Genomic DNA, 144,179 nt, shown 5'->3' on the forward strand with positions numbered 1-144,179 from the left:
ACATTGGCCATTAACAGTGCTTGTTATTTCCATGATGGTCCCCGAACTATACGGGGAATAGGCTTCCTTATAAATGTTTTGGATTGAAATTACAACATTATCAGGTTATAGGTTGGTTAACATAACGGTGACGTCTGCCGATCTTCATTTAAAAGAAAGTGCAGTTCTATGGTCTCCACGTCTGTGCTCACATGTAACGCAGAGTAAAGCGCTGTTATTGCGGGTTTTCTCATGTTAATGCCTCCAGTTTGTAAGGCATTAACTACTAGGGCACGATAATCTATCCACGGGATCTATTGCCCTTAGGCCTCCTATAGTGGGGCAACAAGAGTCTGAAACATCAGTCTGAAACAGAAAGAAAGGGTAATAATGACTGAGTGTGACTGGAAATCACGGATGCAAGCTGTTATTAAAAATTACAAATATATATATATGTATGGGCATTAGTTATGGCTTTTATTCTTCCAGTTATTGTAAATCTTAATGGTCCTAATGGTCTGCAGGCTTCCACACCTTGTTTATTGACATGAATGATGTGAATGGAGACTTAACGCGCAGGCGGGGTGATGTTTAATCAGATTACTGCTGTGTGTGTGTGTGTGTGTGTGTGTGTGTGTGTGTGTGTGTGTGTGTGTGTGTGTGTAAGAGAGAGAGAGAGAGAGAGAGAGAGAGAGAGAGAGAGAGAGAGAGAGAGAGGGAGTAGGGAGGGGTATGCAGGCAACCCAGGGGGTAGGTAGAGTGCAGTTGCCCGACAGAGATGCTCACACACACGTCGGGGGGAGAGAGAGAGAGAGAGAGAGAGAGAGAGAGAGAGAGAGAGAGAGAGAGACGAGAGAGAGCACACAGAAGTTTGATTTTAAGTCTGGAAAGTGCAACTCCTCGCTCATTCACACCAGATTCACCAACCCAACATCAAGGAGAATAAATCAGATTCTTTTCTTTCACTCCTTTTTGGCTTCAGGTGCGTTGTTACGCGGCGCGGACCTGTTGGTTCAGTTTGGGCTTCAAACTTTTGGATAAAGTCGCGCAATCTTTGCAGGACACCGCGCAAGAAGGCAATGCACAGAGTGTGTGTGGAGAGAGCAACCTGGCCGGCAGTGAGAGGATGATGATGTGACCCTGTGTAAACTCCAATGACCACCTCTCTCTCTCCCAAACACACGTGAAACGGCAGCAGCAGCGCGTCCATGTCCAGGCTCAAGCCAGCATGACTCTGTCCGGCGGTTTGTCGGATACTTGTCAGCTCGTTTTACGCGACCGCATGGAGCCGGAGCTGTGGAAGTAGGGCTTCATCCATGCTTTCTGGGGAATAGTTGGTGCAGACACGTTGGGAAGCAAACAAAGCCACCGTGCACACTTTGGAGAGAGAGCTACGATGCGGGGAACTTTGGGCGCATTCATTCAGTCCTGTCTGATACTCCTGGTCCGGGCAGACCAGTGGAGGTTGAAGGACTCCGCCAACTGCGAGCTTAACAGGAAAGTAAGTCATTATCAAACCCAGAATAAGTGGGAAATTACTCTGCTTAAGTGTTGCAAAAGTAGCTGTAATGGTTATATCCACTATAAATTCTTATCTGAACCTCTCAAAACTGCCACATTACCTTTTATTTTGTAGTAGGCTATAAAGTGTCAGTAAAAGAGCCTTGAAGTGCCATTTCCCATACTCTTCATTTACTGTTCACGTTTTCTTCATATTTGGGCCAACTTCTCTATTTTCTGTTGTTTCTATTAATAGGCTACATGTGTAATCTTTAAACATTTGAACCCCTTTGCCGAATGACTATTTTCATTATTGATTCATCTGTTTATTTTTTCAATGAATCCATTAACTCGTGTAAAAACAGTTTAAAATGACCATCAAAGTTTTTTTGTTTAATAAATAACATAAGTAAAAAATTGTCAAAGTTATGGATGATTCATTTTCCGTCAATCCACTAATCATTTCAGCACTAGTTTTGTGTATTGGCTTTGAGTGACATGCAGGTCTTTACTGTATTTGGAAAAATCGCCATCAATGCAAGAGTTATTCTGTCCTTTTGTACTGTAGTTCTTAACCTCTTACTATGTTTAGCTTGTCAGTCATGTTCTTCAAACTCATGCAGACCATTTCAGGTCCGTTCCGGCAGAAACAGGAAGGCCAAACATTCAGCCTGCAGTCTGACAATCACTGACATGTGTATTGTTTGTTTGGCACTTGGGTCCCAAGTGGCCTGTTAATAAGTCATTATCAGTCTGTTAGTGGTCTGTCTAATAAACAGCCTCTCACAGACAAAGTGCTGGTTTTGCTGGTTGGTGTCAGACAGGTCCAGTGTTGGTTCATGTAAAGTAAATGGCACAATGCAACTTTTAAGTGAAAAATGCCTTGGCTTGCTGTTTGTGAATTCACCAGTTCCCCTGTATGCCTATCATTTTGTTCTGACCTGCTAACTTTTACTGCTGAAATGTTTAATCAATTGACAGAAAATGAAGCACTTTTGATAATCAAAGATGGCAAGCATTCACTGGTTCAAGCCTCCTAAATGTGAAGATTTTCGGCTTTTCAGTGTGTTATATTAGTGTCTTTGGGTCTAAAACTGTGGGTTAAAAAAAACAAGCTAAAGACCTGCAGACTTGCAAAAAGCACTTTTGACTATTTTCTGCTATGAAGCCATAAGAAAATGATCAATACTGAAAATATTCTGATCTTAATCTTCTTATCTATCCCTCCAGCAAACTGATCTAAACTCCTTCCTGTGGACAATCAAACGGGACCCTCCCTCATATTTCTATGGTACAATCCACGTTCCCTACACACGCGTTTGGGACTTCATCCCTGAAAACTCAAAGCAGGCCTTCCAGGAGAGCAACATTGTCTACTTTGAGCTGGACCTGACGGACCCTTACACCATCTCAGCCCTGACAAGCTGCCAGCTGCTCCCTCAGGGCGAGAACCTGCAGGATGTCCTACCCAGGGACATCTATCGGAGACTTAAAAGACACCTTGAGTATGTAAAGCTCATGATGCCTTCATGGATGACCCCGGATCAGAGAGGGAAGGGACTCTACGCAGACTACCTCTTCAACGCCATCGCTGGGAACTGGGAGAGGAAACGGCCCGTTTGGGTGATGCTGATGGTGAATTCGTTAACTGAAGCAGATATTAAGACACGAGGGGTGCCGGTGTTGGACTTGTACCTGGCCCAGGAGGCGGAGAGGATGAGGAAGAGGACGGGGGCTGTCGAGAAGGTGGAGGAACAGTGTCATCCGCTCAACGGGCTCAACTTCTCCCAGGTGAGTTTGACACTGTCCTGATTGGCGCTCAGGCCTCAGGTTTACCTGTTTTTCCATTCACACCCTCTTTGCAGTGTTTGGAATCATCTATGTGTTTTCTGTGTGACCTTCAATCAAGAAATCAGTGTCGTAACAGAAATGCTTAATTGGGAACTCATGATTCAGTCTGTCTGTCTAATACTTGAAAACTTAAGGCTGGTTTTACTTAAAATTTGCTGTGGATGTTTACCATCAGTTTTCTAAATTAAACAATAATTTCATTGCATTCATTCTAGGGATAATCCATTCATTTGCTGTGGTTATGCGTAATCACTTTGCTGATACGAATCATATCGTTCAGTTCAGTTACAAAGATTTATGATTAGTGACGATATAGTTTGTTCTAAACTAAGCAGTTGCATCAACTTTCAAATGAGTTTCAGTATGTCCAACGGTAAGTGAACGTGTCACTGTTCATATGGATGCGTTGTTCAGTGCTGATTATGTCTTTAGTTCATTCTGTTACTAGTCCAAACTGTCACATTCAGTTCAGTACAAAACTAGCCTATACAAGCACTGTGCATAAGGTTAATAGGTCAGTAGCATTATTTATTTATTATTTATTATTAGATCTGGATTTCTTTCTATCTTCTAATAGGCTTTTAATGATTAGGTAACATACTGTGTATTATGGCTGAGCAGTCACCAGTGATTTGTTCAGAGACAATCGAGTAGTGAGTTCAGTTTCAAGATTTCTTGTCAAAGATTCATTTGTACATGCACTGAACACCTCTAGTAAAGCTGCCACTTTCACTGTGCCACTTCCTGCATGTGCTTCATAATAAATGCATTTTCAGTGCTCAGTGGTAGGCTTTTACTGTGAAACCGTAGGTATTGACAGTGACATTTGCAGTTAGCTAACATTAAAAAATATTTACATAACATAGTTTTTCTCAAACCAGATTTAGACACTCTCTGCACTTTGACAGAAGGTCATATTGAATCTTGTAAACCCCACCGTTAGCCATATGCCAACTATTTTAGCACACTAACAAACTTAGCTGGTGTGTTTACCCTCTAGACTTTTTAAGTTTGTTTCAATAAACTCAATGTCAAATCTGCTGTTGTTAAAAGAGATTAAGATATGTAATACGAATGACAAAGACCAGATGTATAGATTCATTAGTTTAATTTTACAACAAGTTTTTTTTCCTCTTTTTCCCATAGCTTAGTTGACTGGAGAAAGGTGTGGTGTTAATAATCAGCTGTACAAACATTCAGCCGTGCTCCACCACGCTCTTTGTTATTAAAGAAAAATGGAGCCTAATGACTCAAGTCTGAAAAAATTACCAGGAAAAAAGTAACCTTGTTCCTCAAACCAGCATACTTAAGTTCCCATGTCTGCCTGTCTGTCTGTCTGTCCGTGCCCCCTGGTGACCCTTTCAGCATTACAAACATCCCTCAAAGGCAGCAGTGACTATGAAATCATGTTGCGTATTATTGAGGAATTTCTGCTAACGCTGGTCAGGAGCTAAGGGGATTACACTTGACCATTTACCCTAACACCCAGAAGCTTAAAGTGTTGTTATTTTAAAGCAGGCCGTGTTGGCCCCTCAGACTACAAGTCTCTGCCAAAACCACCCAGCAGCACTTCTATTAGCATTCTCTGGAGTCACAGAGGAAAAATGGGGGATGTCAATTATCATGCAGCATATATAATGAGTCAAATGTAAAAGTACTGATGATCGTTGTCACTTCTTTGCATAGACAGTAAAATATGAATCGATTTCCAGTGTTTATGTCTTGATAAACACATGGAGTGTGAGTAAGAGTTAGCAATTGCTAGGAGGGAAGATTTATTTCTCTGACTGAGATGAGATAATTAAATTTAGTCTGTGTTATAAACACGTCTGGTGACGAAGCTTATTCCCAACATGAACAATGAAGTCATTATTTCTCAGATCCTCATTCATGTCTAATTTTTTGGCACATCCGATGTAATAATTTCTGGTGTTATTTTAAATCAGTGAGTGTTTTAGATGAGACTGTCGACACCAGAAGTACTACAGCATCAGCCACTGGGTGACCCTTATCTGCCTCTTGTGGTTGTGCAAATAATGACTGTATTTTCTCGGGAATCTTGGCGTCAATGATTGGATGTACAAGGCATCTGACATTTGACTCCAGGGTGTGCATCACATTTCCTTCATTGGTTTCTTTTAAAGGTGGATTTGTTTGATCAGATCAGCATCAGATTCTACCCACAGGTTTGGAGTGGAGATAACTTTGCTAGATCTCTGTTTGTGAAAAGGAGAAACTCCTCGGTCTCTCTTCCTCAATGTTGTCTTCACTATCAACAACCTCCACTAGCACCAGAAACTTGTAGGGTGAAACACAAGCAGGTAATCCCATGTAGTTTCTCTGTAGCCCCAACTAGTAACTGCAGTTTTGAAGAGGCTTACATCAGCCACGGCTTATTCCTACAGAGTCTATGCACATAGCTGCCAGGTACGGTGTGATTAAAGCTTAACCATGAACGTGATCTTTCTCAAACCATAACCATGTGGTTTATTAGCGTAAAGGAGGTGGCAGATCATCATAAATAATTTTCATAATAGTCTTTTGTTCTCTTTTGGGAGGCATTGACAAATTGCTTATTTTGTTGTTTAGACATGGGGACTTGTTGTTTTGGATATCAGAGAAAGAAAGTGGGTGGCTGAAATTGGATTTGTCAACAGAGAGAGGGAACCTCTCGTCATCACAGCTTTTATTGAATTAGCTCCACAAAGCCTCCAGGAGGCTCAACAATGAATTCTAGTGTCCCAGAAACAACCCCTACCCTGACATTGCACCAACACAACTCACAGCTTGGCACTCCATAATTTCCACACTCAGTTTCAATCTGATCAACAGCAGCTTTGATGGACGCCTTAACCCCACTGGCTTGAATCAGCCCGCTTAATATTTCAGTAGACCATTTTTTTTCATTTGAAAAGGGCAATTCAACTTAAAGCCTTTTAGCTCAACTCAACTGTAAGATGTCCAGATAGAGTGTGATGAGTGAGATACACGATGGTGAAACAATACTGCCGCCTCAGCCGCTATTCTTGACTCAAAATGCTGTTTAATCAGGCTGCAACTATATTTACGGTCTGTAATAGGCTCTGTAATGTTTTCACTGGCCATTTACATCTGGCATCAAACTGACCTTAAAGGAAAGGGAAAGGCCAAATGGAAAATAAAATATTTAATGTATTGAAGTAGTGAACATTTCTCTCCTCATGTCTTTGTTAAAGGGAAACACAGAATGACATATTACCTGCTTGCTCAATTTCAAAAGTTCAGACGTTATGTGGTTATAGTAGAAATTGATTTTAAGCAGATTTCTAGCCGACATTCTCTTCTTCAGTGAAAGACAAACACAACACAGCTGATTGCATGAACGCACCACTCGCTGGGCTGTCGCTGGTCTTTGTTTCTGATTTCCACACTGGAAAACCACGGTGGCTTTTCTGGAATCATACCGAAATCTAGTTCAGAGGAAGTTTGAGGTGAGAGTAGGCCTCGCAATCATACTTGGTTTGACCTCTCCAGCACAATTTAAATAGTTGTTGGTGAGCTTTGAGAGTTGTCAAGAGGTGGTGAATCACACCATCATTTGCTGCAAACACAAACTTTAACTTACAGCTCGATTCAGACGCTTGGGGAAAACGTGTTCAAGTTGTGATCATCAAACTTCAGCTTGCTGTCTGACTCACATGAGCAGCTGAGTGTCACTGATTGGACTGTTTGTCTTTATTTTTCCTCACTAAGAACTCTTTTTCCCCAACACTGTGACATGCCTCTCAGACAGATTCTGATGCATCACATCTTATCAATGTGGCATCCCACTCATTGAATACAAGGCCTTTGCTATGTGATGTAGCCCGTATTTTCTTTGTAGCCCAATAAGTTTGATAAATAGTAAGAATTTTGTCTTATGTAGTGGAGGAACTCTTTATTTCAGGCAAGGTAGGGATTTTCTACTATAAAATGTTGCGAGAAACGCTGCTGATGTCTGTTTGAGTTGAGTGTCTCCTCACAATTCTTAATGGGAAAATTACTTGTATCAATACCTTACCTTTAAGATGTTCTTTAAGTCCACCTACACAGTGATTCTTTAAATGCAGATAAATTAGGAGAACTGATTCCTGTTATACGTTATGGCTTTGTGCAGCTGTGTGCTTAACATCTATTAGACTTAGGCTATAATATAGCTTAATGCATTTTAAAAATTGGGTCTTTTTTTCTCATCTTACAAGTGATGTGTCCATTTTTGAGTTTGACTGCCACTATAAATTAAGCCCATTGAGCTAATTATTTTCGAACCACAATGAATTATACTTTCTTTACTCAGATCTCTAATCTGGCTAAGCATGACTGCTCTTATTCTTGCACGGTGCCCCTCGTCTTTTGAAGAGCGGGCTCAGCCTTGCCCATTACACTAAGTGAGCTTGTTGAGGACAACAATAGCCGTATGAAGGCCGGCTTTCTCTGTCACTGTTGTTGGAAACCCGCGGGACATTCCACACCTCAGTGGAGCAGACCTGCTAATGAAAGTGTTGTTTCTTTCCTCCCATCACTGGGAGTAATGGTGCATGGAGAGGTGATGAATGCAGGTCTCAGTGTACGTCTATGAGAACAGGGAAGGAATGTTTGAAGCCCATTTGGTTCATTCATGACGAGGAGAGACTGGAACAAGGAGAGTTGAGATGCAGACTGAGATCAGTAGAAAAGCCATTAAGGAAAGAGGGCGTGACTCCATCTCCATTAATGGTATCATGACGTTACCTATGTTTGACAACCTTGTAACTTCAGTTGTGGTGTTTTCTTTTCACTTGAACTGACAGCCTACAGGGTCTTTGGATCTGCTGGGTTTTCACGAGGCAAGGTCTGGTGAAATCCAAACAAAACCCACTTTTATAAGCTGAGAGAAATGCAAGGTTGTCAGCCTGAAAATATAGTTGTTTTCTCATTTGATGGAGCAATTCAGTTCTTGTTACATTCTAAATTCCCTCTCTTCATCTCTTTCTTAGCCTGAGGAGAAACATAGGATATGGCAACGGTATTTCACTAACCGAAAACCATAACTTCTGCCCGATGTGAACCAGGCTTAATAGCACTGATGATTTTAATTACTGATTGATTTTATTTATAATTCAATTATCATATCATCCTGCCTGTCTGAAATGTAGACATTTCCATACCCAGTTTCAGAAAATATACTTAAATATGGTTGTAACAAGCATATCAGGACTATCACATTTTTATATTTGATATTGCCTTTATCCTGCTTAAGTTTACATCTCCTAACATAAAACCTTTCAAGATTTGGGATTTATTTATTCTCTTCTTCTTTTTTTTCTCTTTTGGTCAAGAAATATTCTCTGTGAACTCTCTGTTTTCAGTTACAGCGAAAAGGCAAAGCTCTCTAGTGGATTTAAATAAATCAAAGTTTGTTCTTGAATCAGCAGATTTGTGGGAAAATGTCAAGTACCATGAACAAGATCTGGGAGGTCACATGAACTCACCAAACTTACCAAAACCCAACCTCATTGGACGGGCAAGACTCTGTCACAAAGTATGAACATCTCAAAACTCCCACACACTGTGTTGTCCCGATCATAATGACTGCTAAATGTGTTGGTTTTGTAAATTCTATGAAAAGTGAAGCTCAACATCCTGGACAGTACAATGGCTGTCCTTATTTTCCAGCCTGGCATGGGCGGCGCTTTGGGCAAGCTGCCACTGATTTCCAGAGTTTGTCCACAGCGGAAAATCCATCTGAAATCCCCTTGGTAATAAGATTAGATGTTAAAAGGAGAATGATAATGATGATGATGAGTATGGGTGGAATGTTTGGGATTCCTATTTGATTTTATGGAGTTATTTTCTTGACCTGACCAGAGTTGGCTGAGTTTGTAAAGTCCTGTGGTGTTTGTTAGTCAGCTGGTCTCATATGTTAGTGCTTGAGTCCATTCCACTAACGTTAGCTAGTCTCTGTTATGGATTTTTTTTTTTCAATAGTTTTGTGGGAATGTCTCTCATGTTTGTACGGTAAATATGAAGCTGCTACTAGCGGCCTCTTAGTGCAAAGACTGGCAACAGGTGGGAAGAGCTAGACTGGCTCGTTAAAGCTCTCTAATTAACATGTTATAACTTGTTTGTTTAATCTGGCTCGATGACTTCCCATAGCCACTGCACCTGGTCAAGAAATAGTCCCGCATTATAACCCTCCGTAAAACCTCATATTGACATTTCACACTTTGATGTTTGTATCGATTAACAGAACAAGATATAATGTGTTAATTAGCAAAGTTTGGAAATGCTACTAAGCTAAGCTAACTGCCTCCAAGCTGTAGTTACTTATTATATTACATTACACAAATTCTTGGAAAGAAAGCAAATAAGCAAAAAATGTCCCTATTCCCTATTTTTAAAAAAGCCTCCTGAAAGGCGAAATAGCTTTGGTCGCTGCACATACTGGGTGTATGTATGAGTATGTGAGTGTTTGTGTGGAAGGGAGAGAGAGAGAGAGAGAGAGAGAGAGAGAGAGAGAGAGAGAGAGAGAGAGATGGACAGATAGAGAGAGAGAAAGAGAGAGAGGGAGAGAGAGAGCATATGCTGGCATGATGACAGCCAATCTGATTAAATCTCATTTGTCCCACTGGAAAGAACCACAACTATCCGGTCAATTGATTCAGTGATCATCAGAGCAGAATGGCCTGCAGTGATGAAATGTATACGTATCCTTGCATGGCTGAAAGCAGCCAAAAAAATGACAAGAACAGCAATAAATCTTAACCTGTACTCAAATTTATTAAGCTCATTAAGGTATTTCAAGTAGGACTTTAATGCTCTGCCAGGCAATTGTCTCAGCTTAAAGAATATTCATTTGTTATTTAGACAAATGATGAATCATGTGGACATTTTTAGATAACTGATGAAAGAGTTATTCCAAATAAATGTCGTTATGTGAGATATTAACAGGAAACATGCAATGTAATTTCTTAAAACCGTAAAAAACAGATGTCAGTAAGATAGATTAAAGTGAAATATGTTAGCATACATACATATGATGAATTTGCATGCTAAGCGCCTCACTTTTTGGAGTAGAGCTGCAAATTTATTCTTACGCATTTGGTCTGAAGTTATTGAGTTTGTGCACAATAGTTACATGTTACCTAACTTAAAAAATGTTTGTTTGTTTTTGGTCCTCAAAGATTTTATAATTTGCTTCACTATACTTTGATCAAAGGAAGTAAACTTTCCATGTTAAATTGCAGTGTGGTGTGTAATTGTCCAGTGTGTATTTGTCCATAATTGCTTGTGTCTGTTTATTATTCTTTGTCTCTTTGTGTGCATGAATGTTTGTGTGCGCACGTGCATTTTTGTGCATCTTTGCAAGAGTTCATATTTGTGTATAGTGTGTATACAGTTCTATGCTTGAATTTCGAACATGTCCTCACGGCTTCCTTTGAGTCCTTGGTTTCATGTGGCACTGAGGTGCTTGATTTCCTCCCCACTGTTGACCAAACAGTTCCATATTAGATGTCTGACATTCCCTCAGACATTATCTGTCCATCTGTCTGGATACGTGACACCGGAGACAAAGATGCAGAGCTCCTCTCACTTTCAAAGCTTTATAGACAGAAATGGAAGCGTAGTCTGTCCACATGTCATCATGAAGAAAAGCAATTTAACACAGAAGCCCCAGAGATCATCAGTGTGATTTGTTTGCTGCATGATGAACTATTGATAAAGATTAATGAGAGTACGTGGTTATTGATTATAAGATGATTGGAACCAGCCTTAATTCCATAGTAGAGGATATTAATTTCCAAATTAAGCAAGCAGACAGGCTCGAGAGACTTTCCTCTACAAGCAGCAGATGAGATGTCTAAGATTCAAACCCATGACCCTAAGGGTTCGAGGCAACACTATTAACCACCCTGCTGCCTTAAAATTCACAATCATCACACTGAGTATCAAATACAGTGGGGATGATGAAATCAGGCTCTGTTGGCACTAATATTCTTAACATAAGAGCTAATAGTGATTTTGAGATTATTCAGTGCTTTTTGTTTCCACAAACGCTTTCATGTTTGTGTTCTCGCCATTTTAAAATACTGCAACGTTCCAAAGCATGTTTCTGTTACAACCATTAATCATTTTTTCATATGATCATAAGCAAATCCTCCTCTTTGCTGCTGTCATATCAAGGTAGAATAATTTCACAAATTAGATTTTCCATTCCTGTGTATGTCCACCCATTTGCAACGATTTGTTTTTCAAGCACATTTGATTGAAAGTGGATCGGATGCAGCTGGATCGTGCCAACCGTGAGCCAAGAAACAGCTTAGATCCTTGAAAGTATATACAGTAATACACTCCAGCGGAGGAGAGTCTGACTTCTGGAGACTGCTGCAGGCTTTTCCTGGTTGTGTAACGCAGGCTTCTGCAGCTCAAATAGGGATTTAATAGCTTGTCTCTCTGACTTAAGACCAGGTCACAGGCTGAAGAGCCTCGTAGCACAATCATTGCTCTGCACTCCTGCTAATGTTTGATACCTCAGTCAGATCTGCAGTGCCTGTTACTTAGTGCCTATCATCATGATTTATCTGCACTTTTGAAAGAACATGCATGCTGAGGTCTTTATAGTCACTTTCTGGCTTTGCCATCTTCACAGTTCAGTAAGGCATCCACGCAATTGTTATATGATCCTGTTTAACTCGTGTTATTTTATCATTATTTTATTTAAATCAGAGTACATGCTTTTAATCCCACAAGACACAGGACTCTTTGTACGTGTTTGCTTTCAGATTAGTGCAGATTTTCCTACAATACACCACCACCATGACAATTACACCACTCTTGAACTAATTTTTGTTGTTCTAATGCTCAGTGTGTTAAAATAGATTGATTCTGATGACATAAAATAGGCGACAACTCAAAGTAATGCTTTAGTTGGCCAAATGGGTCCAAGCTGAACACAGTTCATTACAATTAATTAACGAATGACTTGATCTACTCCAAAGATGAATGTTTAATAGGCCCCAACTCGAGTGAAACAAGTAAAAATAACTCTGAGTGTAATTACAGATGAAATAACAGATATGTCTGCCCACTGCTGTGTTTTAGTTTTCCATTCACTCTTCCAACATGCGATTGTGAAAGCTTGCAGAGGGCAAACAGCCTGTGGAGAAACACATTTGTGATTCTGCTATCTCGCAGTGTCCCTCTACCTTAATTTAAGTAAGAAAAGCTCAGCATCTACAAATGTACTTAACACTCACTAACAGCCGCCTTCCCGTATTGAAAGCTAATGTAAGTTATACGTAAGAGCCATTAGATTCATTACGATGCTAATTTCAATTTGTTTGGTGGCCATCATTCCCTCTATTGTTGTGTAAGTTAAGATTTTTGCAGGCTGAATGTGGTGGAGACGCCAGGGTCATTGTCATTACTAAGCTTTGACCAGTCAGCACTGAATTAGCATTTGACTTGATAAAAATTGAGGAAACTTTTGGGGAAAAAAGTATGAATTCCTGTGTATTGAAAATAATGGCAGAAATAATATTTTCTGATCTACAGTATCAAGTATCAGTAGTTGTGAAAAACAAGAGTGGTTTTGTTTCCAGCCACTGTTTCTGTCAGATGTCTCCTGTTACATCAAAACACTGCAGTTTTCAGTTAATCCTCATTCAAAACTCTCATAAAACACCTTGTCTTATGTTTCAATTGTTTAAAGATGTCTTAACCCAGAGGGCACAACTTACATTGAGTGTTTTGATGTGAAATTCATACATGATACATAATCTATAACTTTTTTGCAGGCTAGAAAATGAATGCATTACTTCCTTGGGGTTTTCATTGCTGTGTTAAATAACATTTGCATTTACTTGACTAACAGCTGTCAGTACTTTCACACATGCAGCTTTTACTATTGGGTCTTATTTACGTTTGCCATTAAGGAGACGTGAACTGATATTGTATTGTTGGGATACTGTATCAGTTGCAGTAATTTGACTGCTCAACACGTAGGAGCATTACCACTAAATTTCCATACTGCCATATTATGTGAATTTGACTCTTAATACTTCCTGTAACAATGGAGTTGGCTGTAATGTTTGTGCTTAGGGATTGGTTACATTGCATTAAAACAATGTTAAGGTGTTACCTTTGTGTGAAAAGAAACTCGTGGCTACATGCTACCAGAAAAGGGTGGTTGAGACATGATAGCTATCAGATAAAATGGGAATAATGATCTTCCTAACATGCGGATACACATCAGTGAAAGCTTAATGCCACTGTTGATAGTCTAATGTTAAATGAATCCACCTAAATTTACATGCAACTTTTAATCCCCAAAACTGGAAATTTCACACGTAAAAGTAAGAGCTGATTTTAGATTCACGTTCATATCCTTATTATTAACAAACTGTATTAAAAATTGAATAGGGAAACCTATATCTGCACTGTAACGCAAATAACTTAAAGATAAAGCGGCTTTTAAAGATAGAGATTTAGTTTCCAAATTAGCATTAACATGTCATAGTTTGACATGAAGTATTATTAATTGCTACTGGTACGCTTTCGTTTTCCCAGTTACCGGCCAGTTTTCTGGTTGGTCTGGATTAAATCAAGCTTCTCCACCGCGGGTAGACCTGGCTGGACTTCAGCCGAGCAACGCGATGCCAAAGCTGTCCACAAACTCCGACACTGAGGATTAATAGTTTCTGCCTCCTCGCAGAGTGTCACCTGGAATTTGTTGAAAGGTTTTGCGCAGCAGACACTTTTTTGATTTGGGATTCAACTGGTTTCTTATTTGTGGTTGCAAAAACAACAAAGGATTCATTTTTCTACTTTTTTCTTTGAGGTAAGCTTACTTTTGCGTAGGAATGTTGATTTAAGGTTGCAGTTACCAACTAATCAATCATAATAACCTAAAATTCACAAAAGTATTGTGCAAAGTAAAAATTATTATTAATGTATGAATATACAGATTCTGATAAAACAGATTTAAACCCCATAAAGGCTTAAACTGCAGTCAGAAGTACCACATTTTGAGCAAACCAGACCTGAAATCCACTTGTGTCCTCCTGGCCCCACTCCACATTTTTGGTGGCTTTAGTGGAATTTCACAGGTGAGCACCACACAGGAGGGTTTTGTGAGACTTTTCTCCACAGATGTTATGACCAGACTTAGACTCAGACAAGCAAATATCTCAACGCTGTTACATATCTTCACACGTGCTGGGAGTAAAACGAAGAGCTGCCTTAAACACCAACAGGAATTTCTTTCAGCTGGGTGAATTTTTCAACCAACCCTGCAAAGTTACTCTCTGACATTCCTGTGATTGCTCGTATATATATCTTGTCAAGTTACTGCCTTAGAGGTTGCTCGAATCATCAGTAGGCGTTTTTAAGGTGTTTCACTGAATAGCAGTTTCTACAAGTTGTCTAAAAATGTAAATGTAATATACTGCAATAGTGATTGGGCGATATGATTAGGGCGATATGTTAAAATCACCCGGCAATAGCTGATATATTGGCGCAGATGGGTGTGGGCAGTCTGTCGTGGCTCTCACTTGTTCTTCGGAGGCAGACCTTTAAATCCAACCAGCAATGGACTCATCGAGCTAATCACTAAAGCCAATATATTCGTCCAGTAACCCAACCTTATTAGTCCTGGACACACCAGGATTTAGAACGAAAATACATTTGTGTCAAAATCAGTTAATTCCAATGGAATTGCTGCAATGATAGGCTTAAGGAGGCGAAATTATTCAGTGTGAAATGTTCTGTGTAGAGTTCAATTCTGGTAAACTTTGACAGATAAATTCATGCTGTTGACCAGTTGCAAGCTGTCTTGACAGTGCTGACATTTAAGGGGACAGAGAACCGTGAGCTCTTCAGATTAAACCAGTATTTTCCACCTTAATAAACAGCAGTTGATTGAATTGGGGATTTTAGTATGGTCTACACATTGTTTCCCTCCTGCATGTAAAATACAGTGTTGTCAGCTCTAAGATCCCGTAGTTGCAGCTTCTAGATAAGATCTTTTCAGTGGAACACATTTCTTTTTGATTAATAGTTGCTGCTTCTTGGATGACTGACAGATATTGGTCTGAACACAACTGAAAATGTGATGGTCCGCTGCTCGGTCTTGTTTTGCATCCTTAAAGGAGAGAAACGGAGAGGTTGTATAAACCTGTGGTGAGTGGTTGTGCCTTTGTGTGTGTGCATTTCTGTCCATCTCCATGACACTATATGTGTGTGTTTGTATAGTTTTATCTGTGAAGTTTCCCATGAAGCAAGCAGCAAATGACTTCTTCTAACAGAGACACTATACTAATACTTATTAAAATATTACATGAAATATCCCCCAACCCCCCATTATATATATATATATATATATATATATATATATATATATATATATATATATAAGAGAATTACATTTTGTTAAATTACATAATATAAGATATAAGATAAGATATGAATAAAAATGTGGTTATAATGTGGTTATAAAACAAGGGTACTTGAAAGAAGTGAATCAGTATCTGCATACTGTACCTGTCTCTTGGATTCAAGCTGAGATAGACACACACACACACACGATCAAGAGCACACAGATGTGTATGTAAGCTATTATATCCACACATGCTTTTAAGCATTCGTGCAAGCGTCCACACATGTCCGACCAACACATACATAAACATATGTATCAGATTCCTCCCACCACCCAGAGTAAGTTCCATGCTGCGGACGAAAGGTTTTCAGGGTTGTTCCTACCCTAAGACTGTTTGTGTTTTGGGGGTTTTGTCTGCCTGCGGTAGCTGAGATCATGAAACCTGTGAGAGCTTAACAGCAACGCCACTGTTTGGCCTCCCAGCTCATTTCACCACTCTGTTTCACTCTCTCTCTGTGTCTGCCTGCTCTATGTTTCGGTCCCTTTACAGAGGTTTTTACAACCTTGGTGTTAGTTTCATAGCTTTAGACACCATTCTGGATATGTTCACTTTTCAGCCACACTAGCTAACTTCACAGCCTTAGGGATGTCAGTGTCAGTCTGTTGGTTGGTTGGTCACCACTTTGGTCCAGACTGAAATTATCACAATAACGTTTAGGTGGATTGCCATGAAATTTGGTACTGAAATTGCTGCTCATGTTTCATTTATAAAACCCAAAGATGTAGGTGATACTCTTTGACTTTTACCACTACCAGCAGTTTATTTTTTTCCCCTTACCCAGTTAAATATATTAAAATTTCAACATGTTTGAGTGACACAGAGTTTGGTACAGATATTCTTGGTCCCCAGAGGATGAATCCTAATGACTTTGTTGATCCCCCAACATTTCTTGTAATACCACCAGAAGGTTGACACTTGCGGTTCAGAAAGAAATTGAATGCTATGAAATTTGATTCAGATTAATTTGGTTTAACATACCTTAGCTCTACTGTATTAAGTGCTAATTAGCAAATGTTAGCATGCTAACAAGGAAAACTAAGATGATGAACATGGTAAACATTATACCTGCATTTGCATGTTAGCATTGTCGTTGTGATAATGTTCGCATGCTGACAATCTTGTTATTCAGCAGATTCGAGGTCACACTTAAATTCACTCAGTTTTACTGTGGACCTGTAGCTTACAGCTTTTCAAATTCCAGTGTCACTTGGGGCATACTATAACTTTAATTTTCATAAATATACAGTTACTGCCACAAAGGTCAATCATATCAGATATAATGCTAATCAAAAGGAAATTTCAGCTATTAAAGAGCTTATCTGAAGGCCTTAAAGGAGAACGTGGCAACTATTTCAACTTAATAAACCTGTTTAGAAATCATTAAGATGGTTAAATGGCCTGTTCACAAACTGCTTTACGGCAATTCCACATAAACGCACACGCCCCCCTCAATACTGGTTAGCCACGCCGGCTATAAGAACAAGCGACGATGAATGTATTACCCACCTCGGTAGACATTGCTCCACACGAAAAAGTTGCCTGGCAACAAATGCACATCAGCAGCGGTAGAAAGGTGTCGCAAGTGAGTTTTTTTACGACTGTGTTTTGAAATATACGTCCCAGAGCTGTAGGGGGAGCTCATTGAGAAAACATGCAACAGCAAAAGTGAAAACCAGCAAAGAAATGGCTAGAATTGCCAAGTTCCCCTTTAAAAAGCCCCAAAAAATAATAATACAAAAAAGTTTAGTGAAATGTAGCACTGAAACAATAAACTTGAGTTAAAGTAAGAAAATGAATTGACAGTGAGTGTCCTTGTTCCATTAGTTCTTGTTCCGTCTTCTCAAATGTGAGACCTTGCTGCTGTTGTATTACTGTAAATTAAACTGTTGGGTTGGACAAAACAAGCAATTTGAATAACTGTTTTCAACTAAACTATTTATCAGTTAGATATGAAACCTGGTTTAATTTTTAAGGTCCCAAAATCATGATCTAAACTCAGATGCAAACCACTCCCCATATACTGTGTCCCCATATCTCTGTGTCTTTTACTTGCTGCTTCCCTTCCCACAGGACTTCTTCCCCTGATCTAAAATTAGTGGAAATCTTTTTTTAGTACATCTCGTATCGTTTGCGTAGCTTTGACAGTTGTTATTTTGGTTATAACCTCACATGATCAGATCGTGTTTATGCCATCCTTAGCGAACGCAAAGGGACACTTTTCTGAAAACTGAACTCCCAACACATTGAGGATGTTTGGATGTTTTTCATATTTCGTTGGCTGTTTATAAGCCTGTGGTTGTGAGGCTGCGGGTCGTGGCAGACGTCTGCACAACAACAACCATCTCTCTCTTCCCACTGTCTGGTTCTTTCTGTCTTTCTATCTTTCCACCTATGTCTCTTTATCACTTTCTTCCCTACAGGCACAGCTCTCTCTTTCCTCCCACTGTCTGTCTCTCAATATTGTTTTTCGCCTCCTGTTTATCTCTCTCAACCCCTTTGTCTCCTTTATTGATTGTCTCTCACCACAACAAACCGATGCATTTCTCAGATGGTTTGGATCCTAAGTCCTTTTTTCCATGACATACACTCATTCTGTGTATGTATGTGTGAGGTTTATGGTTTGTACTGGGGATGGCGTTAAAGGTCGAGGTTGAGGATATTGCGCTTTGAGTCTGTGTTTTTGTTTAGAACAAGGGAATTGATGCAAGCTGACGGAAAGTGTTTACATGCATATTAATGTGAACGTGCCTGGCTGTGTGCTGGTGTGTGTGCGAGGCCTGCTCAGTTTGGTTTGACAGCGGAGCTCTGGTGGAGTCCAGGCCAGTGGTTTAAGGGAATTGTAGAACCTCATAAATAGCGCTGTGTGGGTTTTTGATTCCTGCTGTCTCTCTCTATCTGACTCCTGCAGAGTCAAAAGTTGGACATTTTATTTCTGGCGCTGCTGTCTGCTGTTTTTTGTTGTCCAGTGCTGAGAACGTGTCGTCTTAACAAAATTGTACCCATCATCCTATTCAGTAGGAGATTTGGTATCTTTAAGGCCAAAGGCAGTGTTTTCGTGAAAGGGCTGTATTAATTCAAAACAGTTCTGCAGATGAGTCGTAATCCTGATATCTATACACCTTATCGTGTTGTGACTCCTGAACTGCAGCTATACCATTCAAAAACATTAAAGGCATGAAATCTAACAAATCTTATGTAATAGTAAGCCACCAATGCAAATGTTGTCTTAATGAATACAATTCTTTAAAATTTCTAAACTGTCCATGTCCCGGTGAAATCATATATCTCCTAAACTTCAACATTTATCCATTTCAAAAAAACATTTATCTAAATTTTAAACAATCACCGTGTTGATTCTCTTTGGATGGTGGCAAAATATGTAATGCTTTTTGTATGATTTTCATAGATCATAATTTGATCATTTGCATCATTATAGGTCATTTAAACTCTGAAAATGGCAAAAAAAAACAAACAAAAAATCAGGCTGCAAATTTTAAACTCAGTACTGTCAAGGTGCTGTACCTACTAACCCAAGGCAATTAAATGACTTTCATAATAATATTCATAAATATTTTGAGAAAAGAAATACTCATAGTAAAAAGGTGAGAGTAGTTTTTGGCAGCTTTTAGGTGTCAAAAGATGTCCAATGTATAATAGATTTCCCAAAATAAGAGCTTTATTATCATAGATTGTAGGATTTTGAAATGAAAATAAAGCCTGTATGATGTATGAGTCAATTTACAGGACGTGTTTTGACCATACACATGTAATTCAATCAGCCTAACCTAAGCATAACATACAACTTTTTTTTTTTAATATTACATATTTTTATTTCAAATATTGTCACTTCTTTTCTCAATATTGTGACTTTATTCTAAAGTTTATAACAGTGGTTCTAATACTTAAAACATAATAACTTAAAAACTGAAAAATACTATGCATTTCAGTTACTCTTACCACAGTGAGTCAGTTAGTTGCTAGTTGATACACTTATAGCAGAAAGATTTATAATAGGTTTCTACTTTTCACGTCCACGTGCATGAAAGAATAAATAAATCATGAAGAATTTTCCTCCATTTTAAGCAATTCAGTGTTATTTATGTGACCTTATGGAGCGGTCATTGTAGGAAGTCCATTAGTGACCTTTGGAGTCTTGAGGAGGTTGAGAGGTCAAACTGTCTGACCTCACCAGAAGCAATGTGTACGTGTGTATGTGTGTGCGTTCATTCTTTGTCATGTTTAACCAATGAATACTTGATTATGTTTTATTGCCTCAGATTGACAGCTTAGGGATTTAAATAGAAACTCAAACTATATAATTGTGTGTATCTTTGGAAGTTTGTGTCATACAAAGAAAACAAACAGATAGAAACCTATGTATCAACAAACTGAAACAAAAGGTGAACATACAGTAGGATGCTATTGGTGCAGATTTGTACGTACTCCTCTGAAGATGCATGCAATCAATATATGTAATTCAGTGACACTGAAGACCAGTTTTCCGGTGATGGTGAGTCTGTCTGTGGTTGCAATGTGGCTACTTTTTTGCTTTCGTGCATGCAGAAAATCTTGGTCTTATTTCCCTATTTGCATGATAACACACACACAATGCGAATCGTATGGTCAGTGTGTATCCATACTAAGTGCTCGCAGCTGTATTGGTTTGAATATCGGCTTGAAACAGCCAGGCGGTGTTGTTCTTGACTCGTGCTGTCTTGAAGATTAACAGCGTTCCTTCAGTCAGCAGACAAGTCGTAGAGATTGATGGCTGTTTTCCTTGTGGCTCGCTGTGTTTTCAAGACCCTCGTGTTGTTTCTTAGTCGACTGATGGACTGAGTGGCTGCTCTGTGGGGGTTTTGTACGTGCATGCGTGTGTGTGTCTGTGTGAAAGAGAGAGTGACAGACAGAGACAGAGACAGAGGCAGGGAAGTATGTGAACAGTGGATGTATTAGGTTGCCAGTTACTTCTCCTCTCCTGTTTGGTTGTTTGTTGTTTGTTTGGTGTCTGTGTGTGTGTATTTACAGTTATTTGGACACTTGTAATAATCAATGTCAATTGATAATCAGATGATTCTTTCGACTAAAAGTAGTGTAATAACTGGGGGAAACTTAAATACAGTATTTTACTGTCTAAGTCTTAACACCATAGTAATCAAATAACCCCACCACCAATACAAACTCTTATATGAGGAGACCATGTCACCCAGGCTACAACCAACAATTTCTTTGACTTTTATTTGATCTATAAAATATCAGAAAACCATTAGAGAGCCCAAGTGGACACCTTGAAACTGTTTCTATTGTCCAAAACATTCAAAATACAATGATGTAAAACAGCAAACCCTTAGAAATAAGAAGCTGGAACCACCAAATACTTGTTGGCATGTTTGTTTGATGATTAATTGCTTATCAGAATTATTGGCAGTTAATTTTCTGTCAGTGGATAGACTAGGCTAATCACTGACTATGACTGACCCTTTATTTATTTATTAATTATTATTTATTATTATTTTTTGTCAGTTTTCATTCATCATCCAATGTTCTATCATGACAGATGTGCACACATGTAGTGTTGGCGTGTGTCTGAGGGGTGTGTTGGTTGGGACTCATGTACAGCTTGTTCAGGGTTTAGTGAAGCAGGATAGAGTGGGGGGTTTGAGAAGCTGACATTTCAATCACCACAATCCCCAGCACATACACACACACACCCACCCACACACCTACACACACACACACACACACACACACACACACACACAGACACACACACACACACACTTACGGAACTCCAGCCATTTGGTTTGAGGCTGATTTCTTGTGACAGCCTAAATATTTGGCTGCGTCCGGGCACCAAGGTAAATGCACCCCACAAGAATGTTTTTTCAGGGCGCGAGGGGGGGGGAGGTTGGATGGAGATAAAGAGAGAAACACAGAGAACACACAGACAGAAAGACAAGGAGAACTGTATCCATGACTTCATATAAAAGTGGTTTGTAATAATATCAAATCATGTCTTCATAGGACAAGTTCTAATTGTTCACAAATTATGTACATTAATAAACACTTAATACAAATACATTAAATTATACAGGCTATTACAAATATTTACTATTTATTAAATGTTACATACAGTGCTTATAAATGCTAAATAGGTGGGTTAAAGTAGGTCGTCTCCAAGTTGGTAGACTGACAAAAACAATGCATTAGATAATCAAGGAAACGTTCAACTTAAACTTTAAGTTTACTCTCTCCAAAGCAAAATTTGTTTTGCAAACATGATGAAATATATGATGCGTACAGATATTTAAATACCTAAAACATAAAAATCATTATCGAGCACATCATGAGCATGTACAATTTGATGGCATTGGGGTACACATTATTGCTTACCCTGTTAGATCTGTCTGTGTGTAAAGTCACTTTTCAAGTAGAAAGTGTTAAACATGCAGTGGCTCAGGCTTCTCAAATGACAAGAGTTGTTTTATCATTGCAAATGATATATACTGTCTTGAGATTTTGGACTGTTGATGCTGCTGAAGATGTTAACCTCAGGGATAGCTTAACACTGTTTTCTGAAAGATTGATTAAATTATGGGAAAAATAATTTACTGAGTGATCAATGAAAATAGTCATTAATAGGAGCTCCCTTTCAGTGTCGTTGTAGAGCTGAAAATACATTATCCATACAAGAATGAACCCTGCTTAAATATATCCTTTCCAGTAAAAACCTTTTTTTCACGCAGATTTGAAATTGAAAGAAACGTCATGTGTGCACACAGAACTCAGCTGTCTGCTTCTGAGAGAGAATTGTTTACGTCAGCATCCACTGATTAAACTGCTTACGATCAAAAGGAAAGGGATATATCAATTATACCGGAGGATGGATTTTCCTTTGAAAAAGAGAAGGAAAAAACAATTTTTAGTCATCATTATTGTCAAAGATGTAGGCGTGGGGATTTTTCTCTGTGTGGTTTGGCAAAGACACCCTCATCGTCCTTTCTGTATTTTTCGCTCTCTCCTCTCTTTCTCGTTTGTTGGAAATCTAGTCCCCCTATTTTCTTTCTTTTGTTTCATATTGGAAAATTAATAAAGCCATCTTCAAAGGTCTGCTTTGAGCTTTGAGCTGCAGTAATCCACAATGATGAAGCATTTAAGCACACACACACACACACACACACACACACACACACACACACTCATATACATACAAACATACAGAGAAAATGTTGTACAGGTGTATACATACTTACATGCATGGAAACACACACACACACACACACACACACACACACACACACACACACACACACACCAGCAGCAGGAGGTTATGAGTGACCTGAGGAATGCAGGGGTCAAAGCTTTAAAGACCTGGCTGATAGAGGGGATGTATAGGATCAAAGGAGGGGGGGGAGAGAGAGAGAGAGAGAGAGAGAGAGAGAGAGAGAGATGGATGGATGGATGGATGGAGGAGAGGGAGGGAGGTAGGGAGGGACGGAGGAGAGGGAAAGAGGGAACATACAGGATCAAAGGGGACAGGAACGGAGGACTGAAATGATGGGAGGATAATGGAGGAGTGAGAGTGGAGGAGTGGGGGAGAAAGAGAAAATGTACTCAGGAGGAGATGGAGGGAGAGAATGGGGGGAACAAGGAAGGAAAGAGGAGGTAGAGGTAGGATAGAACAATATAGATAACTCAAACGGACAGGTGTGTGTGTGTGTGTGTGTGTATGTGTGTGTGTGTGTGTGTGTGTGTGTGTGTGTGTGTGTGTGTGTGTGTGTGTGTGTGTTTAATGGTGGGTTTTCTGCAAGAAAGTGAAAGCTCACTTGTGCAGTGGTGAAAGATTTATTGTGTGTGTGTGTGTGTGTGTGTGTGTGTGTGTGTGTGTGAATGGGTAGTGTCAGTGAATACCTGCTGAATTAAGCTGTGGCCATTTTCTTGCAGCAATCTCTTTATAAATGTGAATTTGATATAATTTTTCAGAATTTCCCAGCACCAAAAACACTTTTGTTGCTGTTGTTTGTTTGTTTTTTCTTTTTAAAGAAAATGTATGGACATATGAAAACACTGATCTTGCATGGCATTGTTGGGAATGTTGTTACTGGATTGTTAATTAAAAGTTTTATGAAGAAATATGTTATATGTTAAGGGAACAGGACACCAGAAATGTCTTTAGAATTACAAATATTTACCAGTAATAGAGTTTAAAGGTGACTGAAACACCTCAAAGTGTCAATAGAAACTTCTCAAACCACTTTTGCAGCATAATTAACTTAACCATTGTCTATCTGTATGCTCAGTATGTTCAAGCAGCTGGTTTTACATCTTAGTTAAATACACTGCTTCCTGCTGCAAATCCAAGCTGACCACAGCCACTGTCCACTAATTTTCAGTGCAGTAATTATTTAAGAAATGGTAGAACAGTAATTGCAATCGAGGGTTTCATCATTTATTGGGTCCATGCAGTTTTTAATAACTTTATTTGCATACAATGTTCATAAAGTGCTTTACAAACACAGCAGTCAGCCATGAAATCTGCTGCTAAAATCAGTCCTATATAAAATCTGTTGTATATCTGCTACTCATATTAAAATGTGTCTGGAAGATGAAATAAAAGACAGGTTACTTCCTGCAGTTCAAAGTAAACCAAGTAGTCAAATAACCAGGTGTTAGTGTGTGTCTGTAAAAACCCTGGCAGTATTACTGTGCTCCTGATGGGTCTTGTTTTAAGGCCGACTGCTCCGACTAACGTTACACTAATAACATCACTCATAAGTAACTCAGAATCTCTATCTCCATCTATTTCTGTCCACCTTCATCTCTGCCTGTGATCTCCTCCTCTGAGATTTCATCGGTAGCATCAGCACAGAGTGTCCATTTCTCTCGTAATCTGGCTCTCTCTTTGTCTTTCCCTCCTTCTTATTGGTTCGCCTGTTTTGTTTCTTTCTCCGCTGATTTCTGGTAGAAATCATAGACAACTCTCCTCTCTTTCTCTGTAGCTCTGATAACATCAGGGAGTCAGGGGGAAACAGATGAGCTGTTGGAAGTCTTCATTTGTACTTGGGAGATGTCCAAGGCTCTTTGAAATTGGCTGCAACTGCTGTGTGCGTTTGTGTGTGTGTGTGTTTTTTTTTTTAAGCACATGGTTTGTCAACAGTGTGGACGGGCTACGTTCGAAACGCTTGTTGATTTTCTGCTTACACACACAAACACACAGTATCACTTAGAAAACAAGAACAAACACACACACCAACAGTAAGCTGGTTGCATGCAGGCTCACACATGCTCCTCTTTAGTTTCTTATCAAAATTCATTTGGAAATGAAGTTACCGAAATACTCTCCGACTCCAGTGCCAGCACTTACAATCAGAATAACATCAATTAGCCGGGGGCTTTACCATACAAGGAGTTTATCTTGGTGTTTACAAGCTGCTCACATTGCAGCAGATTCATACTGTGACAGGACCTCACATACAATTTACACACACTATACATTTATATACAGACAGAATGTGGTGCTGACATGTTGTTGCTGAGATTAAATACCTCAAGTTATCTTATCTTTTCTTGTTATGTCTATGGTGATTACAGCAGCAGTGTTAAGGTCGAAATATACTGGAGATGAAACTGAGAAGCAGTCTGATAATGAACTGTGTTTGAACATTGCAGGCTGTTGTGCCGTCATTACGTCCTGTTGTTAAAAGTGGTCTTTGTCCTCAACAGGACTGTCAGTTTCAAAGTAAACTAGTTCGTATGAATTATAGCATTACAATTAAAGGACCAGTGTGTAGAATTTAGTGGCATCTAGCTGTAAAGTTGCAAATTGCAACCAACTCAAACCCCTTGACTCAACCAAGTGGGAAGGAGAAACTATGTTGCCGTAACCCTAATCCAAAGGCCCTATCTAGAGCCAGTGGTTTTGGTTTGTCCGTTTTGGCCTATTGTAGACATATGCTGGTTCAACATGGCGGCCTCCATCGAAGAGGACCCTCTGAAGATAAAAATGGCTCATTCTAAGGTAACGAAAACCGGTTTTCAGGTGATTATACACTGATGAAAACATACCTATGCCAATAAGTGTTACACACTGGAACTTCATCCCCTTATTCTGTTGCAAAGTGGACATTGTCCTCCTCATTTATGGTGCGTTCTTGTAGAAGAAGCTAGCAGGTGACTCCTCATATTTGCTGTTGTGGCCATGAAAATTTTACACCGGGATCAGACTACAGGATATCAGCTCCCGACTGACAACATCTGCAATGTTTTCCTTGACATTGACGTAGAAAGAGAGAGCCCAGAACGCCATCCTGCACACAGCTTTCAACATGGCAACTTAAAAGAGGAATGTTGTTATTGGTGGTGGCGGCCTCTGGCACCCCCTTCCCGATCAACCGATATACCTCATGCAAGCTTTGATTGGTCGGGGTTCAACGTGTGGTTATGTCTCTCTCACTCGACAATGGCCTTATCCAACTCAAACAAGCATTTGACGGTTTCTCTTCATAATGTTTGCGAACACCCATTTTGCTCTCTTTGGTGTAGCTCCCAAAATAATGTTACAACACACTGCGATTACCCAGTTCACTAGTTTGCATCTTTTTTTGGTTTCTGAAGAGAACAATACGTCTACAAGTGTAGGTCTGGGTTAGACTTCAGTGGCCTGTTGTGTTGAATTTTGAATTTGAATTGCTCATTACAGATTGAATATTCACTTTTTCCACGTTCAATGATAGTGACAGTGCTACTTTCCACTATGCAATGCATCATTGCTGTAGTTGGATGGTCTGCTTTTGTGGAACTGTGTAAAACAGGTTGAAACGAGTCACTGCTGCCATCTTTTTGTCATCAGAGTTCTCAGCAGACTGATGATTTCTATGACTGTTGGGAAGTGATCCACCATTTCATAAATGCAATTAATGTTACCTCTCCTCAAAGACACTCTACTAAGCATGCTTGCCACTTTTCTTGCAAATCCTGAGCTAAGCCAACACACTTCAGAGCAAGAGCAGCGAGGGTTTTTTCAGCCGAGCCGCTGAAACACTCCAGATCTCCACATGTGGGAATCTGACTGTGATGATGTTTGCTCTGGATGCACACACCCACCCCACTCCATCTCAACAAGAGGAGCCATTTCCATGACAAAGGACAATTATTGACTTTCATTGGCTCTGCTTGCTTTGATATCAGCAAGGGGTGTGTCTGTGTGTGCGTGCTGGAGGGGGCGGGATAGGGGGGCAGCAGTGGAGGAGAAGAAGAAACAGGGGGACCTGATGAAAGGAGCCGAGTGGGAAAATGCACCCACTGACCCACAGTGCACTAACAGAAGAGGAGGATCACAACGGAAAGAAAGAAATCATTCATTAAGGTTTTCTTTCTTTCACTCCTCCTCTCTCCTCCTGTTTTCTGTATCCTTCCTCACTTTCTTGCCTGTGTTTTCTTCTTTTTGTCTATCTCTTTCCTTCCCCAAACCTTTTTACTCTCTTTCTTTTTATCTGGCTATGACTGATCCCCCACCCTCCAATCCCTCCTCCTCCTCCCCCCCTCCCTTCACAGCCATAATTTAAGGGGCTGAAAGGCACGGCGAGCGGAGAAAGAGGAGAAGAGGGAGCTGAGAAAAAGGGGAGACCCTGCAGATGAGGGCCTTCCTTCACGGACGTGGCACAGATGTGAGGGTGTTTTTGTGAAATGAGTCGGGGAGGGGTGGCGATAGGCTAATTTGCGTGGCATAAAGACGGGGCCCTTTTCATATGCAGAGCGCCACTTTGATGCGCGGGCGATGAAAGCTGGAGGGAGCGCAGAGGAGAGGAGAAGAGAGGGTGACGGAGGGGTTCTTTGTCCCCTGACAAGAAGGCATCTGCTCCACACTGCCCTCCTCTCTTCCTCTCCTCTGCTATACCGAGGCTCCCACAATGGGCCAGCCGAGAGAGAAAAGTGTCATCAGAGCACCTTAGAAAACAGAACATGAAAAAAAAATAAAAAAAAAAACCAGCCACTTGGGTCGGCCTGGTTGGTGTACGGGCATGCATATTAATACAGAATTCATTTGACAAAGATCTGAGCGTGCAGACACACACAGGCAAGTACGTACACACTGAATTGTAAAAACATGCAGACATACGGCAAACACATTTACACAGTTCCACAGCTAACAAAACACATCTTCACTGACTGATTGTTCCCATTAAGAAACAAATAAACCATACAAACTTTCCCCCCTTATGGGAATCAACATCAGTGGTCTGCAGGGTGAACGGTGTGTATGCGTGTGTGTGTGTGTATGCACGTATGGTGAAGAGATCAGAGAGGGGCCGTGTGCTGAGGTGAGTGGCAGTGGTTTGTGTGCCTGTCTCATTCTTGCTGTGTGTAGACCTTTAGGACATTCGGTGTGTGTGTGTGTGTGTGTGTGTGTGTGTGTGTGTGTGTGTGTGTGTGTGTGTGTGTGTGTGTGTTTATGTGCATGTATGCATATGTGTGTCCTTGCGGTACTGATCATAGGCGGCAGGCTCACCAGGGCCCTCTCACCAAACACTGGCCGATTTCACGCTCGCACAATAACTGAATCTCTGCAGGAGAGTGGAGAGTGTTTTGGCAGGAAAACTGAAAACTGTCTCCTTTGCTGTAATAGTTCAGTAAATCTAAATCTTTTACTCTACCCATTTTGGTTTTTAGATCAAAATAAGATGTAATAAAAAGTTGATGAAAATCTAAAATGACCAACAAATTTCAGAATGTTATATTTAATCCAAATGTCAAATGGGTGCTGTCCCAATAAAGTGACTGTTAACCTTGTGGTACATGTGAGATGTGTGAATTTTAGCCAGCAGCATGTGAGCCTGTGAATGTCGGTCTGTTGGTCGGGTCAGTTAGTTGGTCTACCACTTTGGTCCAGACTGAAATATCTCAATAACTTTTGGACAGATTATTAACCCTACAATGTTTCCATACATTCATGGTGTATATCCTAATGACTTTGGTTTCCTTTAGTGCCACCATATGGTTCACATCTGTTGTTTTGAATGAAATGTCTCAAACTATTGGATGGATTGTCGTTGAATTTTGTACAGGCATTCATGGCCCCCTCAGGAGGAATCCTAATAACTTTTGGTGATCCTCCATTTTGCCATCATCAGGTCAAAAATGTAACCTGTACTTTGGTTTATGACCAAAGACCTACAAAGCTAATAACATTCCAGCCTCAGCTCTTGTTTGTGGTTAGTGCTAATTAGCAGCTTCAAAGTACTACTTGAGTAATTTTAACCTTCTCATGGAAACAAATGACGAGTGTAGATCTGAAAAAGTAATCATGAGCAAATTTGTACATTAATCCAGTAACTGAATGTAATTCAAGAATGTAGTTCTAATCAGTGAACCAACATTCTCCTGCTCTTGCTGTTTATCTTCCATCAGGGTAAAACATTAATAAATCAATAACAAGTTGTCATTGTCTCATTCTAGGTGATCTTTGCCCTGAACCAGACGTTATTACAGCAGGAGTCTTTAAGGGCAGGAAGCCTACAGGTCCCATACACCACTGAGGACCTCATCAGGCACTACAACTGTGGAGATCTCAACTCCATCATCTTCAATCACGACACCTCACAGGTTAGTCTTGTCTCATCTCATCTCATCTCATCTCATCTCATCTCATCTCATCTCATCTATCTTATGAGGCAGTGGACTTTAACTACTTTCACTCTAGTTAATAAACTAAGAGTCATTCTGACCCCTTGACCTTTGGGGTGTCCCGCTGACACGACCCTTGACCTTTTACCTTCACCCCTAACCCTCCGACCGACCTTTTATCCCCCACAACTACTCCTACACCCTCCCTTCTATTAGCCTCTCTATACTATTACAAACTTAGTTCTTCCCTCCATCGTCCCTGCCATGTCTTTCCTGCTATTATTTGCTATTTTACCTCCTAGCAATCCCTGTGCATCTTGGTTAGTACATACAATTACCATACATTTATTATTTTGTTATCTTTATTGTCAATATTGAAGTTTGGCAAGAAGGTGGAGCAAATTTTGTGTAATGCATTTTTAATTTTTGCTTCCTATCCTTTTCACCTTTGTTGCCTAACTGAACCATCACGCCTGCAACCCTAGGTCCCTAACTTCAATAACGTGACACTGCCACCCAGCGAGCAGGTGACTGCCCAGGAAATAGACAGCTACTTTCGACAAGAGCTCATCTACAAGAGGAATGAGAGGATGGGGAAGAGGGTCAAGGCACTGCTAGAAGACCACCCTGACAAGAGCTTCTTCTTTGCCTTTGGAGCAGGTTGGTGTTAAATACATGCTATGGAGGGATAAAGAAGCAAAGTATAATATTTCTGTGACGTTAAAAAAAATCAACTCCACAGACGCCATGCTGTGTTTCAGGATAAAATGTCAAAAGATAACATTTAGGTCTTTATTAGTCTCGGCTCATGTGCCCGTGCACCAAAGCACTCAATAAGATTACTTAAATGACCGAAATTCCTCTTTTTGTTAGGAGAGCACTTCTGCAAAGGAGATAGAAGGCGTCTTTGTCTGAGAAGCTTGAAAAACTTGTGTAAAGGAAGAGAAAACAAAGACAAGTTAAAAATCCCAGCTGATCACAGAAGTGGAATTCGCTAATTAGCTTTCTCTTTTTAATCTGCAAGGCAACACAGCTCCTTTCAGATGTGGAAATATCATATATTTATAAATATATAAAAAATTACATTCCATGATTTTTCCCAGGTCACTTCTCTTACTTATACCTTTCATGACAAATTCACGTTTCTGTTTCCCCTCTCATTATTTGTTGATCATGTTAGGGAAACTGGTGTTCATAAGCAGCCCTGCAATTGATCAGTGACTTAGCTGACTAAACTAAACCAGACTAGACTGAACCATTGATCTACAGAGTTGTTTCGGTTCTTCCTCCAAAGCAGAGGCTCAATAAAACATCCTTTTATCAGTTCAGGACTGACTAGAAACAGTCTTGTGGAGTCATTTCACATAGTTTTAGACATGCCAGTTCAATACTTTAAATTCCTCTATAACTATGCAGCAACCTCATAAGTGGCAGCCACCTGATAAGAGACTTGACTTTAAACAGGGAGGATAAAGAGATCAGATAGCAGCAAAGAAGATTCCACAAAGTTGGCTACTTAACCATGGATGCCTCAGTGTGTGTGTGTGTGTGTGTGTGTGTGTGTGTGTGTGTGTGTGTGTATTCATGTGTCTCAGTTGGATGACGTGTATCTCAGGCAGACAGTCTTTGTCCTGTTGCAGTCTAATTGATGTCTGGTTGTTTAATCAAAGCATTGTTCACACCTAATAAAGAAGACAAGGCTATTTTGTAATAATTTACTCAGGTGGGTTTTCACTCTAGATAAAGTTAGTTTTTAAGTGCCAAAACATTGCCAAACATTTCCACAACCTCTCAACACTCGCTATATGTCTTACATCAAAAATACAACAACATTTTGAATGCATACAAAACCAAATAAAAAATATCAACCATATCTAAAATACTTTCAAGAAACAAAATTGTTTAGGAGCAAAGATTTCAATTCAATTATGCACTGAATGTGAGAATATAAAAATATACACAAGTGTAAGATATCTGCAGGTAAATTACCATTTACTCGAATCAGCAGGTTTAGTTATTGTGGCCAGATGTCTCACAATGTTATTTTATCTTGTTTCTAGCAGGGACCTCTACCAGAAAATATGTGTTTTTTGAGGACCATTGAAAGGAAACATTTTATAATTCTTCAGGCTTTAACTAATTATTTTCATTACTGTTTAATTTTATGATTATGTTCTCCCTTAATTGATTAATTATTTTGTTTAAATGTCAGAAATAAAACAGATCCAGAGCAAATGTCACCATTAGTCATATCATCAGATGTGAAGTAAAAAATGGTGTCAACATTATCCTTTAATGAAAATGTGCAACAGCCAAATACTTAAATTAAAATGTCCATTTTGGACTTCATCACACTCATAAATGGCACAATGTGGACTTTTAAGTTAACTAAGTTGATTTATCATCAATGAAACCATAAAAGGCTTAACATAGTTTATGATATTTTCACATTGAAGGGCACATACCCTTGGAAAGAATCTGCCCCCCCCCCACCCCCCCACTATAATTTGATTTAGTTCATTATGGGATATGTATGGAGGAGAGAGGATCAGCTTTTAGTGCCATCAATTTCACAGTCAGATTTTCCTTGTGATGACATCGTCAGAAATTTCCTCATCCAAAGACTCTTTGGTTGTTTAAAAGCAGAAAAGCAGTGAATTTTGAGCGGAGAGAGAGAAGCCTTCACAGTCTGTTGGTCTCTGAGCTGGCAGGAAACAGCTGAGGAAAAGCAGACACACACACACACACGCACACACACCCGAGCCCTAACAAGGAGTACATTTCACGGAGTGTCCCAAAGGAGGTGCCTTTACAAGGGCTTGGTCTAAAAAGGTGTGTGCCTCGGTGTGTATTCGTGTGTGTGTGTGTGTGTGTGTGTGTGTGTGTGTGTGTGTGTGTGTGTGTGTGTGTGTGCTATTAGCTGGTGAGTGAAAGTGATACGGGCAATCAGCCCAGAAGCACTAGTCTTAGACATACGGAGGGCAGGTTGGGTCGGCGTGTACAAGGAACGGGATGGGGCACATTAGGGTGTATGCACATGTGCAAATACACAAATGCACACACACAACGCACACACACACACACACACACACACACACACACACACACACACACACACACACACACACACACACACACAAACATCCCAGCCCTCAAGCCATACCCAAGACAGACCTGGGTAAAAATGTGTCCTTAATTATCCCTGGAGGGGTCAGAGGACACACACATACACACAGACACACACATACACACACACACCACAATGGAGCCCATTATATCGGCATACTCAACTTCCCTGTTACAATCAAGTGTGAGACCAGTCTTATCAGTGACCATCTCATGTCTCTTTGAATCTGTACAAAAGGACGTCTCGACACATTCAGGATGGGATTATTTGTGTTTGTGTATTTTGTATCTTATCATTTACTGAACTGTCAGTGTGACATGTTGCAGTGACCAGAAACTTGGAAAGATCCGGACCTTTAAACTACAATAACGCTGCAAGTTCAATTATGATTACTTGAAATTCATCCAGGCTTGACTTCAAATCGGATTCAGAGGAATTAGCTTTGTGCCTTTTTGACAGAACAACCACATATTTAGCATATTTCTCTTCCCGAGTAATGATCCCATTAGCCTGCAGGAGTTGGCCTGCAGATTCCTGACTGACCTATGTGGAAAATTGTTGAGGGTTTTCATTTTTCCCCATAATAAGCTTTATTGCCACAACAAGTTAACAAAACAGTTTATACATGACAATTTATTTCCTGTCAAATTGCCTGCTTGGATGCAAATTGTGCCACGCCAAAGGAAACTCAACATAGCACAAGAGTTAAGCAGAAAAGTGTTGTGGGGTTTTAGTGATCATGTTTGTTTGTCAAGATTGATGACAGTAAGCATCCGAACATGTAGATTGCAACAACTTTTAATCTGGTAACGCAAATGCTGTTCTTTTCTTCTTTGCGATACAAACATGATGACAATCTTCTATCATTTAGAATGTTTTTAATTAGATATATTTTGCTATTTGATGAAGCAGGAAAACAAAATGCTCCTAAGATCGTCAGTCTTGATCTGTAGTCAAACTTCTTGTCACATGACGCAGAAATGTTATAAAATCATAATTGAAAGAAGCAGAACTCCACACCCAGGCTACAACAATAAGATCATATAGTATTATAGTAAAATAAAACAATAGTGAAGAAAAATGTATAAATCTGCTGCTTTTCATTGTTATCTGTGTCCAAGGGTAAGAAATATTTAGTGATATTTTGTGGTTTTTGGAAATTGTTTATGGAGAAAGCATTAATGGTTGACAGTCACCCACTGCCAAACCAGAGCTAAGGTTTTCTAACCCTAAATGATTTCTCATGTGCTTACAGCACACACACACACACACACACACACACACACACACACACACACACACACACACACACACACACACACACACACACACACAGCCATGCACTCATTCTCTCTCTGTCTTGTCTTGTTTTGTGTTGGACCACGTCTGGAGCCATCATTAGACTGTGTTAAAGACAGAGATAAGAGATAAGAATCTTTGTTTTTACATCTATCAGTTATGTATATAAAAAGTTATAAACATATAAAAACAGACAAATCCAGTTTATTTTCAATTAGTACATCTAGATATCCCATTTGCTACCAGGAAAGGGCTGCCCCTGCTGAGACAGAACACCCTCTGTAAGGTTTTTTGTCTAACACCCGGTGCCATTTATCAAGAGTCGTAAACACACTGGAAAAGGAATAACACGTTACAAGATGCAGTTTGTTTGTGTGCAACTATTTCAGATATTTTTTATTAACATGAAGTATTGAATTAGTCGTCAGAATCTCATAAATACTAGTGATAGTCGTACACCTATAGAAAACTACTTTTACACAAGTTCTAAGAAGCTAATTCTGTTGTTGTTGTCCAGACTCACCAGAATGAGGCCTGCAACCAATTTTTTCATCGCAGCCCTTGCTGTTGTTTTTCCAGCGGTCTGGTCAGAGTGGTGGTCAGGAAGGCAACAGTCAAACAAACAGAAGTGGTCACTGGTCAGCCCAGAGGAACACACACATGTTTCTCTCTCTCTCTCCTTCTCCTGCTCTCTCTGCACACTGTACACTCAGTTTCACTTTTGGTGTGTCTGTCTAAGATCTGTCTCACCGAGCTGTCTTTTCCCGAGGCTTTTGCATTTTTAGCTTCATCACACAGAGCAAAGCGGATCCAGACATGAGCAAAGACAAGGAGAGAGACTGGGAGATGATAAGAGCTGCTTACAACAATGTGACATTTATGTAGCGCACACCCAAAATGACCACCCAGTAGTTTGTTTGATATTATGGGGGCGTTATGTGTTGATTTATGGAATAAGAAAAAAACTTGCTATGTAACACAAAGTGCCTTATCATCTCAGTTTTTTTCCTGATTTCTCTGAAGAGTCCTCAGTCTCTTTGTGTTAAATTAAACAAAAAGGGGTCCATAGGGTAACAGAACTACTGCCTCAACCTTTACTGACATCCACATCCAAAAAGTTGTGAATAAAAATCTCCACTGATTTGGAATTTGGCAAGCTTTCAGTGATCTGCTTATTTTCTACTCCAGACCCTGCTTACTGGCTGTATTTGTATTTTTGACAGATACAATTGGCCAGTTCTTACACAATGTTTGAATCTCAGCTGGCCTGCAGTGATAGTAGAAGAGTAACTCAGATAAAAATTCACACAAAAAGCTGTAGTTGTATCCATGAGGGTAGAAATATGAAGGTCTTTCCAGTTTTTTCAGTATATAACTAAACTTCTGCCCTGCCTCACCCTGCTTTGAGTTTAGGGTATTGTCATGCTTCGCTATACTTTACTGTACTGTAAGTAAATACCTCCTAGAAATTTGTCTTTTCCCCCATCTGTTTGTCTGAAATACCACGGCCATCACTCAACATAAATGATGATGTTGAAAAAGCGCCATATGTTCAGACAGGCATATGGAAGCGGTTATTGCTCCGCTCCATAGGTACAGTAACCCAATCCATGTATACAATCTGAACCCATGTTCCTTTTATAATTTCTGCCATACCCTGGCACTCTTGACTTTAATAAAATGATGTGTTTACATATCGCTGAAGGCTGAGGGCTCAGTTTCTGCCCACTCTTACCAATTCTTGTCTTGTTTTTTTCTAGGCTGAACTTATATGCATCCATGTTTCAGTCTCAACCCCAAGCTGCTTAGCACATCATGATTCCCCTCAAACTCTGCTCCAAAACCACAAATTTAAATATTTGTGGTTGTGTAATTGCCAATGTGGTTGACAGACTCTAATGGTTACTGTACTTTGAAATGTTTGACTCTTTTCACAGACAATTAAGGTTTGCCTTTGGATCTTTTGCTATTTAGGTTGGTATGGTCCACGCTAAAGTGAATACCCCTCGGTTAGTGAGCTGTTTGGTGCGGTGGGTAGGCTGCAATAAATGGATGGCTTGGTCCGTGTGCTGCGGCTCATGACAGAGGTTGACATGAACTCATAACTCACACAGAGCACCTTGACTTGTCAGTATGTGGGTAGCACTCGGCTCTGGAGCGGGGAAACAGTCATTTAATACACTGTACTTAGTAAGGCCACTGCAGTTTAAGAGTCAGCATTGTGTGCAAGTTTAAAATAGTGAAGGAGTATGACTTAATGAGTGTTAAAAGCAGTTATTTGCAAATAAGAATATATAAATGCAACCAAAGAGACTGAAACAGCAGTCTCTCATGTTTCCATTTACTGTGTCATACTGTGCATCACTGGTAACCCATGAATCCCAGGAAATAAAATATTTTTGAGTGCAATACATGTATTGTGCACTTCCCCGGATAATTTAACAATAAAATTAATAAAAACAAATAGAACAAATTAGATTTTATTAGTGACTATGCTAAAAGTAAAACAACTGCAAAATTACTATAAGCTTGTTATCACAAAATACTATATATCATCATTACAAACTCATGCTGTGCTGCAAGACTTGGTTCAAACCCACATAATTTTATTTTGAATTATAGTGGAGAGAGAGTTTCTAAAGATATGCCAGAGTGTTGAGAAATGTGCCTAAAATGATGCACAAGACATCATTAGAATATTTTCATTGGACTGAATGTATGAGCATTTCCCTCAGTGTAAACATCATATAGCTCTGGAACAAACCTATGCAGAATATACAGTATGAGACTGCCAGACAGTGTGGAATAAGATCATTTTAACCTCATTTAGCGAGCATTCTTAAGAGAATTTAGGGAATTTGAAAATATATTAAATAGATGTCTTTTTAATGCCGGTTGTATATAAACTGTGCTTTAACTACTCCTTTGTGCATAATATTTAAGACTCAGAGTTATAGCTGATTGACAGGACATTCCTATTCAAATTCTGTTATAAATCCCCAAGCCAAACCTTACACATACCTGGCCCAAATCCCCACAGTGTGTTTTCACACCGAGCACTACACTACATCACTGCGGTCGCTGCCCTCTTTCACTTTTTTTTTTCTTCCCCAGATGGTGTGAAAGTCAAAAAAACGTGGTGCTTTTTCACAGCACCTCACCCTCATAAACAGCCAGTTTACAACTGTTTGGGGCAGTCGCTGACATGAGTACACACATGTCATACAGCACCATTAAAATCCAGACCAGACCTACCACACACTTGGTAGGGAAGCGAGCAGACGGGGCGAAACGTCTGCCAAACCTGGATTAAGTCCCGGATTTAAGTTTGAATGACACCTTTATGCTACAACTTTTTTTTTTTTTAAGTTTTCAGTTTTTAGAGTTACGTATTGTAGGATTAATTTCTACTGGAATAGAGAATGTTTTGCTTTGCTTTGCTTTTCTTTTAATATTACCTTCTGTTTTTTTTTTCTTTTTACTATTACTAGAGTTTCCCCGCATGATTGAGATCAAATTGCCTCTGAGATATTTAACAGTTGCTTAATGAAAGAAAACAACAATCAGGCTTCAACATGTTTGAAAATGTTGTAATTCGTGGTTTTTGGAGGCTGTGCTCACAAGAAAACAGACACAACAAAAGAACACAAAAGCTTAATATCACACATTTATGTTTTCCTGATATGGACCTCTAGTGGCCGTGAATTATGACTCTTTTCTGTCAGAAGCAAAGTAGGGTGACATTGTTGTAGCACTGCAAAATCTTACATGGAGGAGGTCAGGGTGGATGGAAGGTTCAACAAGACGTGATTTGGTTGACGTTGATGGGAGACTGCGGTTAACATCCGGTTTCCTAGCAACAGTCACTGTCTTTTAACCATGACCACAATCTTTCTCACATTAAACAAGTCATTTCTGTGCCTAAACCTAACCAGACATTAACCATTGAAGTGGCTGATCAGAAAACAGCTGCTTTAGGCTGTCTACCCTTGCTGCTTCCTCTGCAAGCCACTTTGCAAACCACCTCTACCACAGCTCCTCCTTTTATGCTGTATCTGAATTAATCAATGTCATTTCTGTTGTCATTGATGCTTGCTCTGTTCTGTACCCTGGGGGGTCTGTATGTACATGGAAGGGCTGGGAGTTGTGCTCCCAGAACAGAGCCATACTGCCAAATCTATCAGTCTGCATTTGGAAAGAAAGTGTTATTCTAACAAAAGTGGTCCTGACTAAAATGATGTTGTCCTGCCAATAGGGTTACCTGAACAGAAAATGCTGGTTCTGGTTATTTTGTCAGATAGTTTTACTTTTACCACTCCACCAACATATTTATTTTATCGGATTGGTCTTACATCCTGGTTGATTTGACAACACCCACAGCTACTGAAATTGAATTCTTGGGTTAGAAAACACTCATAGAAGCAGCTACTTTGTCTGTAATACAACAGGAGGAACTGCTGGTATACAGTGCAGCCAAGCAAACCGGTGTTGTTTTAATATAGAAATCAATAATCAGTCAACAATTTATCAAATACATTAATAAAAGCTCATACAGTGAGTTTCCTTTGATTGCTTCATAATAAAAGTTTGTTTTTCTGATAATGCGAACTAGCAGATATAGAAAATGTTTGGTTTGCATTAGCAGTAACTTAACTTGATGCGGCTGTAGGAGATTGAGAGTAAAGAGCAATATCAGTGAGATAAAACAGTTGCTGGATTACATGCATGGATTGTTTTCTTATGAATCCCTTACACATGTGAAGGCCATTTGAATCCAATGGGGGAATGGCGGACTATGCCACTAGCAATGGAAACTGCTACTTAGAAAGGTTAATACATTAATTGTCAATTGCTGGAAAAAAGACAGACCATAATTTGTATAAAAAAACAGGCTTTGATTTCATGAAAGTTTTAAGATTTATAGCTTTTAAAACCTTTCCAGTTGTGATGATGATATCATCATTTAACGAAATGATTTTGTTTAAATTTGTCTTTTCAGTCAAATTGTAGTAAAACTGATGGTTTTACATGATGTAATGGGTGGAACAGTGGAACACAGTTGTATTGTTGTATGCATTGTATTGAACATATGATCATTAGTGATTTTGCCCAGATTTGCCACACTGTGAAATATATATATATATCATATATAGCCTTGTTTGAATATCTATATATAGATATAAAGAAATATTCTCATCAATATGTTGATATTAATTTTAGCCTCTCAGTTAATTTACAGTTTTTTGTGACTTATCAGTGACCTACAATTATTCATCATTGCTTTTACTGCTTTAAAATAAAATTATTTGAAACAGATGGAACGTTGTGATGATGGTGCTGGTCTTACTCTCTTTTATAAGATGTGGCACACTGACTTACTGACCACCTGTCTGCTTGGAGCTTCCTCTTGAATGCATAATGTTAGTTTACAGATTTACAAAGCCAGATAAACATGAAAAACATTTAACCGGAGGGATGTCAACATGTGAGGAGCGTCTGCAGTGTATCATCTAGTACATCTCTGTCTCTTCTTAAATGGGAGGATAAACCTGTCAGCCCCTCCAAATAACTAACAGGCTGTTAAGCTGCTGAGTGAAAAGCACCTAAACATATACATTTTGTTGCACTCATCGGGTCAAAGGCCTCAGTCTCTGTATTTGAAAGACATATTTCATATAGCCCACACTTCTCTCCCAGTCGTAGCAGTGAACGCCTGTCACAACAGCTTGTTGTGATTTATTGAAAGAGTTGAACTCCTCACCCCTGACCCAATTCAAACCCAGCAGTGTTTCCTTACGCACCTGGAATGGGCTTTTAACATGCCTGCCCAGGGGCGAAACTTTCATTTGGACCAGAAATACCTCACTCCTATATGAAAGAGAAAAGGGAAAGGAAAATTATATATGTAGCTAGCGAGCATCAGTGCATCTATTGATGATTTTGAGTGGGAATTGTTATGAAAGAGCTGTCCCTTTTCATTTTAGGGCTAAAACATAAGGAGGGCGACACACTGCCCAGAGGGGATGAAGATATGAACAGACAGAGGAAAACATGACTTGTGGGATTTGTGGCTTTCACTCTCTCCATCTCTTTCTGTCTCTCTCACTCGCTGTGGAGTTATTCAATACTTTTTTGTTTTACCGGAGTGGGGAGTTTTTTGGTTCGCTGTATGAATGAGCCTGTGAGAGACATCTTGGTGAGAGTGCCAGTTCATGAACCGTTTCTTGGATTTAGGGTTTATGGGTCTATGTTAGCCCAGATATGGATATTTTTGAAACTGCAATTTTCTTTCTCAGTTTGGAATTCATATGCTCATTTGGGCATTTTCTAAAAATTCTTCTTGTGTCTTTTGAATGTGAAAATGCACTAGTCTTGGCTATGAGCATTAGCAAATAAAGCAAAGAAGAACCTAGTCACTGCTGTGATTCAAACTCCTTCTCTGGTGTTAAAAGTGGCCTTCAGTCGCTGAAAATCTTGTTTTTGTGAGGATATGAGGCAAGAACAGAAAGAAAGAAGAAAATGCTCTGGAATGATGCTGTTGTTTATGGTTTTTAAATGACTATTTCATATCTTATAATAATCCTAAAATTAACTCTCGAACTCCATATATCTTTAACAGTGTGGTTTATTAAACAGTTTCATCAGTCCTAAATCCAAAAGATATGAAGTAAATTTAACTGTGTGGTGCCATTCTCTTGCAACTGATAAAGCTATAGCAAAATAATGCTCTGGATTGAACACAAACAGGCCCTATTTTAATTACCTCATGTCTAAAGGACCGTTTTCTAACTCCTGTTTTACGTCACTAAAGGTCTGGAGCAAATGATAGATTGTAATCATAAAAACACGATTTTCTGTTTTTGTTGAGGCTGTTTCAGATGCTTTAGTAGGTGCAGATGTAAAAGTTGGCCATGTGACACTGAAATATTTGAAGGGAGACAGGAGGGAGAAAATTTAGCCATGGTTCTATCCACAACACACTGTGGTTAACTGGCTAGTGACGGATAGAGGTAAGAACAATTAGGGATGAAATGGGATTAACAGATGTTTGGTAATTGACAGAGAGGGACAAACATTGTGTTATAGTAACAAATCTGGCAGAAAAGGGAGATAAGAAGAAAAAAATGGACTGTGACAGTGACGTAGGGAGAGATAGAGTGAGATAAGACAGCCAATAACAGAGCGTGTGTAAATGTACTCTATCCTGTGGATCTGCTCTTAGTTATAACCTAGACCTAAATCACAGATGATACGCAGGCCTCATTTGACATCAACAAGATCTCTTGCAGATTACTCAAACTAAATAGGCACAAAATTACACTCTAAACCACATGTTTTTGATGGAAGCTCTGTGAGAAAACATTTGACTAAAGCTACAATGTTGATTGCTTTTTAAAAAGTGAGTGGGACATCCAACTGCCCTCGGTATTCTTTTTTCTGGACTGAGACAGTTGAAGGGCTGAGCAGAGACTCACAGCAGGATGCGAGGCTTGCAGGGTTACATGTGTTTTCAGAGGAAGCAGTCTTGAGGCTGGAGTATGCAGGAGTACATTTTGGCAGATTCGGACGAGCAAAAGCACGCGTTTGCAGAAAAAACAAAAGCAAAGAGAAAGCTTCTCCTGCTGGTTGAATGAGCGTAATGATTGTGATGAAACCTCCACTGCTTGACAGTCAACAATTGATCTTAAGTATAACATGGCTGGTTGTGTTGTTTGGTTGAAATCAATTTCAATTTCCTACTTCAGTTCACTTTGGATGAATTTGTATTTGCGCAATTTAAAACTTGTAGGTGCTGGTTTAGAATAATGGCCTTACTGCTGACAGTGTAGTCCCTTTGAACCATCAGTTATCCTTCAGCTGTGCAGTATGTGCAGCCGATATGGTCTCATTCAGTCAGTCATAGGGGTTCCTGACCTTTTTTGACTTGTGAGCACTTAAAACAAAGCTTTGTCTTCTCGCAGGCCCTTATGACAGATGTAATTACAGTATGTCTGTGTGCGGCGGCCATTTCAACCAAAGAGCCTAAAGGATGTAAAATTATCCAGTAATTCAAAGACAAAATGCCAAGATTAGAAAGTATTCAGAAAGAAAGAAAGAAATTGCATAGTGAAAATGTGTTTTCCTGCTTTCTTATCCTTTGTGACCCTTTGTTGGGAACCAGTAATTAATGTTCATGTAGAATCTATCCTATACTTTATTGACACAAGCAGAAAAAGTAAAAACAATGACTAGACATGTAAAGATAGTGGCACAGTGACAAAATAAACATGACCATGGACATTTAAACACTTACATTACCTATGCATTACCTACCTATACATTACTTTTATATCAATAAAACGGCTCTATGTGAATTGGATTTGATAAGTGGTGGAATGTAACCAAGTACATTTACTCCATTACATGTATTTGACAGCTTGGTTATTATACAAATTAAGATTTTTTTTAATTTTAACTGTATGATTTTTTTTTTTAAATCAACATGAAACCCTCTTTTCAGCCTGAAGTCAGGTGAGCAGGCCCTCTTAAACTGCTTATAAGACCCCTTTTGACTTAATTGCTTTTATAGTAAGAATATTCCGGAGACAGTATTTCGAGAGTAAAATGAGACATTCAGTGGCAGGGACATTCAGAGCTGGCAGTGCTCTGGTTTACTTTGTCAAAACTGCTCACTTTTACAGAATTTTCTAACTTTGATCACTCTTTCACACAACCACAGTGAATGAACTGGTGTGTGTGTTCAAGCGCCATAATTTCTTGGCAGAAAGAGCAAAACTGAGGACTGCACTGAGAGGGAGTGTAGAGACTGTTGCAGCCTGACAGATGTAATCCCTAACACGGCTCCAAAGTGCTGTGTGCCACCACAAAGTTTGAGTGAGGGTTTATTTAAAAAACAACCTCACACCACAGGCCTCTTATGTGCTCTGTTTCTCATTTATTCTCAGCATAAATTCAAAGCTGAAGTTGCTCAGCACGGTCTTGAGAAAACTGGTGCAGACAATTTAGCCTTTCTTCTACTCTAACGATAAACGTAGGCGAAACATAATTCATATAAAAGAAAAGGCCCAGAGCAAGACAAAGCATTTAAAATGTAGCCATTGCTGTCTTTTAATTCTCACAGGTGAATTTAATGCTGATGAAAAATTGTGCATTTTTTAAATTCTTCTCATCAGGCTTTCTTTGTAAGCTAAACAAACCACCTCTCCCATCATTCCTGTCACATTCCCCCAAATACTATCCATAATAAATTTTACTTGGATGCTTTTTAACAGATCATCAGTCTCAAACATTTGTCTGGGGCAGTGACATTAGTACTAGAAACCTTTAGCTCTGTCTACTGTGACATAATAAATTAGCACAGATAAGCATATTCCTGATATGTGAAAGTTACAGATGAGGTGGAAGTGAAGAAAGCCACGACTCATATTTCCTCTGCTGCAGTAGGAACTACTGTATGTTTAAAGTTTTCAGATTTTTAGAGATGAGGAGTTCACATCACCTCTTTTTGCTTACGTGTCTTCAAAGATTAGGATTTTTTTCGCACCCACTTTCCCTGCATTAGCTTCGGATAAAGAGATTCAGAAATCAAAATGGTTGGAGAACCTGCATGCCAAACTGAGATACCACTTCAAGCAGCCCGGGCTCCACTCCTGTTATGTATAGCAGACTTTACATGGGCACCATGTCAAGATACAGTCTACGCACAGTCTCAATAGGGAAGTGTTTTAGTCCTAAACTGAAGGCCTTACAGGATGCGCTTATCCTCAGCTATCACAGTCTGGCATCTGACGACTTAACATTCCTGTGTTGTTTTGCATGCTCTTTCCCTTTGTCTCTATTCCTGTTTTTCTTTCCATGTTAAATTCTGCAATTGACATCAGTGCTCTTTCTACTCCCTCGTCTCTGCTTCTGTCTGTCCTGAATTGTCTTGTTTTTTGTCCGCGTCTACGTCCTGTCTGTTGTTTCTGCATCTGCTCCAAGCTCGTCGGCTCCCCACGTCCCCCTCAATAGCCTAAATCTGTTTGTGAAACGATGATCGGTATCAATTATACAATAAACGAGTGACCTATTGAATTCAGCCTGTTTCTGAACTGTGCGTCTCACTATGGCTGAGAGAAATAGAAAGAGAAATGTTTTGGTGGTGGTTGAGATGTTAGCATTCTTTGGCTTGACTTAAGAAAGGCTTACTTTGTGGAACAGAGGTGTATTTGAGCCTTTCAAATTCACACAGCCATATCACAGCTGTCTTTTATCACAGCTTTCTCACGTCACTGGTATCTCACATTCAAAACCATATCCTGGAGGAATTTGACAGGGGAAAGTTGTCCAATTCTTGGGATAAGTTCTCAAGAAGTTGTAATTTTTTGTTTGACAATATTTTTCGTCACAAGTGCCTTGGATTTGGATTGAAGCAATAGTCATAATCACGCAAAAACCTTTTTCGGTTTTGTTCAAGGCTTCGATGTGTAGAAGACAGCCAAAATACAATCCATTGCGTGTACTGAATCACGATTTCTCAAATTGCAACAGAAATACAATTTAATCCTTCAGGAGGAGTTTATGAATACACTGAGCATGTTTTGTTTATAGTAACATAACTTTATTTATATGTCTCCTGGAGACAAGCTGAGAAAGGCACACAAGCGAGTTAGAATAAAATCACTTAACATGTAAATAGATAATTTTTTTCCTGCTATATTTGTGTGTATGAGTAGTTAAACAATGTTTTTACAACCATGGCATGGTTCTGTAATAATAATTTGAGTGATTATTATTATCTTCTTATAGAGGTCTGTTATTTGTCTCGTATTTTGGGTTTCTGGCAGCTTTATACTATATTAAAATGACAATATAACAAGTCAGACTTATAGCTTAGTTTGTTCTGAAAAAAGGAGACCATGCATGTGGGGTATAAACCGTTTGTTTAACAAGTGAATTCTGCAGTAATGAACCAAGATTAACCTGGATGCAAGAAGGTTTAAATCTATATATATTTATTTATGTAGCCAGTTTACGAGTGTAGCTCTAGGGATTGTACTTTGGTCCATAATGAAATATCTCAACATTGGATTGCCATGAAATGTTGCAGGCATTCATGGTGCCCCCATGTGTTCCTCTTCCAGATACTGTAAATGCTCTTCATCCAGGATCTTGTGTATTGTCTAACATTGTGCTCAAAGATTTTAAGCTTTTTATTAAGTTAGTTTTGAAGGAAATCATGACATCATCTTGAAAAACAAGGGTCTTAATGACTGAGCGGCAGAAGCACTAAAACAACAGGTGAAGGTTTAGTTTGGCTCGGCCCATGGTTTCACCCTTAAACTGGACTTCTCTGGTTGTTCATCAATCAGTGTTTTTTTTATACCCTTACATACATAAGTGGGCTACATCATATGTAGTTTTATTTTTAAGTGCACCATTTATTTTTATGAGCTAGAATACAGAGGAGGGAGAATTGAGAGATGCAACCGATAGGAGCTAAAATTTAATATGCTAGGCTTTGAGCTGGCTTGAACCAATGACAGTACTTCTTTTTTTTTTTTCTTTTTTATACTTGCGACTCAAGTTGAATTTGTGGCCTTGTTATGCAGACACATTTAACCAAACATGTCTTGGTTTTGGCTACTCACTTTCTCTCCTATGCTATTATATTAAGAGTATCCTTATCCTGCAGGGAGTTTGGATCAAAATGACAACATATAGTTGCAAATAACATCATACTAAATTGATTCCAGGCAAAAACAGTCATTTTTGAAACTATTTTTCCATGGCCCATCCAGTGGTAAAGAATCTTGGTGCCTGCTAGGATGAATATTATATTAACATTAAGAGGCTCTTCTCAACACCACAAGTTGGCTATGTTACATCAATTATGAAAGTTTCACTTAAAAAAACAACATTTACTGCTGCTGTCCAGTAACTGAATTGTGGTTAAGATGTCTTTACATAAAACGCTGAATGCTTCTCTGATGCATTCCTGTCTTATCGCCTTATAGCATTTTTTGCCGCTCTAGCCACGTGCCTCTAGGGATGCTAGTGTTGTTTGGTCGGTAGGTCCAGACTGAAATATCTCAACAACTATTAGATGGATTGACATTTTGTGCATACGTGCATGATCCTGAGAGGATGAATCCTACTGACATTGGTGATCCCCTGGCTTTTCTTCTAGCACTGTCAATAAGGTTGACATTTTTGTTTTGAGATTAAACGTCCGCAACAATTGGATGGTTTGCAACTAAATTTGGAACAGTCATGGATAGTGCCCAGAGGATGAATCCTAGTGACTCTAGTGATATCCAGACTTGTCATCTCGCAGATCATCAGATCAAAACTGCTGACCTTCATACTGTCAGTATTTATGACCAAATACCTACAAAACTAATCATTGACTTTCCCATCAGCCTCAGATATACTTTACTGTGCTGTTTAACGGTACTAACAACATACTAACAATAGCATGTTCACACGTTAAACTAAGCAGCATGTTAGCATTGTCATTGTGATTATGTTAGCATGCTGATGTTAGCATTTAGCTCAAAGCACATCTGTGCAAAAATATAGCTTCACAGAGCTGCTAAGGTGGTTATGGACTCTTAATCTGGTTTATGTCCATAATAGATAAACTACTGGATACCTGCTTTTCTGAATACTGATAAAAGAAACCATGAATAAAATGTCCAAACCGAATGCTATGAATTTTTTTTTATCTTACCACAAGATTAAGAATGATGAAGTGACGACTGATAGACTACCACATGTAATTATTCTCAACTATCTTGACAGTATTTAATCATATTTGTCTCTGTTTTGAGACTATTGCCAACAGTGTCCTGTTCTTTTCAAACAAATTGCACTTGACTGATAATAGATTAGATTTAAATTTAATACAAGGAGGAACTGACTGTCTATCAAAGACATAAAACAGTGTGATTTAACCAGGGATAAAAATAAGTGCAATGTAAGCAGAGCATGTATTTCCAGACACTTGATATGTGTGTTAATATAGAACTGGCATTGTTTGCAAAACACCAGGATGACTGTGTGATCTTTATGCCAGTGGATAACCAATAATTTTCCTGTTATTTGTCTTTGACATGACTGTCACTTTTATGGATGGCTGCGTCTCTTTGCCTGTGGAAGACACTGAGGTTTTGCTTGTCTGTTAGCAGCTCCGTGAGCCAAAACAGTGATTTTCCAGTCCAATCTTTGGCTGGTTAGTACTTCCGATGTCCTAGAAATGTCAAGTCCTAAAATTCAGTCTATTATTTAGTTTTGACAATAGTTTCAATAGCGTAGCTCTCTTTTTTAATAGCTCTCTTTCTGCTTGTGTACCCCAATTAATGCACAATCAATGTCTGTAAAACCACTGTAGCGTAGTAAAGGGAAAGAAAGAAAGCCTAAAAAAACTGGCCAGTATATTCTAACCAAACGTTTGTGGCTTTATTTCATTGACAATAAGAGTTACTTCCAGGAAGTAACAAACTACATCACTACAGACTAAAGAAAGTAGACACCTCACTGTCATTCTCTTCAATAAAAGGATTCATTCAGTTCTTCGTAGAAGTGATTATAGGCTGCTGGGCCCAGCTGACTAGCAGGGAACATGTGTACATAAACAGCTAGCAAAGGCTATATGGGGCAGAATGGCCTCAGAGCTGCCTGTGGCGTTTGTTTATCCAACATGCTGTAATGTTATGAGAACTGCTTCTTGGACCCTGGTTACAAGTTGTAATGTAAATATTAATGTGTATGGAAAAGGAACGCTATTTAAGGCTTACCATATGTTCTAATAATTTGAGCCTCTGATTGTGGAGACTGGATGTCTTTTTAAGGACGGATGCCGCCATGGTTCTCATCTGGTGTTCCTCTGACTGGGCACAGGTGTGCAGAAAGGTTTCATTCAAACTAAATACAGATCTGTTTTCGGAAGGATGGATGTACTTTCTTTGAAACTCTTTCAGCTGATCTTTTAGTACTCATGTTGTCAAATGGAAACAATAATACAAAAACCATTCCTCATGCTGATTACAGGCAGGACTGTAATACATTAGGAATGAGTGGCAGTCAGGTGAGTGAAATTATCTCACTAAAATAAAAGACAGGAAGATTGAGAACAGCTGTCTTATTGGAATTATCCAACCTTGTCTCCAATAATAGCATTTATATACAACTTTGCTTTAGCATATACGCATTGTGGGACCCTTAATGCAGCCAGATTGCATTACATTTCAAGAGTATAACAAGGAAATATTTGTATTAAATGTGCACTGTCTGCAGAATGCTTGTGGTCAGCGTATTTCCTTTGTAATGGTTTTATGGTTGTGTTATGTTGAGTTAAAATACTTTGTCATAGTTAAGGAAAGGTCATTGTCTTAAATGTTGAAAAACTTACGTTGAAGCAAGAGATTTTGACTTTTTCAATTTTAACAAAAGCCACAATCTTTCCCTAGCCGTAACCAAATATTTTAGGAACCCAACAACATGTAGGATACAGGACGCCAGCCTCTGGTATAAAAGTTCTTTGCTCTGTACACCCAGCCCTAACACTTCCTCCTACAACTTCAATGCTGTATAAGAACGTCACACTTCCTGGATCTAGACAGCAATTGTGTTTCCTCCAGTTTTAGCATGAATAACCAAATATGCCACCTGGACACTGTTATAGACTTTTATAAAAGCTGTCAATTCATAGAAAAGTTCTTCATAGAAAACTGTAAGTTTCTATATCCATGACATGAGCTAATCTGTGACCCTCTAACTCTTGGATCCCGTGTATGAATGTCGCTGCATGTAGGGAGTTAGCTGTGAATGAGAGCTTTCAGGTCTGTCCCTGGTCTTTATCTCTACCATCTCCCCTCTCTCTGTGCCGCTGGAAAGACATACAGTCAACACATTGTCCATTGATGTACATATTTTTGGCCCATTTCATAGATTTAAAATGTATGAAATTGGCCTAAATAAATAATCTGTGGAAATATGTGTCAGATGTCACAGATGTCACTCCAGAAGTGTGCTCCTTAAACTGTGGGCTTGGCCCTAACAGGGGCAGCAGGCTTGTTTCTAGCAGGAGCCTAAATCAATTTGACTACTACTATTTTTTGTATCGGGAACCTAAAGCAATACTGACATGTTGGGCCTCAAGGTGTAAAACAGTCATAACCTCAATATGCAATTTGAATTAATTTATTGAAGTGACATTGGAAAGTAAAATTATACTCACTAAGAACATCAATTCATCAAAGAACTAACATGTAAGAGCTGTTTAGAGCTGGGGTACAAAGAAATGTTTTCATTTTGATTTGCCATGAGACAACCAATAACCAGAAAAACTGACTGTGATTCTGTGAGTCAACATGTTTAACAAAGCCACGCAAAGAAACCATCTGTGAAACCAGCATGGCATGACCAAGCGTAATACAGCGCAGAACAATGCTATAATGTTTACGTGTCAGCTCCACAGCATCACCATTTTTACAATTATGTGTGTTTTGTTTTAAAGCAAATATTGATGTATTAAAGGAGAAAAGTAAATATGGAAGTAGTTTTGCTGTGTGCAGTGAGTCACTGTGTGAGTCCCAAAGCTCTAAAATGTCTTCTCTGACCCAGACATCGACGCTCGCCCTGTCAGAGTAGAAATTTTAGAAGTTTTTCTTTGGCAAAGGATGCACAGGTGTTTTCTCAAGTCTTTTTTAAAAATGTTTTCTGACCCTGTTTAGAATTTGACAGCACCAATAACTTAGAAATGGAGTGGAAACCATCAATTCTTTCCAGTGTTAAGACACAACGAGACATATAGGATGTTTAAATTAAAATATCCAATGAAACCAAGATTTCTATTTAGATTGTTAGAGAATTCTTTAGAAAAAAAACATATTTAACCTCCATGGGTGGAGAGAGAATTTCTTTCTTTCGTTTTGATAGAAACCACAGAATAACTTATTGCTTGATGCCAATTATTAGCAGTATGAGAGAGAAACAAAAAGAGGCAGTTGTACTGTACAGCAGTTGTCACAAATCACCTGGCATATTTAGGCCTCAACATTCAGGTCAGTTGCCAAAGGCTACATCATACATGAGGAAAATGCAGACCTTCTAAAACATAATTTTCTGTTCCTACTTTCTGCCTCTTTCCTGGGAATCAATCATTTTTAATCAAAGGTGTCTGAATTTCATTTTTGTTTGTAATTCCATGACTTCGCACATAGGCTGGCTGCAGGTTTGACCTTTTCTTATTTATTTATTTTTTAAGTATGAAATATGTTCTTGTTAAGGTTGACTGTTGTTCATAAAAAATGGTCCTCATGAAATGCTTTCAGCATGGAATTTTCTTTAATTCATCCATCGTCTTTTTTTGTGTCAAGTTACGATAAAGGATTTTCAAGAATAGTCCCTCTCAAAAATGTGTGAAAATACAGTTGGTCCATACTGTGGGACTAGTGTTGTAGGTTCCAGCTATGATTTTCTATGATATTGCTTAAGGACACTCCAAAATAGAAAACATATTTGGGGAAAATCCACTATAAAGAATAACTTGTGTGTTTATATAATATCACCGACAAAGCTTCTTCTCAGAAGCCCAATAATGTCACTTTCTAACTTTTTTTCTGAGGTTTTTTTTGTGTTGTGCCACAGGGCTTTCAAATGTCTTCTTTAGTCTCAAGCATATAATAACACTGTTTTTTTCTTTCAACTCTTCAAACACACATTCTGTCCCCCAAAATACATTGAAGCCTTTGGGGACATGTCAGAATTGATGGTTTACCTCCTATTAGAATTTGCGTATTTGAATGCGTGTGTGTGTGTCCCTTTGAAGTTTTTGGAGTCCGCCCACCCTTCTGTGGCCCTGCATTGTGCTGAACAGCTCCATTTGTCCCACCTTAATCCCCTGACGTAAATTCACATAAATCACACTGAGTTGTTTCTAAACGTGGGCAGGCTGGAAAACTTGGTCTCTGTCTCTCTGTCTCGCTCTGGTTTCTAGCTCCCATGGAGAGTTTAGGAGCTGCTGGGTATTCATTTAACTGACCACCTGTATTGATAATGACTTCAGCTCAGAGTATAAATAAATGCATGGCTCTTTTGCATGGAAACTGTTGGTTATTCTCACACAGGAGCTTTACACTGATTTATTAAGTAAATGCACCCTCACTCCGAAACAGGGTAAACCATACGTTAATATTTTGAAAACACAGCAGAAACAGACCAAATAGAAAGTAGAAGCATGTACAAAGCTTTTCGGTTTCTTTTTTAAAGGATCATCACTTTTGATTGTTCCTCTTGGAGTGGCTGAGCAGACAAAAATCACTTGCATTTACCAAGGAGACAAAAAACAAAAAAGGTTATTGAATTCTGTGTCACTATAGACCAAACGATCAAGTGTTGACATAGCATCCCCTTAGTCCTTTTACATGGCCAATAAATACAGGGACATTGTTTTAGCCATCACTTGTTAGTTCTAGAGATGGGGCAGCATCATAGCACCCGTAGTCCATCTAGGCCAAACTCTCTCTATTGATGGCTCGGGGCCAGATTAAAGTGCCGGGGCTCATTGTTTACACAGCTCTGTGGTGCCACGGCTGAGCAGGCCCAAACAATGGGTCCCTGCTCTCCCTTGTCAGAGTGAGGGGAAGAATGGAGACCTCTTGACATGGCAACCTGAAGCCTCAATGCCCCCACTCCAGTGTAGCTGAAAGGGTCAGAGTGAGCAGGAGCGGAAGAGGGAGAAGAGGGGAAGTTAGAGATAAGGAAGAAGGAGAATGGAGAAATGAAAATAGAAGGGGAAGAAAGGTGGCAGATGTGAGGAGGGATGAAGAATGATCGAGGATAGAGGAAGAGAGATAAAGAGGTGAAGAGATATTAAACAAATATAGTTCATGAAAAAGAGAGGAGAAGAGGAAGGAAACAAAGTGAGGCAATAACGGATGAGAGGGGTAAAAAGAAGAAGTAGGTGTAAAAAAAGAAGATCGGATGCAGAGAAAAATCATTTACAAGGCAGAAGAAGTATGAAAGGATGTGAGGAGAAGAGTATCTGATAGCACGAATGGAAGCATAGCACTGTCCTTAAATACACAACCTCCAACCCATTATCTGACACTGTTGAGTGATTTTTGATTTTGATAATAAAGACATCTTTTAGGAAAGGTTTCACAAATGCATTTGGACATTTTGGGAAACAACTTTATTTATTCTACTACGTAGCATAACTAACATAATGACTGAAATGGTGGAAAGAATTAGCCTAGCTCTGTTCAAAGTCCAAATTGTATCTTTATTGTTTAATCTATGCAAACAAACAGAAATGTAAAACTATAACTATTCCTGGATAGTTAGCCTGGTTTATGCAGCAGTTAGCCTACCTTAGCCCGGCTGAGAGCTGTCCATTATCAGGTTTTCCTTCAAGAAAAGTATTTTAACTTAAATTTGAACTTACTTATATTAACTTAAACTGGACTTATCAACATCACTATTCAACATAACACAAAAACAAGATGAACACTGGGAAATGATGCCCCCTGCCTGAGTTCAGTGTGTGTGCTAGTATGTGTGTCATTGTTACAGCACAGGACTCTGTTCTGTTGTCTCCATGACCTTTATTTCTGTATTAAAGTTATAGGACTTGATTATACTTTTTCCATGATCTTCTGAAGTCAGAAGGATAATAAATGTCTGTTTTCAATAAGCCTGCAATAACTCATCATTAGCATTCAGAAGTGGAAGTCATCACTTTTCTTTTCTTCTTTTTTTTTGGTCGCAGGTCATTTTCTTGGCAACAATACAGTCATTGATGTGCTTCGTCGCCAGGGATACGAGGTGGAGCACACCCCTGCTGGGCAGCCCATAAACAGGTATACATTTACTGCAAAAGCACCCTTAAACACACACGCATACATCATCTAGTGGCACGTCTAACTAGACTGGATTTGTGATTTATCATAGCAATACACTGTGCAAATTGAACCAGTCCCCTATAATTATATGAGCTTCTAATTTTAGAATATTTTTTCTTGTTTTTTTTTAAATAATTTTACTTTTATGCAACACCAGACTTTCTTTTTGGTCATGAGTTGAATTTTCACAAAATCCTAAAAATACTTCAAAGTGCAGAGTAAAAGTTGCTTAATTTGCCACAAAAAGAAAAAAAGGGTTTAGTTGCACCAGTGACAGGAAATGGTGAATTGCCGGTATAACTGATGAGGTATGAGAGCAACTGTGATTTTTCTTAAAAAATGTTTTATAACGTAAGCATTGTTGAGTTTAGTAAGGTAATTCAAGGAGGCAAAGATAAAGGAGTACATTTATCAGGACCTTTTCTGTTCAAGTAAGTTTTGTATACTGATGTTTTCAGAGTCTGGTTTGAGACGATTTTATTTTTAGATAGCCTAATCATTTTCCATAAAAAGCATGAGAAATGTCTGAGAGACGACGAGAAGAGACTGACAAAGAAAATAGCAGAGAAAGTGAGAAATACTCATATGACAGATAGAAAAATGGGCAGAAAATATTATGTTTCGCTATATTTGTTGCACATTATGATTTGTTCCAAAAACACAAGTCTCTAAAACTCAAAGGCCCATATTTTATCACTTAAATAGGTGTAAGGTTTCATGTCCCGGCCACATTATACAGGGCAACCGCTGCCTTATGGCCCTGACAGGAATATATATTTCTCTCAACTTTTTCACAGACTGGATTTCGAATGGGAAATCATTTTCCAAGTAAGCACTACTCCATAGTTGGTCTGTGTTCATTTGCAGACCCAAAACAGATGTTCAAGTTCTGCTTCAGCCCTTGTGAAAAATGTGTTGTCTGCAAATAATCAAAAACTGCACTCGCTAGTTATTCGTTGAGTGATTCTCCCTTTGTTGAATACTCTCGAAATGTCCCTAAACATGAGTATTTGTTTTATCACCTCATTTCGAAGTTTGTCATAGTTTTGTTAATTTACTTGCACTATTGACACTTGAGAGTTAGCTTTTTGTTTATTTGCTGGTAATGAACCATCACTTTACTAATCACATAAGAGGCTCATTTTGGTAGTGATCACAGAAAAGAAAATAAATTTTCTAAGATTCAGAGCGCTGTTGTTATTACAGCAGATAAAAGGACATTCATTGGCTTTAATGTTGTAATAAATACCTATAAACAATTTTCAAATTAGATTTAGGAGTATAATTCATGGCTATGAACTTGCAGAGCTGGAACATTTATCATGAACCAAGCTTTCTGTTAAAGGAAGTCTAATAGACTTGCGCTGCAGTCCTGTATGTGTAACTGCGTATGTGGAGTCAAGGAGTGCAGTGCGGTGGTGGAATAGCTGTAGGGATCTCATATTTTAATTTTAGAAAAAAAATATGCTCAGTGATGTCTCTTATTCATTGGGGCCTTTTATTTTTTTTCCACTTTATAGATTGCTCTGTAGATAAATCTGACAAAATCCCCACCAGCCACCAATGAAATGTTGTTGAAAAGGCCAACCTAAGCAGAGTTCATACCTCCTGCTGTGAAGCATGTAGTGCAGTCTACCATGGCACACTGTGCGGGTGGCTATCTCAGTGCAGATCTGTGTTTTCTGTGTGTGTACATGAATGAATGGGTGAATCTACTTTCACACACACAAACTGTGTGTTTGATGCAAGACCATGAGCCTGTGATGAACCTGAACATGTGTGCGTGTATGTGTCCATATCCATGGTGATTGTTAAAGATAGTTGCTGTCCTCATTAAAGATGGCCAGCAGCTCATCAGAAGCAAGAATGTTTTTAATCAAAAAGATGAGTTTTGGTTTTGCGCTCATACTTATCATTCCGGTACTTTAATTTGTTTTTCCAGAAAATCTTGGATATGTTCTCTATTAGACTACACATTGGAACTTGGAATGTCCACGGCATCCTGCTCTTACATAGCAGGAATTCCTACTCTCCTCCTTTTCCTTTCCTTTCTTTTCCTTTAATTTTATTTGGTCGTGGTTTCACTGGTCATTTGGGTGGCTGGATGGGACCGCTGATGGGATTAAAGGAATATAGTAATACTACTATACTTGTAAAATCTATAATTTAATACTCACTGACTTTAGACTTTCAAGATAATGTAGCTCTGAAATCTCCTTTTTGGAGGAAGGGCAGCTGTACTCAGCTGGATTCACAACATTTATAATGGCTTCCAAAGGCGAGTCAGTCGCGGCAAAAAAAAGAAAAAAAGAAAGAAAGAAAAATGTACAAAAACGTATCACAGTGTCGATCGAAACCACTCCGGCAGCATAATCCATTTCTCCGCCTTAAATCCATTCGTTCAGGATCTAGTACTCGCAGGCAGTTGATATCTAAAAGATAGACTTTTGGTGGAGGATTCCTTTCTTACTGTCTCACTACAGTCCTGAAATCTTCATCTCTCTCTCCGTACCAAACTCAATTATGTAATAGCATAGATTTGGTGAACTTTCTCTGATCATGCACTCCACTGACAGGAACTTGTAACAAAAACAGAGAGGAAAAGAAGAATGGCTTTGTCTGTCTGGTGATTTGCATGCAGACAACAAAAAATCTTAAATCTACAGCTGAACTCAACAGGCTGCTGCAGGTCCTGGGTCTATAGAAGAAACAATAAAAACAATAAAGAATTTCTAGCTTATGCCAAGAATTATTATCATATTGTGTGGGAAAGATTGGTTCAAAGCTTCCAAAGTATCTTATGTTCCTGTGATGTGCACCCACTAGGAGATCATCATTCAGACCTGACTCGCCGGAGTCAGAAGAGCACCACGATGAGTCCCCTCTCCTGGAGCCTTTCCTCCACGAGCTCCCTCACAAAGAGGAGGATCAGGGGCGTCCCCTGGAGGATGATCTGTTACCCCACATGCTTCTTCCAGCTGATAGCCTGGAGCTGCTGGAGAAAGCGGAGAGGAAGATGCTGAAGAAAAAGAGGAGGAACAAGCAGAAGAAACAGCGGCACCGGCATTTTAACGACCTCTGGGTTCGCATCGAGGAGAGGTAAGAGGACAGGGAGGGAGAATCAGTAACTTGTCGGTCTCTTTTGCTGTGAAATGGAACAAGGAGAATTGAAGAAAAGGTGAAACGAAAGGTCACAAGTGGGGAGAGAAGAAAAGAGTATAACAGTAAAAGCTTAGAGAAGAAAGAGAGAGAGGATGTGAGAGGTATTTCCACTTGTGTATAGAATAAAACTGACACTTCCTGGTGTGGTGCTGCAGGCTCAGTCAGTCATCATATCACATCACCATACTCTTCATGCAGTCGGCACACACTTCTGCACAATACACACACACACACACACACACACACACACACACACACACACACACACACACACACACACCCTGCAGTGTGGTATGAGTCCAGACTAGTTCCTAGCTGGTATAAGTGTCTTGGATGTGAAAATAGCAGCCTGGGAATTCCTACCAAGTATCCGGTTTTGGTCTCACAGTAGCTCCAGGCAGGGACTAACCGGACAACAAAACAAGCTCACCTTTCAGACAAAAAGGAGACCTCTGCACAAGGTGTGGTCTGTCGCATTGAAAGTTCTCTCAGTCTGTTGTAAGGGCAAAATGTTTCCGTTTTTAAGGAGGTGATTGTGCATGTGGACAGGAAGCAAAACTATGCATTTTCTGCACCCACTTAACCCTGATCAGAGTTGGAGGCTATCTCAGCATGCATAGGCAAGAGGCTTCAGTCTATCACAAGGCCTTCACACATAATCAGACAACCTCATTCATTTACAACTACGGGCAGTTTAGAGTTTCCAGTTCACCTGACTTTCACATCTTTGAACTGAACACGTGCAGGAAACCCACGCAAACACGAGGAGAACATGCAAACGTCACACAAAAAGGCCCCATGATCTTCTTGCTGTGAGGAGACAGAGCAAACCACTGTGTTAAAATAACTCAAGCTCAGTTAGGTTCATAACTTACTGTCTCATTGTGGGAAATTAAATTAACTGCACAATCATCAACCTAAAGGGCATGGTGACCATAAGAATTACTTGGTCAAAAGGTAAACATTTACCCTGCAATTTAAACATTTAATATGTTTTTGTGTAGCTATTACATTCCCCTTTTTTTCTTTTATCTGTTTCCAGAATGTGCATGTGTTTGCATGCTGGAGTCAACCCTCCCAGAGTCTTAATTAGTGTGGAACATAGAGATTGTTTGCTATGGCTTGTGTTAAGATTATACAGACGGAGACTTGGACTGTTTACACAGGAACCTAAACTCTGGTCAGTCATAGACATAAGCTACTATTACACATCATTTCAGTGCAATATTTGAAATCTGTGGTTCACATTTTCAAGATGGACATGTCCTGAAATCACCAGCTTTGCATCCCCTGTGGACCTTTTTTTTTCATTCTACATTAATGTTATTTTTCCTGACACTTCTTCCTGTCTATACATGTAGCTTTATATTCTCCTTACATTGGGGTTGAATTTTCTTTTAGGTGCTACAGTTTACTCCCACAGTCCAGGGTGAGGGTGATAATCTAAACTATTCATTGGTGTGCATATGTTTCTCTGTATGTTTTAGTCTGATTGATAGAGTGACAACCCGTCAAGGATGTTCTCCCACCTTACATGCTGGGATAGGCTAAACAGTTTTGCTAGTCTGGTGTTCTAGTCTTTATATTTATATTCACCTTACCTGTCTACAATTATGGCAGTAATTTCTAAATTGTCATTATCAGGTGCTAAAAGCAGTTGCGATTAGAAATAATTGCAACCAACTTGCGCTTAAGGGTCTTGTTGAATCCGTGCTGGGTTCTGCTGTTAAACATGTGGTGCTTTCTACCTCCTTATTAACATGTATTTTTCCATGTACAGTATACACTGAAGGGATGAAAAATCCAACCATGTAGCGTCTGTTCTTCATGTGAACAGAGGGGGTTTGTGAACGTTTGTGTACATTATGTCTGCAGAAATGTTTTCTCTCTTTCTGAGAGACCCTGTATTTGAAACAGAAAGGAAACAGACTGTTTGTGTACACATGTTAGAAAGTGTATACGGTGCATGTCTTTGTATATTTTAACGTCTGAAAAGGTGGCCAAGTGAGAAACGGAGAGGGACTCAAAAAAAACTGAAGCGACTACAGCGGCACAGCTCTCTGTTGCGTTTGATGCAGGGCCACAGAGCAGTGTGTCACCTGGTTTCCTTACACCACTCCTGGCCCACAGAGCTAAATAAACCTGCTTCATAATTTAATAAAAAATGCCGAATGTTTTCTCAGAGCATTCAAATACGTGCTTCAACATTTACAGAAACTTTAAAGAAATAAATCTTGCTGAAATGGTACCAGTGAAATGATCGAAAAAAAATCATCCATATTAATGCCTTTAATAACTAAAGCCTAGATCTATAAGCTGTAAAGCCTTAAACTAAGATCAATCAGTGCAAATCAAATGTTATTAATAGGTATCTGTGAGTAATGGAAACACTGTCAGTTGAGGTTAATTTTGAGGGAAATATCAGAACACTTGAGTTTAATCTGTTAACAAGCTTCTGTTTGATTCTGGAGGACTGTTACTGTTCTAGCATTTTGAAAAAAATATGGACATCTATTTGGAAACTACTTGGTGGAGCTTGTCAGTGGATTTAATGTACTGATGCCTTTTTGTATGGTGGTTCTCATCTCATGCATCCATCACTGGCTCTAACAGAGCATATTCTGGCCCTTTTATTTAATCTTATTTTGACTGGCAATTAACTCTCCCAAGATCTTCCAAATGTGCCCCCTTTTCAGCCAAGGATATTGCAGTCTGCCATCCAAACTGAAGCTCATTTGTCCACAATAATCCCTCTAAGCACACTCTAATTTGTCTGCAGTCGGGATGAGGACTGGGACATGATTACATTTCTTTTTTTTAAGATTATGATAGACATGTTTTCAATTTTCTCTATGTTGATGCTTGTGAAAGTATCTTTCCCAATAAAATATTAATCCAGTGCAATGGTAATACTATCGTTCAATCATTTTTATTTAATATTGGATGTTGTAATGCTGTGTCAAATTGCTGTTGCAGCCCACTGGTATCTGGAGATCCTGACTTCAGGAACTTGTGTGTTTGTTTTGCCTGGCCACGTCCCAGTCTAAACCACATGAGCACTGCTGTCCCTGCATCAAACAGGACAGCAGAAATGATTTAATTGGCAGACTTGTTTAGAAAAGGGCGGATAAAGAGGGAACTAGAGACAGCCAAGGAGTGGCAGACAGAATATATAATATTGGGAGAGGAAGAAAAACAGAGTGGAAGCAGGCAGGCAGATTGGCAGCTGGTTTATAGCCATGTGCGGATCAATGAGTTGCATGCCCAGGAGTTTTGTATTTGTAAAATCTCTGCTGATTGGTCAGCGCTGTAGCAGTGGTTTTGCCATCATTAATATTTCCATTGTTTTCCTCCTGCAGTCTGCATAGTTTTTCAGTTGTGGGTGATATGGGGATGTAAAGAGAGTCCTGTTCTTTAAAGTACAGCACGATTTTCCTTTCAATCCCAAAATATCTGCAGTGTGATTCACTGACAACTTATGTATGTGAAAACTTGGTTTTAAATTCTATGTGTTTTTTCTATATGTATAGTTGTGTAAATAAGAATAAATTAAATTTAAAGCCATGTAAATAGGTTTTACAGTCAAAAACTCAGCTAATCTGCTTCATGAGGACTGTGTGGGTGTGATTTGATCACATTTGATTGGCAGTGGCCTGGCAACATGAACAAACAACCCCACAACTGTTGCTAAATGTTGCTTAAACCCTAATTGCTTGTATGGAAGTATGAAACACAATTTTTTTTGAGCCCATGTCAGCTCATGTCAGTGAGACAAAAACACAAATTCAGAAATCTCTCATCTCTCATCTCTCAACCAAAATGCAATGACAATTGTGTTCATAGTAAACAAGCTGGTTTAAAAAAAATGTGTTTGGTGGGCTTTAATAGATAAATATGGATAAAGAAAGATTTTTAAATCTACTCTCTTGTTTTTTCTCCACAGCACTATGGTCCAGTCTCCGCCTCCCCCGCTGGTTCGCATCATCAATGGTTACATCACAGTGCAGCCACCTGACAGAGTCCATAGCCACTACAACTTCCATCACATATCTTCAGCATCAACCACCTCTTCGTCCTCTCCATCTTTACTGGTCTTCCTCTGCTCGTTGCTTACGGTGCAGATGTGGACTGTGTTCCTCTCGTAGAGCATTAGTGGGGCAGTCAACCTTCTTGAGTATGAACTCTCACATATGATGGTTTCATGTATCAGCCCATGTAAATTGAGGTCTGATCACGCATCATAATACCTAGATGAGGCTGCAAAAGAGTGTGGTGACTCAGAGACTGCTCACAAAAAAATAGCGTGGAGAAAGGATGTGAAATCAGCTCTAGCTGTCAGGTAACGGTACACTCCATGGATGTAAGGCTAGATAAAGTTTGATGTTGTTGGGACTGAATGGTAAATCATGTCAATAGAGCATGTCTCTTACAAATTGAGGCCTTGATGAGCATGTAAGTTCATACAGAGTTAGGGTTCTTGGAACATTTCATAAGGTTTCCATTATTTTACACACACAGCAGGAGCGAGTACACAGAATGCAGCAGGAGAGAAAACAATCATGTGTGTTATGGATTACAGTGTTACAGTAGACACTCATCGTTCAACATTCAAACCTCTGAAAATATGAGATCTCACTGAAGTGACTGTTCAGTGAATGAACCCATGAACATTGTTGAAACTATTGCTGAATGTCAAATACTTTCAATAAGTACAACTGGAGCCATATGTCCTTTGTGTGTGTGTGTGTGTGTGTGTGTGTGTGTGTGTGTGTGTGTGTGAGAGAGAGAGAGAGAGAGAGAGAGAGAGAGAGAGAGAGAGAGAGTGAGTGAGTGAGTGGAGTGAGTGTGTGTGTGTGTGTGTGTGTGTGTGTGTGTGTGTGTGTGTGTGTGTGTGTGTGTGTGTTTGTGTGAGAGAGACAAACAAAGTCTATCAGCTCTTAACCCCCCCGGCCTTGCAAAAAGAGGTGTTCCTCTTCAGGCTTTAATTTATTCTTCCATTTTAGAAGAATTTGTTCAATGTTGCATAAAAGCCTACTGTGCGGGGAAATTGTACATATTGTTTCTAAATATTATAGATGTATTTTAGAATTATACAAAAATGAAAATTATCAAAAGTTTTGTTGTTGTTTATATAAATATATAAATAGAAATGCAGTATATTTTTGAAAAGAAAATCAGGAACTAACCACCATAGCTCGTGTCATCTGTCTCACTGAAATTACATTTTTGGAAGGGACATATGATTGTATTGTACTTTATGTATCAGTGTTATCACTTGCTTTGCTGTATGTGTCTGCTGAAACGATTCGTGTTATGTGTGTTTGTGTGTGTGTATGTCTGTTTTCACATAGAGATCATTTGTTTAATTTATTTAACTACTATAGTTTTGTTGTAGGCCATATGAAACATTCCCAATTTTTTATATATATATTTTTTGTCCAAATGTTTTATTTCAAATGTTTTCAAGTATGATTTCAAATGCATATGAATGGTAATAATAATTCAGTTTTAAATACATGAAGCTGTCTACACAGATAGACCACATACAGCATAGTGATTTAGGTCTTTCACATTTTACGTATGGTATGAGATGATTGTAATAGTATTACCATGAAAACAATAAAATATTTATCTAGATTGAAATATGATTTTACTGCTCATGCTTGACTGTGAAGCAAATCAGTGAGAAGTCACTGAAGACCTGTCCTTCAGATTTATTTTTTGTTTTTGTTGCATTCCTCTTAACATCACATAATTCATAAAATATAGAGGCTTTAAAGCTGCTATAATCAATATTTATATATTAACAAGATATCAAATGACTGTGTGCAGTGTAAAAGGGGTTGCTTATCATGACTAGCTAACACCTGACTGTAGTACATGCATACTCAGGCATCAGGTTTATCTCTAAAAGTACATGTTTAAATTATAGGGGATAAAATGTTCACTTCACATACATTTGTAATATGTCTCAAGGCAATTTAAGACATATTACTAACTGTTGATAGAATTCAGTAGTCTGGTATCACTGATCGTGTTTTCTGGCTGTGCCTTTCACAAATGTGTGGGTGGGTATACACTCACATGCTGCCCTCCTGCCCTGACCCAGGGTTCATGGCATGTTTATGTGAGGGTAATGTGCTGTGATAAGGCTGCTATTAGCAGCTGTTTGATGTGTGCATGTGGTCTGCCACAAACAAGGCAGCTGCTCAGCCAGCATATGTTGATCTTGCAGGAAACAAACAGGAAAGCTACGGGATTCTTTAGATGTACAGGAAATGAGAGTTAATTGATTTGTTATATCAACAGGAAAAGAAAGCTAATTGACTTGTTAGTTTGTGCTTTGATTTAGGAGGGACTGTGTGCTAGAGGAGGTCATAGAGGTCTGATGTGCACGAGCAATGTTAAGACAGGAAACACAAGATTTATCAGTATAAGTGAGGTGTGAGGTATGCAGAGTAAGTGGTTTGATCCACAAATAACTTATTAAGACCCTGTTTGATTTCTTACATTATAACATTGAACACTGCTGAACAACACTGGGGATGCACGTTGAAATCCTGGATACATTTAGTGTTAATTCATTCCTTTCTTTTTCTTCCACTAAGAGAGGAGAAGTTGCAATGTAAAGCACTTAGCTGCATGCAATTCCTTTGCTGAAAGGGATTCTGGGAAATTAAAATCAATTGAGTTTGATGGTGAGAGCTGACGCAACACAAAGGTATATTACTTCACAAATAACATCTGGAATGCACAGGTCATCACAGACAGACCAATCATATTTAAGACAAACATCTGGATTTTCCCTCTATGAATTATTTAGGCCTGTACCTCTGACACTTAGATTGATCAGGTAGCGTGTGTAATCTGTCTCTCTAATAAATTACACCCCTTATGGTTTTTTTCGTTTATCCAATGAGTGAATGCACAGCGGAACATGTGGCACTTCTCTAACTTTAACTGTGTGATTGAGTGCTAGGAAGAAAATGTGCAGAGAAAATGCAGACTTCATAAATAAAGTCATGACTGTAGCCAATTCAGACTGCACAAAAACATTAAATTCATGCCATGTAAAAAAAAAAAACAGTATGTGACTCTAAACGAGATGTTTCCTCTGCTCCATGTAACACAAAACTTTAAAAACAACAGACCTTGTAAGTCACTCAGTCATTCCATAAAAGAGCAAACAAACAAAGGTGCAGGTCACTCCTCTAATTGCCTCCCAATGAGAGCTTTTACTGACAGATGTTACAGCTCATTTACTATCAGAAACATTGCTTTGAATTCAAGTCAGAATGAACACAAAAGCTAACTGCAGGCAAGAGATATGCAACAAAAATCAGGACGCAGAACCAGGACACGAGGTCAAACCCTGATCAGTAGACAATTGACTCCAATCTGAGTGATGTTTAACTGTGTTCCATGTGTAATTTAAGCACGCATGTTGATAACAGGTGAGTCGATTTCCAGGCCCAAACCCAACAGTTCAGTGAAAATGATAGACCTGAATTAGCTGGAGGATAGTATTTCACCCAGAATCACTGCAACAACATCACCTATGCATTACATTATGAAAACACGCTCACGCAAACACTCTTCGGCAGATTTAACAAATCTCTCTGTCTTTTTATAGGATCTATTAATGCACTGGCTTGTGGGATTTTTTCTCTCATTATCTCCTCATTCATCGCAATATAAAATAAGGATGCTTTTGACAGGCATCTACTCCCTAAAACACAATCAAAAAAGAAAATGGGACTTATAAAAACACACCACACTGGACTGGAGGTGGGGTTGGGGACAAAACAAACCTGTAGGAATTGAAAGCAGATGTCCACGCAGACGTCTGTTTCCTGTAGAGCACAACACTAGCTCTTCAGAAATGAAGAAACGGTATTAAAAATCTTAGGTAATTGTTAGGTAATTTTTTATAGCAAGAGGTATAGCTAAAGTCCTTATCATGTCCTTTGTGCAAAATTTGAATAATTAATGAACAGAACTGCTGGAATGACTGATTTCCCATTTTAAAAACAGACACTACAATAAGTACTTCCTTCCATAGAAAGTATTGCTACTCTTAGGAATACTTCAATGTGTGCATTACACATTGAAGTATTCCTAAGAGTAGCAATACTTTCTATGTTTCTGACTGCTTGTTGCTTTGCTCAATAACCCTCACATTTTTATTGTGAGGACCTTGATACTAATTTCACCAATAGTTACCAAACCAGTAAGACATTCATCCACCCATTATACTTTCGTCCACCAGGTATACAACCAGTTTCTCTACATCTTGCTCCACAAGGTCAAATGACTTTCCCATTGTTAAAACAAGCCCAGCATGTTATTGTTTATCTGATGAAGCACTGGTCAATCCCTCACAGTCTTGCACAAATAAGCCTGTGTGTAGAGTAGGTCTCACTGTGGCTATTATTACTGCATCAGTTTAAGAGTCATAGCAGTGTGTTAACTGAGACCCATGGTAATAAGTGCTCTGTTGACTGAGTCCTCTGTATATTTATAGAGTAAATCTCCTTTGGGCTATATATATAATATGTTATCAATGCAGGTTAGAGCTTTGACCAATGAGAGCTCATAGTGTAAACAACGAGGATTTCTCTATTAGGGAGCACTCTTTTCTAGGATTGTCATCAACTTTCTAATACACTGGAGAACTAAAGGATAAATTATGTGTGTTTTGTCACTTCCCCCATTTTCTTTGGTTATTCCTTTCTTCATCTAGCCTATCTTTTATTTTGCCTGTCTTTCTCACTCTGCTTTATCTCTTCTCCTGATTTCTTCATTCTTGAGTCAATTAAGACAATTATCGTATGTCTAAATAGACGATTGACAAACGTCTTAACTACTGAAGGTAATCATTATTTTCCTGATGTATATATTAGCAATTACTTTTTCGATTAATCAACAGTACCTAAACCAAAGAATGTCCAAAAACAAACAAACAAAAAAAACAAAAAACAAAGAGACCCAGAGACATCTTCAAATTGCCTTGTTTTTGTCCAGAAAACCAAAACATTAAATATTATTGGATGTGTAATAATATAAATGAGAGAAAAACTGGAGATAATCAGTACCATAATCGCAGACCTGATACAGGCAAATTTTTGGTATTTTTGCTTGCTGAAAAGCTTGAACAATGAATTGATGTTTTGAATTTTTCTTAATCAACACAACATTTTATTGATGATTATGCTACATCTTAATGTGCTTAGGCCAATATAATACAACACATACAGTGTTTAGTCCAAGAGAAATCCAAGAAAGTATATGTAGGTGTACTTATAAACTCAAATTTAAACTGATTTAATCTCAATAAGGAGACTGATTAATGGAGATACATAATTCCATACATGGTTTCTTCAGCACCAACCTTGAAACCAGCTATCACCTGAATTAATTCATATTCTACTTTCACAGGGGAAGAAAACCTGCAGAACTGTGGTCAAAGAGGACTGGAGTTTTAGACATCATTCTTTACCTTTAAACATGAATGCCACATCACACCTTATGTGCTGCAAGCTGAGGTTCCAAGATTCCTCTGTATCTGCTGGGTTGAAACGTTTTCATAATGCTTATCTCCTCTACTGCCCACAGAAATACATAAAACTTAAGGAACCTATTAGTCTCTGTGAATTCAAAGCAGTTGCAAGGACAATGGAAGACCCATATATTGGAAATATTCAGGGCTTTGAGCTCTGTGCATCTGTTTCTCCTCCGTTGTCCTCCTCTGCACTTTTCCATTAAATCATTTACTCTGAATGATTATTAGTTATTACCATAGTTAGAAGGTACTATGAGGTACTTTAGATATGGGCTTCCTCGAGGGTCTCCCACGCACCCCAATGAGAGAATTAATGGAATACAGAACACCACTGTGATTAACTATCTAAATCTATTTCTGAATTATTCTTGTGTGCAAAAGTTTGGTTTCTCACCTAACTGCAACATCAGATATTTTGGCATGTAACAGTAGGAATAGCACAGGTGCAGATAACAAAACAAAAATGAAAATATTGGCAGCTGAATTCCATTAAGTGGCTTCAGTTTCATGGTCCACACTGATGGCTTCTTGGGACACCTGAATAGCACAGAGCTATCGTTAATATTATTAGTAACACCTGTGTTTTTCCTACTATGACAAGTCAAAATGTCTGATGTGAAAACGGTCTATTGCTGCAAGGGAGGTTCCAAGGACCGAATTTTTGCTGATGAAAGGGCTGGGTAGGTTACCTGAAAACGGACACCTATAATATTTATGAATTATTAGCATGTTTTCTAATGTCTGTTAAAATTGGTACCATGCAGAAGTCAAGCTTTCATTTTGACAAGCTAATACATATACCCTTGCTCAGTGACCGTACCTGAAGACTCACTTTATGTATTTTAGACTAACACTGCTGGTGCATCGTGCTGTGGTTAGTTTGTGTTTTGTCTCTGTTCCTAGTCTAAGAGGTTGTGTTGTTGGAATGTGGTGCAGTGAGGGCAGGATTTTGTTATTTAACCCTACCCCAACCTCAAACTGTGTGAGGCTTTTATGTTTTAAGGTTCAATTCTTCTTTCACTTTTTGATGTTACCACAGAAAATGCATTGTAATCATGACTAATCACAATATGTCTTGTAGGCAATAATTTAGTATCAGCTTTTTTTCTCCAAGAGAAACAGGTCTCTTCTCGAAGCTCAAAGGAATGATGCAAGCAGCTGTGTAATCCTTGTGAACTTAAAATACAAGTTAAATACAAGTTCATAGGCGTTTTAGAGCAAAACATTGTTTATGTCTCTTGGGGGTTGGTCTGCCTGTGATTGTCAGCTTATAAACAAATGAACCACTTGTGTGCTGGCGCTACACCACAGGGTGTCACTCAGTTACAGCCTGGGTCAATGGATCCCATTCACAGGAAGGATTTTTTTGGGGTGTGTTATTGATAGAAGGAAGCCCACACTGGGAGCTCGAACTTGGAGCACACACACACACACACACACACACACACACAGCACATACACAATAACTCACGAGACACCAGCACACACTCACACACACATCATAACGCCATTATACACACAACTGAATGTTAACACAGTCCAACTGGACCCATACAGATTCTAAGTGGGTTTGGTTGATATCCATTTTCAGTATACTCTCAAACTAAAGTTACCCCCCTCAGAGGTTCTCAGATTCAGCTTCAGGAATGCTCTCCGGGTCAACGCAGTCACTGGGAGGGAGAAAGCTGGAGCTAAAAGGTCATGATGACTTGTATAGAGAGTTGAGTTAGCTACTTTCCTCTCACCAGATACTGTATAGAACATATAAGAAAAAATATGCTAAATCAAAAATATGGTAAAGGCCGTAAAATACTTTTGCATGTGAACCATTAATATCATAATAAAATCTGTATCTAAGGAAGACGTATAGTTAATTCAAATCATACCAGTCATGATGATATGTCAAATAAATCAGAAAGGGGCCAATCACAGCTGACCTGTCAGTTCAGTGCTTTTCTGTTTAACACATGCAATAAAACCGTGTGCGCTGCTGCCCTCTGCCTGTCAGCTGAGGCACAGCACCTCTGCGTCAGCCCCCTCTTGCCGCTTCCAACCCACATCCTGAGCTTAGTAGCAGGTGAAAGCCTCATGATTCAGCCCATCAGGCAGGTCTCACTTCTGAGCTTTTGTTGTATTTTGTTGAACAGATTTTGACATCTGTGGAGCTGCTGCTGCTGCATGCTCCTGAGTAACATATTTTCACAGATTGTGGACCAAAGCCAGAGCTCAGACCATGGATTACATCATGACCGGTGGAGAGAGGAGACATGGAGGAAGGGGGAAAATTCATTTAAATTTTTTTACCACATGAAAACAGGCAAGTAATAAATAAATCAAGACTAAGACTCTTCTTAAATCAGTCAACTTTGCTGACTGCAAGCTTTCACAGCCTTGTTATTACAGTGCTATTCCTAGGGTTATCCTGCATTACTACATTTCACGCCTCATTATGTTGTTAATTTTGTGGCGTATTTTATCTTTATTGTCCCCATGAGTGGCAATTAGTTTTATAGCAAACACAAAATGGAGGAGGAGGAAGAAAAGGTGGATGATGGCATAAACAATAATAATAAAAACAGTACAACATAAAAATACACGTGTGCATTGGTAAATGATACACAGCAACAGTGGTGGAAGAAGTATTCAGGTATTTTACTTAGAATTATGGAAATATACAAGTAAAGTACAAGGTCTCAGATTTGTATTACTTGAGTAAATGACTTGACTTACATCCCACACTGCATAACAAGTACAGAAATATTAAAATATAACATCAAACGAATGGCAGCATGCAACAGTCAAATGAAATAAAGGATCTAACTAAAACAGTAATGAGATACAATAAATTTACTAACTTGGAAAGAAAGTGAGGACCTACTAGAGGTCAAAACTCTTCGGAGCAAGCAGAGACAAAAGAGAGATTTTTGTTTTTCACAGCTTGTAAAAACAACCAGAGGGTAGCATCTGAAATGTTGCGTTGAGGGGATGGACAGATAGTGTCAGCAAGGCTAGATTTGGCTTCCTTCCCAAAGTCCCTGCTGCTCCAACACACAGACGGCACAGCTGAACTCTAGTCAAATCTCAGTATTTTTTGTAGTTAACAGTTAGTTTGTTAGCTTATAAAGAGACTTGAGTCCACTGTCAGTGTAGAATCTACACATTTGCTGACCCTTTTTTGACCAGACTTAGTGTTAATGTCAAAACTTGTTAATGCTGCCAATTCTATTATGCATTTATTGTATATGGTTAGTAAATGGATAGTGCATTTTCAAATTTTTTCACTTGGACCTCTATGTATGTCAGCGTTCAAGGATGGGAACTCTTGAGGTCAATGCACAGATCTGTGGTTGGTAACTTGAATGACTGCATATTTCCTACAGACATTAAAAATACTTTCACATTCTACATATATATATTTCCACAGATAGAAATCCTAACATAGATGACATAACATATAGATATCACAGCCACAAATGAGTTAGATAACAATTATTTTCCACTATCTTCTATCTATCTATTTTTTATCTATTACTTTTTTCTTAAATTTACCTTGTCATTCATATACAACAAATGAGAAGTTATAGCAGATATTCATAAACATTTTACAAAATAATGGTGAATCCTAACTATAGTCCCACGTATTATAAATCTATTTCAGGCCATAAATATCCTAGTCCTTAAAAAAACAAACGTAGCTCAGCAGGTGTGCTCATATAATATGCATTCACTCTGGACACATCTATTTTAGTAACTATTAGGTGGATTTATGCCTTGTGGCAAGGGGGAAATGGGCACTTATTACCAAGATGTAGAACTGGATAAGCCAGTGTGAAATCCAGCAGATTACGTGGCATTTAGTGGCCTATAAAGCCCGAAACACAGGAGATAAATCCATGACCCCACTGTATCTGTGGCTGAATGTATTCACACACATTATACATTTTATATATTATGCATGGTGTTTTAGGGCCCTACAGTGCACTGATGCACAGGATGCAATACAATTATGCATCCTTTTGTTGCATCAAACCTAAAGAGCCACTTGAATCTGGTCATATTGAACATTTTCTTAACAGTACCTAAACTCAAGGAAAGAACACTGTAGAAGCTACTCCTTAGAAACGTATATAAAAGATTATACTATAACAGCTAAATACTTGTATTGAAGTGTTATCATGCACAATACCACGGCCCTGTAACTGGAGCACCTGAGTGCAGCCATCATTTATATTATTTGTTATGTCTATGCTGTGACAAGTCAAAATATATGATGGGAAAAAAGGTCTATTGTGCGTTGAGATAAGCACAATAACACACAAAAAAAGACATTTAGACAGCTTTGCTGATTTCTTTTGAGTTTATAAATTGGTATTACAGGTTTGAAAAACCATAAACTTTCTATTAGTGAGATGAGATGTATACAATTTTGCATCAGTACTCCTTGCTCATTAACCCTATAGCATCATTTTGGGAGTTATGTTGGAACCGGAAAATGTAATTACACCCTTTATATTTGTGATACTGTTATAGATATCATCGTTGAAAAGACACGAAAATGAGCAATGGCCCTGTTTCTAATGAGTCCCATGGACAAACAATGTATTTTGTCATCTAATGTGACTTGTTGGATGGTACTGCGGCTGTATTCTAATTCAGTTGGGTTACCTTGGCAGAACGGTCATCAATATAGCTTTAAACAGTACAGAACAGTAGATACCTATGTTTTATATTGATTTGGCTTATCTGAAGTACTTGTCTTTGTCTTACTTATCAATGTTCTTTTATATATATATTTAGCATATAGTCACTTTCTGCTGCTGCAGATGATTTTTTCCAAGGGAATCACTACATTTTCATCTTTTCTTTTAAGAGGGCATTGGAGACATTTTATATTAGGTAACATAAATTCTTGTATTCAGTACAGTCCTCAGTGCGGTCCTTTAGAGGGTGCAAATTAGATACAAATTTCAAGGAAATTACTGTAACCTTGGGGAGTAAAATTATTTTAATAAATACGGGCCTTCTGCAGATAGGCCTACTTTAGAGAAGTCATTAAACCTCATAAGACCAAAGGGATGCTGTTTTCATCAAGACCAAACCATACTGACTGTATGCACTGACATAAAGTAACCATGCCCCATTCTTTATATTCTGCACAGTGCCTTCTTTGGGTCCCTGAGTGGAATTGATGAGGAGGAGAAAAGTTAGCACAACTGCAGCATATTCCATATAGTCCCTGTTGTCAGATGGATTCAGATGAACCCACTACTCTCTGTAGTTAAACACAAGTAATTCATCACTAATATATACTAAAGTTCATCAGTTAGTGTGTAATCTGAAATATTTAGTTTGGCCAAATCTCCCTCAGTTAAGTGGTGAATTACTTGGAACTGCAGCTTTCTGTTGTTTCCCCTAGTGAGAATCACTATTTGTATTCATCCTACCCTGTATTATTTTGCCGGCATGCATGACTGGGAAACAAACCAAACAGGTACTGATGTAAACACAGCAACATTTCAATCACTTGAAGCTCTCAAGATGCAAAGAGCCACCACATACAAATTTGTGACTTTTTTGAGACCTGCAAAATACCTGTTAGCTTTAGGACTGAGCTTTATCAACTATCCTGATTTATGCCTCTGGGGAGTCAAACTGTATGGTTCAGGTATTGTAAACATATGAGAAAACACTCTTGGACTTATTTTGTAATTTTAAAATGTCAAAATATCTGTCTCCTGTGTCCTATCTTCTTCTGTTATTTTCCCTTTACCATTAGCTGCACTTGGCTAGCACACAGACACACACAGATACACCCATGCAAATGCACATATGCCTTTCCTATCCCCCCACACCTGCCACTGTCCCTTGCACTGATGCTGCAGCAGTGTTTTTAAATGAGTATCTATTAAAACGCCATTATAAGAAATGGGGAGTGATGTTGTCCATGGCAGGAGTTTATTGGAGAGTAAATGTAAGCTCCCACACATGGAACACCTCATTAACCCAGTGGATATTTACAGCCCTGCAGCATGGAGGCAAGGGCCCGGGATTGAGGCCTTGCTCATCTTAATAGTGTCTCAGCAGATAAGACTAACTCTTCTCCTATTCATACCTGCACTTTTAATGGGACTTACTCTACCACTAATGACCCTTATTGATCCCTGCAGGGTGGCTGCCTTTTACTCAAAACCCCACAGAAACAGAACATAAACAGCTATAGAAGAGCAGGTATGGATATACTGCCTTGCACAAGGGACTCTGGCTTCTCTGACTGACACCAAACTGCAGGTTAATCTGGGATAGGCCACTGTCACTACTTCGCTGACAAAGACTCACCAACTGGAAACAAATTATTTCACAGTCTGATTCAAAGGAGAAGGAGAAATAATCATAGAACAAACAGGGAAAGGACCAGTATCTGTGCTGGTTTTCCTGGTGGTATGGTTGATCTTTAGAGCAGTGAGTCCAACAAAACTTCCATAAAAAGATAAAAAATGTCCTATGCCTCATTACAAAAAGCATCTTCTACTTTTACAACTGTACAGTCTTTCTTGAAGATCTGGGAGCTCAGACGTGGCGCTAAAACATTAAATGACACCAGGCCAAGAATGTTGGAAATTAACCTAACAGTTAAACTAAAGTAGAGTTATCAGCATGCTGGAATCACAGCTCCTTTTGCTGTCATTTTATTAGCAATGCTTTGACCAACCACACAGGGACACAGGAGTAATATAAGAACAGGTGACATACATAATCCCCTAGCTGCTCACTTTGAAAAATATCCTTGGCATTGACAAAGTTGAACTGCCTAAAGCAGGTGATGACAAAAGAACAACAAGAAGCTCTTGCTTCGGGAGACTTATTGGATCTACTCCCTCAATACCTTGTCCCCTCATGGTTTAAATTATGATTTTAATATTAAGCCCTTCTTGTTGGCATATTATGGCCTATATACTTGTTTCTACTGCCTCTTACACATATAATCCGAGCCTAGATATATTTTTTCTGATTCCCCTAGGAACTACAGTATGTACTCACGGCATGACATTTGTATATGAAAGAATATTTGTGACATTACACTTAGTCTATTTATTTAAACAGTTTTTAATAGTAAAATAGCAGCTCAGCACTTCAGGATTGAAGAATATAAAATAAGTCATATATGACAATTATGTGATCATTTTTGCAAATAAATTAAAATTATTATTATTTTTTTGCTTTCATTAACCACTACAGAGAGGACAGTTTTGGTCAACAGCCAACACCTTACTATCATAGAATCAAAGACATTTTGACAACACCATAATTGAGCATTTGTTAGGGGGGAAGTCAGGCGCTTTCAGTTCAGCAACATAGATCACAGCAGTCATAAACATACATCACGATCCAAGCCCCGGAACCATACACAGTAGCGACAGCCACCGATTTCCCAAGCATCCAATGGCAAACACATGCAGGCGCCTTATTAACTGCTAGCCGCCGCCATCGCGCCCTCACAAGCCGTTTGCCAGGATGTGGCGTTACTTGTGGTTTGTCGGTTGTTTCTACTTGTCCTGTCTGCGGGAGTATCATGGCGGGTCGATTGCATTGGAAGTCTCAGCAGCGATCCGGTGTTGGGGAGAGTGTCGCTAACAACATCCGCAGTTGAGTCCGGCTGCTCGGTTCGGAGGGTCCGCAGAAGGGGAGGAATTGCCCGCGGCCCGCTGCGGTCCCGGCTCCGGCGCGCGCGCGCGCGCGCCTGCGCTGCTTCCAGGGGCGCGGGTCCCAGGCCAGCGGCCGGCCCACCTGTCTTGCGTCAGTTCGTCCAACATCCGGCTGTCGCTTGCCGTCAGGGTCAAGGGTCCAGGGTTCGGTTCGGCAGTCAGGCCGGCCAGCTGTCCGCAGTTGGCCGTTTCCCTCTTCGCTGTCTGCAGGTAGAGCGCGTGGTCCCACAGGGCAGCGCTGGACGATGACGTCACAGCAGCTGTTTACGGCGTCACATTCCCGCCGAGAATGCGGGAGGCAGTCCCAATCACCATAGGGAGAACGTGCGCCTCCAAAAGGGGGCGAGATAAACCCAACCCCAGTAAACGTCCCTGTGCGGGAAGGCGCTAAGAAAGCATCTAAACGCTGTTAGTGAATTATCGTTATAGGGCGGTTCATGGTTCTTAGCTGGACGACTCTTGAGAGCACAAGTCGATGCTTTACGAAAAAGGATAACAAAGGTTCATATTGGTCCACAAAGTCGCCTCAACAAGCATAAGGTATAGCACCAGGAAATATTCAGGAAAAATAAATAAACATAATTATTAATGATCGCTCTCAAACAAAACAAGGCATAAATAGTTTAAATCCTCTGGCACTTTACCTTATTTATGCTATAACACAATGCCATCAGTGATTAAAGAAGCATGTGAGGCATGGCTAGCAAAGGCAGATGTCACAGATCATTTAAGTCACGTAACACCTTCACATTGGTATCGTTGGTTAAAAAAAGACATCCAGTTAGGCCACCTTGTGTTACAGCAGCCCCACATATTACACGTCAGAGGCCCGCGGATTCTTTAAAACGCAACTGCTTTGTGCCCATCCAGACGATTTCGTTAGTGACTATCAATTCAAAAACAGACCATGCATTTGCCTAAATATACCTTAAACATTAGGTCCGCATCCAAGGAAACACAGGCCCGTAGGCAGAGTTCAGGCTTCACCAGAAGGACTATGCAAATCGCATCAGAGAAATGAAAGCAGCAGGCAGAGTAATTTCCAAAAGAGAACGCTCCCTCTAGACACTAAATGGCAGGACCCCAGGAAGTTCCCTAATCAGGCTCGGACCCCCATTTAAGAGAAGTCCAAAGGGACTGAGGGCGCAGATCGAGCCCCAGTCCTGATCTCTCGGGAAAGGTATGGCATCCCTTATTTTACAATGACAGCTAGAATCATCATTTGCCATTAATTATAAAAGACCACATATGAGTACATATAAATGAATCGAACACGGCCAGTTCACCCGGGAGCTTATGTCAACAGCAAGGTCTAATAGAGACCAGATCACAGATCACTAAGAACAGCTTTCGAGCTAGAAACAGGACAGACAGAGGGCAATTTAGGGAGAGCAAGGATCCACAAGTTTTCAGTGTGTGTACAGAATAATGGAGATATAATTAATCAAACATACAGTAGAAGTGGCATGATGACCGTAGATAACCGCCCTTCCGAGGTTTGGGGGGTATTTTAATAATCAGTGGTTCACAGACATATGGCTAAAATACTGTCATCCTTGCCAGCTAATGCCTCTTCACCTTTTAAGAATGTACCCAATTGTTGTTCAAGTTCTGTGGGAAAAGACGGTCAAGGAAACAATCATGTTTTCGACAATAGGCAACTGCCAACATCATTTACAAGGGCGTTCTTCAGTTCCATTCATTAATAGATTTATAAGGCGCCCACTGGTATCTATGTGGGTAAATCATTATAGAGCATCTCATATTCCAATCTTGGATAACATTGCGATTTTGTCCCGCTTGAATGCAGATTTCTGGGGATATCCAGTAACTAGCCAGACCAACTAGTGTCGCGTAGACGTATTGGTTTATAGTCCTGCTGGCTCCCTACGGCACTTCCATGTAGCCATGGAAGGGAGGTTGCCGGTGTGGTTCTTTGGGGGTCTCTGCTGCTGCTCTCCTTGTCTTAAACTTCCATGTATGCACATGGAAGGGCAGGAGATGTGCCCCCTGCCTTAAGGTTCACGAGGCACGTGGAAGGACAGGAGGTCCCAACAGACCACACCACTAAATATAACACTCTGTTTGGGAAAATGTTTTGCGGCTTAATTTAAAACACCAGCAAACTTCTTAGGGATCCTTTATTAATCTTCAGCCAAGTTACTTAACAGTATCGCATAAACTATTGGTTTATTACTGTTATTTATTTCTTACAAAAAATTGCGCTGCTGGCTCCCTACTGGCCCTTCCATGTAGCCAGGAAGGGAGGTTGCCGGATGGTTCTTTGGGGTCCGCGCCGCCCCTGTCTTAAACTTTCCATGAGGCACATGGAAGGGCGAGAGTGTGCTCTCCGCCTTAAGGTTTTCACGTAGGCACGGGAAGGACAAGGAGGTCCCAGACAGAGCCAACCGCCAAATTAAATCGCTGGAATAGAAGATATTTGAAAATGGTCCTGACGAAATTGAGCAACGTTAGTTCAGGCAGGGCCGGTCGGCAGCTTTCAGTTACAGCTATATCATACGATCACAGCTAGTCATAAACATACATCAGCTGATTCCTCTAAGCCCCTTGAACCATACACAGTCAGCGACAGCTCACCGATTCCTCAAGCATCCAATTGGCAAACATCAGCATGGCGCCTATTTAAGCTCTTTAGCCTGCCGCCATCTCGCTGCTTCCTCACAAGCCTTTGCACCCACCTCCACCCCAGCTCCTCCTTTTATGTTGTTTCTAATTAATTAATGTCATTTTCTGATTGCCATTGATGCTTGCTCTGTTCTGTACCCTGGGGATCTCGCTGCCGCCTCCTTGTCTTAAACTTTCCATGTAGGCACATGGAAGGGCGAAGGTGTGCCTCCCGCCTTAAGGTTTCCACGTAGGCACGGGAAGGACAAGGAGGTCCCAGAACAGAGCCATACCGCCAAATGTAAATCGCTGAATAGAAGATATTTGAAAGTGGTCCTGACGAAATAATAATTGTTTGGATATGGAGCATTAATTCAAACTCCAGTCACATTTTGGACACTTTGGACAAATAATCATTAACCATGCTACATTTCACCAAATATTATGATTTGATGGGATACATTAAACAAAACACCTTGTCTAAAGTTAATGTTTTCCGAGTTTACCCTTTTTAGTCCTTCAGTTGAACACAACACTGTTCATTAAAGTGTCTGTCACTCCAGATAACTGCATGTTTTGTGACTTAGATTGTGGAGTAGGAAGCACAACATGGCAGAGAATGCTGCCTGTCACACAAGGATCAAGCATTAAAACCTCTGTGGTTCAGCCTTTCTCGAGACATTTGCAGCTTTTTCCTTTAGGCTGAATCCATCACCTTTTTTGAAAGACGGATGGCAGTGCTACCAGCTCCTCTGAAACTCCTAACCATTCTTTCCTCCACTCAAATGTTAGTGTGAAGTCTTTCCAAGTTCCCCCGTCTCCTCACCTCGGGTTCTTTCCGAGCATCTGGAGATAACATTATTGAATATAAAGCACCTGAGTCTGGCTCCTCACCCTGCCAAGATCAATTTCAAGTCAGTGGCTGTGAAAAACTAGCGAAAAACTCTTTGAAATGAAACTGTGAAATATCACCACACCTACAAATACAGGGGTTCCTCCTGAAAAGTCTCAGAACGGGATTAATTTATGAAGCTAGGCGGTAAAGGCATTTGTTACGGAATTGAGTTGTTGAGAGTCTGCAAATTAGTTTTCTGTGTTGCGGGGTGAAGGTACTTATTTTCTGAATGTGATCTTTAAATTCAGCTTTTTTTGGATGTGAAAATTAGCAAAAATTTGTCTTCATGGTCAATTATATTGATACTGTGTAAACAAAAACACCTCAGAGAAAATGCCCTTGAGCACTCAAAAACAGTGCTCGAGGGCAAATTAATAGTGTGGATGTTTACCTGCCTGTCAGACATTAGCCTGTTGAGACAGCAATTAAAATGGAGCCTGCTATTGACTAATTTCCTTTAATTTCTGCTTCAGCTCCCTCTTTGGCCTTTTAGTGCAACATTACTGAGATAGGCAGACATTCTATGGGAAATAAAAAATTGCCACTTTTGTTCTATTTGTCTACTATCAAGTATGTGTGTATGCAGGAATTTGTCATTCTGAAGTGTGTTTCTGCTCCCATAACAATGAAGAGAGCCACCGCTTCCTGTTACTGTTTGTAATTTAAAAATGCAGTGACACTCTCGAACTCCCATCCCAGTTATTCAAACTAATTTCAGCTAAAAGTTTCTCTTTTGAAATATGTGTCTGAGCTTTCATTGAACAAGGCTGCCACAGCTTTGTTACCTCTCTTAATAGGCTGTGTGCACCACTCCATGTAAATAGCTCATGATTGCATCTCGCAGTGTTTGCGTCATGCATTCATTTGACATAAAAGAAAAGAGTTTTTTCTTTTCTGTGTTTTCAACTTTGTTTCAGAGGGACAGGAAAGGGACACATTCCAAGTGTGGTTCTTTTGTCCGCCCGGGCTCACCATGAACAGATGTCATCACATTTTCATGGAAATCCAAATATCATGTTGAGGGAAATTTTCATCTAAATGCAGAATGGCAATTTAAAGGTCCCAAATGACAGATAGCTGCCAAAACAAACCCAGAGCAGGATCGCAAATAGTGAAACGGAGAGATGTGACCTATCGTGGACTGGTTTGCATGCCAAGGTGGCAGAAAACTATTATTTACTAAAGAGGTAGCAAAAAAATGTTGCCAGAAATGAAATATATTTATACAAGAAAGGAATATTTTTCTGGCAACTATAAAGGAAATATGCTTTTTTTTGCTGTTGTTGTATAATGACTCATGCTCAGTGTGAGAAACTAATCTTATTAGCAGTAGACCAATGAGATCATTAAAAAAGTTTTAAGTGCACAAAATGAGTGACTCATATGATGGTTTTATCTATTTTCATGTGCATTTTCTGCTCACTTGACTGATCGAGGAGGATTTGAGACCTCACCTTGACTCCGTCTGGAGAGCTAAACATGTTTGGTGATAATTCTAAGAGGATATGGAATAAAACCTCTGAATAAAACCTTGTTCCGACCTGAAAATCTAAAAAAACTAAACAACAACAACAACTCTGTATTAACTATGAAATATTCAGCTCATGCTGGACAGCCTCAAAAAGAGCCAAGGATAAGCCAATCAATCAAACAGAATCAATTTTAATAGCTTAATCATTTGCTGCATGTCCACATAGGGCTTTAACACATTTTAAAGCTGCTCTCAATTCCAGGATGAGGCAAATGATTGAGCCTTATGCTGCCGCTCAAGGCTACTCTGGCATTCAAGAGTGAAGCTCAGATAACTGACACTGACAGGGCAAAGCTGGAGCAGATGAACCTCATGGACTCCTGAAGGCATCACTGATCATAGCTGTGAAAGGTGGAGAGGAAGAAGAAGACTGACACCAGAACGGGAGATACGGAGGTACACGTCAGAGCTGATACATATAGTGCCCCTGAAACGGGTATGGCTACCTCTGTCCAGGATGGATGATAACTTAAAAGCCTACAGTGATACATGACAGAGGAGAGAATGCCTTTTGCTTTTTTGCCAACAAGTTAAAAGTAATAAAAGAGGCAGCTGTTTTGCAGAGAGCTTTGGAGACTGTCTACCAGGTGAAATATCTGAACACTAGATGGCAGTTTGACACAAAAAAGTATTGTTTTCTTCAAGCTTTGTAGCAAAAGCTGAAATTCATTTAGTAACAATCGCTGTAATTGCTGTTGTTTGGCGATGCTGATTGAAGGCATTTTTACATCCCTCTAGATTCTTATCAGGTTTTGTCCTAAGCCTCATTAGATTTCCAGATCTCTGTCTGGAATATTAAACTTAATCAGTGTGTATGTTTGTGCGTGTGTGTGCATGTGTGTAAGTGAGAAATTGTCAGCAAGACAAATGTGTGTGTTCAAAGTTGTGATAAGGTTGTAGGTTTCATATCGAAAGAAAAAATACTCTTCAACAGCCTTGTTCTACTCCTTTATTGCTTTTCTTAGAAGGGGGGGGAAATATTTGAAGTTTAATTTTGCAGGTTCACTGCTCTCACAGTCACACTCCCTGACTTTGTACTACAGATATCCAATCCACACACAGAGAAGCACACTTTATGTCTGTTGCTATCACGTCGGCCACCATGATCTTAAAGAGTCTTTGAACACCAGGCTGAAAAGCAGTGTTTTGCTGCCTCTGTTTGAAAGTTTCGAGCTTGTTTCAACTCGGACCTGCTCCGTTTAACCTGTAACCACAGTGATGTAACAGGTTAAACCACTGGAGGTCAGCAAAGAAAATATTTGAATGGGTTACTCTTTAAGTTCGCCAAAAGAGATACCATTCATATCTCTGTTACAGGCCTTTGCATGCTAGGAGAGAGATCTGAAGTAATTCACTAATATTTAAAACACTTAAGAAAAATCATCAGTCTAACTGACAAGTGAGAACTCAGCTGGTACACCTGGTAGCTACTGATTCCAAAAGCTGCAATTATTTTAACTTTAAAATGTATTTACCTGATTTCTGATTTCAGTCTCATATACAAGAGGCAGGCTGGATCAACCTGTTAGGGAGCATACAGTATGAATGTACTTCTGGGCTGCTACTGACTAGTGCATGTGCATGGTGTACCCTGTTGTTTCCATTCAGTCCAATGCAAACAGCAGAATAAAAGTGGCAGCTTCATTCTATTATTCCTACATCCCCAGAAACAAACCAGTGCTCCTATGTTGGGATGATACCTGGCCTTTCTTAGACAGTTATTAAACAGAAGTGACTCAGAAAAGATCTTAGAACTATATTTGGATCCACAGGACCACCAGACTAGGTAAAATTGGCAAAAAGACAGGATTATCTCAGTTGATATCATAACTTATGAAGAAAACAAGTCAAATATCCACAACCCAAATAACACTGTGAATCTGGAGGTCCAGGCACAGTTGCCCTCTTTGTCTGATTGGTAATCCAACTTTGGCAGAGACCTTTGGCAGAGACAGTCTTAGGACACCATGTGGTTCATAAACACATTTGGTGCAAAGGGGAACAAACCTGTGATTTGTTTTTATCCTGCTGACATAATGAGAATCTGTCACAGTAATCACTTGCTGTAACCAGCTCTAAATGCAGTACATACTCAGTAGTCCCTGGTCTGCTTTAAAGCACTGGCACAATTATCCAGCAGACCCTTCAGAATAATGGTAATATAGTATGAAGTCTTTGGGCTGAGCTGGAACCTGAAAATTAAAAACACTTTGAGAACAGCACAACTTTTAATATACCCTCATTGTAAACTCGGAGAGGTTTGATAATGGAAACTGTAATGGCACATCGGGAAGGAAACCCTGGAGGGACGGTGGTGCCCGAAGAACATAACAAAGAATTGATTTGCCTTTTTTCTATCAGCGCTCATGTGGACGTATTTCATTAGAAAGGAAATTGCTAACAATTCAAAATATTATGAGTTTTGGGCCTTCACAGAGAATTTGCCCTTGTTCCAGTCAAGCAGTCCAGATATGAGTTTTCATTTGCGCCCATTCAAGATCAGCTCGGACGTAAATGAAAAGTAAAATGGTTTATTTGCAAGAATAGATTATTGTGATACTATCATTATGCAGATCGTGATGCAGATAATGCAGACTTTAACCTTCCAACATGACAGAATATCACTGTCTGTACCTCTCTTCTCATCGCTGAAGAATGCTTTATACAGACGGTTTTTACTTTCCTTTCTGTTCCCTGCTTTTTAATTGGCTCACCATCTTGTGCATATAGCTTCAGTGGCCTTTTTATTTTCGTCCAACGCTGTTTTGTAAACTGATTCTTCTCTGTCCTCTTTTTGTCCTTGGCATTTCTCCCCAGATATTTAGATGTAATTTCTTGAAAAACAGATGCTGTGTAGGTGTTATGTAATTCTGTCCATACCTCTGATCCTCAACTCCAATCCAGCAGCTTTTTTTTTTTTTTTTTAGAAAAGTCTAAGGAAACAACTTCTTTTTTACAAAGAAAAATAAACTCTGAAGCCCATAAGAGAATCTCAATAACACTTTAAGGCTGAGAGCCTAATATTTGATGCAGTAGAAGTAACTCTTTCTCTACCTGACATGCAGTCTGTTCTCATTTGTGTCTCTCTCTGATCATTGCCTACTGGTAATATTCATTTAATGCCATCAAATCTCATTTCTGGAATCAATATCATCCCTTTCCGTGATTGTCTCTTATTATTATCTCTGCTTTCTCATCTTGCATTCATTTGGATCTCAGATGTTTCCTGCTGTCATGCTCAGTGTACACATCAAGCAAACACGTCTTCATGTTGTCTTCATTTTGCCTGATTTTCTTTCTTTAACAGAGAGGGAGAGACAGAGGAAAACAAAACATAGAGCTGAAAAAGCACATGATATGTGAGCATTAAACAGATCGTTTGCAGGTATGGAGGACTGAGGTATAGTGGATAAAGAGGGCAAGACATGTTTCTGTATTAAGACCTGCTGGTGGCAGTGTTGATGCTTACAAATCTGTGTGTGAGGAGTTGTACTTCGGTGAACCCTTTACCACACACGCGTCCCCTCTGATAAATGATAAAGACAACAGTGCAGCCGAAGGCCAAATGGGGGCTTTAAGCCAAATTTGATTTGGGGGTTTGGAAACCTTTTTATTTCATGGTGGTGAATCTACAATTCACAAAATCCATTTGTTACTGTAATACAATGACATTTGAAATATACAGTAAGTTTTATTATGTTCTGTTTTAGGAGTTGAAAAATACAAGTTTTATTGATTAAATTAGAATTATTTTATGAAATTTACAGTCCACTTCATTACTATGTCTTCAGATATTCAGAACAATGTCAAAACCTGACCACCAAATTTGCTAGTAGGGGAGAGTGGGGTTAGATGAGCCTTTTTTCATAATTAGGATCACTTCATCTAGGCAATCATAGTTTTGCTGCTAACTAATATATCTGCATATATTTCAGGATGTTGTGCATCCCTTCAAACAAACAGAACGAGTGTAAACATAACTGTTTCAATAACACAGCATGTCCAAAAAAAGTGGTCTTGTGGCTCAACTTACCCGGTGTATGGGGTAAGTTGAACATAGGAGCGGGGTAAGTTGAGCCGTATCCCTACTCCCTCCCCCCACCCTCCTCCCCACCTCCACCCCACCCCTCCCTCACCTTCTCCCTCCCTAAATAACACTCACTTCTTCACATTCATGTGGAATTTATTTATTTGTAACAGGTACAATAACTTTTATTTATTATTATTGCTGCTAAACAGCTGTTTTGTGAAAAAACATTTTAACATGAGAATGCCTTAAAGTGCGCTTAGGAAGAAAACATTAACAGCTGTGTTTTTGGAATATACACAGAATATGTTTTTGGATACACTTATTGAGTGTATTTTGGCTGTAGCCACCGGCTCAACTTACCCCAGAGCTACCATTTTGACTTTATTAGTCCCCAAAGCTAAAATGGTGCACTTTTATGCTAGGTTTATGACCTCATGTTGTAGCTCATAGATACCACAATTGATGTATAAAACAAATTTAAAATTATCTATTTTGTTGAATGAAACTTATGATAGACTAAATTCACTTGAGTGAAAAATGATTTTTTGGAAATAAATATCAAACCACTTTACCCATGTGGTTCTTACATTCACAGACTCCATGAAATGATGCCTTGCTCCTAAATATTTGGTCACATGATCAATGTTTTATACCATTTCCTGGCAACAAGGGGTGGCTCAACTTACCCTTTGGCTCAACTTACCCCACTCTCCCCTACATTCCAGTCACTCCCCCATGTATACACACTACACAATCTTACAATACATACTCCTCCATTTTTCACACTGTGTGGTGAACTGACCATCTGGATTGAAGGGAGTTTTCCCGGAGGGTCCGTCACCCTGTGGGTCTGCAGCGAGTGTAGCAACACTGATAAGAACAGATTTTTAGAAAAAAGACAACTTCTGTGCTGTTCAGTCCTCCTGTGGACTGTCTGGTCGGCTCACTCCAGGTGTGTGTGGTGAAGAGCTCTAAAACCGTCACATCTCACGAGTCTCTCCCTGCCAGCCTCACTGTTTGCTTTGCATACGGCAAACTGATGATGATGGACTGACTGTTTCAGTGTGCAAACTATACCGTGGCTTTCGAAGGGGCTCTTTTTTAATAGCCAGATTTCATGTATGATCCATGATGATAAAGACACAGACAAATAGAAATGCATGGCAAAATTCACGGATAATGTTTTCAGGGGAGCTCATGTCTTATTAAGAGAAAGCTAAGCCTGGCTTCTATGAGAGGCCGTACAAGCCACAATTCGATCATTCTGGCCCTCTCCCATACAATATGTTCTCCTTTCACATACAGATGAAAATTTGGTCACCCCTTGACAAATAACATATTTTGGTCATCTTTTAATTGAAAAGGTGTAAACATAGCCTTTCTGGAATATGGAACATAAAATACAATATTTTCAGCAAACATCCCCCTCCAGTGTTCACTAATCCACCAGAGTTGAAATATTCAGTCTGGGTCAAAATGCCAGAGCACCTTTGGCATTGGTCTTCATACAGGTGTGTGGTTTCACTTACCTGTTGACTGTTTGACCGTACAAGTCATAAGCCACATGGTCAAAAGCCACAGCACACCCCAAATGAGAAGTGGGACAAAGCCTAAAAGATATTGCGGATGGGTATTGTACAAGCAGCAACATAAGTCCAGGGGTCTAAGGATTTGTAGAGCACTCATCCTTGAATGTATTTTTAACACCTGGTTATACCCAGTCAATTTGTTTTTGCATTCACAAAAATACCAAATGTTTTACAGGACTTCCAATTTGTAAGAATGTTATTTCCAAAAGAATATATGACAAATGCCTAAGGAGCTCATTGCTGGAAAACACAGGGGACGTCACAGGGTTTTTCCTTTGATGATAGACAGAACTTATAATAAAAGTCATTCGAAGAATCAACAGTTGAGGGCAACATAAAACAAGCTGCCATTACTGTCTCATTTAATGGCCTTGAGCTGTTTACCGACTGAAGAGAAAAATAAAATTAATAAAGCATATTGTACCTCTTCCAAGACTAAACCGGTAAGTAAACACAATTTGAATGCAAATTCCTTGGCTGGTGACCACCCACTAATCAGCAATAATTCCACCATCCTATTAACTTTGGAATACAGATGAAATAAGGGTTTAGTTTGCATTTGTTGGTGCTCTGATTTATTATGTAACTTTTTTTTTCTTTTTTGTTTCTTGCAGTTTTCTTGTGTTTGTATTGAACAGGTGCCGAAAGGCGAGGCTTTAACATCAGTAAAACAGGAAATCAGACTTCAAAGCTTACCTTTCAATACCATGTCTGGAGCCAAGTGCTCAACTCAGACATTTAAATGAGCTGGCAAAAAAACAAGCCCATATGCACACACACTGGTGTGTCTACTGTATTTATAGGGATCAGTGCACACACACACACACACACACACACACACACACACACACACCGTGTCACAAACAAACAGCCACACACATCATTTTTATTGTATTTTCTGTGGCGAGTGCCATTAGTGACCAAAGCAAGAGCTGATTCACATGATGATACTAATATAGTCAAGCCAATTAGCTGACTGTCTTGATTACATTCTTCTAATGAACATTCAAAAGATGTTGTCAAACTCTGTCTGGCCGAGCTGTTTATGTAACTATTATGTTGGCTTTAATGAGCTATGAATAGACACTGTGCTTTGGCCTTCACTAGAGAGTCTCTCAGGCTGAATGGCATGAAAATCATTTATTATGAAACCAAAGTCTGCAGGGGATCGTCTGGAAGAGAGGCTCAAAACAATGTCGTACACATCACAAACGTATACACAGAACATAAATAAAGGTAAATAAATCATACTACAGAGTCAGATATGGGGATTCATTTTCAACTAGTGGTTAGGAGAATGTTACTAATGTACTGTTTAACAGGTTTAATTGATTCTCATATAGACACCATTTCACCTGTTGCATCCAGGGAGTCTTTGAGACTTGAAACAATATTATAAAAGAGGTTTATGCAGACAACTGCCTCAGCGCTAATATAATGGCTTGCTCACACCGCCTACCTGAACAGCATGCTTTTTATTTCGAAACCCATATTAACACATTAGAGCAGTGCCTGCCTGAGTGAGCGTCTGCAGCTACACTTCACTAGAAAGTGGAGGTCTTACCTATTTTTTCTGTGAGCCGCATGCAGTTCCCAGCAGAAATACAGTAAGAAGGGTCTGTTCATAGTCATAACATATACCCCTTTCACTACAGTTTTAATGTCTATCTGTAGAATATGTCACAGACAAGGAAAAAAATATACATTTATTTTTTAAACTCAACACCTCCTGTATCTGTTTCAAATTAAAATCTCTCTGGTGTTTCTGTGGACAGAATCCATTCATATGTGAACAAGGCTTTTATTGTAATGGTATTTATCAAAGGTAAACGCAGTATAGAAAAGTTGGGCTGGCGGCAGCAGCCCCACAGCAGCCACGCAGCTGATACACTGTCGGTGTAAACACCGCCTAGTGTGCCAGACGCAGCTGTTCAGCACCGCAGCCGTCACACGTTGCTCAGGTGGGCAATGTGAACCAAGGGTAAGGAATCATCTTACACGCTTAGACTTGCCCGGTTTTGTAACCGTAACATCCAAGGAGAATTATAAAGCAGACAGGTGATTCAGATAGTTTTGTGGTAAGCATTAAATTTGCATTAATTTGGAGTTGTGTTTCTGGACACCATCCTTTCAGCTAATTATTTAGACTCCATTATCTACTATTAACTAAAATATCTGGTTCTATAGTTAATGCTCCACTGTGTTTTCACTGATGACGCCATGAGAGCGGTCAGAGTTAACCAAGACAGTAAAGCTGCAGACCGGCAAACAAAAACAATGAGCTGAAAGACGTTGTAAAGCTCCACAGAGCTGAGGGGTGTCTCTGTGGGTTTGCCACTATGACTGACCTCATTCATTTTTTGTTTTTAAACTGTTTATTGGTTTAAAAACAACTGGCACAGTACAATCAAGACCAGATGATCAAGATAGCTGCTTTAATCTCAGCTATTTCTTCAAAAATTCACATTTAGATTTAAAACATGTAGGTAGATATAAAAAAATAACAGTGCAAAGGAATAAATATTGAATGGATGAAGTACTAGATCACTTTATATTAAGTAGGTGGTTACATATAGCATGCATGTCTACATGTTTACAGTGTGCAGGATTTAGAGATGGATGACACATGCTTTAGTCTGTAAATATATAATTTATCGTTTGCGTGTAAGTGGTGGTACTATTGGCCTCTCTTGTGAAGGCTTGTCCATTACAGGATTGAAGTGCAGTCAATTTTTGGCATCACTATTCCTGTCACCATGGCGATGGGACTGTTTAGAAATGTAGGCCTTGTTCAGTGCGATGCTTCGACTATGGCGTTATTATCATGCTCCCCCGGGAAGTGTTTTGCCTCTGTGCTCAACTACAGAAGACAAGATCCTCCTCTTCTCTTCTTCTTTCCCCTCTGGGTGTGTATATTCAGTCATGCTTTTTGTGTACACGTGTCTTCATGTATACATACATACATAACATGAGGTTTGAGATGTTTGGCTTCAACTTGTCTGTCAGAGAAGCTCCATTTCAAAGTCAATGGAAGTCGAGACCTTTGGAAAACTATATTGATAACAGAGAAAGAGCTTCTACCCTAAATGCATATATTCGTTTTTTTGAGTAGCAAATCAACAACATAAAAACAGGGTCTGTTTCTTTGAGAGCTCTTTCTTGTTGACAGACAGGGAAATTACAAGTTTCCTTATTTTGAGACTAAAATAAAGTCAGAGGGATAGGAAACAAGAAAAAACTAAATTATTGCAGTTTTATTGGAGTTGGTTGCTGTGATTGACCAAAAATACTTCACTAGTAGTAGCTTTTTTTAGAAGCTATGCTTCCAAACTGATCAACAAGACCTTACTGAGTTATTTAGGGACAATTATTGCAGAGGAAGTGAATCAGCCCCACTTTTCTTTTTAAGAGCCCTATATCTCTTTAAAATTTTACTATACAATTTACAGCACAGTAATGCTGGTCCCATTGGGGATACCACTAAAACGATAGAACACAGATCATTTTCAGGTCTTGTCCTGAAAAGTAAAATATGGTAAACTTTCTTTGTCTGTGGGGAGGAAAATATGTGTTGAAATTAAATATAGAGAGCCTTGTGATAGAGCCTTTTCAGTGTGTTCATTACAATAAAACTTCCAAACTGTGCTGGCTAGAGAGTTTGTAAAGCAAATAGAAGGTAACAGGTTTTAAGCATCCACAGACCTGATATTTCCGAATAAGACCTCCTCTGAGGCCACCCATATTGACTGACGCTGAATAATAGCTAACAGGAATTCCTAATCACACTGCATGTACAGTGCAACCGAGGTGGTCTCACAACCATTTACATATTTGACAGACTTATAGCAAGCTAAAAAGGCTTTTCTATTTTCTCTGATTTCTTTCTGGGTTGGCTCTCTGCTTGGTGCTGAATACCCACCTTCATCAGCTCTGCAGGAAACAATAGGCTATAAGCAATGACAGCAGCGATCCAATCCACACTGCTGTTGTTCTGGGGGAGCGTAATCACAGAGTGTGAACTCTTTCATGAAAGTTGCTTCCTCTCTCACACACACAGACACACACCTTGTCTCCTTTCTCTGCATCAATACCTGTTTTGTTGGCACCATGCAGGTCAGTAGAAGGTATTGAGAAGCTCCATCCTTGTGCTGATGAATCCTCACTTAATCATTTAATTTCTATCTCCTTCTGTATATCATAATGAAGTTGGATGTATTAAGTTAGAATTCAGTATTACTTGAAAGAAAGCATTTTCTAAGGGCAAAACAAGAATACATACACTGATCAGCCATTATTATGACCACTGACAGGTGAAGTGAATAACACTGATTATCTTGTTATCATGGCACCTACCAGTGGTTGGGATATATTAGGCAGCAAGTGAACATTTTGTCCTCAAGCTGATGTGTTAGAAGCAGGAAAAATGGCTTAAGGATTTGAGCGACTTTGACAAGGGCCAAATTGTGATGGCTAGACTACTGGGTCAGAGCATCTCCAAAACTGCAGCTCTTATGGTCCAGGGAAGGAAAAGCGGTGGACCGGAGACAGAGTCATGGATGGCCAAGGCTCAGTGCACAAGGGGACTGAAGGCTGGCGTGTGTGGTCCAATCCAACAGATGAGCTATTGTAGCTCAAACTGCTGAAAAAGTTAATGCTGGTTCTGATAGAAAGGTGTCAGAACAAACAGTGCATCACAGTTTGTTGGGTATGGGGCTGCGTAGCCAGAGACGAGTCAGGGTGCCCAGGTGGTCGTAATGTTATGGCTGATCAGTGTATATATAGAATAAATAATCAAAATAATATTTAAATATTAAAAGTCTTACATGATGCATATTCACAGTATGCCATTTTTAAAAATACTTTATATTGCAGGTTTTTATCCTACACAGCCAAAAACACATTTAATTTTGAGGATACATCACTGTATCATACTCCGACCCCTCCTCCGGTTTTTGGTGTGCCACTCCAAGATTTTCAATTGGCCCTCTGCCCCCCCCATGAAATATTTCTGTGGGCGCCTCTGGGTATTGTCATGAGTGGTATTTCTGTGCTACGCTACTGTAGTTATCGTGACAACTAAAGTACATTTCATAACTATCCCATTGTCATGTTGGTTTATTGTTTGGCTTTCAAGAATGTTGCCTTTTTTCTCACGGGGGAGCGGGCGAGAGTACGCCCTACTGAAAATGTTTGTGTTTCCGTGGCTATGAAGGTTGACCACCTAGGATGTTGTTGAGCAAGCAGATGGGCTCTACAGAATACGCGGAGGATGTAGAGAAGCTCATCTGAACCTACTTCAAATCTGCCTGTATTCGCCTACGCAGACAGGTGTCACTTCAAATACAGCCCTTGCTATTATCTCACTGCAATGGGGGCCCAACTATCAGAAAATATTAAATGGATTTTCATCACATTTGGTACAAATTCACACCCATTCCCTTCAGGATGAGTTATAATAACTTTGGTAATCCCGTCACTTCATCTAGTGCCATCATCGATCTAATACCTGCACAACCAATAATATTCCCAGCCGTACTTCTTTGTGTTTAGTGCTATTTAGCCCATGTTAGGATGCTAATGGGTTAAACTGAGCTTATGAATATGGAAAATATTGTATTAAGATCAGCATGTTAACATTGTAAGCATGTTAGCACAGTCAGTGCTCTTGATGAAGGGACTGGGTCCAGATATGGAGTTGGAGCTGTACACTTGCTGCCCACTGCTCCTGGTGCTTAGGATGGGTTAAATGCAGAGGTCAGTTTCACTATATGTTCTATGATTGTATGTGGCAATAAAGTTGTTTTTTATTCTATAGCATTTAGCTTAAGTACAGCCTCGCAGTTGTTAAATTAAAATTCCTAAAAGGCTGATTTAGCATTGCCTATTAACGATTTAAAATAGCAAATTAATATAAACTTTTTTTTTTCTAAAGACTGTTTGCTCACTGAAGCGCCATTATGCCTCAAACTCGCAGCTACCACCTACTGCTGAGAACGTGAAATTTAAAATGCAAAATGTATAATGCTTGTACACATTGGAGCAAATCAAATTATTGTTTTTAACTATGATGGGTGAGGAAAATCCAAACAAGCTTATCTCTCCGCTGATATCGTTTCCAAAAGAGCAGATGCTGGATGACTATGCACTTTCCTCTTCACTTTTGAAAACATAAATAACTGAGCAGAGGAGTAACTAGCAGGGAGCAGAGTCCAGGCAGACTGCATCACTCCTCACAGATGGCTGTCTGATTCTGCTACACTGATGGAAGACAGGCTGTCATTTTGTGTTTTGTGTTTATCATCATTAGGTGAATTGACAAGGCCCGAGCATTGTTTCTGTTTCCCTGCTCTCTCCCAAACACAAACGGAATTCGCCAACTTTTGGTGGACATGCTTCATTGCCGTTACCTCAATCTGCTTGTCATGTGAGTAGATACAGAGGAGATAAATATGGCTCTATTGCTAAAATGTCGCAATGGTTCCAGAGGGCATATTGTGTCTATTGTAAATTGCCCTTTGAGTAAGTAATTTGAAAAGAAATCAAGGTCTTCTCTTTTCACCCTGAAACTAAATTTGATGGAAGAAGAAAAAGACGAAAAAAGAACTTTGACACAATTTTTAAGTTAAACTCTTCAACTGTAAAGCAGAAGCCTCCCCTATCCACACCTCTCCTGAGTATTCTTTATCTCTGCTGTGAAGGGGAACTCTCTAATGTCAGCAGCTGAGATGAAAACCATTTTATCAAAGACTCTCATTGCTTTCCCTGCCACTGTCAAGATTTGCACTTTTGATGAATTTGATGTTTTTCTTACTATCAGGTATTCTTCAGATTGCTTTTAGAAGTATTGGTTTATTTCCATCTAAATACTTAGGTGGCAAAAGGGATTCTCACACAGTACTGTAAAATGTCAGAATGTGAAGTTAGTTACAATCTTTACTGTATAATCATTTTAAATGTAAGTTACAAAAAAAACAACAACACATCAGCTGTACCATAGAAGCTTTTAACGTCAACCTTCTAACGTCCTTGTGTTCCAAGGACACTTTATGTGTATGAGAAAAACAAATAACACACAAACAGAAAATAGTTGCCGTGTTAGCCGTTATGACAGCATTAACTAAGACCTTAGGCCTTGTTGAACAGATGGGTTTTTAAAACGTTTTTTTTTTATGGATGTGGAGATAGTTCCAAAGGGTGGGGGCTTCCACACAGAAAGCTCTGTCCCCAAAAGCACAGAGGCTGGTGTGGGTGATGGTGAGCAGACCTATGACTCAGGACTGCTGATTCTGGTACAGGATATAGGGGTAAAGGAGGTACTATGGGGCAAGGGCATGAAGGTGAGGGTTTATAGGTAAGGTGGAGGATTTCATATGAGATATGAGACTTGACTCCGAGCCGGTTGGGGTGGATGAGGGAGGGGGGTGATGTGCTGTCAGGGCTAGGTGCAGGTGAGAGCCCTGGCAGCTGAGTTCTATGCATACTGGAGCCTCTCCAGAACTTTGCTGAGTACCCCAGACAGCAATCCATTGCATTAGTGCAGACAGGCATCTGGATAAGGGTCTCAGCCACTGAGTCTGAGAGTGATGGTTAGAGTCTGGAGATGTTTTTGAGGTGGTAAAAAGCTGATTTGTTGATGGTCTTGATGTGACACCGGAATGAGAGGGCGCAGACCAGAATGACACCTAGGTTGCAGACTATGAGGGATGGGCATATGGAGCAGCTGTACTTGTCAAGAAGAAGATGTCCAACCTTCTGGTGGGAGCCATTATCATGAGCTCAGTTTTATTGTAGTTTAGCCTGAATAGTTTGCATGCTATCCAGGTTTTTATGTCAGTTATGTGCTGCTGTACTGATGGCTTGTATGTTTTGTTAACTCTTGCCGGTGAAATAATAAAACTGAGTTTTTTTTCTACGCTGCTAATGCCATTGCAATTTTGATGGTGTAACACATTTAAAGTAATCAGAGCTGTTTTTCATAAATAATGTTCCGACTGAGGGACAGAAGACAATTTGCATTGTTAAGAAGTAGGGCTGCTAAAGTGGGAAGTAGCAGAGCCTGTATCTGTATCTCTCCCTCCGCTTTACTGCCTCACGTATTTCCTGTACTTGTTGTTTATCTCCCGTCTCTTTATTTTTGCTCATCTTTTCTCCAACACATTTGGCAGTATTTTGTATACAGTATTGTCTCTACTTTCTGCTTACATTTTTTTTGTTGTTGGTTGTAAGTCTTCTCTTCTTGATCTCCCTCTGTCTGACAGATGAGGAGGTAATTAGTTTGTTCTTCACACACTTTGTGCTCAGACTTTTACCAGACTGAGGATTATGTTAATTACCATGCCATATTTGTCACTAATGCAACACTAAAGCAACAAAATAGGCATGATTGTACATATGCAAAAAGAAAAAAAATGGACATATAATATAAATAAAGACATGCAACAAAACAGAGTAACTTTAGGTAGAGAATGCAGAATGTATCTTTACTGAAAATAATGAGAGTCGATATGTGACCTAGCAGTAGTCTGGGTGTTGAAAAAAAGTTGTGTTTACTAGAGGCTATATATGTGTCTGATGCCAACACTCTCATGGGATCACTAAAGCAACTGTTGGAGCTGCTCTATGCTTTCCATTTCACAGAAGGCAATTGTTTACCCAGTGTTTACAACCCTTTCTGACCTCTATCTCTTCACTCTTTTTCTCCCCCCCATCTCACTCTTTTCTCTTCACCTTTTCCTTTCTCTCTGTGGCTCTGTCAGTCGTCTCACCAATAATGGAGTGGTTGTCATCCCTGGTTCCCCTTGTGCGACAGGTGTGTGTGGTGAGTGTTTAGTGTCGCCTATCATTGTCCCTGTCACTGCTGTCTCCTCTGCTCTCACAGTGCTCTATATCCAGGCGGGCAAATTCTTATCAACACACTTAGATCTGTTTGTGATTGGCTGCTTGTACTCCCACTGCTCAGCAATACACACAGACACACAGGGAGTAAATGATCCAGGATTTAGATAAATAAAAAGCGGTTATATTCTGAATAATTCCATGACGTTCTACTTCATAAACCTATCAACTAAAAGATTGAAAAAGACTCATTTCCATCGTCATCATCCTCTCAGACACCCAGAGGGTTTAAATATATTTTACAAAATCTGCAGCAGTCATGTAGATGTTTTGGAACAGTGGCCGATGGCAACCAAGACCTTGTTATTAAACCAAGAATAATAAGAATATATAAAACCGTAGCTTAATAATGTCCAGTCCTTTGTAAGAAATGATGCTGCTTTCATCTTCCCAGGCACTCTCCTTCAACTTGTATTTCCTTTTTTTTGGTCTACTCACATGAACCTACTGAGTGCTGCTTATCCTTTTCAAGTTCTGTTTTCACTTCAGGTGAAAGTCATGCTTCTGATTTGTTTTTGTGAGAAAGCAAGTTTTGGATCTTGTACAGTTACATGCAGGTGCATCATCTTTTAATGGGCAACCCTCCATCTGTGCATCCATTATTTAAGGTGCACACCACTCTGTCAACAACAGAAACTAGGCAGGTATATATGAGCGCAACTGAGATATTATGTTTTTGCCAGTTGTGTAGTTCGCAGTCAGTATAACGGCACATACTGTATCTTTGGAAATATTTGCAGCAAGGGATACTGGATTCTGCATGTTCACCATACCTTAATCTATTTTTATTCAGACAGATGGATGGATCTATTTAAATTGTTGGTATGGTAAGATGTTCACAGTCATTAGTATCAGCATGGAATTATCTGGTGCAACTTCAGATTTTGGCTTTATTTTCCTTGAGGGGAAATTTGTCATGTACCAAACCATGAGGTATGTAAACACACATATGGCATACTTTATTTGGATTCTGCCCCCAAATTTAAGTCATAGATCACATTGTCAAAGGTCTTTCACTGCAGATTGATAGCAAAGTGTAAATATTTTGTCTCTTAGCATAAATTTGATATTTGCAAACAAGAGTTTCCCACAACCGTTCATAATGCATTCCTGTGTCACTTTAACACTAAAGCGCGCATGTGGGTCTTCGCAAAAAAAAATAAAAAATGGGCACACACTTGTAAAAACATTTCTCCATAGAGCTACCAGCAGTCAAAAACTAAACAGTTTCTTTAATATTTTAAACTGTTCTTATCCAGGAATTAAAGATGTCAACTTTTAAAACAGAAGAAAGAAGCTTTTAACATTAAGCTTAACTTAACAGTTTATTTTAGGCACAAGTTTTAGATTGTGAAAAAAAGTTGTTTTTTTAACATTTAGAAAGCTATTACTTTTCACCCCTATGACACAGTCATGTAGTGATTTTGCTATGTGAAGACAGAAATGTATTTTCAGTAATGCCATTTAATCTTTTGCCTGAACAATTCTTGTTTTATAATGGCTCTCAACCTTTTAGAAACTGATTATGTACATCTTGCCTTTTTCATGTTATTCTACTCCCAGTGTCCTGGTAATAGTGGTGCTTTGTTGCTTTTATTTGTGACTGTGTTGCATTTACCTCACCAAAGTCCTCATGCCAGAATCATCCCTGCCCAGTAGTCAAAAGTTATCTTTCTTCTAACCAAAGTGTCGGAAGGACAGACAGATCTGTGACCTGTGTCACCATCCTCAGTCGCTGCCACTTAATTGAGAAACACAATAGCAACATGACAGAAAGATAAAGTTTGAGGTTTAACACCTCAATATGGCATTTTGCAGTCCATGTCCATGACAAGCCTTTACATTATTTGACTTTCAATGCATTGGCAAACATTTCTAAAGCCATGTTATCAGTTTGTATAGCTGGAGTCTTTTGTGTAAAATAAACAAATACGTTTTAAATATAGGCTGCAAAACCACAGAATGCTGCAAAAACACACATTTCTCTGCAGGGTTTGAAAGGCAGAGGAACTGAGGTATAAAATTGTCAGGTATGTGGGAGTTTTGATCAAATGGGATCTCCTGCAAGATGGAGCACTGAGGCTTGCCACTCCACTTAATCTAAAATGACAGCACCGCCTTTCATCAATCCGTCACACATGTACACTCATCTGCACAGTACACACACACCCAAAAGATTTGCACACAAACACAGCCATACCCTTGTGTAGAAGGTTATTGCAAATGCTATTTAAAATTATGTTTAATTACTAAGACTTTATCTGTCACCTTCACCAGAAAAATACAATGTTTTTCCTCCTCTTAACTCCTTTCCTCCTCCTCCTTTATAATTTTACTTAGTATAAAATAAAAAAGCCCGATACGGAGCAGAATTAACCCGCTGCTTAGTTGGAACAGGCAGCAGATGTTTAAAAAACAAACCAAAGTATATTTAGACTTTAGACCATTTTAATCTCTCCAGCTAAACCAGAACTGGACCTGGTAATGAAAACTCACCCCAGTCCCTCTCAGAATTTAGTCCATTGCTCCTCACCATGCTGGTAAACAGCTAACTGCAAGCAGAGAGACAAAGTTCAGTAGCCTGCTCAACTGTGAAATAGACTTCAAATTGCACGTAATTACTGCATAATGAGCTCAATGTGTTCTATACAAGACCCCCCTACAATCATATTGAATTAATTAAAGTTTTAATTACCAAATCACCGTGGGGTATTTGAATGCTAAAAAGGATTCAGAAGTTTTGATGCTAAACAATTTTTAGGCCCAATTTAAAACTTTTTTCATTTCCATAGGTTATTAACATATTCAAACTATTATAAAAACATGGTATTTAAGGCTGGTGCAAAATAATACAGTCTTGAATCTTAGATATGCAAAGACCATGTGCATATCAAAGTAGAAGGTGCTATGACTTTTTTGTCAAAAATGAGTAAATCACTTATTCACATGAAACTTTTTTCATGAGTTATTGTATAGGTTTATTTTGACTTTGGTGCATTAATTCCCCTAAAATAAAAGGCTCTATGTCCAAAATCATTCAAATCAGCTTCTTTGAGGTTGTGTCTGAAATGACTCCCTATTAACTACATATTAATCCACATGTTAATTAAGCCATTTTATTTGAGTGTCCAAATTCTGAGTGTGTACATTTATCCACTAGTGCTCATAGCATGTACACTACATTCTGCTAAAAATCCCACAATGCAATTTGCCACATTTTATAGATGTGAAAATTACAGTCGCACAACTCAGCAGCTGTCAGTGATAACACAAAACGAGGATTATAAGTGTCCAAATTCTCAATTGATTGCTCACTACTTTGTACATTAAGGGTTCTTGTGATTTTGTAGATATCACACAATAGTATTATAATATAATAGTGTAGTATTCTGAGGAAGGTGAGCAATAAACCTGTGCCCTAAGCTAAAAGATAGCATACTTAAGTGGAATAAAAGCTAGCCCTCCACAAGAGACAACCCTTTTTTCAATCTGCTTAGATCCTAATAAATTTGAATCTGTTCCCATATGTAGTGTTAAAGAATCGCTTCATCACTGTCATTGAGTGACAGGTCTGTTTTACATTGAGGTTGTCTCTCGAGTTCCAAATCAGCCACCCCAGACAACAGACATTCCCACCCAACTCCCCTGCACACACAAAGAGATCTCAATTACTCAGCGTGTTCAAACAATGACGTGTCCCCCAATGTAGTGTGAGTAACGAAATCCATAACTTAACAGCATCCCATGTTGTTGCTCTGGTCCTCTTTATTTTTCTTATTGTTCCTGGATATCTTAACTATCTTTTGCAGCCTCTCCTTGTTGTAACCTTGTATTAGGACGCTAAGGTTGTGAAATTGCCTTTTCTTGTTTGAGGTTATTCGCCACCCCCTCAGTCCCTGGTAGACTTTTGATTCACTGATGTTGTTGCCATGGAGGTGTAATATGCAGCATGAAGCACAAAGCAATAAAAAGAAGGAAAGTAAAATGAGAAGTATTTTTGTTGTAAAAGGATATCGACCTGTGAATGCTCCTTTGTATGTAATTAAATTGTTTCTCGTTTTATCGTTCCTTTGATGGTATATGCTCAGAGTTTTTAAAAAGTGCTGTTAAAATAACATTTACAGTCAGAGCAGAAATTTTGTTTATCAGTTAAAGAACCAAGAATTCTGGTTTTGGCCTTTTAATATGACATTCACGAAGAAAGTAACCTATGTCTTCATACATGGAACAAGAACAGGAAGGCGTCACATAGAGTGCTGGGGGTAGGTGCTGTTTAATGGTTTGTACTGTTAAATGGTTTGTACTAAACCATTTACCACCTTGAGGTTTTTGCAGGTTCACCCTAAAGACAGGACCTCCAGGAAAAAAAGAGTGGTGTGTGCCATTGGATACAATCAAGGACACTTTAAATTAGTGTGACAAAGAACAAGATACTGAGCTTGTCTGAAACAAACAGCTGTTTATGGACACTGGGCTTCAATCGGTATTATTATCGACTGGGAATTGACTGAAGTCATTGACCAGGAATCAGTGGACAGCCTGGAGCTCCCTGCTGGCAATGGAAACACTGCCAGATCCTGGTTTATGATGTGATACAACACAGCACTGCACAATACTGGAGGACTATAACAAAAAAAAAGAAGAAAATAACCCAAAAATGACCAAAGTTACTCTAAAAGGTACCTAAAATTGACAAACATGTACAACATTTCAACTAACAGATTGACAGACTGACATTGGCAAGCAGATAGTACTGTATGTGTGACGGGGTCAGTTTTAGTGTTGCATGTTTTGTTATTTTGTTTACTTTGCTGTGATTTAATGATGTTTACTTTACTTTACTTACTAATTTATGTTGAAATGCATGTAGTGTTTCTTTTTTTTACGAACTGACCTTGAACTACACACGGACTCACCAGCAGCAGACTAATTAGCACAATGAGCCAAAGGTGGTGGCGAGCGTAGGTGTACCCTTTTTATTCAGAAAGCGGCAGTGAAGCAGGGGGACGCCAAGGACAGAGGACCCAAGTAAACAGCCAGACAGCCAGGAGGCCACCACCACCACTTGCAGCTTAGTACCCTCTTCCTCTAGTTTAACAGACCAGTTGGATTTTTAACCAGGATTTTAGACCCTGGGGATTCTCCTTTTTCACCTTGAATGACTCTAACCTGACTATTTATCCCGGCTGATTTCTCTGTCCCCTGTGTATGTGCTCTGGAGTGACTGAGGGCCTCGTCCACCATTTCCGAGAGTTGGGGTCTGCCACTTCGGCCTGGTCCGAGACTGGGGCTATCCAGAGACTGTGGGATCCTCAGGAGAGACTTTGGGCTGGGTTTATCTATTTTAGTATCATTAATCTTGTGTACACTGTCGATTCGACTTGTGGTTTTTAACTCCACTCAACCCCAATTTTAATTAAAGAATCTGTTTTTCTAGGAGTCCTAGACTCTCAAACCTGGGTGGCGTTGTCGGCTTTGTTTTCCAATTAATACTTTATTATTTTTATTTTTTTTATTTTTTTATTTATTGTTGTAACTTTAGATTCTTTCAGCCTCGCTATGTCCCTGAGGAATACTATTGCAGGCGTTTTCTTGTCCCAAGCATTCAGATAAGTGCATTTTTCTTGTGCTGTGCACTGCTTCATGATACAACTTTCCCTTATAGGTTAAATTAAGATAAGTGATGTCCTACTCTGCTTTGATAGATGACTTTAATGTTCATGAGTAATGTGGTGATTGTGCCAGACATTAATACATTAATACATGGGATCATTTAAACAGGCTCAAGAGTGGGCCAGACCTCACATTGTGGGAACAGAACTTTGCCAGGAAGAAATTCTTAAATGTGTGTATTTATTTATCATCATATCATGTCGCTGTCTGAAAAGTTGTTGTGGTAGAAGTTTTATGAAGAAACGTACTGTTTGGCCACTGGTGTCAGTGACTAATGAGGCCCCTGATGATCAAGAATTAATAGAAGAGAAACAATGGCCTTTATTCTTCGTCATGGGAACATGAGTGTAATAATTACTGCAATATCCGTCAGTGGTTCCAATTCAACTCTAGCTTCTACTCCCTGTGGGAACAGCCTTCATTAGAAAGTGGAGAAGGTGTGAATTTCTCTTCTGATGAGGTTGATTGTTTTCTGCAAAAGCAGGAAATTGTTGAAATGATGGTCAGGTGTCACCAGTGCATCTATACAAAATACATTATAAAATGTTGACCCATGTTACAACCACAGCAATAAATGGAACAATAAATAATTAATTGCTATAAATATCTTAAACAATTATTCTTAAAACATGTTAAAGTCAAATTATGCTTTCATGCAAGTTGTAAGTGAAGTTAGAATAAGGGTTGACAATCCCTTTTGCAGCGTCTAGAGTCAAAATATTTTCACCTAACTCTAGTTTTGGTCAGTTTTACTTTGCTTTTCTCAAGTTTGACCTGTTAAATTAAAGCCTTTAACCTACAGAAATATACAGAGCGGTTTTAACTTAAATTACAGTATGTAGTTAACTAAGTGTATGTTTTCTCATTGTCAGTAAACTGCCAGCTTGTTCATGTTAAGGCTCCACGTCAAACTGCTCCAGGAGCTCAACATTCTCTGTGATGCTACCTGCCATCTATTATATAAGTCAGTGGGTGACAAAGCGTTAACATGATGGAAGTGAAGTCCTCAGGTTCACATTCTTTGTTGCACTCTATAGTCTGAAGACTGGATAAATTCACATTTTGCTTTGAGTTCTATCACTGCTGTGCCGAGGCGTTAGTAATATGAAAGGTACTACTGTGATGATTTGCTTCTCTGTGTGTACTTAAAAGGCCCCTTGTGAACACTGAAGATGAAGTAAGTTTTAGACAGAACATCCATAAGAGAGAGTTATGCCTTTATTGCAAGAAATCAATTACTTATGCTTCAGGCAAAATTTAATGTATCACTGGGAAGTGTTGTAAGTCTTTCAGCGTATACTCTGAGGTGATTAATTAAAGCAGTTCAGCTGCAAAGGGCTGATTGGTGAGTGGTTTATCTGTCAACAAACCTGCACATGCACATACACATGTATAGGCAAGCACATTTATGTGTGAAATTATTTCCAGCCAACTGAATTGAAGTTCAGAATCAGGAACAGTTTTTTTCTTTTTTTTTTTTTCTTGTTTGAACAACCTGCTTCACTCTCTCTGAGGTGCTGTAATTCAGGCATCATAAGGTTGATCAATCAGTTCTCCATGGCTATGACTCCATACCTCAATGTATTGTTTGGGAGGCACAGGGGTGCCATTACTCCTGCTGTGAGCCATATGGGCCCTTTACACTCGTAATGAGTACACCTCACATTCTTGGCATTGAGTCAAATTCAGAGTGAGTGCTGGATTTTAAAAAATGGACTCCAATATCTGGAGAGTGGATCACTCAATGACATTAGGGTGGCATTTTGTCTTTCTGCAAATGATAACACACTTCTGTTCTGATTGAACCGTGATTGAACCGTGACCTTGATAGCGTTTCTGAGTGTGACACAGTTGGGATAAGATGAACCCCTTGAAATACTGAGTGGCTCTACAAATGTGTGACACCTGTTCCAAGTGGAGGAGTTTAAAGTTTCCCTCCACTCAAAAATACATTGATCTTCTTGTTCCTACATACTGACTTTAGATCATTGGTTCAACAGGAAAACTTTAAACAAAATGTTCATATCCATAAATTATTATAATTTTTTTTTAATGAGTTAAAAGGAGTAGATGCCATTTAAGCTAAAATGTTGTAATACTGTGAAGACAACATTGAATTAGACCATTTTGGTAACTGGTAAATCTGAGCCACTTCTTTCTTCAGTCCATCACCTATGTCATAACAGAGGGTGATGGAATTATTTGTTTTAAGATAGGAAATACAAATTAGACTTTGGCTACTTTTCATTTTCTGAAATCATAATAGCAATCATACAATCTTTATGCCTTCACTGCAAAAGTGATATGTAATGCGGCTGTTACCTAGAGCCCGCCATTACAGAAATGACCATCTCCAGATTAAATAGCTAACAGCTTTACTCAAGTTTCAGGGACCCTTATTAAAGCTGACTTTGTGATATTCAGAAAAGTTTAAAGAGTTTTCCCTGCAGCGGAGAAAGCTATCCTCTGCTTTCTCTTAAATTAGATTGCACCGCTGCCAACTGCCCACTTGTTTATTTGTGTTTACCATAGCCTTTGGTGCTGGGGTGGATGCCAGCAACAGTAAACAGAACAGTCATTGAGAAGGATATCTGTTAATGAGTAGGCTACTTATCTAGATCTCTTTCAGTCATCAGCATTTTTTTCTTATTCTGTTCAACAAAGAGGGGAATTCATGTTAAGTGTTGTGAATGCCCATTTTCCTGGGTTTTAGAATAAATGAAGCTCTCTTTTTGGCGGAGTTTAAAATCTCTGTGGGTAAACAAGGAGTGCAAAAAGGGTAAAACAGGTGTGTGTGTGTGTGAGTGCGTATGTGCACATTTTTGTCCATCTGTTGTCTGTCCTGGGGGTGGATCTATCACTGTTTATGTCTCAGAAGTCGGGACAGATGCAAGCTCAGATGCAATATCTCACCTCCACTCCTAGAAACAACATAATGTGTCTCAAACAAAGCTATTTGATGTGTTTGCTTTTGTGCTGCTGCCAGTGAAACCAACAATAGAGCCGCTTACTGCACAGAAAACAAATCAAAGGAAATAGTTTGATGCTTGATGCAATTATATGGGGGTTGAAGGAGGCCAAACTGGAATTATATTCTGTGATGTACAAGTGATGTGCACCTACAAATGTCAAGAAACACACAGCCTAAAGTCTCTTTTAAACACTGTTGACAATAGGAATGTGTGTCTAACAACAAAGCACTTGTTTCCAATGGCATTTAAAACTCCAGACTAATTTGTAGCTGTCCATTCTTGTTTTGTTAATGCTGCAGTGTTTTAACTGTGCTATTAAGTGTTCAGTGGTTTTAATGGCAGTTGCTTCATTAACTACTGCAAACTTGCAATCTAAGACCGAGTGCCTGTCTTCCATTTAAGCTGCTACAATGTGCCACAACAAGACACAAACACCATGAGTCAGTGAGAGTTCCGGCTGTATAATGCACAATTTGGTTGGGTTGGTAAATCCAGGAATCACAACAAAATCCAGACACAAATGGTATGAGTTGGCATGGTGCTGGATGAAGGGAAGCTCATTTTAACTGCCATTCTTGCTCCTAAGCTTGAAATACTACTATACTCCAATTTTTGAAAGGATGAGTTTGAAATATTTCAAAAGAGCAATAGTAAAAGATCATGTAACAGTGGCTGCTTATTAACACACAGGCATGTTTTTTATTCCTCATTATATATTTTCATCCTTTTGTGACATCCCACAATACAAATTTCAATGATCCCCCACTGTTAAACTAAAACAAATTTACAAACTACTAAATATAATGTTATTTTTTTCATTCTAGTTCAGTGGTAAAATTTCAGCCATCCTGGCATCAGTTACTGAGTTTCTGATAGTGTTGTTTGCTGAAGTGTACTGGCCAGAGGATATAGTAGTGGAATATTCTCTATTGTTTGGTATGGAGTTGTTTGTCTGACCTCTGCACCAGAGCTGATGGTGGTAGAGTGGCACATGAAAGAAGTGAGAGAGTGCACAAAGAAAGCAAAAAGACAGAGTAAAAACATCTGGGTTAGACTCTTAGACAGCTGACAAAGCTGAAAAGCCTTTTTGAAGATGGAAATTATTATTTTCATTGTGCTAGCGAGTCACTTCTACTTGTTCAGAGATAGCCAGGAGAATCTGTTTGGATGTATACAATGGGATTTAAAGGTTCAAAACATTCAAGGCTTTGAAATAGTTCATGATATTTGTTAGATTTGACACATTCGGGGAGAGATGCTGAATGCAAAATAAACATGGTTTTCACAGTGTACTTAAGTTCTGAAGTCTGAATACCAAGATGTATTAAAATGACCCGCACTTCAGTTAGCTCTGGACAAGATCATTATACAACTTGACTTCAAATTAGGTTTCCTGAGATCCGTGTTAAGATCACAGGCCGTTTGGATCTAATGTACAGCAAAACACCAGCAGGATATCAGTTAAGGATGGTACACACTGCAGGTGCAGCACAAGAAAAATAATGGATTTACAAATTCAGGACTTTGACAGTGTTTTAGAGTACATGGGTTAGATACATATTTACTGTTTCATATAACATCTAATATGTCTTTGAAGTCAGTTAGCATTGTGTATGTCCTGGAGATAATATTTCCCATCCGATTAGTGTCATGTCTGCTCCAGTGAACCCCTTACTGGCATTCATAAATCAAAACAACATTTCGGAACTATTTCATTCTGGATTTAGAGCAACGTAGTACAAAGATGGCCAAAATTAAAGACAAGCAATAACTTTTTCTTTTAGCAGCTCATTCTGCTTTCAACATTCTACTGATTCATTCTTTGACATGCATATCTTTTAAGCTGTGAACCCATGGAAATTCTTTATTGGGAATAACTCCACAAGATGTACCATCTTGTTTTCAAGGGGGTCCTCATACGGTTCATTTTTGAGCTCCAACCTTTTTATTTTACACTCATATCACCTGTAACCATAGTTTTTCCATTGCTTACTCATTATATCCCTGAAATCACATGACACCTGGTTCCCAATGAAAGGTACACAGCTCATAAAGCTTAACATTATTTAATTTTTTATGTCAGCCTTTCTGTTTTGCACAATACAGGTGTAAAGTGTTTTCAATTTAGGGGTTTTCACACAAATAGACCACAGATGGCTAGTCTTTGTTGACAGGGAGCATTTATGAGCCTCAATCAAACCACTGTTTTATACACTAAGTGTGGACTGAAAGCTTTTGACATAAAGGTACTTTCAAATTTATCCACAATGACTGGACATGGCTTTAGTCACCACTTGATTACCATCTCAGTGAAACAAATCTTCCGAATCTTCTGGCTGAAAGACTGAAAAGAGAGGCTTTTGCTTTATTCTCTGGGAATTGTGATAATGTATTTTTAAAAGGCTGAAATTTGAAAGGGGGAAATAATCATTTGTCTCATCAAACTAAACTTTGTCATAAAAAGAACACCCAAATTAGCAATATACAAATATACATTTTTCTGTGTGCCCATATGTTCAGGTAACTCATTAGGTTCCATCACAGATTAACTGATGTGTTCAAATGTTTTAGAGATTAACTTGATGGCTTCACTAAGCTGTTTGTAAAATGCTTGTCACAGGGATGCTCCATAACCTGTAACTTAAATAAGACACAACAAAGTGCTCGTCCACATCGATCATTTTTACATACCATCTAGCCAACAGGTGTCTGGGGTTTGGTAATTAGTACAGATGTTGGGTTGGAACATGTTAAGGGTAATTGTACAATGTTTGCATTGAGTTACATGAGATCTTGAAGAAAAGCCTGAGAAAATATTTGGGTTTTAACATTTTCATTTGATTAATTTTGTGTTTCTTACCCCTCATTTAGATTGCACTTGGCCATCTTCTGATTTGGAACCAAGAACTGGCAAACCAGTCGCTGTCCATGTGGACTCTTGGGAGTGTGCAAAATGTGGTATAGATGAGGGGTAGATTAAGGACATGTTTGGGATGTTTGTTGTTTTGAACAGTTTGGGATCTAGTTAATTCTAATTTTTTTCCACTGACTTATAAAAAATATCTATTGTGTATTAGATAAATGTGTGCTATATGTTAATTTATTCCTTCATTTTCAGTTGCTGGGGTAGGAGGAGCTACAGGATATATAAGCAAGAGTTGACGGTTTGCCTCACTTTTGCCAGATGATGCTGGCTGCCAGGGCCCGAAGCTTAAAAGAGGCCCAGAGCAGAGTTGATTTTTTCTTTTTGATACCTCTTATCATCTTTTTTCCCTAGTTGCTTTTTATTTAGTTTGTTTTCTTTGGTTTTTGGCCAAGCTGATCCTCACTGTAAATACGCTGCCCTCATCCACTGCCTTCACTGCTCGACCAACTTTACACTAAAATAAACTCTTGAAATAGTTAAAAATGAGAAAAAATCAAAATTTCAAACCTGATGAATAAAATATAAAAACACCTTTACTTTCTCACAACCACGCAGTTCCTGGAAAAATGTGTGAATAAAAAGAATAACAGCAGAAAACACAATTGTAATTTCTTTTTCTATTTTTTGTTTTTTGCACAGGTTTTGATGGCTAAGACAGCTTTCCTTAGCTCTGCCGGTGTACATTTTCTGCTTTGTGGTTATCCTGCTGTGCTGCCACTTTTTAATAGAATACGTGTTGGATATGTGTGTGTTGTCTTTGGCCAGTTGGTGAAAGACTGTAGAAGCATCAACGATAACAATATAATTTGCCTTTGATTTATATTAACAAACAAAGGGTTTCATAATGTATACAGCACATACTCTGGAAGACTTGCTTTATTGCAAATTGAGGACAATTCAGTCTTTCATCCTTATATTTTCAACAGATCCTTGTTAAAGCCTCATCAGTTCAAAATAATAGTAGCTACCATATTAATATACAGGGTGCCTCAAAGTTACAGCTTCTTCTGTGATTTTGCTGCTCATTCATTCCAGAGTAGACAGTATCTTTGAGTTTAAATACAAATGGCTTTGCTAATGTCGATGGGAAACTGTAACATGCCTATGACATTGGTTTGGTAGATAAGTCAAACAATATAGCACCTCCAGCACCTCCAGCATCTTTTAACTTGCGTACATGTGGCTCTGACGTTAGAAGGCTGAAAAACCTCCCATCACATACAAACTTTCCCTCACTTACCTCCCACCTTTCAATTTCTGTGCAGCACATAACAAAGACTTGGTGGGGCGGGGGTCACAACAACAGAAACAGCTAAACATAATCTTGCATGCAGAGACATGCACTCTTCAATCTATGCTTGCTTATGCACATTCAGTAATACACACCCACACAATTTTTTTATGAACACACAACATAACCCATGTGAATACACACACAAAGAAAACCATAAGGCAGTGCAGAGCATTTTGTAAATAAGAGAAAATGAAAAATCAGATGAATCTAAAAAGACACGATGAAACATTTGGAGTGGAGAAATGAAAGGCAGAGAAACAGTCAAGGTAAAATCAAAACGCGTGTGTTGTTTTTGTTGTGTTGATGTGCTCTGAGTTTACTTCCATCTACTCCCTGAGTCCCGTTAATCAAGGGATTAGAAAACTGCTCAGCCTCTATTAGTGGCTTAATGGGTTGACTGATCCTTCTCATGATATTATAAATCCTCTGAAAGGGCATTACCAAGACAAACACTTTGATGTTGTTGTGAATTTCAAACACATTGGTATACTAAAACATTCAAGAAATTTCCTCCATAGAGGTCTCTATGGATAAGGTGAAGTCTGATGTATTTGATTGTGGTCAACACGGTTGTGCACACTGCACACACCGCTCCACTTTTATGCAGTCAAGCCTTGGAGTACAGATGTGGCATCTCCAGCGGTTTTGTGAGTTTATCTTTCAGAGCATCCATCAGCATTTGGAAGTCCTCCTTCCTTTCCTCCGGTCATGGTCAAATCAGCTGAAAGCCAATGATTTCCAAGTGTGATGTTTGTGAGATCTTCTGGCTTTCCAAGTTTCCCATTTGGCTCGGATTTCTGTGCATTTACAAGGTCGAAGCAGTTGAGGTAAATTGGTTTTCCTCATCAGTCAGCTTCTCTTATTTGGACAGTATTGTGACTCTTGTCTCATTGTTGTCGGAGCTTGCTTCATCATTCGTGTGCTCCAGTTCTGTTTTCAAATGATCTGATTCATGAATATAACAAAAATAAAATTCTCCATCATCAAAATCCTCCAATATCAAAGCAAATGTTGCTCTGCACTAAAACTGACATCCTGGTGTTGCTCAATCATGTTACTGTGACAGTAAGCTAACATAAACAAACTTTTTCATTGTGCCTGTATTTATTCATAGCAACACACAAAACAGGAAACACAGCATTACCTGTTCTCTTTTTAGAGAAAAACATTAGCAATGCTTTCTATAATTTTTGACATTTTGACACAAAAACAAACAGTTTGATGAATTGAGTGCTTAATTGAATGAAATTAATTAATTAGTACGCATTTAAGGGTTAACAAATAACTGAGACAGCCTGTAGATTTAAAAATGTGTGTTAATTTTACTTCACCCTTGGCTGATTTTTTTATTTTTTTTGGTGAAAGCAGCTACACTTTTAGTGTCATCCAAAGACCAACAATTAATAAAAAGGATTCTATAGTGCTCTAACAGGAATAAATGATTACTTGGAAATGAATTAAAAGATTATATACATGTTCCACACACTCCAAACTACTCGGTCTATTAACAGCTTTAAAAGCTTTCATCACCCTCAGGGTCTTATCTATTCAGTTTTATTATCAAAATGGTGACAATTAAAAAAAAGGCCAATTATTTCTTGTGTGTGAGAAACAGAAAAATAATCAGTGTACCACCTGCTGTCAAAAAATAAAAAATATTTTTACAAACTTTTAATAAAACAGCTGTAAAACATAATTCCTCGATGTGTTGGCCCTCCAAGGGCTGTTATGATGTTCAATATTTTACAAGTTGCATCGACTCAACAGCCTGCCAGCCAGAATGTGAAGAAGAGCAGGAGGAGATAATAGGTCACATGAAGGTTGTGAACTGATTTATTTTAAATAATACCGAAAAGTGTTGAATTCCATATTTTTAGACCATATTTCTAGCTATCTAAGACCAGGTTTGGGAGGGTTACTTTAAAAATGTAATCTGATACAATTACTAATTACCTGTTTAAAGATGTAGTAAGTAACCTAATCCAAGAATCACAATGTGATTTGATTACTTTCTGCTACTTTTCAATTACCTCAATACCAAATATGCAAAGAAACACAACAGAAAAGAAATGTCAATAAGAAGTATTGATGTGAAGTGTATTCTATAAGACAGAATAATGTAACCTTTGAAAAGAAAATGGAAAGGGACAGATTTTTAGCATCAAAAATTAGTCCTGAGTGTATTTTTTAAGAAACTGATGTATTTATCCGATTTTGTTCTGTAGCTGTGATGGATTACAGTGACCTTTTTTTTAAATGTATTTATCCTTATTATTTAACTCAGTTACATGTAATTGGTTACTCCCCACTGGTCCCCTGATGCTGGATTATGTGCAGGCTTGTTGGTCTTCCATTGCAGTGACAATCAATCTATTGTGTTATATGGAGATATTTAAAGCGATTATCAAACTTGCCAGAATGTAATAATACTGACATACTGTATAGATGAATATGAATGTTTTTGTTTCACCTATAGTTCACTAACCAAGTTGGATCTGTTCTCTAGAGAACTGAGTATGCTCTGCAGCTTATTTTCTCTTTCAGCAAAGTGGTAGTGGCACTGACAGCTTGGACATGTGTTGGGATAGCATGAGAGCTTGTTGTTACCCTCAGTATTTCTGGCTCAGCTTTAATAGTACGGTTCGAGGGAATTGAAACCAGCATGAGCCACTTGCCTTCCTTGGCACAAAAAAGTCTCCCCAGAATTGGACTTTGCTATGTTTTTACCCTTTGAATAATATTTGAAATAAAAAACTATTGAATTAGCTGATCTCAGGAAGTAAATGCACAAAGATTAGAACTTAAAAATAGTTTATTTAAAGCTGTGTGACATACAGGAGGATCTACTGGCAGAAATGGAAAATAATATTGGTATAGGTATGTTTTCATTAGTGTATAATCACCTTAATATAGGAACTGTTATTTTTGTGTTACCTTTTAAACTGAGTCTTTTATCTAGGAGTCCACCATGTTGAACTGCTCGTTTTTTGCATGTTTAGTCTCTCCTTTGCAGTTGGAAGGTTTGGGTGAAGCAAGGGAGTCCAATCAATGCTAAGAGGCTGTATGTTTGACTCCATAACTTCTTATCTTATTGACCTTTCCTGCTACTACACGCTACCATCTATGCATGTTTCCCATTTTACATAATGTTAATTATGAGCTGATGGCTGATATAACCACCTTGTATATTCAGTGTAAAGGTTTTCTTTAGACAGCGGAAAATGGGGAAACAAATTGAGATTCATAATCTACAGCCACACTAACAGCTCTGTGAGGCTGTACAGTGTTTTGAATAAAATGTTTGTCAGTATGCTGACATGCAGATCATTTTCAGAGATACATTTTTACTATGCTCAGTATGTCAGTATAGTTTAGTTAACAAATGGTATTACAATTCATTTCAAATGTCTGTATCAAATCCATCCAACAGTTGTTGAGACATTTCACTCAGATGCAAAAATGTCGACTTCATTGGGAAGCTAGAGGAAAAGTCAGGGGATCACAAAAGTCATTAGGCAACATCATCTGAACTATTAACCTGTACAAAATGGTGTGCCAATCATTCGATAGATGTTGAGATATTTCACAAGATAGTTGTAAACTTTGACCTGCTAGGTTTAAAATCAGGGGATCTCAAAAGTCAGCATCTCTGGGGAACTCCAATGTTTGACTAAATGTCAGAGAGAGAGAGAGAGAGAGAGAGAGAGAGAGAGAGAGAGAGAGAGAGAGAGATATTTCAGTCTGAACAGACCAAGATTTCCATCTCTAAATCCATACCTGCTAACACAGGTTTCTTTCGTATTTCAAAGCCACTCTCCTGTTCCATTGTTTCTCCTGGGAAACTCCCGTAATTTGTATGGTTCTCAAACTTTATTATGAATATTCATCATTCACACAGAATTTATACCTGATTCAAGGAGTGTGTGCGCAGCTGCTGTCTGCGCAGGAGGTCGTAACCAGCTACAGCTACAGCAACTTACGAGCTGCTGTTGGCAGTTGGACAGATCAGTTTCCATCTGCTGGAAGCCATACATGCATACTCATGGACATGGTGAGTAGAGACCCTGTGGCTAAAAATAAATCTCAGTGATGAGTGATCTTCAGATCGTCATCATAGCAGGTGAAATATAATTTTCCCTGTGCAGTATCAAAATGTTAATATCTTCCTTGACCTTTACAAATTTACCCTTTGTATCACAATAAATTACCCACCTACAACTGTGGTGTGCAGCATCACATCCCCATCCTTGACACATGGAGGAAGTGATGTCATATCAATTAAAGTCACTCTTATCACTAATATTAATCTTTCAGTGCTATTGGACAGACAATGTATTATTAATGTGGCCAGCACAGGACTGAATTCCCATCTGACTGGCAAAATGGAAACTGCATAGAGTTTCTAACACCTGCAGATCACACATACTCAAGTCAAATTAAATCACACTTTTCATTTCCAGCTCAAATCAGGTCCACCCAGCTTAAGTCCCTGCTGGACCTCAGCATTTAATTACACTCAATTACTGAGTAGTCAAGCGTGTAAGAATATGCTGTCGCCTATCTATCACTGACCTTGACTTACTCACTCTCGCTCCTGACCTATCTGTCTGTCTCTGTCAGAGTGGTAACAAAAAAAGTAATAATTAAAGAACATATCAGCATGGTTTAAGTACACTGCAAACTGTATTTTTTAAAATGTGTATTTTTTCTTTTATTTGATCTCAGCCCAGAATTAATTTAGTTACTGTGACAAAAAGTTTTTTTTGTTGTTGTTGAAGAGATGAAACTAACATCTTAGTGGTGGGCTATAGTGCATATGACAGTGCATGATATTTCCCCCCAATTGCGTGTCTAGTAGGTATGTGTGGATCGACCCAAAACCTGACTCACGAGAAAATATCAAGTATACAATATAATGTCATGTGACAAAGCAGCATTCTGAGTAAGTTATTAATAACATACAGAAATATTGCGTGCAATAATCCACCTCTATTCCTGCCTCTGTCACACTCTCTCTCTGTCTCTCATGCGCACACATGCAGAATGGTACTGTGTAGCAACAAGCGCTGGCAGTGAGCGCAGAAACAGGAGAAATCCTGGAACTGTGGACCTACATGTGTAGGTGACTATTTTGTTAGAATTCACTGTTATGATGTGAAAGAGGCAGTGTTTGTGTGTACAGGGCAAATGTAATTATTTGGCTGCTATTCAATAATAAAGAACACATTTGGAACAATTTGTCTGTTTATTTAGCTTAGATCTTCCCACTACTGTGGGCGGGAGTAGAAAGAGTGTTCTCTGGACAGGTCCTTATCTGCTCCCAGCAGCACAATCACCCCTTTGGCGAGCGCCTCCTGACAATTGAGCTATTTTATTACATAAAGTTGGCGGTTTGTGAGTCAGGGCATTGATTTACAGATATTTTAGTGGGTTGGGCGGTGCGGATTGGCCTGACCCTCGCAACACTAGCGTCTTGTCTGCCTGTGCATACAATGCATTCATATCATTCACTGATGTGGGCAGATTCCAAGAATCCTAGCTGATGCTTTACCAATCTGACAGTGATTTAATATTTAATTACAAAAACATTACTTCAAAATAGAAAGGTTTTTGTCAGGAAAAAAACAGATCTATGTATACTTTATTCATAATTCTGCACAAAGGAAAACGCAATGCACATTTAGACCAAAAGTTGTCTAACACCTTTCATTAGCTGAGACTGGACTAAAATATAGTTATCGGCTGAAACTAGACTAAAACTATGAAGGATAAAGATGAATGAAATGTGAAACTAATCAACATTTTTGTCTAAAGGCTAAGACTAAATTTAGAATAGCTGCCATAATGTGCCATAACAGTGCCTCAGCCTCGGCATGTTTAGCGATAATTACCACATGTTATCATGGTGACACGCATACAAGTAGATTAAACAAGCTGCCACAGCTGGGGCATTATCTATTACCATCATCTGGATAATTTAATTATTTCCTTTATTTTATGCTTTATCTTTTAAACAGTCTCAGCCATTTTGTACAACCAAGTATTTCTTTGTGGACTTGTTCTGGTGGAGGTATTTCTGTTTTCAAAATGTTTTTGTTGCTAGCAAGCAGACAGCAGGAGTTGGCTGCCGGATCGGTCTCCCATTGGCTGCAGGCTAAAACTGAACAAACATATACAGCTGGGTGACAAATTAAAAGAACATCAAGTGTATTAGTAATGTGTTTGGCCACCACAGACCCCAAGGACATCTTCAGTGCTCCTTGGTATGTATCCTACAAGTCACTGGGCAAACCGCATTTTTCCAACCCATATTCCCTCATTTGGTGTTAAGATGGTAGTGGAGAACAGAACTGTCTAAATTATTGGTCCAAAATCTCCTATACACGTTATTTCATTTTAGTTCATTATAAATCAATTAAAAAATCCAGCAAGCAATCAGATCCTGACTCTGTGGACTGGACATGGTGTTTATGTTGTGCATGCGTATTTGTTTGTTTTGTATAGGCTACAGTATGTGCTCCGTTTCCCTCTCAAACTTTCCAATGATGCATCCTCAGCAACATTCCCCTGGGCCTTGCTGCTATTACTTCTGTGTTCAACGTGCCATTTGTCCAAGCTTGCCACAAACTGAATTATTCACAGCGCCTATGGATGCACAGCTGGTCTGCCCTGCTTTTATTGTTTTAACTCTGTGTTGCAGTTTGCCTGTGGTCTCTCTTGTCTTTGGAAACAGAGTTCATCTGTCACTTACCAGAGCTGACCTGCTCTGAAGTCAGTCAGCACTCTCTCTAGCTGCAGTTCTTGCCTGCTCCTCCTCGCACCCTGAATATCTCAGGTTTGATGTGGAGAATTTATATCAAAAATTGGGTTTCTTTTCCTTTTTGAACTCAGGATGTTTGCTCCCATATGGTCCCATATGCGTGAACAGTATGAACAAAGCTACATTTGCATGAATGCACCAGAATGAACCTGAAACTTCATTTCATTTCCGTGCACTACCGTCTATAAAATATAACTCTAATTTTGCCCATTGTGGGATTTACTGATTGGCTAAAAGACCATTGTACTATGCAATTGGTTGGTAGATAGAGAAAACAGGTTAGAGAAAAAGAGACTAAAAGAAATGAATACACAGGGTCGAGAAACAGGCAGGTGAAGAGTATGAAAGTGAGACAGAGGGAGAGAGTCCGGAGAGAATGGGAGACAGTTTGAAGAGGCAAATACCCACAGTTGGTAGCAGGAGGTGGGAGGATAAACAACAAAGAGAATCTTTCCTTGGCAGCTATGGGAGAGAGCAAAAGTAAAAAATACAGAGGAACCGAGGCTAGGATCCAGCTGAGTGTTTAAGCAGGGAAGAGAGGGAGGAAGCAGAGTGAAAATAAATATGCTATTCCCTCTATCACTCTGTCTTGCTGCACCAGCTTTTCTCTGTTGTGTGGGTTTAAGCAGAGGCAGGGGGAGAGGGAAAGAGGTTGCCTGTGGTGTGCAGTTGGGGGTCGGTCGGGGGAAATTCGTGTCACTGTGTGATGAGCCCGTGTGCCTCTACAGCATCAGTTTCACAGATCATGCTGAGTATCGTTTGGATCTTCATATATATGTTTGTAATAGTATGCGCCTTCAAAACAGGGTGTGTTTTTCTGGTTGATTGTACATACCTCTGAGATTTCCAACTACTCCAACATTGGGCTCTTAATGAAACATGATGTTTCATACTGGTATCTCTTCATGCTGGGTCGGCAATCCCCTTAAGACAAAAAAATAAAAATAAAAACAAAACAATTGGAAACATCATGCAGTGTAAAACGTATACTCAGCTTATGAATGGCAAAAAATAATCACTTATTAGACAGAAGAGTGACAGGAAAGTGGGGGGAGAGAGAAAGGGAATGACATGCAGCAGCTGTCCGCAGGTTGGAATCAAACCTGGGTCACTGCCGGAAGTACATTTGTACATTGGGTGTATGCTCAATCAGGTGATCTACCAGGCAGCCTGAAAAGACCATACAAATTATTACTATACCCTAGTTTGTTAATTGTAATTAGGAAGAACAACCAATACTGGCCTTTTCCCCAGTGTTAATGAAAGAATAAGTGATCTCCTATCCAATCTAACCACACTCTTATGCCTATTAAATCCATCAGTATGAAATAATAATACTATAGACATGTGCTTCTTCATTTTGTTTTAAATTAAACTTTGTAAGCTAAATGGTAGAACGCTCTAACCCTATACAGTAAAAATCATATCTGTAGTCATGTCTCCCCTGAAATATTTTATTTATAGGTGGCTTGGTCTGGGTGTGTATTTTCAGCAGCACAGGTGCTACCTAATGATCGCAGAAATTCTGAAAGAAAAAGGCACAATTACAAATCTGTTTGCTACTTCAGCACTAAGGACAGTGCCATGGATTTATCAGCGCACAGCACAGTTAAGCTGCGGATATTTTAGAGCCATGGTTGGGGTCATAGATTTTAACTTGCACAAATCTCAGTCTGATAAAGGATCAGTGAGTCATGGCAACATATTCAACCAAACAACCTCTCTGCACTCACACTACTGCTAGGGGATGCAGAGAAGGTATAGCAGGTTAACAAGAGGGATGCATCTTGGTCATTTTTCTAACCCTCCTCAAATCGCCTACTATAGGTATATAAGATTAAACTTAATTTTTTTCTCCAGAATTAGTTAATACCCACTGCACAAAGTTGAATGATTTTGGGATTAAATCTGCATGTGTCAATTTTATTTTATTTTTTTCTTTGGAAACACAGTTGAGTTACTGAGTGCAAGCAGTTATTTTGATGCAAATTTCAGCAAACAAACTAGCAAAACATTATCTTCTTATTGGAAGTTCACACATGCACAAAATCATTCACATATCCAGGCTTTCGTATCTGACCCACATGCAAAGACTGTTGCACACACACCACCCTTGCAGTTATGGGGTTTTCATATGTGTTACAATCAAGCTTTCTAGGAGAAAGAGAAGAAACATAAAAACCAGATGGATTTGGTGAAGTTTGATTGCGTTGATTGCTTGTATGTAACTTAGATTTACAAATAACAAGAAAAAAGTGAGGCTACAAGGAAAGGAACTACAAAGGCAAAAGGGCCTGAGGGTGCTGCTGAAATCAAAGAAATAAAGACAGCAAAATAGGATTCCTATCACAGAGTTTTAACAAGATCTACCTGACTTGAAAACAAATATAATAACAAATAATAAAGATTTGAAGCATTTCTGAGTGTTTTTATATGTGCTTCTAATGAAAAATGTAATCTGACCCCAATCCTCAGGTAGTTAAAGGTTCAGTGTGTAACATTTAGGAGCATCTGTTGACAGAACTGGAATATAATATTCATAGGTGCGTTTTCATTAGTGTATAATCACCTGGAAATTAGAATCGTTGTGTTTTTGGAGTCCAACGTATTTCTACTGTAGCCCAGAATAGACAAACCAAACACTGGCTCTGTTGGACCGGATGGCTCTCCAATCAGGGTCTTCAGAATAGCAGCAAATAGGAATAGGAGCACAAATTTTACTTTACAAACATGCAAAATACTGGAAAGGATTAATCACATGAGACAAGCACTGGGCGAGGCATTAACTCATGAAAAATAAGGAAATTGAGGCTTACAAACTTTGCTGCATCATTGCACATCACCATGATGGTGAGACTGGTAATCATAAGAAAACAATAACATGATAAGTAATAATTGGTGATGCAGCAACTTTAGAGCAGATACCTATTTCCTGAGAGAAAGCATCAACAGTTTGCTTTTAGAACTTGAACATGAGAGACAATCAACTATCACTGCTGAAGGAACAAAAGACAAGTGGCAAGAACGTAATGCCAACATAAACCCTACATTAGCATACAATAAAAAAAAAACAACTAAAAAACAATGTTTAGATTAATTGCTCACAGGTGGTGAGCATGCCAAAAAAAAAAAAAAAAAGAAATGCCTCTCAGCCAAAAGCAGAAAGAAAATCAAAGTTGACTTTCCAAAAATGAAAAGCACTGAGAAGGAACAGGGGGAAGCATGCAAATGTGGTTCTTTTTTCTTTGGGGCTGGTAGCTCTCATTACCACCTATTAGCCCCAGTCTACATTAAACAACCTCCCTCATTATTTTGGGCCACTGCCTTAATTAAGCTGTAGCTTGTGAGATCTATTACCAAATGCTAACATAGGTCTAGGACTAACTTTACTGTAAATAGTCTCTGTTTGAAGATATATCATTATAATGGATGAATGTTTTTAAGCAGCTCTACCACAGTGTAAAAAGCCTTTGTTCTCAAACTGCATATGTGCTCTGTCATTTACTCTGTGATGGATCTGATCCTTTGCTGGTGTTACAAATGCTGACAATGTGAGAAAAAGTGTCAGTAACAGCAGGTCATGTTTCATTTTTAAGTGGGGTTTTATGGTAATTTCATTGGGTTTGTGGGTGGATTCCACAGCTACAGCAGAACATCAGTGTACTGTCTTTCTAGCAGGGGGTTAATAGGCTGTCCCAGAAGGGGTCATTCCTGTGTATATGCCACATAATGGGAGCAGGATGAAGGGTCCTATGTTCCCCAGTTCTAGGGTTAGGGTTAGGGGGTTAGGGTTAGGGGGTTAGGGCGGTTCATTCTCACCATCTGTGTGGGTGGATGTAAATATGTTTATGTCCATATTAATGTGTGGCAGAAATGCTCCATGACTGTACGGCAGAACATATGCATGTGTGTGTGAGTGTGTTTATAGATATATTTGTAGAGACACCACTTTTCAGTATCACCCCGGTTTATGACTGAAGATTAATGAGGTGTGTTTATCTGTCTGCACTCTTCATACTACAGCCTCAGGTTTCCCTAATCAGGGTGCAGGTGTGTTTTCTCTGCAGCCCAGCTGTGGAATGCTGTGGAGGTTTGGTCACTGTGCCGCAGTGTGCCTATAAATGCACACAGTTTCCCAATCTTCCATTGAACTAGAGTTTATTTTTTTGGAGGTGACACCAAATGATGTCGGCAGGTGCAAATGGTTGTTGACACAGAGCAGCCTTATCTAAAACCAGCTGTAACAGACTAAGAAGGTGGGGATGATTAAAAATAATGAGCTTTGCAGAATGTCCATGTCCCAGACAAATAAGCTACTGATATTATAAACCTTAATTACAACTTAACATATTAATTCAGTAAAGTTTCACATCTTCCTGAACATACTGGACAGCTCTGAGGGAAAATCCTTGATCCAGTAGACATTTGGACTTACACAACAGAAAACGCACAGATGCCACTAATAACATTAATGATGGCTCTGCTCTGTCTAATGCCAGGCTCACGATACACCCGAGCTGGGTAGACATAGGGTGTCAGGAATGAAAATAGACATTGAGTGTGACAATTGATTGTTTTATCCCATGTAGTTTAATGTAGAGGATGACAACTGACGCCACCTCAAAGAGCAGAGCAAAGAGCGAAGCAAAGAGGAAAGATGTTGTTGAAGTCACTACGTGGAACTGTGAAAGGTTACACTTTACAATAAGGAAAATCACAGTTGTGCATGTCGTAAAAGATGACAAGCTATGATTGGTCGGTGACCAAAGTCTAGTCTGTCATGTCTCATGTGCCAAGTCACGGCAAGAATTTATGACTGTAAAATCATCTAATGTGACACAGTGACCATCTTAACAGGCAAAGATAGCCAGTTTACACCAGGATTGTAATCCATCTGGATAATATTAGTTTATTTTAATTGGTTCACCATTGAGAGGTGATAATGTACCAGCTGAAGTTGAACACACCACATGAGCACTGCCTATGTTTTCTCTCTTTGTATGTAGGCCTGTGTATAATTAGGATTACAGTTATTGTGAAAGTGTAAAAGGGTACTGACACTGAACTTGCTGTAATACAGAGAAGAGGAACAGTACAACAGAGTCTAATTAATAAGTAGATTAGAAATTGTATGTAGTAAAAAGAAAATTGCGGCAAAAATGTGGCAGCAGACATGAGGTACAGTGACAAGCTGTTGAATGTAATACCAATGAAAAAAGATTTAGTGGTTGTCAGTATAAACATCAGCAGAGGTATCATTTCATATGACCCAGGCAATGGTATTCATTTTGTTGGCTTGGCACATTCACAAAACAGACCTTTACAACAATTAACCTGGATGACCCATAGCATTTTTTTTTGTAATTTATGACTGTAACAGGACTCACGTCTCGCACTTTTACCTGCTACATTATCTGTTTCCTCTATGCACCGTACGTCCAAAATAAAAGTGAACTGACCGTTGTTAATGTCTTCATAAAATAAAAGATCCACAATGAACTTTTTAAAATGTACTGCCTATAACTGGACTGACTCACTTGACTCACTATGAAAAAGGGGGAAATGTCCAAGCTGATTTCTACTATTTTCCAATCGTCCTATTTTTGTTACAGTTAACACATTGCTGTATTACTTTTGTTGATTAAAATCATATGCAATATTTCTCAGAGTAATTAACTCAAGGTTATTAATCAGACATCACTAAAATCTGACTTGGTTTGCTGAAACACCATGACTTGCTATACATATATACTGAAAATCAACAGTGAATTAAACACCATTAAAAAAGCAGAATGAATGATGAATCCAACTGCTTCCTTTAGTCAATCTGCCTCTAATTATCGTCTACAGTCTACAGTACAATGATTTTATCTAAATCTGGATTTGAAAAAAAGCAACAAAATAAATCTTTATATATACCCAATAGTCTTGTCTGTTATCACCAGAGAGAGAAAAGAAATTAGTTGTGGTTATCATCAATCTGAAAATTACATTACGCGTGCAGAGAAACACTGCATTAATGAGCAATTCCTTTTAATTATGGATTGTGTGCCAGGTCAGGAGCAACTGGCAAGACAGTAATTGTAATAGCAGTGTTGTTTTGCATTTTATGTATGTTTCCTTATGTAGACTTATATAAGGCTGTACACTTATAACCTTAATAAATATAAGATCAGACACTGTGTCCAGTAGTCCTTGTGTGAACTGACTAATACATTATTCCATATAAAAGTGCGTAGTGTCAACCTAAAAGAGGTTTGTTTCTGTACTCCTTTAATGGACCTGGACATGAATCAGCATGCATGGATTGAAACAGTTAATAAATAAATGATATGTTCCCCATATGATGAAAATGTCAGCAAACTTGAAGGGAAACTACACAAAAATGAACAAATTCAAAATGTCATTTAACTTGAAGCGCTATAATGATATCAGAACTGTTTCGTCCAGGCTTGATTGAGTCGAAATGCGTGGAGATTCTGAGCGTGAACTCGTCTGCCAAGTGATGCTGTAATGAAGCTGTCGAATCACTGTTAATTACCACAGAATGAAATAACATAAATGAAAAATATACATGGCCCAAAGGCTTACTGATGGATAAAATTTGAAGGGAAGAGTTGCTAAATTAGTAATTTGTTATATAATTGAAGATTGTGTAGGTTTACAAAGTAATAAATTCAGTTCATGTGGATATTTAGAAAATACATACATGATTCATACAGTTGGGTATAACTGCATGTCTTCTATTGTTTCATTTCCTGATATATCTTTACATTTTTTCTATTTTACCTGATTTTACCTCATGCAGTATAAAACTTAATAAGAGAAAACGGTAATGTCTGGTATGGAGACTATTGTTGGGAAGCTAAGCTCACTGGGAGCTGATCTGGAGGTGGGTCAGCATTATTTCTTGCAACTGTATCACTTCTTCACTGATGTCAAAGTTTCTCATTGTTTTGTATGCACAGTAATGCTATGAGCAGAATACAGACCTCGAGGGCACATATTGGATATTTGATCAGTGTTTTTTGTCTTTGGTTTAATATATAAATAAAACTGTACGTAATCCTGCAGTGCAGAACATCAATTTCTGAACTTGAAGTTCTGTGGTGCAGGATTACCATTTGTGCCCAAATTGAGTAACAGGACTTTCAGCCCAGTGGCATACTGTATGAACCTCAGGACACTTCAATACTACAGTGGATCCAAGAAAATGAGTTAAACAAGAGAAAAGAGGTAGGCGGAGCTGAAGAGTTTAGTTATAGCAAGAGCTTAAGTCTCTACCAGTGTGTTTGTATAAGTGAGAACAAAGGCTCAAGGGAGCACAAATATTATGAGTACCAGGAGGAATGAGAATGTAATAAAAAGTGCTCACACAGGGAAAAAATGTATTTGCTGTTATCCAGCAAAGCTGCTCAGCACCAAATCCCTTCAAGTTCTGGTAATTAATTAATACATTTATCTATTTTTTCCAAATCTACCAACAGAATACAGTTAAACTGTCTTGCTGAAAATTTCACACCCATAGTATTTGAGCTTACATCTCGGTCTTTCAGAGATTACAATTATATACCGCATTTTTTGCAATTGCAGCCTGGATTACTTAGTTGCAATGTTTTTTAGAGCTAGGGAGTGCAACATCTTTGTACTGCACACAGGTTGTCAGGGTGGATGGTGGGCAAACAAAGTGCAGAACTTTGACACTGGAGAACAGGGTTTGCATTGTTGTCCCATGTGTTTTGGATTTAGGAACAAAAGCACTTTAGTTCAGGTTAGGGAACGATCATGTTCTCAGAAACACTTTAAACCACTTTTGTTGTCAATGTCAAACCACAGAATTACAATCTTTCCCAAACTTTAACCAAATGTTTTAAGAGTGTAAATAACCATACCATAAAATGTTTTAACTGTGCTCTAGTTGATATAGATATTATAAAGAAAATAAATTAAATATATTCTTAGTAACCATTTTGCAGAGGCTGATAACACAGTATTTTGCTCTCAAGATGTGTTTGCTCTCACAAATTAGAAGTGTATATACATATATTTTCTAGGAGACAGGCTTGTTCCCTAAGTTACGGGGCAACAGGACACACATTAAAAAGCACCATTGCAAGGCATGGTGTGGATAGTAGACTGTATGAGGAAAACAATTTAAGTAGTTTTTCAGCTCCATGAAGATTTTTTTCCTCATCACTGAGAATGTCAAAGTTAGAAATGTGTCTCAAATCAGAGAAAAGCACTTAATTTCACAGATGGAGCTATTATAAGATCACATATTCATCTGAGTAATTCCACTTTGTAACCTCTTAGCTTTAATGTATCTTTCAAATAATCCAAAAAGAACAGTTTGAATATCTGTTCATCTCCAGCCTTCTTAAATCACAACTGTATCACTGTAATGTGCTTTAAGGCCATTCCAGTAGGAATGGGGCAATTAAGATGAAATTCTAATGATAAGTCTACTCACTTTAAAGCCGATCCTTTCAACATTATACTGACACAGCAGAAATGGTGCATTGTTAAACATATTCAAATTATGTTCCCCTAAGGCAAGCGGCACTGCACAAACTGTTTAGGTTAGAGACTGGGATAAGATGAGTCCTGAACTCCAGGCGCTGTGTTCTGAGCTCGCCCGTTCCACAGAGAGGCTTGTAAAAAGGGGAGGGAGTTGTTTTGCTGTCCCACATCAACTGGCCTACTTGATGGGGATACAAAGGAGGAGAAAAAGAAAGAAGAGGAGGGATGAAAATCACACTGGGATTCAAACTGAATAGAGGGAGGATTGTTGCTAACTGCTAAAAAAATCTCTCCTCTGTGTTGTCTCGTTGAATTGAGGGATTCATACAAAATCAATACACAGATGTAAACGAATACACGATTTACTGTAAAAAAAAAAAACGTTATTTAATGTCCATTCATTAAGCCGAGTTGATGTCAAGCCAAAACTCCATGCTCCTACAAACCTAAAAGAAATGGAGATTGAACATTGTGTGCTCTAAAATTTAACTGGCTTCTGTAAAGAAGAAAGAAAAAAACAGAATCAGAGTGCCTCTTTCTTCACATGATCATATCCAAAGTGTGAGTTGCATAAGACAGGTGCTACATATTCAGCCTATGTTGCTGCAACTCCATTAAAACAATTTGTTACTAGAAAAACAGAAACCTGTATGATGTAATGCAATGCAATAACTTGAAATAAACTAAATGACTAGCTCTTGTTGAAACTACAAGTTTATCTTGACTTAATGCTTTGGCATATTTTAAGACTCTCCTTTGTAGTTTGTGTCCACACCATTTACATCCTCTATATAGAAATACAAGAATATCCACCTTGGTAACATACTTATATCTGTACAGTAAATATGAAGCTAGAGCCTGGAGAGGATGAAAAAGGGTGCTCCACAGATTTAACATAGCAGCGTTTTTATGCGATGAAATTGTGGGAACTAGCAAAAACTGTGGTTTGATGAAAAAGAGAAAAAAAAGTGATTCCCCCAACACCCTGTTCTCACTAGGCTACTACCTTAACGTAAAGCGTCATTTCTTATTACTTCCTATGATAAGCAAGCATACTACATCATAGAAAGTGCTGGGAATATTTAAGTCCTCATCTTGTTTTATTTCAGACCTTAATAAACACATGCCTCAAACTTACAAAACATTGATGAGTCAAACAAGTTCTGTAGCTTTACAAGAGGAATATGCAACAACTCCTGTAAAAATGAATAAATCAAATATAAAAAAATAAAATGTGTGCTTCCTGTTTTACAGAGGTAGCTATACAAAACAGACATCTTCTGTTAAAATAAGTGCGTAAATTTACATACTACTAATATACTTACAACTGTAAGGTTTTAATCGCGGGGTTTGCAGCTTTTCGATGTTCACGTCGTGTAATTACGCCACTTCATAACGTTCCCATGGCAACAGGGGAAAATGGCTGCTCTTGAGTGAAGTAAACGCAACATTTTTCAACTTTCTGCTAAGATATATGTGACACTTTTGCAACAAAAATCCATGGATTATGAAATCATGCAAGCCCTGCATATTTTGCTCTGAAATCGCAAAGTAAAAAAGTGTGGCGTATTTGATAAAATGCAGCCCCCGCATAAATGCAGACTTTGGCTGATATGCATTGAATTATGCGATCGCATAATCGCGTTTTTCTGGACGGACTGGTAACCGCAACCCGCTAGCTTTAAGTAGAAATGAGGAGAGGGTTACAGAGGTCTGGTAAACTTTTTTCTTTCTAACCCCACTCGCCCATATTCATTTTAAACTTCTAGTCCTAGCTGACTCAATCATTTGAGGCAATTTATCAAATTTCACAGTTTCCTCTGAAATTCCAAATTCAAGAAGACCTGTAAACAAAGCTTTGATGTATAAAATCAGTGAAGTTCCCCTGCAACTTGCTGTAATGCACTCTCTCTCTTGATATGAGGGTGAATAAGCATATTTCCCAAAATGTCAAACTGTTCCTTTAAGACACATTAACAAAAGCATTGTTTGGTTTTCAAGTATCATCAGAGCATTTATTAATAATTTATGTGCATGAGGTTAAAACAAAAATTACTTTTGACACCTACAGGGCTCTGTAGGATTGCATTACGACGAACAAGGGGGCTTATTTTTGATTGGTTTATAACAAGATAAAGAAAAATGTGGCAGCAGTCAGATTGTGGACACATGGTTGTCCTGGTTAAGTAGTGTAATAGTATGTCTAAAAGTGAGGTTGCTTGTCTGTGTGCAGGATAAATGTCAGTCCCTTCTGCTCTGCTCTTCACTGCAGCTTGGTGCATTTAATTTCAGGAGGCAGCTGACAGCCAATTACCCACTCAGTGGCGCAGACAATACATTGGACTTCAGCCTAGGAGTGGTAAAAACGAGAAACCAGCAACCTTCTGGTCTTGAGCCCACTTCTTACTAATCTCATCGTAAGGATGTCAGATTTCAATGCCCGGAGTCCAGCTTTCCATGAGAGAATACTCTACACAGGGGCAAAATGTCCTGTTAAAATACATTCTTGCACTGCTGTGTGAAGGACTTCCATTGCTGTTGTTGGCTTTTGTGTTTAAACAGATGGTCTTTCCTCATTTAAAGTTGCTGGAAATTGTGGACTCCGCAGGACACCAAAACGCCTTTCTGGAAGTCAACTCCACAGTTTTTTTTGCATGGTCAGCTTCAAGCTGTTGGCAGCACAACATGACTTTAGACGGTCCTCCTTTTTCCTGAGCATGGGGAGTTTGTTATTGGAGGCCAACCACAGTGGTGTCCGGTGGTAAAAAAGTTTGACAGCCATGTGTCAGTACGCTTATTGGCAGACAAAGTAGAGTGGACGAGCACACACCAGTGCTTATTGTAAAGTGGCAAACCAGGGAGAGACCAGACACAAAGGAATAGCTTTCAATATGTCATGGCATCAGCTACCCCCTGCAGACTGAAGGGCAATATTCAGTCGGGACAGCTTTTTTTTGTGAAGCACTTGTAGTGTCCACTTAGCCAGAGGCTTGTCAGAAATAAAAAAACAGTAGAATCTGGCCACTTCCAACACTGCCTGCTTGCTATCCATTTCTTTCTTTGTCCTGTGGAGGGGCATAAAGAGAACTTTTGGCTGCAAGTGCTCAAGCAACAAAAAGGGATAATGTGTGTTTGTGTTGAGCTGAGCACAGCAGGCAAGAGGGCAAGAAAGAAAGGCAAAGCTATGCGCCAAAATGTTTTCTGTGACACCTACATGTTTCTGCAGGATTTTCTCCTCAGCTTTGCTGCCATAATTGACCAGAAGCAAAGGAAAAGATTGTGTTCTTCTTAGAGAAGGCAACTGGGCAAGGGATCAAGCACCAGTTGGAGTCTCACACACTTGACCCCATGCAGTGGGTCTTGTACCATTTTGTGGCTATGTTGCTATGCCAAATCTTTGTCTCTGTTAAGCAAAGCATTTATTCAACTGGTACTATTTATTAAATAATCCAGTCTGTAGTCAGTTATCTTTATGAATTCACTGGTATTAATATCACTTGTTTAGAGGTCCGTAGAAGTATTGTGGATTTAGATTTGCCATGTAGGTTTAAACAGGATACAAGAAAAAACGGACAATAGAAGTGACAGATATCGGATAAGCAGTGTCTCTAAATAGAATAAACTCACATTTTACCAGAATCTGAATCAAGTTGGTAAAATCTAATCTTAATATTATGATCTATTTATTCTATGCTGTGAAATATTAAATGCAGCATTTGGCCACTAAATCGGTAGCCTTAAATTACAAAACCAGGTATCCAAAGAATGTCAAGTAATAAAGAGTAATTATAATAACTGAAATGTAGGCAGAAGTTCTTGCTTTCAGATGTGTCATCCCTGTTAAACTTATTTTGCTCTGCCACTCCATAGTGTATCCCCTTTTCATCATTCCTCATCTTTAATTTCTGCGGCTCTCGCTGCAGCACATGTTAGTCTTGAAACATGAATATGCTCCAAACATGTATTCTGGTGTGGCACTCCCATCGAATTTGAATAGAAACCATGGCACACAATATTGCCCATGCCTAAACTCTGATTATAAATTAATTCCAAACTCTCTCCCTATTTTACCCCTAGGTGAAAAGTTTCCTCTCGTCTGGCTGCATTGTTCTAGTCTGATACATCTCACCGCACTTTCTCAGCTCTGTTTCAGTAAGTAGGTGCTAACTGCCCCAGCTTGGAGACTCCAGCATTTATCCGTGGCAATTCCACAGGCTAGATTATGAATTAGTCAGGGAGCTCAGAAGGAAAACAACAACATAATTAGGGAACTCTATCACCACATTGTGCACACTGTAATAAGGAATTTGTTTCTCTCTGTATCCCTCTGACACACACAGAATCTGTGCACACCAAAGAGCAGGAGGGAGAGAGCTTTTGCACCTTATCAGAAAGTGAATATTACAAATATGAAGGCAAACCTTCTTTATTTGGCATTTTTGGGTTTACCAGAAGACTGTTTACTCAAAAAAGTATTTGGCAAATTATTTAGGGGGCTTGAGTTGTACAATAATAGAAAACAAGCATTCTGCTTGTCTGAGATGGTGGTTAGAGAGTTCAGGCTTCCCCTGTTTGCATGCACAAACAACACTTGCAGTATTAGAAAAACTTGTATTGTGAGATCAATTTCAATTCAGCATTTGGTTCAAAACACTTGATTGTCTTATACAGCTGACCCCCCCTAGCCAATTACTATAAATCTGTTTCCCCTTATTTTAGAATATAAAACATTAAAGAGTGTTTCAGAAATAGAACGTAGATCCAATAATATAAATGTAAAGCCCATTAAATGACTGGAAAGGCCCATAATATAGATCATAATACTGACAGTGCCTGATGCTAAAATAAGTCTGTTGAATTTAGCAGATTAATAACAAATGGAAAATAAAACCATTGCCAGTCTGATTTAAATAACAATTTCATTCCTCAGTATTGTTTTATGTGTCTCACAAACACAAATTATATTGTTTTCAAACATGAATTACATTTTCAGTAATTTGCTTTCACAAACAGCAGCTTGGCATTGGATATTAAGGTAAGATAAATATTGTTTTCCATTGTTCTTTAATAGTCACCATTTCATGTTTTTACCATATTTTTAAAGAAAGATGATGATCTGGTGGCTTTGACGTTAGCGAGGCTTTAAAGCAGATGCACTGGTAATTAATTGAACAAACAGATCATGTCCAAGCCATCTCTGTTACAACTTTAGGACTAAGTGTCATGGGGGGCTATAATTGTAATCTGGCCTACTCGAAATGTCATGCTCTTTACAGAAGTTCTAGCCATTGCCAATTCGAAAATCAACCAAACCATTGAAATGGGAATTCTGATATTACACATCAGTCTGTTTACAGGTGAGTACTACTGCATAAGTTCCAGAGGGAGCTGCACAGAATCAGATATATTAGATTTGGGCTGAAGACTACACATTTGAAAATGAAAATCTGTTGGTCTGGAGGTAGAGAGAGTTGGCCTTTTCAGACCTCCTTAACTGTCCATTGGTATGGGAGTGCAATGCTAAAGTACTCTTATAATAAATCTACCTGTGTGTCTTCTGTGGACTAAAAATAGTAAATTAATGAACAAACATACATGCCCCCCAGTGCACAGAGCCAAAGAGACTGACCTCTCCCCCGCCACTGACATTCAGTCATTTGTCTTTCTAAAACTTTTCACCCCATTCCTCCCACTGCCCCCTCATAAACCTCTTGAAGTGAACATAATTACGCACTGTCTGGATACAAGTCATTATAATCACCACTGTTGCTGAATACATTAATTTGCATTACTCATGACGAACGCATCTCTTCATCTCTCAGGCCTAAAAGTGTCTATCTAGAAGCCTTATCTCTTTCTGGCTGATGGATTGGTGATGTAGACCCTAAGACTATCGTGGCAGGTCAGACTTATCCATCGCCATCTCCAAGGCCTGTGTAGCCCCCACAGCCGCCAGGCAACAACCATCATTCATGACTGGAGAAGTCAGAGGGGATACCAGGGTCTAGTCTACAGCATTCAGACAAGCTCAGTAATCACTCATGTCACCCCGTAATGCACTGGGAGTACCTACAGTGATGGATAGTCATCATCTCCTTTATTCCCTCATTTTTGCTCTTTCTTTCATTCTCTCATTCTCTCGGTCTTACACTTTCTCATTTAATCCGCATTGCTTCATTTGTCTCTTTGTTTCTTTCTCCTCACCCCCTCTCTTTCAGGCTTGACTTCTAATATCTTGACCTGCCAGATGTTGACTGTCTCTCTGCAGACGGCACAGTAAAGGTACTGAAAGCTCTTACCACAGTAAAAGCCTGTGTTGACAGCTTTCAAACTGCGCTACCTAGTGAAAATTTCAATTTTACAAACAATTTCTCACAGGTACTGCAGTGTAGTACAAAAGGTTTCACTTCATAGGGGGAAATTATATGTTATGTTTCAAATCAGAAACAAAGAGATTACCTTCATCTCTCATTCCCATGCACAGTACCCTTTGCTCAGAATACATGTTGATATTTTGAAAGAAAAAGTTCAATAATTTAATTAAAGATCACCGGTTCATTTTGTTTGTAGTGTTTCATGTGCACTTTACCAAACCGAAAGCAATTGGCTTTCTGTATGAACCCTGGACCCTTAACACAGTAAATACAACCCATTTAATGGACAGAGTCAGTGGGGTAGTGCTGGATCCATTCTTTCCAACACAGTTTAAACGGCACCAAAATAAGGTCAGTGTGTAATGGCCATTGTTCAATTTATCTTGGCTCAGATTCAGCATTATTCACTAAGTAGTGAAGACGATTGCAAATGTTACAGTATACTTACAAATAATACATATTAGTTCTGGAACATTGCACACTGTGAATACATCCAAAACAATTTGTCATGGTGATGACACTTACACATGTTAATTTGACCTCTGTCTATGATAGTTCATCAGCTAGAATAGGCAAACCTACTGGATAAAAAGCCCAGTTTTCCCTGAGAATTATGTCCATATTGGACAATTTTGCACCTCAAACTTAAGTCAACATGCAGCGAGGAAGCAATATGTCCTATGTGAAACCTATGTGTCGTTAAAAAAAAAGACATATAACATGTTAAGTGAACGTTAATTAGAGGTGCTGGTAGCTGCAGCTTTTCCTTCTACCTCTTTAAAAATTCTATGAATCTGCACATTTGATTAATTTCTAAGGTTTTCCTGCTGGACACAAGATGTCTCCTACTTCATTTTAAAGTCCATTCTCAGTGTGCACTGGTGTTTATGGCATACTTAAGTATGCATACATTTTAAAAGACTAATTCAGAGGCTTTAGGGTGGGCCTGAAAATGCAAAAATGATTTCTCTGTCGTCATCCTTATTTATCAAATTTTTTTTACTTTAATATATTCACTCTCTCACTCACTCACTCACTTACACACACACACACACACACACACACGCTATTATCTGTAGCTTTTTCTTTGCATCTGTCTGTGTGTGTGAGACAGAGAGAGAAAGTGGGAGGAATTAAGAAACAGGGCCACAGACAGGGGAAAACCACTGAGCACGAACTGATGTTAGACACAGCAGAATGAGTTTGACAGAGCACAAATGTCTAGTAAGGATAAAAAAAAAAAAAAAAAAAAAAAAGCCAAGAAGGCTAGTGGCCTTTCATACATATTTTTATGACTCATAAGATAAAACCCCCTCTGGGCTGGAAGCCTCTGTTAAATAGATCTAAAGCTCTATCTGTCTACTACTTCCCCGCCATTTTGGGAGGTACCTCTCTGTTTCCAGTGTGAGAGCCGAAGAGCTGCTTAAACAGATTATTACATTTTGCATTCTGCAAGCTGCACTGATCAGATTGGTCATGGATCAGGGGACAGACGGGTTTAGGCAGGAATAGATATTGCATAGCTTCTGGCTTCACAGCCTTATTACAAACCATTAAAAGGCATTTTGCACTCTTTCTTCTTAATGTCATTTCCTTCCCCCAGAGAGGAGACTTGTTTTGCTAAATGGAGCTCCAATCTCAGGCCTGATGCTTCCTTAATGAAAAGTAAATTGAAGGTAAACAAATGAGAAAGTATTGACATTGACAACATACAAAAAACTGTTGATCTGGATCAACATTATGAATTTATTTATTTAGTTCTTTAGGCTGCTGTAAATCTCACCACACACAGTAGCTACTATAATTGTTGGAATGAATTTAATTATCAAGACTGTACCAAGTGTTTTCTCATTAGATTAGAACGATTCAATCTTGTTCCAGTAAAGCTAGATAAAGATGGCACCACACTTCTTTAAAGGCACCGTCACCTAAAATTCACAGAATGGCAAGGTCGTTTTTGAGTATAGAGAAATGTTTTCAATACAGCAAAACAGACTGAGGATTCTCTACATTTAGAGATAATGAACCAGGGTTGTTTTTCTTTGAAACTTTGTATCTATATGCATCGTCTGCAGAAATGGGGGAAGATTGGTGTCTTTGTGTACTATGCAGCAACAACCTTGAGCTAAACACTCAAGACGGTGGAGACAAATATGATTTGAATAACCCTCTATCTGATCCATCAATACTTCCCACAAATTCTCTCTGGCATTGTGCAAAAACAAAGTAAAACTGCCAAAATAAAAACATCAGCTGTGTTCTTAGATAATCACAAAATAGTTAATTTTGTACTAAACAAGAAAGAATAAGAAAATCAATTAAATACCCCTGAAGGACAGACTCCTAAGTGAAAACATCCACTCAATAATGTAACTACCAAAAATCATTTGAAACCAGTAAAATACCTTGGTTAAAATATTGGCTTACTAATCTCTAGGGTTGCACTGGCCCTGTAAGGGTAAAGCCTGTGACTGATGAGAGTGCTGGCTTGCGCAGATTTACACTACCGTATTGATATAGGATGCTTGATTAAGATGGTTTTCAAGCTCAGGGCTCGGTGGAATGATCCGTGGGAGACGTGCCATGAGCAAGTGGAGTCCAGTGGATGCACTTGAAGAAATTAAAAAAGAGGAGTATAGGCTATAGCAATTATAGAAATGATTCCCGGCAAGTGAGGAAAAGGGGCATGGTGAGATGTCTGTTGCATTTTAAGAGCCTCTACTCTGAGCCACATCTGTGGTGGAACAATGATTTAGAGAGTTGGTTCTAGTCAATCAGCTAAAAGCAGGAAAGCTTTCAGTTCTGTCCATGCCACATTTTAGTTCATTATCGTGTGTATGTAATCCTATTTAATCTTTGTCTGACCAGCCAAGCTTTGCTGAGGTTCTCTCTTTAACTAACAGTAATGTTAAATACACTGAATTTCTTGAAATGCTCTATACAAATTACGTATATTGATTTTCCTTTCAATTGTTCTAGTTAAAGTTTATAATTACAATCTCAGAGTCTTTAACTGCTGACAGCCAGTCAGCTCTGATTGAGAAACAAGTGATTAGGTTCTTTGTATCAAAATCAGCGGTGGGCCTGTTTGTTGAGGCACGGTTGTGTTACAAGGGAATTCTTCAACACAAAATGTATGTATGAAATGTGGTGTTTGCCACAGAGAAAATTACTGTTCTGTGCAGACAATGATGATGTTGCATTTGTTTTAATCTCTACAGTACCTGCAGGCTCACTGTCTGACCAGCATTGTTCACACAATAGATGGGAAGCGCATGCGCCTCACAGTTTTCTGTATGGGTTGATCTCTTCTGCACGTCAGCAAGCACTGGACCTTAATTTGAAGATGGTTTGAAAGTGTGTTTTGATATTCAGGAAAAGTCTTCAACAAAGGCATGCCTCATTTTCAATGGTGTCAATAGTACAACAGAATAAATACACACAAAAAATGATTAACAAGAAAACAAACAAGGAGTAGTTGGTGATTTAAAACGATTTAAACTGACCTATAGATATAAGCGCTCTGTTTTTAGATATTGAAGAGAAGCTGCTGCATTATTTTTTTGTCAAGAAGCAGGTCCAACTAAATAAGGCTTGAGAGGGTGTCGCTGTTTCATAAAATCAAGTATAAGATCAGGAGCCCTCCCCACTACAGTAATTGGCATAATATCCATAATGGCTTCCCTGTTGAGGCTGACAAGTACACACATTTAAACTTATTTTTTTTAATATTTGTTATGTTTTAAAAACAATAAAAATAAGTCAATCACTACTCTGTCATGCTACATGCACTCCATCACCATTGACATATCCCACATATCCCTTACTGAGCCACTTAAGAACTTTTCTGTTTGTGTAAATAGCACTGATATAGTAATCACAGATAATTAGAGTATATTTGCATGACTCACCACAGCTCCTATTCAGCTGTTCCAGTGTGAATGTGTGCTTGTATCCTCCCCAACCTTTGCCCTTGTGAAAAATGAGAATCAATTCACATTTTAAATGTTCAGAGTGAGGATATTTTTCTGAATTGAAAACATTTATACCAAGGACTCTTTGTATACTAGGACCTGCTTTCAGTGGTAATGTTAGAATTATGACAGTAATCATACAGTATCAGTAGAAATACAAGTGTGTGTATGTGTGTGTGTCTTCTCATCAGGTCTAAGTTCTGTATAATTTAAATATGTTCAGCTCATAATGTAGCCAGTCCAGTGAGTGCATTTTTAATATATGCACCCTCACCGCAATGCAAATAAAACCCATGATGACTGACATTCCCATATACATACCCCATTACCACTACACCTTCCACAAGGACATAAGATATTGTGTAACTCTCCTTTGCCATGAAAAACTCATACTGGTGACTGCCTTCATATTTAAATACCTTGAATGTCACAGGAGTGACATATTGTAAGTCAGTGAACTGTGAATCTGAAAGTTTATCTTTGGCCCGAAGGAAAACTGAGAATTAAGCAATAATATATGAGATGGACTTTCATCTCCATACAACCAATAACCTTTCCAACAGCTTATTGTGGGCAATAGACTGGAATATAGCTGCCTTAATTTATTTGTACTCTTGTTGTCTTTGTTTAAACTGAGCAGTATCCGCTCATCGCTAACTACATGTGAATATGCTTTTCTCTCCTTATTTTTTAGCCCCGCTAAGCTTTGGGTCTATATTGTGTAACATTTAATTAAAGGGGAAGTTCTGCCAGTCTGAGAGTACTGTGATCAGAGGAAAAAAGTTCAACTTGGTTTCAGTGCCAAAATTGCCAGGCGTAGTCTGGTCCGGTCAGACACCTCAGTTGCTAATTTGGCAGCCTCCCCGTGTCAGGCTAATGCAACACGAGTGGCAACTGGGATATGAGAATTTGGCAACCGGAAAGGAAGCTGACAGCGTATTTGAGTGTCTCTTTCCATCCCAATTAGCCAAACTGTTGATTGTTTTGTAAAAAGAGGTTTTGTATGTCACAAAGATCCACCAAGATTTTCTACAAGGATGGGGGTGGAAATGAGTTGAAGCTGCACTATAGAAATTATAATAACAACAACAAACAAACAAACTGGCAGGTAGCAAATGAGAAAGTGCTCAGTTTAAGGCAAAAGAGCTGATTATAGATTTTCAACTTCAGACTATAAAAGATACATAAAGTAGGGTTAATTACAGTTTTATATTGGTGATGGGGGCAGACATGAACACCATTCATATACCATTGTTTGAATTACTGATTGATTATTTGGCTTATCAAGATGAAAACATTAAAAATAATAATTCTTCTTTGAAATGACCACAGTTCACATCTTAGATATTAAGTTCTATTGAGATGGCATCGTTCTGAAAAAATGGTGTATTACATTACTTCACAAGATAATTAAACTGCCTATCTGACCTGAACAAATTGGCCTCAATGATGATGAATTTAAAAGCATTCATATACTTGGCTATATCACAGTAAATAGAGAAAAACATTATTTATTATGGAAATCCTGTAGGCAGCTCTGCCCTTTTAATTGCTATGCAGGCATCCCTTATTTAGTGTAACAATTGTGCCTGACACTTCAGCAATCAGTTATTCTACACTTTCATGCTACACAATGAAAGGACTTTGTGGAAATCATGTAAATTATTCTGACTGCATTACAACTCCCAAGCTCGATCCCAAAACCAACCCTCATTATTCTCTTTCTAACTGCCTAATTATTTCCCACGCAAAAATATTGGGGAAAGAATTTAAAGTATGCAACTGTAAAAAAAATGTGGACAGCAATATGAGTGTCTAGAAACTTTAGTGCTCTCTATACCTTATGCAACCCATGGTTCTCCATTGCTCTCTGTCTACTTTCTTTCTCAAAGTGTCTTTTTCTGTCCTATTTCAGCACCTGACTTAATATGTTGGGGACATTGCACTGAGTCAGACTGCTGTCATTGAGATTCTGTAGAATACAAGTTAATAAAACTTCCTCTTCTTCACTCCTTCTTTTTATACTGTATGAAGGTTATACATCCTGAGGAGTGTACAGTCAGTCAGATATATTGTGCCGCGCTGTGTATGAGTGGGGTACACTTCACTGGTCAGCACAAGAAGTTTAGTAACTGTGGTCCTGTGTGTATGCAAATAGAGAATATGTGAAAAGATACATTTAATTTGCCTTGAGCATATTGATAAATGTCTCTTTTTTTCTTTCTGAATAACTAGCAAAAGTCTAGGGTACTGCCAAGGATACTGCTATGCCAAGAACTTGAGTGGATTTTTTTTAAATAAAAAAGACATGGTTGAGGACTGATTTATTTTTTGGAAAACATGAAAAATGGCTGACATTGTAAGTGGATGGAATCCATAGGTGAAACTCTCTAACACCCACATTGGAAGCTTTACAGCAGCTCCCTCTCCAAGGCTGAGCAAGCTGCATATCCAAAGCTCATCCAATCACTCTGTGGGTGGAGTGTGGGTACACAGATACATTTTGATTACAGCAGTGAGTCAGAGGTCAAGCAGCAGGTTGACTGTCAGTCCATCATATATTGCCATTAACAGGCCTAAAAGCTCTCCTGCGTGATAAACATCATCAACATGTACTGTCTTTGAGTGCTCCTCATCTAAATGCAGTACCACCCTTTGAAGCACTTGGGCCCAGCTTTTTAATTATGTGTGCTTTTTAAGAATGTGTGAAGTCTGAACTCTGAATTTAAAAATGCCAACCACTGATTGGAAGCCATGACAACAATGACTTGGTGAAAAAAATAATGAAATATACCTTCATACTTGTCACTTAGAAAGGCAATTTACTTGGTGTTAATGGAGAAATTCCTGAACAAAAGAAATACAAATAAATAATAGTTAGCTCACTGTAGTTTGTCAATCGTGACAATGTTTAATTTCCTTTGACAATATGAAAGTGGTATTATCTATAGTTGTAGGCAATTTATTAATTTAATTAAATTATGTATTTTCCATGTTTAATCATCTTTTACAGTTTAGCCTCAAGGCGGTGGACGAAACTACATTCTTTGTTTTAGTATTGATTCTGACACATTTTCTTTGTTTGTAGGCCCATTTGTTTTAAAGTCACACCATGCTTAACCACAACAATGTGCTTTTGTCAGTTTACCTTCACACATCCCACTGTGTGATTTATATTGCAGAGGAAAGCATTCCAACTGGCATATAGACAATGGATCACAAAACTTGCAGGCAGCAAAGTTTAAATCTTGATATCCTGTGCTGCCATAGCAGTATCATGCTCTTTTCAAGAAATCAATATTAAACCAGCAAACGATACATCAACATGCAGTAGCTGTAGCAGGACTTGCTGGTGCGAGTCACCGGTGACACACAGGCTGAATTTGTAGAACTTTCAGTCATCCAGATTGATCACTGTATTTCAATTTTGGCTTCATCAAAACTCAAGGAGTTTCACATGTCCCATAAAATCTAATCAGCTGTTCCACAACCAAAACCTCTCAGCAGCATGTTTTACTTGAGTCAAAACAATTGTAGCTGGTGGCATTTAATGCTTTATTTTGTGTTTTAGCTTTTACTCAGTTAAGAAGAATGTGAAAATGGTTACAGACACAATAACGTCAATATCCTCAAATAGGTAAATTTATGTACGTATGTATTTATCGTACCATTTCCTGTTTATTTTACAACAGAAACTTTGCCCTGGCTCTATTACTATTTTGCACCTGTTAATGGTAAATCAGTTGCTGAGTTATTTGAGGCCCACAGAGCATCCATTATACCTGAGTGCTGCTCCTATCCATTTTAGAAGTGGGATGACCTTCCTGGTCACTGGGCTCAGCTGCTGCTGAGGCCATTTGCAATTGTTTCCAGGCTGAATTGGGAATCATGCTGTGCTGCAGGGAAGATGTTTTTTGGTGTGGAATTTGGCAAAAATAATAATGCACCTGCAGGTCTAAAGTTTAATTTTCTGGATTTTTGATCCATTCACTATGACCACATGGCATCATGACAGGAACATAAATCACTGGGACAGTGCGCAGCGGCAATGGCCCTAACAATCCCCAGATGTAACCCTGATGTCTGTAATTTCTGACTCCTACAGATGCAGAACTGACTGGATTGGTTTCAGCAACACAAGCACCCAACTATGCTGTGGGTCTACTTTATGTTCCAGTATTTTTTTTTTAAAGGTTCTTTGAAGACACCGTTGAAAGTTCTGGAGTTGAAAGCTGTTGGTCGTACAATGTGCATCTTACTGACCATTCAAGCATCTTCATCTTCATCCTAAGGCAAATCCCAGTTTTTGTTGGAAAAGTGGGGAAAATTTGCACAATAATGGACTGAAAATAAATCAGGTGAATTATTAAATTAAAATACATTCCTCATAAAAAGAAATCATGATATATACATTAAACAGGCCTACTGTATGCTTGAAAATGTTACCAAGACATTTATATAATTGTCATAGTTGTGACAGCACTGTACTGTTTCCTTATCATATCCTCTGTAAATAAGTATATATAAGCTATTCATGTCTAAGCAAAAATAAAGTGTTATGATATAGACAAAATATCTGCACCAATACATTTTAGTTTAATTAATTAATTAAATATAATAATTGGTATTATCATCTTGTCAAAATAGACCAAATTGGACGTCATCAGCAATTGGTATCCAGAATTGCCTCTGATGAATAGAAAATAAATAACTTATCCATCAAAACAAACGTTTGCAACAAAAACATATTCTCAGATTGTTGATTGTAGCTTTTAAAAGAAAAAATGTCTTGACAGAAATGGTGCAAAATAAAATATTACACAAATGGCAGCTTCAATGGGGAATATATTTTGAGTTGTTGAATGCACAGTTTTCTATTGTTCACTGAACACTTATTTCCTATGTCTAGGTCGATTACTCACTCAAACACTCACATCCTTCCTCAGCAGGACTCATAAATTCAAACTGGCATTTGACCTGTGGCATCATCAATTTCTCCAAGAAGTTTGTTTGTTTACCTTGTTCCTTCGCAGCTTGGTGAGGTTGAGAAGATTTTAATTTGTTGAGCTATTGATGGTGGCTGCTCACTACTCAAACTATTGGATATCAATAAAAGTCACAGTCAACAAAACAATGGAATAAGGAACCATACTGTAGGGTAGTGCCTTACTCTTGTGGCTCTCTACTTGGTGCTGTAACATTATGTAAAAGTAGAGTGTTTTGTAAAATTCAGAGAGACACTGCAGGTCTTTCCTTACTATCTCTGTTAACACTGTACTTTAAGTCCTCCTATGCAGACATTCACAACACTATAATGTATTTGAAGGCATATATAAGAACATTTTTAAGGTCTTATTAATGTCCAGTCTTTGTCAACAAATATAACTTTTCTGCCAAAGACACATTTTATGTGCACCCATAAGCCTCCGTATGGGTGCCAGAAGGAGTTAAACATGAAAAAATACATCAATAAAACACTAATATCTGCTTACAAAGACTTATACTGTGTTTTACCTTTTATCATGATGATTATGACTTTGACTTAACTCAAAGGCAAATGCCACTTAAACCAAATATTTTGTGTATTGCTGAGCTAAAGCACTATTTATCTGAATAAGTTAAAAATTATGGAACCAAGCTTTTTTTAAATTTGGGTAAAAAATAAATAAATAAAATGGCCAGAACAGTTGCAGAAACTTAATTATGCTGTGATTTCTACATAACTAGCCACCTCTCTGAGTGCCAAGAACGCTAGTAATAATGTAAGTGTAGCAATGTGCATCACTTAATGAGTGTGCAGAGCCCCTCACCAAATAATAATGAATATTTTTTCTTTAAGGGCAGTTTTGGAAGATGTAGAATAAGTAGCTCTAGCAGTAATGTATTATTCATTGAAGTGGAAGAAGTAACCATTTGTTGCAGTGGAGTAACTATTTAATTTCACACACACAATTTCAAGTAGCTTTTGAGTCACATTGCAGCACAAAGAGATACAATTTTTTTTTTAAAAAGCCTGTCACCTGAAGCTTTGGCATGAAAACAGTGCCTGGTGTCAACATTATAAACAAGATTAGCAGCTTATTTTGGGGGTTTATCCCACTCTGGAAACAACATACTGTAGTGTACAACAGGCTAACACAATATGCATGTTTCTTTCTATGTTGGAATTAATCCAGATATAAATGTCTGCCAAGCTTAGATAATGCTTTTATTTGGTGCTGGTGCTTTGGAACAATATTCAATCATAAACTCCCATCTGCCAGCTTTACTCTTGACAAGGCCCTCAATGGTCTTCCACAGCCTCTTTGACTATGATCTACAACTTAAATGTCTCGTAGAGCGTCCCAGCCATTAACAACTTCAGAGTTCCATAGCTGGAATCAATAATGCATCGTGTTTTGCTTTACCAACTTCTCCACAGCTCATTACAAAAAGACTTCAAGGGAAACAGGTCCAAGGGCAAACTGTAAGACAAGACAGATGGATAGATTAAAAGGAGAAAAACAAAGATAGAGAACGACCCAAAAACAGAAATAGTAGTAATCAGAGTGGCTAGCCTGAAGAGACTAGTCAAGTGGGAAAAAGCATTAGGTGCAGTATTACAAACGTCCTGTCCTGTTTTGTCCTGCTGCTATGGGCTGTCAATAAATCTCAAACCATTATAAGAATCACTAACACCTTCTAAGCATCTCCTTTCATAGCTCTGAAAAGTATTTACTGCTTGGCATTGAAAATGAGCTTTGTTCCACAAGTCGATTTCAGTATTTATTTATTTTTTTAGTATGAAGAAATTGCCAATGCCTTTGGAATCACACACATGACCTCAGTGGGACACCTTAACCTCTTCGGGTCCATCTCATTTTTTATTGTTTTGTTTTTTTTGTATTTGTATTTGTATTTGTATTTAACCGTATTAATTAAATAATATTGTTGCAGTATTCTTTTCATAGAATTGGACTGTCAGCATCAAGTTTGCCTTCGAACTACAGTAAAAATGGTAGAGGACGTTGCAATATGGAGAAAAACTATTTACAAATTTGAGTGGAGAGTTGTTTAACTGTATCTCTAGCTAAAATAAATAATGGTTGCATATAGAACAATTATTGTAGCAAAACTATTTACAAATGTGAGTGGAGAGTTGTGTAACTGATCTCAATCTGTGTGTGTCAGATTTGTAAATGTGTAAAAGAATCTGTATATATGTACTGAGATTTGTGAATGTGTACAGGAATCTACAAATGTGTTCAGAATCCATGTGTGCGTGATCAGATTTGTAAATATGTAGGAAAATCGACATATCTGTATTCAATTTTGCAAGTGAATTGAGATTTGTAAATGCCTTTAAATGTCGACAACCATATTAATGGCTGAAAGTATCTGCTCCAAGAGCTAGAAATACAGATAAGTCATCAGTTACAACTCAGGCCAAAAAATATATATATATATTTTACATTTTCTTCTGCTACACTTCTGCCATGGCAGAGATCTGTGTGTGTGTGTGTGTGTGTGTGTGTGTGGCTTACCCTACTTTAGATGAAACCAGGAAAATATCGGGCAATGAATTTAATGAATTTTTATCAGACGACAAATGATGTTCTCTACCTCATCTTTTAGTGATTTGTTTACTGGTGGACATGTAACATTTGCCTTATTGTTGCTAAAGTATGCAGCTAGCTAGTTAACTGTAGCTGGGTACTGTGTGAATACAGTCAGCCCGGGACAGCCTCCAAGTCCGATAGTGGCCAGTCTGATGACAGGGAAGACAAGGTAGTTTTCTTGCTGGGTTTGGCTCCTGGCACCCTGGAGCTGATGCCACCGTAACCCCTGCTCAGGCCTTCGGAGATGAACACTGACACCCAACTTTCCTCTCACTCCTCTCCACTTCACGTCTCTCCTGCCCCCCAGCCTGAACCCCCCATGTCTTTGTCATCCCCAGAGTCACTGTAAATCACTGTAGTACTTCATCCAATGTCGTCAAACTGCCTCCATTGTTCAGGGAGGCTGTTTGGTCCCAGTCTATGTTCATTTCCAAGCTACCATAAGTTACTCATGCCCTCAATGCTTTCGTCAAACAGAAGTGGGCGTGGATACTGAGGCATACAGACAAATCTCTCCTCAAACACACAAATCACCACAGGTATTTGCAGAGCTCTGCCACGGTAGTAGTGTAGCAAATGTCGCTGTATTTACAGCTCTTAATATGTATGTCTGCATTTACAGATTTGTGTACATATTTACAAATCTCAATATATTTGCAAATCTGAATACAGATTTCTAGATTTTTTTTTACACATTTAAAAAAATGATTATGAAAAATATTATGATTATGCACACACAGATTCTGAAAACACATTCCTGTACACATTCACAAATCTCAATACATATTTTCAGATTATTTTACACATTTATAAATCTGATTACACACAGATTGAGATCAGTTACACAACTCTCCACTCACATTTGTAAATAGTTTTGCTACAATAATTGTTCTATATGCAACCATTATTTATTTTAGCTATTTTAACCATTTGTCGATTACTATTTCAACTTCTTTGCTCAGTTTTTCCTTACAACTGCAACTTGTGATGAACTGAATCAAGTTTATGGGTAGCTTTCTGACTACTGTTTAATAATAACAAATTCACAATTGCTACTTTTTAGCGGACATAGTTGAGTTTAGTTGAGCCTTCCACATAGCTACTGGCAACTTCAGAAGTACCCCAAGGGTAAATACCCCACTTGGTAAACACTGTTTTAGGGCTTTGTGCATGCTGGCTCACTGGCATGACTTACAGTCACGCAAATGAAAATTAGCTTTCATTAAGGTCATTAGTTACAGCTGTATCCTCTTGCTATGACAGGTCGCAATATCTGCCATGTTAAAAGTCTACAAGGACAGTCTTCCATTAATTGCCATCATTACATTCACCTGCCGAGATTACCTTACCTAGCCTTGTTAGGAATTTTATGCACTGATGAAGGTTGAAGCAGACATGCTTCATCATTACCTTTTGAGCTAATGAAGTTCATTTTGTCAAGTGAGTACTACTTTTCCATCTACTTTCTTTTTGCCTTCTTCTTATAAGATTGTTAGTTTTGGACCCATCTAAGACTTTTATTCAGTGAAGCACACTTCTATCTCTAAGTGTGTGCAGTATATTCATGCTTTGTGTAAAATATTCAGAGTGCCTCTGAAATCATAAGGTGCAGCAAAGATCAATGACTGTCTATAGAATACTGAATGCAGATGGCAAATTACAAAATACCAATTGGTCTTGTGCCAGTTATGCTGCATATAGGTTTTAGTGTGTTTATATCTGCATCAAGGTCATAAGACAAACCTGTAAATGTACCTGACCAAAGATAAAAAATCTGTTACTCTCACATTTTATACTTAAACACTGATTTGTAAAGAAAGGGGACATAAAATGGTTTGCCTCTCATGGCCTAATACCTTTATGGCACAAATGACATGGAGATAAAGAATCAATTCCATTTTGTTTCTAACTTCTGCATTTCATGAATTATTAAATGTGGAGCAGCAGTCACTCAGCAGTCAGGAATAAGAAATGAGTGCTCAGAGGAGAGGCACCTCAAAAAAATGAATTGGAGTTCTGCTCCTAATGAAATGCTTGCTTAGAGAGGGAATGAAAGATGGGAGGTGGAAGTGACTGAACGAAATTGAGTGTGTGATGAGGCTGGTGCATTTTTCTTCCCCCTCCACTACGTTTTCCCCTGCACGGGTGTAACATGCATGAAATGAACATATAGTAGTCTGTAGGGCAAAGGTCCAACACCAAATCCTCTTTGTTACAGATAAAGAAACTCTTTGAGAATGAGTATGAGGGGGCATGAGAGGACATGATTCAAACCTAACTCAAAAAACTGCTCTACTTACTGCACACCAGCTCAACTATATTCAGGCACTCACATGACAACCATTATTTGTTGTGCCAATCATTATTTATTGTTAGTCCATTATCCAAAATCTAAACAAAATGGCAGCCCCACCACCAAAACACCTGCCCTAACCACTAAAAGAAATGCTTCTGATACATTTATGATTAATTATGTACTGATTTATGATGTCAATTAATGAATCTGTGACTTATTTGGTAATAAAGATGGAAGGATACTTACAGATTTATTCCTTTCATCATTGTAAGACATTTTACTGTGGCCAGCTTTTGCAGAGCATGCAAACAGCATGCCCTGTCCTATTAGATTTATTGTAGTACAATAAAGTCTTTGTCTAATCATTTTGGATGCCATTGACAAATTTATTTCATAAGACCTGGCCTTGGCAGTGTATTGTATATAATTACAGACTGATTATAGACAAGATAGGACACTGATTGTTTATCACACAAAATAAGTGAGATAAAGTCAAAGGTGCATCAATAACAAATTCAGTATACATTAGCTTAACTCTTTTGCCACTTACACGCACATATATAACCAGACCTAACCAACAGGTTAGGTTTTGTTCACTGGACTGAAGAAGCATTGAAACGCAATTCAGTCTCCAAAAATAACCAATTCTTGTTCTAAAAGTTATTGCAGAACTTCAGTCATCAAAACTTTTTTAGGAGAAGTCAGTAGAAGGCTGACTTGACACACCAAATGCTTCAGTTGCGGTGAAATAACTGAAGGCTATAAGCAACAATGAAACACAACTAAACAGAATTAAAAAAATGGGCAGAATAAACGTAATTACATGCAGTTTATGCTCTGACTTCAGTACATTTTAAATGTGTAATTTGTCCTAATGTCTAAACCACGGATTGTGTGTGCAATATGTCAAGACCTGGAAGTGATCTATCTACATTAAATTGACAATTGCAACAAAAACTGACTCTTTGCAAGCTGTGTTGAAAAGAGTTTGCTCATTTCCCTTCTTTTCACTCACAGTATGCATATTAGCTTGACTTGGACAGCACTGTCTTTCCACAGTGACAGTGAACATCTGGTGTCATTTGTACTCCAGCTGTTAGTCTCATTCATACCCACCTTATGGAAGATGTTTGGAGCCATACAGTGTGTTTTTTCTCATCTTTGCTCAGAATTATGTATGTTGTTTATGAAACCGTTAATATTTGGCAAAGTTGTGGCCATAATGCCTCTCAGACGTCAAGGTTATTTAATTTCATGTTCAGCTGGTCTTGCCAAATTGTGCACTTTTAGTTTTATAAGTGTGATTAGATTTCTATCAGTTAGCTAAATGTGCATTTCTGGCGTGCATAGGGTCCAAATGATAGCAGTCACTTTGGGTCATTTTAGTATTTTGAGTAGTTACTAAAGCAAAACTGTTTAATTTAGAATAAGCTATGAAGCTGCAACTTTTATAAAAAAAACAAAAACTTTTTGTCAAATTTGCTGAAACCTCCATTATACCTTGAGAGTAGTACGTGAGACAGATAATCTGTGAAAGAAATCTGGATCTTCCAGTCCTGGCATTTGTAAGAGTCCAACATGTCTGAACAAAAACAACCAATCAGAGCCGAGAAAGATAGAAAGACGCTTAGTTAGTTAGTTGGTGGTTTGAACATAGCTGATTGTTGAGTCTCATTCCCAGCAAAGGCATTTGATGTCCTAGGACTGAATTTTTTGGCTCTGATAAATTGTTGTTTTTCTTCAGGCCAGAGGGACATATTGTCAGGGTATATTGAAAGTTTCAGCAAATATGACAAAAAGTTATAAGTAAGTTGCATATTGCAGCTTTATTGCTGAGGAAAAGATTCAAGAGCAGCTCTTGGCTACTTGTCCTGCATCCTTATCACCCAGTCTGTCATATGGTCAGTCAGCCAGCAAACTGGTCAGAAAGCAGATTAGAGTTGTTATCCATATCCTAATCAGTTAATCATGTAGTGTCACTTTACTAAAACCATTAATACACACATTCAATAAAATGGTGAAAAAATTAAATCACCCTTGTGACAAATAGATACTGTAAATATCAATAAAAACCAAATGCCACATTCATTCATTCACTGATTACCTCATTCACATTGTATGGAGAGAAATTCAACAAGCACAGCATAAAATGGATCTCCATAAAGGGTAATGAGAAATTATTTCATTTATTATGGAAACATTTTAATTTCTAAATTCAGTTACCTGTAATTCAGAAGCAAAGTGTTATTTTATGAGCACAATAACATTTTCTTGTAATGTATGGTATAATTATATCTCATTAAAATGCCAATTTCATTAAAGTTTAAAATAATAACAGAAGTTAAACCTACATGGATATCAAAAGTCTAAATCTTCTTCTCTATCATGGTCGAATTAAGAAATAATGAATTTAAAAAGACAGTGCAGTAAGGCAGAGCAGCAGTGGAAGAAGGATAAACACAATCTGTGCCTTGCTTCTCTCAAAGATCTGATGTCCACTTATCACTGTGCAATCAAAGAACCAAGGAACTCTAATAATAACTAATTTTTCAGAACTGATTGTAAAACACGGTCACAATCCCAGAATCCTATTGAAACCGTAAACTTTATGATTAGCCAGCCAGTTGAATCCTCCCCAGAGAGAGGGAAATAATTTCTTGATTACTTTTATAACAAAGTAGTGGAGATTTGGTAGCTTATTAACACAGAATTTTGAGGGGTTGATGATGACTCCTGCCCACCTTTAACATTTGCTCACTTCAGTGAAATCTTTCTGTCAATCCTGGAACGCACTCTTGCACTTTAAAAATCATCAACCTGCCCTTCTGACTGCATTACCACGTGATATTTAAAAGCTGTATTTCAGACGGTTGGTCTCTATATTTTAGCCATTTTTAACTGCTCTCTGTCTACTGGCATTTTCTCTTCCAATTTTAAACATGCCATTCTTTACTCTCTTAGAGAGAATCCCTCTGTTTTATGTAATTTTAGACCAGTCTCTAAACTGCCATTTTAATGGAAGGTTTTAGAAAATAAAATCTCA

At 38.7% G+C, this 144,179-nt stretch overlaps 1 protein-coding gene across 1 annotated transcript; it reads left to right on the forward strand.

Annotated features, from left to right (window-relative positions):
* Positions 1 to 765: 765 nt before the first annotated feature.
* trabd2a (TraB domain containing 2A) lies at positions 766 to 61,502 on the forward strand. Its single transcript, XM_051412709.1, has 7 exons — positions 766 to 1,480; positions 2,710 to 3,270; positions 29,217 to 29,363; positions 29,870 to 30,044; positions 52,565 to 52,655; positions 55,524 to 55,796; positions 59,803 to 61,502. The coding sequence occupies exons 1-7, from the start codon at positions 1,376 to 1,378 to the stop codon at positions 60,002 to 60,004; spliced, it is 1,554 nt and encodes a 517-aa protein (XP_051268669.1). The 5' UTR covers positions 766 to 1,375; the 3' UTR covers positions 60,005 to 61,502.
* Positions 61,503 to 144,179: the final 82,677 nt, after the last annotated feature.

This window comes from Dicentrarchus labrax, unplaced genomic scaffold (assembly GCF_905237075.1).
Source record: "Dicentrarchus labrax unplaced genomic scaffold, dlabrax2021, whole genome shotgun sequence".
Taxonomy (NCBI): Eukaryota; Metazoa; Chordata; class Actinopteri; family Moronidae; genus Dicentrarchus; species Dicentrarchus labrax.

Bases quoted from the DNA above. Each gene is read 5' to 3' on its own strand.
- trabd2a (XM_051412709.1), top strand. From the start codon at position 1,376: ATGCGGGGAACTTTGGGCGCATTCATTCAGTCCTGTCTGATACTCCTG. The intron at 1,481-2,709 runs GTAAGTCATTAT...CTATCCCTCCAG, and splicing joins ACTGCGAGCTTAACAGGAAA to CAAACTGATCTAAACTCCTT. The intron at 30,045-52,564 runs GTTGGTGTTAAA...TTTTGGTCGCAG, and splicing joins CTTCTTTGCCTTTGGAGCAG to GTCATTTTCTTGGCAACAAT.